Genomic DNA, 144,179 nt, shown 5'->3' with positions numbered 1-144,179 from the left:
TGGGGACCCCTGTTCTAGAATACCCGATGCGTTAGAATCGGGCCACCATCTAGTACTATAATAATACTTGTCTCAGTAATAGTGCTCCAAATCTGTAACACAAACCGCTATATTACTACTATATTAAGCCCTATAGTATACAATAATAGCACTTCTCTTAGTGCCTCACTTTGATCTCTCTATGCAGTAATGTCTCATTTTGAACATTTTGAACACTTGTACAGTAGTGAAGTCATTTTGTACACTAAAACAGGAGTAAATGTTCCATTTTGTGCACCTTTACATCTCTAAAGTCTCAATTTTCACCCCTACACAACAGAACAACAGAAGTCCACCTTTGTGCCCACACAATACTAGTCCTCCTTTGTGCCACCACACAATAGTAGCCCTCCTTTGTGCCCTCACACAATAGTAGTCCTCCTTTGTGCCCTCACACAATACTAGTCCACCTTTGTGCCCTCACACAATAGTAGTCCTCCTTTGTGCCCTCACACAATAGTAGTCCTCCTTTGTGCCCTCACACAATAGTAGTCCTCCTTTGTGCCCTCACACAATACTAGTCCACCTTTGTGCCCTCACACAATAGTAGTCCTGCTTTGTGCCCTCACACAATAGTAGTCCTCCTTTGTCCCCTCACACAATAGTAGTGCTCCTTTGTGCCCACACACAAGAGTAGTCCACCTTTGTGCTCCCACACAATCATAGTTAATCTCTATGCCCCAAAACAATAGTAGCCCTCCTTTGTGCCCCCAAACAATGGTTGTTCTCCTTTGTACCACCACACACTAAAAAATCTACTATTGAGCAGCCACACATTAAAAGTCCATCTTTGTGCTCCCACACATTAGTAGTCCATCCCTATGCTCCCACACAATAACATTACTCCTTTGTGCTCCCACACAGTAGTAGTCCATCCCTATGCTCCCACACAATAACATTACTCCTTTGTGCCCTCACACATTAGTAGTCCATCCCTATGCTCCCACACAATAGCATTACTCCTTTGTGCTCCCACACAGTAGTATCCCACCTTTGTGCCCCCAAATGATAGTAGCCCTGTGTTGTCCATATTAAAACAGTATGCAATAAGCTCTGAAGCTCCCCCTAGTGGTGGCTGCAAGTAGTAGAATGGTATAAAAAAAAACTGTCTCGGAAAAAATATTTTTTTCTTAGCCTATAATTCCTTTCCAATTGACACTTAAGAGAGCAGCAACCCTGGAATGTATCAAGAAATCTATGCAACGTGTCAGTAACTGAGCGATCACACAGTATTATATGAGTGGGAATTCCTTAAGACTCCCAGTGCCGGGACACGATCTGTGTGATGACTTTTCTGCAGTAATCGCTTTGTGTTCAGAGTTGGGTAAACTCTATTGCTTCAGATTAGACACTATTTTTTAATAGTGTTGACAAAATCAGTATAGTTGGACGACCATTGGAGAGGAAATGGCGACATTTTGTTTGTCGACCCCAGGAACTTCATCTTGGATGTGATTTTTCGGCAAGAGATAAAGAAATGTGCAAAGCGGTAAAGCGAGCAGAGATTATATTTCCAGCACCATCGTCCCCGGCAGATAAATTGTTTGTCAGGTGGTATCTGATTATACGAGCCATAAAGCGGTCATTAAAGAGATGGAGGATGGATGGAGCGGTCGCATTTACTACATTAGCTCCATCTCCGCCCTGTAAATGTTATAACTGGAGCAAACATGACACAATCATATGGCGTTTACCAGTAGGAAGGTCCATAATGTGCACTGGTCGGGTATGCTGTAATTTGTAGTGTTTTCGGTATATGCATATGGGGAATCATTTTTGATAAGGGGAATTTTTTAATTAAGTTTTGCTTGTGGCTGCGTCGCTGCCATTTTTTTACGCCAAATTTATGACCAATTTTTAAATTAAAAATGTGGTAAGCCAAAATGTACAAAAAAATTTTTGTATGCCAGAAAACCGTCGAAACAGCCTCAATTCCCTTCTTTGTGCATTCATTATATAGCGATTGTGTTGATATGCATTGTAAAAAGGTGTAGGAGCGTTTCAGTGTAGGCAGTAAGCATGGAGTGGCACTGCACATGGTTTAGCACAATTAGGAGCCAGTATAAAAGCCAAAGCAGGGAATACAGCAGCCAATATCTGGTGAATCTGGGCAGTAAGAGGACATCATAGCTCAAAGCTCAGCAACAGAGCTTGGTGGGTTTGGCCAGCCTTAGTCCAATGTGTTTGGGGGTCTTTAGAGTGTTACACGTGTCTTTTACGGATAATTGGAGGCTAAATGATACTTATGATTCGCGGCAAATCAATTTCTTGGTAACCATTTTTTTTTTTTTAAAAAGGCAAATAATGGTATGGCAAATAATTTTTACACTCCGGGCTGGAGGGGACTTACTCTGTTCATACAGTCCAAGGCTCCTGGTGCTGTTAATCCGTATTTCTGACAAGTCTGTATGGCGCCGGACCGGACACCTCGATGGTCAGTGATGGAACCCGTTTACTTCTCCACAGCACAGTGAACAGGATTTGACATCGGGTTCTCCGGCTGCTCGACTTTTATGTCAGATAATTCAGCACCTCATTTAAATCTGCATTATAATATCCTCACAATATAGCCGCAATCATAAAATATCTCCTCACTTTCCTTGTCACCCCATTGTATTTCCAAACCGTGGCACAAATCCAAATTAATTGTTGTTCTACGTGGCATGAAATGCTAATGCCATAAAATAATACCTTGTTTCTTGTGTTCCTTCAGGCAGAACTGTTTGTCTTAATCGGTCGGTGCTGAATATATTTTCTTCTAATTGCAATGGAAACTTATGAAATAATCAATATAATGGATGATGGGGGTAGTTTCCTATCAGCTGTAGGGCACAGCGGTGCAATAGATGTAGCCAATAGTTTGCATCATCATTATTCCCATTAACACCAGCTCACTATTATCACGTCTCCTGCAGATCCTCCTTCTACCACTAGGGGAGTTCATGGACGTAGTATGCTGCCCCTAGTGGTGACTACAAGTACACCAATTTTACTTCTCCATAAAATTAAATGGTCACCTTGCAGACAGCCATGTAGTACTGCGTCGCCATCTGTGGCCTTCAGAACAATAGCAATTCATTCTGGCATAAATTCCAAAAGTTGATCCAATTTTTGGCTCTATTGCCAACTCAAGTTGCCTTTCTGGTTCCCCCACCCAGTATTGGTACTGGAACTGGTCGTCTTCTCTTATAACCCATGTGTGACTAGAAATGATAAATTGTGCATTTGAGCATATTGGTTGAACACCAGCATTATGTTCAGGTGGCGATTTCTTGACTTTGCATCATCTGTTCATCAGAATCATTTTTCCTATGATTCTTTTAAGAGAAAAATTCTCTTCTGATCCCTTTAATCACAATGATTCTTCACATCCTCCTCTGTAGCCATTCATCGAAACAATTCTGTGCATCCTCTAAACAGCATTCAACAGGAAAGTTCTTCACATCTTCCTCTGATCCTATCTGTCAGAACGATTCTTCACATCTTCATCTGACCCTATTCATTAGAACAATTCCTCAGATCCCCTTGATCACCTTCCTCAAAATGATTATTCTCAACTCTTTCTGATCACTTTCATAAGAAAAAAGGTTCAAACCTTTTTTAATCTTTTTATGAGAATATATTCTTCACAACCCCCACTGACCCCATTCATTAGAACAATTCTCCATATCCTCCTCTGATCCCTTTCTTCACAGTGATTCTTCAAGCCCTTTTCAAATCTCTCTCAAAATGATTCTTCACATCTTTCTCTGATTCTTTTATCACAACAATTCTTTGCACCCCTGTCTGAGCTTTTTCATCAGAACAATTCTTCATATTCTCTTCTAATATTTTCATCAGAATTACTTTTCAGTTCTTCCTTTGATCCTTTCATCACAACAATTCTTCAAATCCTCCTCTGATCCTTTCATCAGAATAATTCTTCTCATCCTCCTTCTGACGTAACTCATCAGAACGATTCTTCATACCCCTCTAATTCCTTTCATCAATCAGAATGATTTTTACATCCCTCTCTGATACCTTTCATCAGAACAATCCATCACATCTTCCTAAGATCCCCTTACGCAGAATAAGGCCGGTCTCACACTAGCGTGTTTTACGGACGTATGAGAGGTGCAGAAAATACGGATTGCATACGTACAATGATTCTCTATGGGGCAGTTCCTATCTGCCGTATTTTACTGATCCGTATTATACGGTCTTCTACGGCCATAGAAAATCGCAGCATGCTGTGTTTGTCACCCTATTGCGCAAAAAATACGCCAATGAAAGTCTATGGGACGAGAAAAATACAGATTACACACGGACCAACAGTGTGACTTGCGAGAAATACGCAGCAGTGTTCTATAGAAAAGCCGGCAATTCAGTGCGGTGTACAGTAAAATCACACTGACAGCTTACAATAGAATAGGTAGAATAAATGTGTACACATAGAATAGGTATATATATATATATGTCAGTAGACACATATATGTATTGTAGGGGTTCCACTCACTCAGCTGCGACGGCTGACACTCAGGAGGCAGGTTCCTTTAAAGTTCACTGGGTTTATTGCTCCATAAACCATATGACAAAACAACAGAAAGCAAATAGCCTTTGGGTCAGGCAAAGAAAAACAAGGGTCCAGTTCATCCGGCTCAGTCCTGAAGCCGTAACACACTCAGGAGGGTTTCACCTCCACACATATCTCCCTGTGTTAAGCATTAGGCTTTCTTTTATATGTCTAACCACACCCAGAACCCATCACATGACCAGACATGTGGTTGTGACATCACCACAGGTCCTGAAACACATATAGGTAGCTATGGTTACATCACAGTAGCAAGCCATCTATAAGGGACATATCTCCCATCGATTAGACACCCTTTAGCCACGCTACATACCTCCCCCCTCTGCCTAAAGCCGTGGGGCTTGGCACTTTCTCCCACTAGACAAGGGATTCTTGACAGGGCATCAGCATTACCGTGCAGCTTTCCGGCCCTATGTTCCACATGGAAACAGAAGTCCTGCAGGGCTAAGAACCAACGGGTGACCCTAGCATTTCTACCCTTCGTTTCCCTCATCCACCTAAGTGGGGCATGGTCGGATATCAGTCTAAATTTACGTCCCAGCAAATAGTATCGTAATGTGTTGACTGCCCATTTTATGGCCAAGCACTCCTTTTCAACGACTGAGTAGTTCTTTTCAGACGAGGACAGCTTCCTACTCAGATAGAGAACAGGATGCTCCTCTCCATGTAGTTCTTGGGAAAGGACTGCTCCCACCCCAACATCTGAGGCATCTGTTTGAAGAATAAACTCTTTCTTGAAGTTTGGGGCCATCAGAACGGGTTGCTTACATAAAGCCTCTTTCATTTCTTGGAAGGCTGAATCTGTTTCTTCGGACCACTTAACCATTACTGATTTTGTCCCTTTTAGCAGGTCAGTCAGAGGCGCCGCCATTGTGGCGAAGTTTGGGATGAACCTCCTGTAATATCCCACGATTCCCAGGAAGGCTTTAACTTGCTTCTTGGAAACTGGTTTTGGCCATGTTTGAATTGCCTCCACTTTACTGATTTGGGGTTTTATTTCTCCATGACCCACTATGTATCCAAGGTACTTAGCTTCTTCTTTACCCAATGCACACTTCTTCGGGTTTATTGTAAATCCGGCCTCTCTTATAGCATCAAACACCGCTTGGACTTTCTCCAGATGACTCTCCCAGTCCGGGCTAAAGATGACGATATCATCTAGGTACGCAGCAGCGTATGCCTTGTGGGGTGCAAGGACTCTATCCATAGCCCTTTGGAAGGTGGCCGGAGCTCCCTGTAGGCCAAATGGCATCCGGACATACTGGAAGCACCCATCTGGTGTAGAAAACGCCGTCTTCTCCTTGGCTTCCTGTGCCATGGGGATCTGCCAATACCCCTTCGTCAAATCCAAGGTGGTTATGTACCTGGCGGGCCCAAGCCTTTCGATGAGCTCATCAACGCGGGGCATGGGATATGCGTCGAACTTAGAGACCTCATTCAACTTCCTATAGTCGTTGCAAAATCTCCACTCCCCATCAGGTTTTGGGACCAGGACAATTGGGCTCGACCAACCGCTCTTGGATTCCTCAATGACTCCAAGCTTCAACATACGCTCCACTTCCTTGGAGACTATTTCTCGACGGGCCTCAGGAATTCTATAGGGCTTCACGTTCACGCGCACATGGGGCTCTGTCAGGACCTCATGCTCTATGACCTTCGTGTACCCAGGCAACTCGGAAAACAGGTCCCTGTTTTTCTGGAGTAACTCCCGGCATTGCTGTTTCTGGGACTCCGATAGCGTCTCCGCTATAGTAACCGCTCCAACCTCATCTTCTGGGTTGCTTAACAACGATGGAGTTACTGTCGGCTCTCTATCTTGCCACGGCTTGATAAGGTTGACATGGTATACTTGGAATGGTTTCCGTCTTCCTGGTTGGTGAATTTTATAGTTTACTTCACCAAGTTTCTCGACAACCTCATATGGCCCTTGCCATTTGGCCAAGAACTTGCTTTCCACTGTCGGAACTAACACAAGAACTCGGTCTCCCGGATTGAATTGCCTCACTCTTGCAGACCGGTTGTAGACCCTGGCCTGAGCTTCTTGTGCTTGGAGAAGGTGTTCTTTCACGATAGGCATCACCTTTGCAATCCTCTGCTGCATCAGGGCCACATGCTCAATGACGCTTCTGTGGGGCGTGACTTCGGCTTCCCAGGTTTCCTTGGCTATATCCAGGAGTCCTCGTGGATGTCGGCCATACAGAAGCTCAAACGGTGAGAAACCTGTGGAGGCCTGTGGAACTTCACGAATGGAAAACATCAAATAGGGTAAGAGACAATCCCAGTCTCTACCGTCTTTCTCTATAGCTTTTCTCAGCATGCTCTTCAGTGTCTTGTTAAATCTCTCAACAAGGCCATCTGACTGGGGATGGTACACCGAGGTCCTCAACTGGGAGATTTTCAGGGCTTTGCATAGTTCCCTCATCACCTTGCTCATGAAAGGTGTCCCCTGGTCAGTCAGGATCTCCTTCGGCAGACCTGTCCGGGAAAAGACATGGACCAACTCGCGAGCTATACTCTTTGAAGAAGAATTTCTCAAGGGAATTGCCTCAGGATAGCGTGTGGCATAGTCCAGGATGACTAATATATACTGATGGCCCCGGGCTGATTTAACTAAGGGACCGACCAAGTCCATGGCAATTCTCTCGAATGGCACCTCAATAATGGGCAGTGACACAAGGGGGTTTCGGAAATGAGGAGTGGGAGCAGTTAGCTGAAATGTAGGGCAGGACCTGCAATAGTTCACTATTTCCCGGTGGCACCCAGGCCAATAGAACCTCTGCACAACCCGTTCCTGCGTTTTTTTCCACCCCTAGGTGTCCACCCAAGATGTGTGAATGGGCCATGTCCAACACCTTCCGTCTATATGGACCCGGCACTACCAACTGCTCTACCAACTCCTCCCTTATTTTCGTGACCCGGTACAACAACTCCCTGCTCATTAGAAAATGGGGAAATCTTGTGTCTGCCCCCGGCTCCTGTACCACCCCGTCAATAACTGTGACATTATTAAAGGCTTCCCTCAGAGTGGGGTCCCTATGTTGGGCAGTCCCAAAATTTTCACCGGATACCTCTAACTCCAGAATGTCAGATGCAGGGGACACTTCCTCCTCATCTCCAGCCAGGACACAAAAAGGAAACCTGTCTGACTCTGGGTGTGGCACCACCCTTCCAGGGTTCACTGGTTCCCTACTCTTGCTAGGGAGCTCAGAACCTTTCCCCCACAAATCCCAAAACAAACAGAAATCCCGGCCAATAATTATAGGGTGCAACAAGTCCTGAACGACGCCGACTATGTGGGACTCCGTGCCACATGTCGTTTCAATGTTCACACTGGCCACAGGGTAGTCCTTTGCATCACCATGTATGCACCGCACTCCGACCTTCTTTCCCGGGAGCAGGTGGAGAGGAAAAGTGGCCCTCACCAGGGTCACTAGGCTCCCCGAGTCTAACAGTGCCGTTACTGCTCGACCGTTCACCTTTACGGGACACGCTTGAGGTCCCTCGTTGGGCGGAGAGTTCACACTGCAGGCTGGATACGCATAGTATGAACAACGGCGTCCCATGCTACAGTCCATCTGCTCAGTGGTCTGGGAACATCGGGCAGCTATATGTCCTGGCTTGTGGCACCTCCAACAAACAATATCACCCGTAGAGACCTTGGGCACCACCTCCCCCGCCCTTGGTGACCTTGGACGCGCCACCCCTTTTTGGGGCTCAGCTTCCTTCTGGGACCCCCAGTATGGCATGGGCTGCCTCCTGAAGGAGCCTTCCAACCCTTGGTATCTCTCAACCAGTCCGATCAGCTCGTCGGCATTCTGGGGATCACCCTGGGCAACCCAAGTCTGTATAGGCCTCGGGAGGGAATGGACAAACCGATCCATCATCACCCGTTCTACCATTTGAGCAGGCGTAGATGACTCTGGCTGCAGCCATTTCTGGACCAGGTGCAACAGATCAAACATTTGGGAACGAGGTGGTTTGTCCCGGTGATAGCCCCAGGAGTGAACTCGCTGTGCCCTGACAGTCAGTGTCACCCCCAAACGTGCGAGAATCTCGGCTTTCAATTTGTGATACTCTTTGGCATCCTGCAAGGTCAAATCATAGTACGCCTTCTGGGGTACTCCTGTCAGGTATGGCGCAAGTACCTCTGCCCACTGCTCTGGCGGAAGTTTTTCCCTTTCAGCGACCCTCTCAAACACCGTCAGGAAGGCCTCAACATCATCCCCGGGAGTCATTTTCTGCAATGCGCGTCTTACCGTCTTTCGGACGTGGGTGTCATCAGCCAAACCTGGGGTTGGGGCGCTCGCCTTGCCCTGGATGGCGGTTGCCAGAAGCTGCATCTGCTGCTGGCTCTGTTGTACCTGCTGCATCAACAGCCTGTTGGTCTCTTGCTGCCTTTGCTCCTGCTGGACCAAGTGTTTCAGCAGGTCCTCCATTTTCTCCGGCAATGCTTGCTGGCTTGCAACAGCCTTGACCCAGGACATTCAAAAAATAAACTCACTTCTCCGCTGGGAACGCTGCTCGCATGTCTACCACCAATTGTAGGGGTTCCACTCACTCAGCTGCGACGGCTGACACTCAGGAGGCAGGTTCCTTTAAAGTTCACTGGGTTTATTGCTCCATAAACCATATGACAAAACAACAGAAAGCAAATAGCCTTTGGTTCAGGCAAAGAAAAACAAGGGTCCAGTTCATCCGGCTCAGTCCTGAAGCCGAACACACTCAAGAGGGTTTCACCTCCACACATATCTCCCTGTGTTAAGCATTAGGCTTTCTTTTATATGTCTAACCACACCCAGAACCCATCACATGACCAGACATGTGGTTGTGACATCACCACAGGTCCTGAAACACATATAGGTAGCTATGGTTACATCACAGTAGCAAGCCATCTATAAGGGACATATCTCCCATCGATTAGACACCCTTTAGCCACGCTACAGTATATATATTAATATTTCATACAGCGCTAGATAGCTTAAAAGCCGGTAATTCAATTGCCGGCTGTTAGGTGTTGAATTCCTGCCTCTGCACAGGGGGAATCTCGAACCATCTCTGCTGCGGTATCCTATTCTTCTCCAGCCGCGGTGGAGCCTGCTCAGCGCAGACATCGGTCCCAGCGTCTTGCTCAGTCTCACTCTGTGCATAGGGTTACTGCTGCTTTTCCAGCTTCTGCCATTGAAGCCAGTGCTGGGCAGCGGCGAGCAGACGCTTCTGGGGCTACTAGTCCTACTTTGCACACACTGAGCATGCCCAGGGCAAGATCTCTCAGTGGAGATCTAGGGTCACATGCTCAGGTACTGCAGCGACTTCCATTGGTCCTTCTCACGGAAGGTCCTGCAGGTATTAGAACTAAGTTCTGCTTTGCACACTGAGCATGCCCAGGGCAGGATCTCTCAGTGGAGATCTAGGGTCACATGCTCTGGTACTGCAGCAATTCCATTGGTCCTTCTTTGAAGAGTCCTGTACGTGCTGCAGCTATTTAAGGCTCGCATGGCCGCACGGCCATGCGCTAGTGTACATTTGTAAACGTGTGTGTGTTGTGAGTGAAAGTCGCTCTTTAAATAACCCTCCCTATTGGATGACTGTTCGCGGAAGGTGTATGTTTGCTATCTAGCGCCCGACTTACCCAACAGCACGTTACACACTAATACAGCATCTAGTTGCTGTATCCGCCAGTGTGGCGCCGTGCGCTTTTATCAGCGCTTTCCTGACCCAAGCCTGGGTGGTTAGTGGCGTCCGCCAGTGAGGCACCGCACGCACTCTCGTGCATTCCTTTGTTATTATTTTGGTTACGCTGACACCCCAGTTGCGGTGTCAACCACAAGAAGGCTTCACAGACTCAGATCCCAAGTCTTAGGACTGAGCTCGTAGACTCCTTGCTTCTGCTCTTGTGTGCAGTACCGCGGCCCTGTTACTTAACAGGGTTCGCTTCCTTCACACAGGGTGAAGTTAACCCATGTGTATTCACATTGTACCGCCATATAGTCCGTCATTACTTGGCAGCAGGTTCCATCTCTGCACAGTGGACCCCGGGCTGCGAACGCACCTTATTCTACCTATCTTATTATTTGGTGCGTTCCGCTAGCCCTAACACCAGCTTTTGCTATCTCCTTCCCAAACCCGACATGATATGAGACATGATTTACATACAGTAAACCATCTCATATCCCTTCTTTTATTACATATTCCTCTTTAGTAATGTAAGAAGTGTCTTGGTGTAAAATTTGGTGACTCTAGCTATGAAATTAAAGGGTTAAATCGCAGAAAAAATTGGCTTGGGCTCCCACGCAATTTTCTCCACCAGAGTGGGAAAGCCAGTGACTGAGGGCAGATATTAATAGCCTGGACAGGGTCCATGGTTATTGGCCCCCCTGGCTAAAAACATCTGCCCCCAGCCACCCCAGAAAAGGCACATCTGGAAGATGCGCCTATTCTGGCACTTGGCCACTCTCTTCCCATTCCCCTGTAGCAGTGGAATATGGGGTAATGAAGGGTTAATGTCATCTTGCTATTGTGAGGTGACATTAAGCCAGATTAATAATGGAGAGACATCAATTATGACACCTATCCATTATTAATCCAATAGTATGAAATGGTTAATAAAACACACACACATTATTACAAAGTATTTTAATGAAATAAATACACAGGTTGTTGTAATATTTTATTATACTGGTAATCCACCTGAAGACCCTTGTCACTTGGAACAAATGTAAAAAAACAAACAACAATATTCCATACCTTCCGACGATCAGTCTCGTCCCACGCTGTAAATCCATCTGAAAGGGTTAACTAATTTTACAAGCAAAAGCCTGCTAATGCAGCTGTGCTCCTGCCTGTAAAAACCCAGCAAATGAATGGAATGTAGGTGAATGACCTGTAGTTACCTCGAGTTGCGGTGATGCACCCTCTGCTGGATGTCCTCATATGAACTCGAGCCTGGGAACTTTTCAGAATATTTTCCCAGGCTCGAGTTCATATGAGGACATCCAGCAGAGGGCGCATCACCGCAACTCGAGGTAACTACAGGTCATTCACCTACATTCCATTCATTCGCTGGGTTTTTACAAGCATTGGCGGCTGCATTAGCAGGCTTCTGCTTGTAAAATTAGTTAACCCTTTCAGATGGATTTACAGCGTGGGACTTGACTGATCGTCGGAAGGTATGGAATATTGTTGTTTGTTTTTTTTACATTTGTTCCAGGTGACAAGGGTCTTCAGGTGGATTACTAGTATAATAAAATATAACAACAACCTGTGTATTTATTTCATTAAAATACTTTGTAATAATGTGTGTTTTTTTTAACCATTTCAGACTATTGGATTAATAATGGATAGGTGTCATAATTGACGCCTCTCCATTATTAATCTGGCTTAATGTCACCTTACAATAGCAAGGTGACATTAACCCTTCATTACCCCATATCCCACCGCTACACGGGAATGGGAAGAGAGTGGCCAAGTGCCAGAATAGACGCATCTTGCAGATGTGCCTTTTCTGGAGTGGCTGGGGGCAGATGTTTTTAGCCAGGGTCTCCAGGCTATTAATATCTGCCCTCAGTCACTGGCTTTACCATTCTGGCAGAGAAAATTGCGCGGGAGCCCACGCCAATTTTTTCCGCGATTTAACCCTCTGTAATTTAATAGCTAGAACGGCCAAATTTTGCACATACACACTACTAACATTAGTAGTGTGGAATATGCAAAAAAAAGTGATATGAGATGGTTTACTGTATGTAAACCAGGTCTCATATCATGTCGAGTTTGGGAAGGAGATAGCAAAAGCCGGCAATTGAATTACCGGCTTTTCTCCTATCTAGTGCTGTATGATATATTAATATATATATATATATGTATATAATATGTGTGTCTCACTGACTTATATATGTACATATATATATATAGACAGTATATATGTTTTTACGATTTTTTGAGCACATGGATCCATTGTATGTCCGTATATCGGTTTTGCAAGCCTGTGAGAAAATCTCGCAGTACGGATGCCATACGGATTACATACGGACGATGCCATGCGCAAAATACGCTGACACACCCTGCCTACGGATGACATACGGATCACTATTTTGGGGACTTTTCTGCGTATTACGGCCGTAAATAATGGACCGTATTTTTATACGCTGAGTGTGAGGCCGGCCTAACTCTTCGGGTCCTTCTCTTATCTCTTTCATCAGATTGATTCTTCACATCCCCGATGACACCATTCTTGGTATGTGCTCATCACTGTTAAGAAACAAGAAAATCTCAGAAGGATTTTATATTTAACACACCGACCCCGGCGTGTAAACCACTGATGACCATGTATGAATATGCTGAAAATAATCCATCCTTTACCTCCCGCGATGACCAGATGGTTAAACTAAAAGTGGACACTGATTAATTTTATTGTCAGGCTCCATTAGTTTATTTTTGTTCTTTCTTACCCCTGTCCTCAAACAAAAGAGATACAAAAAGACCCAGGACTGAAATAAAGTTCCTAAATTTTGAAAAAAAGACGAGTTACTCAACTTCTGGAATCTGCGGCCGTAAATTCAGGAACAAAAAAAAATCTTTTTTTTGAACTCCACTTGAGAGGTTTGATGGCTGCTCAGATCCACGACGTCGCCTGCGTGTCGATAAATAATTCATTACATCCCGCAGAATAATTTACTGGAAGACGCTTCTGTGCTGTAAATTTTCTGAGCGCACCTTTATCTAAGAATTGATTATTTTACTTTGTTCATTGCTGTCAGAAAGAGGAAAAAAGATAGAATTCCTGATGGCATTTAGGCTAATGCTCGTCTACGGTAAATCGAGAAGCCACGTCCCCTATAACGTCCTCCTGATAATACCGTCCCCCTCATTTACCTGAAGACCCCAATAAAGCTGCTGACTGAAGGCTTTGTCAAGCCTACGACCGTGTCCTGCACATTAATTTCCAATCACAGCATAAAAGATGCAAATACCACTGATAATTCCCTCTAAATACCTGGAAACAATCATTACTGCAAATGATCATTTGGGCAATTATAGTCCCGTGTGGAAGACTCCGCAGACTTTGTTCAAAAACCATGAGATTTTCTAATGGAAATTACATCAGGAAACGCGTCTTTTTAGGTGAGTTTTTGAGTTTTGACGAAGATCCTGAAAGTTTCTGCTTTGAAAATTCAGCAAAAAGTCTCATTGTGCATAAAACCTTAGCGGACCTCATTCTTTTTTTTTTTTTAAGTGCTTCAAAGAAGTGACGTACACTTGTTTAATATTCACCAGGAGTTCCTCCATCTCTTCAAGAACAAAAAAGAAAAAAAAAATACACATATAAATAGCAAAGTGCTATTCATAGCAAACATAGAAATGAATAATGATTAGCAACAGTTTTCTAAAAGTTTTTCCCTGTTTTTGAAGAGATTTTAGAGCATCTTAGCAAAAAAAAACTAAAAATCAGTTCAATGTGAACAGAGCCTTAGAGATCAGCAGCAAGGTGACATGACTGACAGATTCCACGTGACATGACGGCTGTCCACAGATCGGACTGCGTGCACAAAGGTGACACTTTCACTTTTATAGTTATGTATAGTGTAGGAATTGGCAAAAATGATCATTTATTAAAATTGTACTTGTTATTTATAGAATTCTCTTACAATTCTCTTGAACTTTACCTGCAGAAAAAATATAATTACTATATGTATATATAAATGTGTGTATGTAGTGAGCTTCCTCTAAATATGAATATAATTACTATATGTGTATATAAATGTGTGTGTATGTAGTGAGCTTCCCCTAAATATTTTTGTAATGAGCTCTCCATAATAGTGACTGAATAAATCTGTATGTAGTGAGCTCCCCCTATTGGTGACTGTATAAATCTGTATGTAGTGAGCTCCCTCTAGTGGTGACTGTATAAATCTGTATGTAGTGAGCTCCCTCTAGTGGTGACTGTATAAATCTGTATGTAGTGAGCTCTCTCTAGTGGTGGCTGTGTAAATCTGTATGTAGTGAGTTCCCCCTAGTGGTGACTGTATAAATCTGTATGTAGTGAGCTCCCCCTTGTGGTGGCTGTATAAATCTGTATGCAGTGAGCTCCCTCTAGTGGTGGCTGTGTAAATCTGTATGTAGTGAGCTCCCTCTAGTGGTGACTGTATAAATCTGTATGTAGTGAACTCCCCCTAGTGGTGGCTGTATAAATCTGTATGTAGTGAGCTCTCTCTAGTGGTGGCTGTATAAATCTGTATGTAGTGAGCTCTCTCTAGTGGTGGCTGTATAAATCTGTATGTAGTGAGCTCTCTCTAGTGGTGGCTGTGTAAATCTGTATGTAGTGAGTTCCCCCTAGTGGTGACTGTATAAATCTGTATGTAGTGAGCTCCCTCTAGTGGTGACTGTATAAATCTGTATGTAGTGAGCTCCCCCTAGTGGTGGCTGTATAAATCTGTATGTAGTGAGCTCTCTCTAGTGGTGGCTGTGTAAATCTGTATGTAGTGAGTTCCCCCTAGTGGTGACTGTATAAATCTGTATGTAGTGAGCTCCCCCTTGTGGTGGCTGTATAAATCTGTATGCAGTGAGCTCCCTCTAGTGGTGACTGTATAAATCTGTATGTAGTGAGCTCCCTCTAGTGGTGACTGTATAAATCTGTATGTAGTGAACTCTTTTATTATAAAAATACAAAACTTACAATAAACAGCAAAAATCAAAACCCCAGCAAAAGCAACTGTCCGAGTCCAACATTATCCCCCCAGTCCAAAGCAAAGTCCGAGTCCAGCATAACAGCCCCCAGTCAAAGCAACCCCGCAAAAGAAAACAAACTGCCTTCTTCTTTCTCAGAGAAGCTTCCTCCATCTTTCTTTCTTGTTGTTTTCTGTCCTTTACTTGTCTTTTCACTTTATGATTCTCCAGATCTCCTCCTCCCCAGGTTACATCACCCAAGGAGAGAAGAAACATATTATTAATACACGCGCACATACACACTTCATAGCAAACCTAACAAAGAAAACTCTGGTCCATCGCCCAAAAAGAAACACTATAGCCACCTGGCTTAAACACATCTATCTAAAACACACAATTTTTTTTTTTTTTTTTCCCCTTTTTTTCCTTTTACACAGCAAATACAACCATAAACAACCTACCACCAAACCCCTCCCTCCCACCACAAAAAAACACCCACACAATACAAAAATAAGCTCACCAAGGAACTCATATCCTCTTGCTTACAAGACAGGTGCTTTAACCCTGAAAGCCACAGGATCATCACCTTACATTACAATACTACATAACTCTCTATATACAACACTTACCCAGAGCCAGGATTGGTGCCTGTAAGCCCTATATCAGTAATTCACTTCTGCAAAACAAAAATCTGATCGTGAAAAGCCCCAGCCCGCCACCGGGAAACCGGAGATGACAGGCTTCTACCCTAGCAATCCTTACTCTACCAGCCGACCCTACCTGTCTAGACATCTGCCCCTATTTATCTACCTACCTTTCCCTGTCTCTCCCTGCCTGACCCTACTACCCTACCTAACTCACCGCGTGCCTACCTAACTGTCCCTGGGCTGTCCCTGTCCTGTCCCTAACTATCTACCTGTCCCTACTGAGGCTATCTACCTGTCCCTATCACTTACCTGCTTATCTAAGCCCTAGGTACATTAAATGAGAACCCTCTCCAGAGAAGAGAGGCCCTCGCTGCACCTAGCCTGTCATACTCCAGAGAGCGAACCTTCACCAGGCCACCCAGAATGTTCCTAACAACCTCGTCCCGGGGGAGGATTTTCTGCTGAGTTGACACTAAGCACCGTGCGTTCCACGTGTAAAACCTGACGACTAAACTGACTAGAAATAAAGTGCCCCGATCTCGGCCACCCAGGGATCCGAATGCCCCATACGCCCACTCCGCATAGGAAAGGTGTGCCAGCCGAGGCCAGCCTATGGAAGCACCTACCCTGTTGTAGACCCCTGTATTAAAAGGACACTGAAGGAGGAAGTGCTCCATGCTTTCCAGCGTGTCGCAACACCCCTCACGGGGACAACCCCGATCATCGGAGTTCCTACACTTCAGGTTGTCCCTTACGTACAGTTTCCCATGGAAGCAGCGCCAAGCCAAGTCCCAAAACTTCAAGGGGACCCGTGTAGAATTCAATAACCTCAGCCCACCCTCCAGATCCCGACTTGGGCAATCTTTGAGCACCAGAGGCTTCTGGAAATGGGTCAACAGGACCCTCCTGTCAAGGAATTTCCTCGACATGGTCCTGATCTCCCACATTCCCAGACCCCACCGGCGGATCACCTTCAGAACCGGGGTAGCGTAAGCCGGGAGATGCCCGTGCGGTGTGCGCAGGTCCTTCACTTGCCCTCCTGTCTCCCATTCCTGGAAGAAGGGCCGAAGCCATCCCCTGCAGGAGAATACCCACGGAGGAGCCCTCTCTGACCAGAGGTTGGCGATGTTAGTCTTGACAAAAGTGTTTATTAGAAACACCACTGGGTTGACCATACCCAACCCTCCTAGTCTCCTTGTGCGATATGTGACCTCCCGCTTGACTAGGTTCAGCCTATTTCCCCATAACATCTGGAAAAACAGGCTGTAGACCCGTGTCCAGAGCGGCTCTGGCAACATGCAGACGCTGCCCAGGTATATTAACAAGGGTAGCAAAAAACCCTTAACCAGGCTAACCCTTTCCCTCAGGGTCAAAGACCAACCCTTCCATTGGTCCACCTTCTGGGCGGCGATCTTAAGTCTGCCCTCCCAATTTTGCTGGGGGTAGTCCCCAGGGCCAAATTCGATGCCTAGGATTTTTGCCGATGCCTGGGGCTCTGGAAGAGTGTCCGGGAGACCAAAACTAGGGTCTCCCCCTCCCAGCCAGAGACTCTCACACTTTTCCTGATTAATTCTGGACCCAGAAGCCTCCGAGTAGCGATCAACCTCAGACATGACCCACTCCGCCTCCTCACCCGAGGACACGAAAAGGGAGACGTCATCGGCATACGCTACCACCCTCAGAGTGGCTTCCGTGGCCACCTGGTCCATCCTGACTCCCGCCAACGGCCCACGCTCAATCCTCCTTAAAAGGGGATCTATCGCGAACACGTATAACAGCGGGCTCAATGGACAGCCCTGGCGGACCCCAGACCCAACCTCAAAAGGGCGGCCAGACCAACCATTCACGAGCGGGAAAGTCTCTGCCCCCGCGTACAAGATCTTTAGCCAATTTACAAACCCCCCAGGCAGACCGTACCTCAGAAGGACGGACCAGAGGTACTCGTGGTTAACCCGATCAAAAGCCTTCGCCTGGTCTAAGGACAGCAAGTACCCCTTCCAGTGACCTGCCCTGCCCTGCTCCACTGCCTCTCGGACACCGAGCACAGCACTAAACGTACTGCGGCCTGGAACAGAGCAGTGCTGGGCCCCCGAAAGGAGCCGGGGTGCAAACTTCACCAGCCGTTTGAACAGCACCTTTGCCAGAACCTTCCGGTCCGTATTGAGAAGCGCTATGGGACGCCAATTCTCAATACGGGACGGGTCCTTACCCTTTGACAGGATAATCAGGGCAGACTGCCTCATCGACTGGGAAAGAGCGCCCGAGGAGAGACACTCGTTAAACACCTCAGTCAAGAGAGGGACCAAGGAGTCCCTAAAGGTCTTATAAAACTCGGATGTTAAGCCATCCGGACCTGGCGATTTCTTAGGCCGAAGCCCATCAATGGCCAGTCGCACTTCCTCTTCCCTGATTGGTTCTGTCAAAACGTGAAGCGAGGGGTCATCCCCTGGCTCAGGGACGGCCTCGGCCAGGAAAGCCGACATCACGTTCCGATCCAGATCCCTCTTCCCCAAGAGGTGTGAGTAGAAAGATCTGATCACCTCCAGGATCCCTGATTTGGATCTTTTCAGGGAACCCGTATCGTCGACCAAACCTGTCACCACCTTACAACTCACTGACATCTTACAGTTTCTGTAGGGGTCAGGCGAGCGGTACCTCCCAAAATCCCTCTCAAAAACCAAAGATGTGTGCCTATCGTACTGACACCTCTTGAGTAAAGACTTCACTCTGGAGATCTCCTCACGGTCACCTCCAGCCGAGACGAGATGTTCGAGTTTCCTCCTCAGTTCCTGACACAGGCGGTACCTGCACAGGCTCCTGAGGCTCGAGAGCTGGCGGAAGAAACTCGCAACCCGATCTTTGAACATCTCCCACCACTCTGACTTATCGCTACAGAGATCCAAAAGCGGTACCTGGCTCTGAAGAAAGTCCTCAAAGGATTGTCTTATCTCTGCTTCTTCCAAGAGGGACGAATTCAGCTTCCATAGTCCCCTTCCCATCCGAGGGGTTTCTGAAACATTCAGAGAAAAAGAAATCAGACAGTGATCGGAGAACTCCACCTCAACAACGGACACTGCTGAAGAGATGGCTTCCTCCTTTAAAAAAAACCTGTCTATCCTAGACCTACAATTACCTCTATGAAAGGTGAAACCACAGTGACCTGGGGTGTGCCGGATGTGGACATCCACCAGGCGAGCGTCACTAGCCTGCCGGTCAATGGAGCCTCCCCTATCACGAAGCCTTGTGACAGTGTTAAAGTCACCTCCAAAGACCACCTGCCGACTGGTAAAAAGATAGGGCTTAATCTTCAGGAAGAGACATTTACGGTCCCACTTTGACTGCGGACCATAGATGTTAATGAGCCGAAGCTCCTGTCCCCTCATGAAGACGTCTAAGACCAGGCACCTCCCCATTTCTACCTCGATAACGCTCCGGCATTCAACCGATGCAGTCTTAAAAAGGACTGCCACCCCGCTACACGGCTCGGCCGCAAGAGACCAGTACGAAGACCCGCACCTCCACTCACTCTTCGCCTTGCGTATGGCCCCCATATCCGTAAGCCTGGTCTCCTGCAAAAACAAAATTTCAGCCTCAAATCGGGTGAGAAAATCAAAGGCCGCAAATCTAGCCGCATCAGACTTTATACTAGCGACATTAATGGTCGCTAGAGTCAACGGGGTGGGTGCCGCCATCATGAGTGATCGAGTTAGATGGCCTTTTTCTTCACCCCACCCTTTTTCTTAGCCCGCTCGTCTCCGGACGATGAAGCCCCCCCTCTTCTTTTCAGAGAGACAGAGGTATCCATCCCTCCCACCTCTTTCTCATCTCCGGACCCAGGGTCGTCCCCACCTCGCGAGGAAGACACCCCCCCCGGAGAAGGGACTCCCCCGCCTCCCAAAGGCCCTCCCGATGTTACCTCCGGAACCTCACCCCCGACTCCCGTCTCAGCAGGATCGTCAAGGGCTTGGAACCGGTTGGAGAGAGGGATCAGAGGGGAGTTGGTGGGACCTTCCTTAGGCACCTTGGTCAGGGAAGAAGATTTTCCACCTTTTTTCTTCTTTTTTTTACTTTTGGCACTCTTGGCACACTTGGTACCCTTGTCACCCATTTCTTTTGGCTGTTCCCCTCCATCCTCATCAAAACTTTCATATTGAGAGGCATCTGAGAGATCAGCCACTTCCTCATTGTCCATCCGTCTGATCTCCTCATTCACCGCTTCCTCCCCCGGGGCCTCAGTGACATGGGCCGTCGCCTCGGAGGAGGGGGCAGCCATTACCCCAGTTTCCCGAGGCTCCTCCTGCCCCCTGCCCTCCTGACGCCTTGCCTGCCTCCGCTGGTAAGAGAGGCCCCTAGCCCTGCCATTCCTCATCGGCCCCTCAGCTCCTCCCCCGCTACCACCTCCAACCTCTGCAGAAGTTGCACCGCCAGGAACTTCCTCACGGCTCCCCTCCGCCCGGCTGGCCATGGCATTAGAGAAGGAACGAGGGCAGCGGCTGAACGGGTGACCTAGATCACCACACAGGTGACATCGAATGACACCACAGGATGCGGCGAGGTGACCTACCTCGCCACACAAGGCACATTTCTGCACCTTGCAGCCCGCGCTGAAGTGGCGAGGATCACCGCACCTGTGGCATACCTTCGGCTGCCCCTGGTAGAAGACCAGAATCCGATCCCTTCCCAGAAAAGCCGAGGAAGGGATGTGGGTGACAGTGCCCCCTGAACGCTTCAACTTTACCATGAAGGTCCAGCCCCCTGACCAGATACCAAAATCGTCCCGGTTCTTCTTCGGGACCTCCACAACCTCGCCGTACCGACTCAACCAGGTCATTATGTCAACGCCAGAAAGAGACTCATTACATGTTAAAACGGTCACTTTCTTCGGCCCACTTTGGCGAGAAATTGCTTCCACAGCGAAACCTCGCCAGCCGGGCTCCTCTTTTACCAGCTCATAATTCGACCAAAAGAGCTCCAAGCCCTCCGGCCGAACAAAGCTGATATCAAAGGTGGAGGTCCCAAAAGGATGTATCAGAGCAAAGATGTCAATAGCCCTGAAGTCCATCTTCATGAGGAGCTTCACCACATTTGTCCTGGATGGACACGCTTCATCGCCCCTCCAGCGAAGACGAACCACATTTCTCCTGGAGACCCCCTGCCCGGCTGTCGGGAGGGACCACACGGTCTCCCCCCCCCTTTTCTCTTGGAAGGCAGCTAGACCAAACTTATCTAGCCAGTAGGACAACGCCACCTCTCTTCCCTCTACATTGATTGTCTGCTCCCCTTTTTTGAGGGCCTCCAGGAAACGGCGGCGAAAAGCTTCATTCCCTGGGTCCGGAGATGAGGAAGACCCCTGTGGAACCCCAGCGGCAGCAGCCGCATAACTAATGGCGGCTGCAGGTGATGGGGACGATGGACCAGCCCCTATATTCCCTGAACCCTGAACCTCACAGTCAACCATCTCCACCTCACTTACCTCAGCCTCACCATTTCCACTAGTAGAAATCACCGCACTGGCACCATTCACACCAACCATACCTCCAGCAGAAACTGCCCCTGACCCTTCACCATTATCACCATCACACACACTATTCACACCACTTGCACCACTTCCATTATTATTTACATTTTTTTTCCTGCTCTCTGCTGGGGTTGTTGCTGTTTGCAGTACAGCTGCCCCTTTAAGATCGATACTGCAGGGTTTGATTACCACACCCTGCTTTTCAGCAGAGCATGTGCTGGCAGCTGCAGACTGTTGCTCCAGCCTCTCCTGCAGACCATCTCCACGCTCCTGTGTGCACTTCACCGCCGGGTCCCCCACAGATACAGGTGACACACATGCAGAGGACCCCGGCGGTGCGACTTTCTTCGGCGAGGATGCCGTCCGGACCTGCATTACCGCAGCCATTACAGCTGCACCCGAGATGATAACCGGTGCCGGGGTCCCGGATTTTGACCCAGCATCGGATCTGCATGTGGGGGACCCCGACACCACAGCACACACCGCCGATGATGCGGCCCCGGCTGACAGCGCACCGCCAACACTGCGGGGAGCGGTGACCACCGGCAAGGTACCCACAGCCCCTACCCCCCGAGCGTCAGCGGGTGCAGCAGGCGCCAGGCCGTCCCCCGTTTCCACAGAGGATCGGGCCTGGACACCTCCACAGGTTTTATTACTGCCCGCCACAGGGCCACTCTCCAGACCATGCACACTGTCCAGCTTTGCAGCCGCATGCCCACTCTCGCCCCCTCTGCTACCGCCAGCAGAGACGGCGACCTGCGCCATATGACTTGTACTCTCCCCGCTCCCTCGCACCGGACCCACTGCAGGTCCCGGGCCGGGGTGGGTAGTGGGCTCCACACAGCGGGATCGGGGGGTCCCAGGAAGGGGGACAAACACCAACCTCTCCTCCGATGTTTTCTTCCTTTTTTTTCTTTTCTTTTTCCCCCTCCTGGTTGCTTCGTCCCCGCAGACCTCATCCCCAAACTTCAGGTGGGCATAATTTACTGGGGACTCTAGCTGACGGATCTGCTGCAAGACGAGGCAACCCCCACTGCTGCTGTTATCGCTGCTGCTATCATCCGCATCACCCCCATCATCCTCTGAAATACTATGGTCTGATGGGAGTGGGACCTGCACTGGATCTATCCCGCTGTGTGTGGCCTGGAGATCACTTACCAAGCCCCCAGGTGGGTATGGTGCCTCCTCCATCTCCTCATGGTCCACCTCCTCCACCTGGGTCGGACGCCGAGACCCCTCTGGCTCCTTTGCAGCAGCCATGTTGTGGAATCGGTCGTCATTCTCCAGCTTTTCCCGGAAGGGCCCGCTGTTATTTAATATAGCCGCTCTCCGGGCTTCCATTCCCTCAATGCAGATCCCCAAGCTGGATATCCTGGCTGTTAGGGCAGACTTCTCTGTGCGGGAGGCTCTGCTTGCAGCTTGCCTCACCTCCTTCATCTCCTCCCGGAGTCTCCTGAGGGTCTTCCCAGTCTCCTCATGCTCGCTGAGGTACGCATGGACGCGGGAGGCATAGCTGTCAACCGGCTCCCGTGCGGCCCTAGCGCCCCAATCCTTCGGCACCGGCGCCGCTGCACCTCTGCGAGTACTCCGCTCACCTCCGGGAGGAGACACCGCAGTGGCCCTCGCCTCAGCCTTAGGGGCTTTGCAGCCCTCCTGGGTCTTCCTGGGCTCCACCATGTTCTGGGCCTTGCCGGATCTGGTGACCCTCTTTGCCGGTAGCGATGAGCTCCCACCCCTCGCCGGCTTAGACCGAGGGGTGGGAGACGGGGACTCAGCCCCACAGTCCATCCAATACACTCCTCTCTTTCCTGGGTCAGAGAGGGGGGGGGATTCCTGGGTGAAAAACTGGTGACTCTCCTGGAGCAAACAGAACAGCACCTTCCTCCACAGACTACAAGCTCCTAGTGGTGGCTGTATAAATCTGTATGTAGTGAGCTCCCTCTAGTGGTGACTGTATAAATCTGTATGTAGTGAGCTCCCTCTAGTGGTGACTGTATAAATCTGTATGTAGTGAGCTCCCTCTAGTGGTGACTGTATAAATCTGTATGTAGTGAGCTCTCTCTAGTGGTGGCTGTGTAAATCTGTATGTAGTGAGCTCCCCCTAGTGGTGACTGTATAAATCTGTATGTAGTGAGCTCCCCCTTGTGGTGGCTGTATAAATCTGTATGCAGTGAGCTCCCTCTAGTGGTGACTGTATAAATCTGTATGTAGTGAGCTCCCTCTAGTGGTGACTGTATAAATCTGTATGTAGTGAGCTCCCTCTAGTGGTGACTGTATAAATCTGTATGTAGTGAGCTCCCTCTAGTGGTGGCTGTGTAAATCTGTATGTGGTGAGCTCCCCTAGTGGTGGCTGTGTAAATCTGTATGTAGTGAGCTCCCCCTTGTGGTGGCTGTATAAATCTGTATGTAGTGAGCTCCCCCTTGTGGTGGCTGTATAAATCTGTATGCAGTGAGCTCTGCTGGTGGCTGTATGAATCTGTATGTAGTGAGCTCCCTCTAGTGGTGACTGTATAAATCTGTATGTAGTGAGCTCCCTCTAGTGGTGACTGTATAAATCTGTATGTAGTGAGCTCCCTCTAGTGGTGACTGTATAAATCTGTATGTAGTGAGCTCCCTCTAGTGGTGGCTGTGTAAATCTGTATGTGGTGAGCTCCCCTAGTGGTGACTGTATAAATCTGTATGCAGTGAGCTCCCTCTAGTGGTGACTGTATAAATCTGTATGTAATGAGCTCCCCTAGTGGTGGCTGTGTAAATCTGTATGTAGTGAGCTCCCCCTTGTGGTGGCTGTATAAATCTGTATGTAGTGAGCTCCCCCTTGTGGTGGCTGTATAAATCTGTATGCAGTGAGCTCTGCTGGTGGCTGTATGAATCTGTATGTAGTGAGCTCCCTCTAGAGGTGACTGTATAAATCTGTATGTAGCGTGCTCCCCTGTGGTGGCTGTATAAATCTGTATGTAGTGAGCTCTGCTGGTGGCTGTATAAATCTCTGTATGTAGTGAGCTCTGCTAATGGTGGCTGTGTAAGGCTGGTTTCACATTTGCGTTTTTTTGGGTGCGTTTTTGCGGTAAAAAAACGCAAAAAACGCACGGTGAAAAAACGAATGTAAATGCGTGCAAACGCTGCGTTTTTTTGACGCATGCGTTTTTGCATGTGGTGAAAAAAACGCGGCGTTTTGACGCATTTACATGCGTTTTTTCATGCGTTTGCGTTTTTTAAATGCATGCTGAGAAATGTGTGACAGCTGCCAATCATCAAAATAAAGTAAAAAACCCACTATAAACAGAAATGGTTAGGGGTAGGGGTAGGGTTAGGGGTAGGGATCATAACCCTAACCCTAAAGGGATCCTAACCCTACCGCTAACCCTAACCCTAAAAGGATTCTAACCCTAACCCTACCCCTACCTCTAACCCTAAGGGATCCTAACCCTAACCCTACCCCTAACCCTACTCCTAACCCTAAAGGGATTAGGGGTAGGGTAAGGGTTAGGGGTAGGGTTAGGATCCCTTAGGGGTAGGGTTAGGGGTAGGGTTAGGGTTAGGGGTAGGGTTATGGTTCGGATCCCTTAGGGTTAGGGGTAGGGTTAGGGGTAGGGTTAGGGTTAGGATTCCTTAGGGTTAGGGGTAGGGTTAGGATCACTTTATCACCTTTATGTTGGGGGGTGGCATATCAGTGTGTTTTCTGGTTTTTTAATATAAAAACGCATGCGTTTTTAATGCAAAAAAACGCATGCACAAAAAAACGCATGCGTCCCCATTGACTCCAATGTATTTTTTGACCCAAAAAAACCGCATGAAAACGCATGCGTTTTTTTGGTCCAAAAAACGCCTCTCAAAAATACTACAAGTTGCATTTCTGAAAATGAACGCATGCAGTAAAAAAACGCATGCGTTGCAAAATGCGACCAAACGCGTACAAACAAAAACGCATGCGTTTTTAATGTTAAATATAGGAAAAAAAACGCATGCGTTTTTTTGAAAAAAAAAAATGCTGCAGACAAAAACGCAAGTGTGAAACCACCCTAAATCTGTATTTAGTGAGCCTCCCCTAGTGATGGCTGTATAAATCTGTATGCAGTGAGCTCCCTCTGGTGGTGGCTGTATAAACATGTATTTGCATAGAGTGAGCTCCCCCTAGTGGTGGCTGTGTAAATTTGCATAGAGTGAACGCCCCTTAGCGGTGACTATATATATATATATATTTTTTATAGAATGAGCTCCCCCTAGTGGCGGCTAGATGCATAGACAGACAGATAGACAGACTTGAGATCATATGAAGAATATTCTGATTTTTGGGATACTTTAGGCGCTATCAGCCACCTCTGAACCATGGGGCGCTGTGCACCTCCTTCCTTATTGATGATATCATCTCCTAAATGATGGGGATAAAGGTTTGTGCAGATTATTTAACTCCGTGTGTGGGAAACAGAAAGTGATGAAAAATAATAAAAGCACATTGTTTTCCTCTCTCTAGCAGCGACGCGCGCCTCTTCGCTCATTATCTGCTTTCAGCAGAATCATTTTAATCCTTAAATTAGAAACTGTCATGTTTCTTGAGAAGGAAGGAGTCCACGCGCCTTCTGCACCCGCACCCCTTCCTGCCCATGGATTATTTAATTTGCTGCAGTATCTGTTTAGATTACTGGTTGTTGGGAATATCAGATGTACGGTTGTAGTGAATTAATATTTCATAGCTTGTAGGCCCTGTGTGGGCTGCCTGTTCTAGCACAAGGCTCCAGCTCCATGGAAACACAGAGATATTTTCTGTTAATTGCATGAACGGATGACAGATAACGGCACAGAAGCATCGAATTAAACTCCGGGATCTAATGAATTCTAATAAATCTGCACTATTTCTATATCCTGCGTTACCGCTCAATATATGGAGCCCTGGGACTGAAAGCGGGGGTGATTCCTGGAAGTGGGGTACTATGTAACACATGGAAAACAAATGTGCAAATGTAACAAAAATAGCAATTCAACATAAAGTCTGGTCTCCAAATCACATAACTAATTCTTTAATAAAAAAAAAAGTCTTCTGTGTGTTCATACATTGGTTTTCCTTGTTATTGGAATGTGCACATTGTAAGATTCAGACTAAAAGTAGCAAATCCACAAAGGAATGAAGGAACATATGGAAACACGGAGTAAAGAAACACGTGACAAAAACCAGAATACGTGTTACACCTTAGATTCCTCACAGTTCACCCCTCGTTTCCTCTGATTACAGTTTAACTCCCCCTTGGCATTTTCTCGCCAGCTTCATCAGGTCCAATGATTATCAAGAGGTCACTTGTGGAATAATCAGCCTTCAGATAGTATTTGTGGCCAGCAGGTGTGTTTTGCAGTGACAGTGTTGGTGCACAGCTCCTTGCAGTGCTGAGCTTATTCTACAACTGTCCTTAGCCAGACCAGACTCTGGCAAGAAATACCCATCTAAGCAAAGGGAAAACAAGGTCCATCATTACTGTAAGACTTGAAGATCAGTCAGTGTGGAAAATTGATAGAACCTTGAAGAACAGTCATGAGAAACATCGATCAGTATCATGAGGACTGCCACAAGACAGGAAGACCAAAAATAATGTCTGCTGCAGAGGATAAGTTCATCACAGTTATCAGCCTCAGAAAACAAAAATTGTCACCACCGCAGATAACTGCACTCAAAAATTATGCAAAGGCATTAAGCACCAGACAGATCTGTGCTTCAGCAGTCCAGGAAAGAATGCGACAAGCGGCGTTTATGTGGAATTTCTTCAAAGAAGCCGCTACTGAGGACTACAGACAAGAAGGGACTTGTCTGGAGCGAGCAACACAAGGACTGGATATTAGATCAGTGAAATCGGTACCTAGGTTCAGAATTTGAGATTTTTAGTACCAACCACCATGTCTGTGTGAGGCGTAGAAAAGGTGAGCAGATGGTTTCTCCATTTGTGGTGTCTATCGTGAAGCATGGAGAGAAGGTGTGATGAAGGGGGGCTCAACTGGTGATACTGTGAGTGATATATGCCGCAATCAAGGCACATCACCCATCATGGCGATCACAGCGTTCTGCAGAGACCTACCTTTCATCTGGGTTACACTTAGCGGGGCCATCATTTGTGAAGTAACAGAACAATGACCCAGAAGCTCCAGGAGATGTAAGGGTGATATGACCAAGAAGAAGGATGGAGACTGCGTCAGAGGACATGGCCTCCACAATCACCAGCCTCAACCCAACTGAGACAGTTTGTGATGAGTTAGACGCAGAGTGAAGCTAAAGCAGATGACAAGAGATCAGCTCCTCTGGGAACTCCTTCACAAATGCTGGAGCCCATTCCAGGTGGCAACCTGAAAAAACTGTCAGAGAGAAGCCAAGGGGCTGTAAAGTTGATATCAAAGTAAAAGAGGAGTACAGTGACGAATGTAAGGTGTAACATATCCGGGATTGCGTTACGTGTTTCTTTTCTACTTATTTCCATATACGCCCTTTCATGGTTTTTGTGTCTTTAGGAATGTGAATATTGTAGATACAGACTATAGGAACAAGGGAAGGGACATACCTTAGCGGCTACCAGGTGTTCACTGGAGCTCCTGATGGTGAAGTCAGGCTTGGCTGCATGTAGCTGACAGGTACTACGTCTAGGCAGTCACTGGTACTGCAGCTGCTGACCCCAGGGGTCAGGTGCGCAGACACGGATATGGACTTGAACTCTATTCAAACTAATAGGTACTGGAGCCTCTGGTAGAAATGTTACTGACACGGAGGGACAAGACTAATTCAGGTACCGCCAGTGTGGCTTAAGGATACAGGTGAGTTCGGAGACTGGTTGTAGCAGTCAGGAGACATGGAATACACATACAGGCACTGGCGACACTAGGAATTTGGGTTCAGAACTGGCCGCACTGGGACCAAGTATTCAGTTTCAGGACACTGACCACAAGTATAAGAATATAACTACTATAATACTGCTCCTATTTACAAGAATATAACTACTATAATACTGATCCTATGTACAAGAATATAACTACTATAATACCGCCCCTATGTACAAGAATATAACTACTATAATACTACTCCTATGTACAAGAATATAACTACTATAATACTGCTCCTATGTACAAGAATATAACTACTATAATACTGCCCCTATGTACAAGAATATAACTACTATAATACTGCTCCTATGTACAAGAATATAACTACTATAATACAGCTCCTATGTACAAGAATATAACTACTATAATACAGCTCCTATGTACAAGAATATAACTACTATAATACTGCCTCTATAAACAAGAATATAACTACTATAATACTGCCCCTATGTACAAGAATATAACTACTATAATATTGGTCCTATGTACAAGAATATAACTACTATAATACAGCTCCTATGTACAAGAATATAACTACTATAATACTGCCTCTATAAACAAGAATATAACTACTATAATACTGCCCCTATGTACAAGAATATAACTACTATAATACTGTTCCTATGTACAAGAATATAACTACTATAATACTGCCCCTATGTACAAGAATATAACTACTATAATACTGCCTCTATAAACAAGAATATAACTACTATAATACTGCCCCCCATATACAAGAATATAACTACTATAATACTGCCACTATGTAACAGAATATAACTACTATAATACTGCCCCCCATATATAAGAATATAACTACTATAATACTGGTCCTATGTACAAGAATATAACTACTATAATACAGCCCCTATGTACAAGAATATAACTACTATAATACTGCTCCTATGTACAAGAATATAACTACTATAATACTGCTCCTATGTACAAGAATATAACTACTATAATACTGCCCCTATGTACAAGAATATAACTACTATAATACTGCTCCTATGTACAAGAATATAACTACTATAATACTGCCCCCCATATATAAGAATATAACTACTATAATACTGCCCCTATGTACAAGAATATAACTACTATAATACAGCTCCTATGTACAAGAATATAACTACTATAATACAGCTCCTATGTACAAGAATATAACTACTATAATACTGCCTCTATAAACAAGAATATAACTACTATAATACTGCCCCTATGTACAAGAATATAACTACTATAATATTGGTCCTATGTACAAGAATATAACTACTATAATACAGCTCCTATGTACAAGAATATAACTACTATAATACTGCCTCTATAAACAAGAATATAACTACTATAATACTGCCCCTATGTACAAGAATATAACTACTATAATACTGTTCCTATGTACAAGAATATAACTACTATAATACTGCCCCTATGTACAAGAATATAACTACTATAATACTGCCTCTATAAACAAGAATATAACTACTATAATACTGCCCCCCATATACAAGAATATAACTACTATAATACTGCCACTATGTAACAGAATATAACTACTATAATACTGCCCCCCATATATAAGAATATAACTACTATAATACTGGTCCTATGTACAAGAATATAACTACTATAATACAGCCCCTATGTACAAGAATATAACTACTATAATACTGCTCCTATGTACAAGTATATAACTGCTATAATACTGCTCCTATGTACAAGAATATAACTACTATAATACTGCTCCTATGTACAAGAATATAACTACTATAATACTGCCCCTATGTACAAGTATATAACTACTATAATACTGCCCCTATGTACAAGAATATAACTACTATAATACTGCCCCTATGTAGAAGAATATAACTGCTATAATACTGCTCCTATGTACAAGAATATAACTACTATAATACTGCCCCTATGTACAAGAATATAACTACTATAATACTGCCCCTATGTACAAGAATATAACTACTACAATACTGCCCCTATGTACAAGAATATAACTACTATAATACTGCTCCTATGTACAAGAATATAACTACTATAATACTGCCCCTATGTACAAGTATATAACTACTATAATACTGCCCCTATGTACAAGAATATAACTACTATAATACTGCCCCTATGTAGAAGAATATAACTGCTATAATACTGCTCCTATGTACAAGAATATAACTACTATAATACTGCCCCTATGTACAAGAATATAACTACTATAATACTGCCCCTATGTACAAGAATATAAGTACTATAATACTGCCCCTATGTACAAGAATATAACTACTATAATACTGCCCCTATGTACAAGAATATAACTGCTATAATACTGCTCCTATGTACAAGAATATAACTACTATAATACTGCCCCTATGTACAAGAATATAACTACTATAATACTGCTCCTATGTACAAGAATATAACTACTATAATACTGCCCCTATGTACAGGAATATAACTACTATAATACTGCTCCTATGTACAAGAATATAACTACTATAATACTGCCCCTATGTACAAGAATATAACTACTATAATACTGCCCCTATGTACAAGAATATAACTACTATAATACTGCATGGAAGCTCTTATCACTTATCTGCCAGTGAATACTTATGACGAGAACACAAACCCTTGTAGCAACAGATGAAATTGCTAATATTATTATTCACCTAAACGCATTTTGCATAATACCAAAAACAGTGAAGTCTAATTCATCGTGTAATAAAACCAGCCATCTGTGCGCACAATAGATTGCTATTTTATTTTTCTATTCAGCCAGAAGCAAATACTAATCAAGCCAAAGTCATTTGAAGAATATTTTGCAAGACAAATCAATTTCTGCTCCGATGTTTGGCGGTGTTTATTTTAATCAGATAAAGCCTTATTAAACTTTACAATCTGGAGGTTCTGCCCATAAAATAAAAATTAATATACGGCGCATCATTAAATGATCGGAAACAAATTGTGAGGTTTTTGTGATTTATCCTCTCAAGAAAATGCACTTGTAAACTTTTAGAACTTTCTACGGAGATAACTGAGGTCCGGAGCTTCTTAACCGCTTCCCTTCCAGGAGAATTTTCTTTTCTGCTCTTTCTTTCCTTCCTCCTTTTATTCCATGAGCCGTAACTTTTGTATTTCTCTGCCCTTTTTTCTGGGCGTGTTTATTTGTGGCATGTCTTGTCGTATTACGTGACACCATTTATTTTAACCTTTAATGTTCTGAGTATTTGTAGCAGATTTTTCTACAGCGAAAGACCATTGGTAGGAAAATCGCTGCGTACATGACGTACGTTTTTGACACGTTTTATGTGCATTTTTATGCGCTTTTTAAGTGTGCTTTTTTTCTGAATTTTGCTCTTTTTTATATACTTTTTGCGCCAAAATTTGCATGACCCTGCAAAATGTTGCACTTTAATTTTCAACTGTGCAAAATATCAAAATTAGACAGATTGTGTTTTCCCCTCGGCTACCGGAGTACAACTGCGAAAAAATGTCGTGATATTTCAAAAAGTCGCACATGATTAGTGTTAAATATCTGAATCAGGTCCAATCAGCTTCAATTGTAAATGTTATAATAATGAACGGTGGCATCTGATTGGCTGGTACTAGGTAAGTTTTCCTGATTGTTATCTGCCTTGCCCAGTGCATCGAGGCTACAGATATCTCCTCCTCTGTAGAAGGTTAATCAGGGCTGCGCAACTCTGGACCACCGGGATCTATTATGTATGGCCAAATATATCTGTTTGTCATCTGTAAATTTCTGGCAGCAGAAGCCAAATTAGCTAATGAAATCACCAAGTGGAAGCGTTTTACAGGACGAGATCCAAAAATACCGCAGTGAGGGCACGGAGCGTTCCACCGGGGACGGAGAGGACTTGGCAGAGTGCACCCACTAGAGACGTCTACCTCCACAGCACTCCGAGGACACGGCTCAGCGCTTAAAGGGGCAAGCCAGTCTTATAGAGGGAAGACATTCAGTACAGACCAAAAGTTTGGACACACCTTTCTCATATAAAGATTTTTCTGTATTTTCATGTCTAAGAAAATTGTAAATTCACACTGAAGGCATCAAAACTATGAACTAACACATGTGGAATTATATACTTAATTTCAGTTGTTTCACACTTTTTTGTTATGTCTTATATTCTAGGTTCTTCAAAGTAGTCACCTTTTGCTTTGATGACGGCTTTGCACACTCTTGGCATTCTCTTGATGAACTTCAAGAGGTAGTCACCGGGAATGGTCTTCCAACAATCTTGCAGCAGTTCCCAGAGATGCTTAGCACTTGTTGGCCCTTTTGCCTTCACTCTGCGGTCCAGCTCACCCCAAACCATCTCGATTGGGTTCAGGTCTGGTGACTGTGGAGGCCAGGTCATCAGGCGCAGCACCCATCACTCTCCTTCTTGGTCAAATAGCCCTTACACAGCCTGGAGGTGTGTTTGGGGTCATTGTCCTGTTGAAAAATAAATGATGGTCCAACTAAACGCAAACCGCATGGAATAGCATGCCGCTGCAAGATGCTGTGGTAGCCATGCTGGTTCAGTATGCCTTAAATTTTTAATAAATCCCCAACAGTGTCACCAGCAAAGCACCCCCACACCATCACACCTCCTCCTCCATGCTTCACGGTGGGAACCAGGCATGTAGAGTCCATCCGTTCACCTTTTCTGCGTCACACAAAGACACGGTGGTTGGAACCAAAGATCTCAAATTTGGACTCATCAGACATAAGCACAGATTTCCACTGGTCTAATGTCCATTCCTTGTGTTCTTTAGCCCAAACAAGTCTCTTCTGCTTGTTGCCTGTCCTTAGCAGTGGTTTCCTGGCAGCTATTTTACCATGAAGGCCTGCTGCACAAAGTCTCCTCTTAACAGTTGTTGCAGAGATGTGTCTGCTGCTAGAACTCTGTGTGGCATTGACCTGGTCTCTAATCTGAGCTGCTGTTAACCTGCGATTTCTGAGGCTGGTGACTCGGATAAACTTATCCTCAGAAGCAGAGGTGACTCTTGGTCTTCCTTTCCTGGGGCGGTCCTCATGTGAGCCAGTTTCTTTGTAACGCTTGATGGTTTTTGCCACTGCACTTGGGGACAATTTCAAAGTTTTCCCAATTTTTCGGACTGACTGACCTTCATTTCTTAAAGTAATGATGGCCACTCCTTTTTCTTTACTTAGCTGCTTTTTTCTTGCCATAATACAAATTCTAACAGTCTATTCAGTAGGACTATCAGCTGTGTATCCACCAGACTTCTGTACAACACAACTGATGGTCCCAACCCCATTTATAAGGCAAGAAATCCCACTTTTAAAACCTCACAGGGCACACCTGTGAAGTGAAGACCATTCCCGGAGACTACCTCTTGAAGCTCATCAAGAGAATGCCAAGAATGTGCAAAGCAGTCATCAAAGCAAAACGTGGCTACTTTGAAGAACCTAGAATATAAGACATAATTTCAGTTGTTTCACACTTTTTTGTTAAGTATATAATTCCACATGTGTTAATTCGTAGTTTTGATGCCTTCAGTGTGAATGTACAATTTCATAGTCATGAAAATACAGAAAAATCTTTAAATGAGAAGATGTGTCCAAACCTTTGGTCTGTACTGTATAGGTCGTCACTTTATGATTTCTGGGTAGAGATGAGCAAATCTTTATAAAATAATTTCAGGCAGATTCCATATAAAAATCAATTCAAATAAAAAATGTTTACTATGATTTAATGTTGAATAATAAACGGAGGGGAGGGAAGGAGTTAAAAAATAAGACTATGCTCACCTGTCATTTACTTGCCCATCACTTGCCGTTTGCTTGCCCCTCACTTGTTATTTGCTTGCTTTCCCCTCACCTGTCGTTGCTTGCCCCTCATCTGTCATTGCTTGCCCCTCACCTGTCATTTGCTTACCCATTGCCTGTCGTTTGCTTGCTCTTCTCCTGTCGTTTGCTTGCCCCTCGCCTGTCATTTGCTTGCACCTTGCTGGGAATTTGCTTGCCATTTGCCTGTCTTTTGCTTTCTCTTCACCTGTCATTTGCTTACCCCCTCACTTTTCATTTGCTTTCCATCACCTGTCGTTTACTTGCCCCTCATCTGTCGTTTGCTTGCCCCCACCGGTCGCTTGCTTGCCCCTTGCCTGTTGTTTGCTTTCCCCTCACATGTCATTTGCATGCTCCACCTGTCATTTGCTGGCCCTTCACCTGTTGTTTGCTTGCCCCTCGCCTGTCATTTGCTTGCCCCTCGCCTGTCATTTGCTTACCCCTCGCCTGTCATTTGCTTGCCCCCTCACCTGTTCTTTGCTTGGCCGTTGCTTGTAATTTTCTTGACCCTCGCCTTTCGTTTTCTTGCACCTCACTTGTCGTTTGCTTGTCCCTCACCTGTCATTTGCTTGCCCCTCGCCTGCCCTGTAAGAGTATCACACATTTTTGGGATTCAATTCAGTTTTGGTTTAACTGATTTTTTTGCTTCTTACTGAGTCTCATATGGTTTCATACTGGAATCAAGCAAATGCAGGTTCAAGTCCCTTGATGGGGCCACAAAATAAAATGGGAAAATAAATAAATAAATAAATAAATCTAATTTTCATCCACTTTCCAAAATAAATAAATAAAATCAGAAACGGTGTTTTCCGGTCACCGCACTTTCCCTAAAGATGCAATACAGAGCCCTGAAAGCATTGGATGTACCCAAAACGGCACCAATGAAAACTACAGTTGGCCTCGCAAAAGTGCACCAGCATACAAGTGCAGCAACAAAAAACGAAAAAGTTGTAGGTTTACGAATATTTTGGACTCCAACCAAATTATTTTTTTTAAAGGAAAAGGAGCTCGCTAGGCTTACTCATTGAATATACAGCTGAGTGCCAAACCGATGGGTGCCGGATCCTGCAGGAGTGGCACAGACAAACACCAATAGGAAGAGGAGAAATTCGGCAAATACATCTGGTAGAATAAAAGTGCTGTATTAGAATCCCATTAAAATGAGTGGATCCATACAAAATGGATAAAAACTGACGCGTTTCTGGCCCTTGGAAATGGCGTTTTCTGCTCCAGAAACGCGTCCGTTTTTAACACTTTTGTATGGATCCACTCGTTTTAATGGAATTCGAATACAGGACTTTTATTCTCTTTTTCCTACTAAAATTGGCGTGACGGGAAGTGCTGCAGCTCAGGGACCTTATAAAGTCCTCAGTATTTCTAAGCTTTGCTATTTCTCCTTCCAGATGATACAAATCTTCTTTTTATCTATTTCATGGTTTTATTCCTCCGTATCGTGATGAAACAAATCTGTGTTTTATGTGAAGACTATATTGTTTTACAGTTTACGGCATAATATCGCGGATAAAAATTGCATTGCTCTTAATAGGGAAATTTCCATCTTCTGCCGGAGGCAAAAAAAAAAATCCCCAAATGTTTGATTAATATAGGAACTTTTGAAGGAAAAAGAAACCTGATATCGCCACCTGGTGGACAAAGAGCAGAATACATCTGCACCATCATCATGATTTATAGTAATGTTCCCATAGCACAAAGGATCCATTAACCCAAATATTTAAATCAGTTTTAGTTTGATAGATAAGTTTCCTATATTAGATCCTTTCTATTATGGAAACATTACTATCGACCACTATTAATCAGCACATTAACCTTTAGTTTTTGCTGCAGGATTTTAACAAGACTGATGTTTTTCAGGATCGTGCAGCGTGTGAATATTTATTGCTTTCTCTTAATATTAATTTCTAGGTTTATCGTTCATTTAAGTGTACACAAAAGTGTAATAAAAAGCAGCTGTCATCAATAAATATTTGATACTATGGGGTAGATTTATTAAGACTGGTCTTTCATATAGGAGTCTAAATATATTGTCAGATTTATAATAATAATATTATCATAAATTTGCTTTATTTTGCCCCCAAAAAAAGGGGGAAATGAAAAATTTCCTTTACGCTATGTCAAAAAGTAAACAAAAAATTTTTTTTTGTCCTCTTTTCATTCTCCATCAGATGCGATGTGGGGGCTGAGATTATCCCTTATAGTTGTCAATGGAAACAAACAAACAAAAAAAAAAAAGATTAATGGATCCAGATGAAATCCTCGCTCTGGAATCACCGTGTCATTCTAAACTAATGGCGAAAAGGAAGAATGACATGTATCCAACTGTGGGACCTTTAGAAATCACCGTCATCCCGGTAACATGGAGACATTTCTCATGCACCGAGGGTTTCCGGACCGTCATTAGCACATAAAATAAAGACTTCCGTCGCCGCGTGGGAAGCGGAGCCCTCGACTGCTGGCAGATGTAGGAGTTTAATAGCAGCCAGAGTGTTTTTTAGAAAAATGTAGCTGGGTTGCTGTGGGCAACAATCAGCGGTGACATTTAGAATACGGATTGCAGCTTTACGCCGTTCCCCCCACCGTGTATGAGTGCTCGCACCGCCGGGGAGTTCGTATAGGAAGCGAAATGTCATATTTTATTCACAGGCTTCTACGGAACACGTCAGGGCAAATCTGGGGGATGAGCGAAGACGGACGGCGATTGTGGCGATTGCCAGCGACGTGCGGCCATGATCTACATCACATACAGCCGGATGGCTCATAGCAGCGCCATAAGCGCGACATCGATCACTGGACCAGTGATCTACTGAGATCACATTGGTGACTTTTATCCTTCCATCAGTCGGAAAAATGATTCCCGGACAACTGCGGATGATTTTACCCATAAGAAGAGAGCGGACATGTTTGTGTATGATGGCCCCGGCGTCTGTATATAACGACCCCGGCAACTGTGTATAACGGCCCCGGCAACTGTGTATAACGGCCCCGGCAACTGTGTATAACGACCCTGGCAACTGTGTATAACGGCCCGAGCATCTGTGTATAACGACCCAGGCAACTGTGTATAACGGCCCCAGCATCTGTGTATAACGACCCCGGCAACTGTGTATAACGGCCCCGGCAACTGTGTATAACGACCCCGGCAACTGTGTATAACGGCCCCGGCAACTGTGTATAACGGCCCCGGCAACTGTGTATAACGGCCCCGGCAACTGTGTATAACGACCCTGGCAACTGTGTATAACGGCCCCGGCAACTGTGTATAACGGCCCCGGCAACTGTGTATAACGGCCCCGGCAACTGTGTATAACGGCCCCGGCAACTGTGTATAACGACCCTGATAACTGTGTATAACGGCCCCAGCATCTGTGTATAACGACCCCGGCAACTGTGTATAACGGCCCCGGCAACTGTGTATAACGACCCCAGCATCTGTGTATAACGGCCCCGGCAACTGTGTATAACGGCCCCAGCAACTGTGTATAACGACCCTGGCAACTGTGTATAACGGCCCCAGCATCTGTGTATAACGGCCCCGGCAACTGTGTATAACGGCCCCGGCAACTGTGTATAACGGCCCCAGCATCTGTGTATAACGGCCCCGGCAACTGTGTATAACGGCCCCAGCATCTGTGTATAACGACCCCGGCAACTGTGTATAACGGCCCCGGCAACTGTGTATAACGGCCCCGGCAACTGTGTATAACGACCCCAGCATCTGTGTATAACGGCCCCGGCAACTGTGTATAACGGCCCCGGCAACTGTGTATAACGGCCCCGGCAACTGTGTATAACGGCCCCGGCATCTGTGTATAACGGCCCCGGCATCTGTGTATAACGGCCCCGGCATCTGTGTATAACGGCCCCGGCAACTGTGTATAACGGCCCCGGCAACTGTGTATAACGGCCCCGGCAACTGTGTATAACGGCCCCGGCAACTGTGTATAACAACCCTGGCAACTGTATATAACGGCCCCATCATCTGTGTATAACGGCCCCGGCAACTGTGTATAACGGCCCCGGCAACTGTGTATAACGGCCCCGGCAACTGTGTATAACGGCCCCAGCATCTGTGTATAACGGCCCCGGCATCTGTGTATAACGGCCCCGGCATCTGTGTATAACGGCCCCGGCAACTGTGTATAACGGCCCCGGCAACTGTGTATAACGGCCCCGGCAACTGTGTATAACGACCCTGGCAACTGTGTATAACGGCCCCGGCATCTGTGTATAATGACCCCGGCAACTGTGTATAACGGCCCCGGCAACTGTGTATAACGGCCCCAGCATCTGTGTATAACGACCCCGGCAACTGTGTATAACAGCCCCGGCAACTGTGTATAACGGCCCCAGCATCTGTATATAATGACCCCGGCAACTGTGTATAATGACCCTGGCAACTGTGTATAATGATTCCGGCAACTGTGTATAATGACCCTGGCAACTGTGTATAACGGCCCCAGCAACTGTGTATAACGGCCCCGGCAACTGTGTATAACGGCCCCGGCAACTGTGTATAACGGCCCCGGCAACTGTGTATAACAACCCTGGCAACTGTATATAACGGCCCCATCATCTGTGTATAACGGCCCCGGCAACTGTGTATAACGGCCCCAGCAACTGTGTATAACGACCCCGGCAACTGTGTATAACGGCCCCGGCAACTGTGTATAACGACCCCGGCAACTGTGTATAACGACCCCGGCAACTGTGTATAACGGCCCCGTCATCTGTGTATAACGACCCCGGCAACTGTGTATAACGACCCCGGCAACTGTGTATAACGACCCCGGCAACTGTGTATAACGACCCCAGCGTCTGTATATAATGACCCCGGCAACTGTGTATAACGGCCCCGGCAACTGTGTATAACGGCCCCGGGAACAGTGTATAACGGCCCCGGCATCTGTGTATAACGACCCCGGCATCTGTCTATAACGACCCCGGCAACTGTGTATAACGGCCCCGGCAACTATGTATAACGACCCCAGCGTCTGTATATAACAGCCCCGGCGTCTCTGTATGATTTCCCCAGCATCTGTGTATGACTGCCCCGGCGTCTGTGTATAACGACCCTGGCATATATATATAACAGCCCCGGCGTCTGTGTATGACGGCCCGACATGTGTATAAGGGTCATGGCATCTGTGTATGACGGCCCCGGTATTAGTATATAACAGCCCCGGCCTCAGTGTATGACGGCCCCAGTATCAGTATATAACGGCCCCGGCCTCAGTGTATGATGGCCCCAGTATCAGTATATAACGGCCCCGGCCTCAGTGTATGATGGCCCCAGTATCAGTATATAATGGCCCCGGCCTCAGTATATAATGGCCCCGGTATCAGTATATAACGGCCCCAGCCTCAGTGTATGATGGCCCCGGTATCAGTATATAATGGCCCCGGCCTCAGTGTATGATGGCCCCGGTATCAGTATATAATGGCCCCGGCCTCAGTGTATGATGGCCCCAGTATCAGTATATAACGGCCCCGGCCTCAGTGTATGATGGCCCCGGTATCAGTATATAACGGCCCCAGCCTCAGTGTATGATGGCCCCGGTATCAGTATATAATGGCCCCGGCCTCAGTGTATGATGGCCCCGGTATCAGTATATAATGGCCCCGGCCTCAGTGTATGATGGCCCCAGTATCAGTATATAATGGCCCCGGTATCAGTATATAACGGCCCCGGCCTCAGTGTATGATGGCCCCGGTATCAGTATATAATGGCCCCGGTATCAGTATATAACGGCCCCAGCCTCAGTGTATGATGGCCCCAGTATCAGTATATAACGGCCCCGGCCTCAGTGTATGACGGCCCCAGTATCAGTATATAACGGCCCCGGCCTCAGTGTATGATGGCCCCAGTATCAGTATATAATGGCCCCGGCCTCAGTGTATGATGGCCCTGGTATCAGTATATAATGGCCCCGGCCTCAGTATATAATGGCCCCGGTATCAGTATATAATGGCCCCGGTATCAGTATATAATGGCCCCGGCCTCAGTGTATGATGGCCCCAGTATCAGTATATAATGGCCCCGGCCTCAGTATATAACGGCCCCGGCCTCAGTGTATGATGGCCCCGGTATCAGTATATAATGGCCCCGGTATCAGTATATAATGGCCCCGGCCTCAGTGTATGACGGCCCCGGTATCAGTATATAACAGCCCCGGCCTCAGTGTATGACGGCCCCGGTATCAGTATATAACAGCCCCGGTATCAGTATATAACAGCCCCGGCCTCAGTGTATGACGGCCCCGGTATCAGTATATAACAGCCCCGGTATCAGTATATAACAGCCCCGGCCTCAGTGTATGACGGCCCCGGTATCAGTATATAATGGCCCCGGCCTCAGTGTATGACGGCCCCGGCCTCAGTATATAACAGCCCCGGTATCAGTATATAATGGCCCCGGCCTCAGTATATAACAGCCCCGGCCTCAGTATATAACAGCCCCAGCCTGAATGTATGACGGCCCCGGCCTCAGTATATAACAGCCCCGGCCTCAGTATATAACAGCCCCAGTATCAGTATATAATGGCCCCGGCCTCAGTATATAATGGCCCCGGTATCAGTATATAATGGCCCCGGCCTCAGTGTATGACAGCCCCGGTATCAGTATATAATGGCCCCAGTGTCAGTATATAACGGCCCCGGTATCAGTATATAATGGCCCCGGCCTCAGTATATAACAGCCCCGGTATCAGTATATAATGGCCCCGGCCTCAGTATATAACAGCCCCGGTATCAGTATATAATGGCCCCGGCCTCAGTATATAATGGCCCCGGTATCAGTATATAATGGCCCCGGCCTCAGTGTATGACGGCCCCGGTATCAGTATATAATGGCCCCAGTGTCAGTATATAACGGCCCCGGTATCAGTATATAATGGCCCCGGCCTCAGTATATAACAGCCCCGGTATCAGTATATAACGGCCCCGGTATCAGTATATAACAGCCCCGGCCTCAGTATATAACAGCCCCGGTATCAGTATATAACGGCCCCGGTATCAGTATATAACAGCCCTGGTATCAGTGTATGACGGCCCCGGTATCAGTATATAACAGCCCTGGTATCAGTATATAACAGCCCCGGCCTCAGTATATAATGGCCCCGGCCTCAGTATATAATGGCCCCGGCCTCAGTATATAACAGCCAGGGCCTCAGTATATAATGGCCCCGGCCTCAGTATATGACGGCCCCGGTGTCGGTTCCCACAGATCACACGTTAATCATCTCTAATTGTTTCATTGTCGTTTGCTCGGAGGCTCGTTATGCGGTAACGAGGAGATAACGTATCACTCGCTGCACATTGTGAGGCTGATGAAGGACCCTGCTGGCAAATAAGTAACTAAAAACAATCACAGAAGTAAATTACATTTCAGGAGGTGATTTACATTCTGAGAATGGAGAAAATAAATGTTTACAAAGTAACAATTCCAAGATGAAAAACTTCACTGACGTCCCCCGGAGGCCACGACCAAATGCACTTATGGGGGATCTGTGGGTGACGCAGTGTTATTGGGGGATCTGTGGATGACGTACATTATGGGGGATCAGTGGATGATGTACATTATGGGGGATCTGTGGATGACGCACTGTTATGGGGGATCTGTGGATGACGTACATTATGGGGGATCTGTGGATGATGCGCTGTTATGGGGGATCTGTGGATGACGCACTGTTATGGGGGATCTGTGGATGACGTACATTACGGGGGATCTGTGGATGATGCGCTGTTATGGGGGATCTGTGGATGACGCACTGTTATGGGGGATCTGTGGATGACGTACATTATGGGGGATCAGAGGATGATGCACTGTTATGGGGGATCTGTGGATGCCGCAGTTATGGGGGATCTGTGGATGACGCACTGTTATGGGGGATCTGTGGATGACGTACATTATGGGGGATCTGTGGATGATGCGCTGTTATGGGGGATCTGTGGATGACGCACTGTTATGGGGGATCTGTGGATGACGTACATTACGGGGGATCTGTGGATGATGCGCTGTTATGGGGGATCTGTGGATGACGCACTGTTATGGGGGATCTGTGGATGACGTACATTATGGGGGATCAGAGGATGATGCACTGTTATGGGGATCTGTGGATGACGCAGTGTTATGGGGATCTGTGGATGACGCAGTGTTATGGGGATCTGTGGATGACGTACATTATGGGGGATCTGTGGATGATGCGCTGTTATGGGGGATCTGTGGATGACGCACTGTTATGGGGGATCTGTGGATGACGTACATTACGGGGGATCTGTGGATGATGCGCTGTTATGGGGGATCTGTGGATGACGCACTGTTATGGGGGATCTGTGGATGACGTACATTATGGGGGATCTGTGGATGATGCGCTGTTATGGGGGATCTGTGGATGACGCACTGTTATGGGGGATCTGTGGATGACGTACATTACGGGGGATCTGTGGATGATGCGCTGTTATGGGGGATCTGTGGATGACGCACTGTTATGGGGGATCTGTGGATGACGTACATTATGGGGGATCAGAGGATGACGCACTGTTATGGGGATCTGTGGATGACGCAGTGTTATGGGGATCTGTGGATGACGCAGTGTTATGGGGATCTGTGGATGACGCGCTGTTATGGGGATCTGTGGATGACGTACATTAGGGGGGATCAGAGGATGATGCACTGTTATGGGGGATCTGTGGATGTCGCAGTTATGGGGGATCTGTGGATGACGCACTGTTATGGGGAACAGTGGATGACGCACTGTTATGGGGGATCTGTGGATGACGTACATTATGGGGGATCAGAGGATGATGCACTGTTATGGGGGATCTGTGGATGCCGCAGTTATGGGGGATCTGTGGATGACGCACTGTTATGGGGATCAGTGGATGACGCAGTGTTATGGGGATCTGTGGATGACGCACTGTTATGGGGATCTGTGGATGACGCGCTGTTATGGGGATCTGTGGATGACGTATATTATGGGGGATCAGTGGATGACGCACTGTTATGGGGGATCTGTGGGTGACACACTGATATGGGGATCTGTGGATGATGCTCTGTTATGGGGGATCTGTGGATGACGCACTGTTATGGGGGATCTGTGGATGACGTACATTATGGGGATCTGTGGATGATGCACTGTTATGGGGGATCTGTGGATGACGTACATTATGGGGGATCAGTGGATGACGCACTGTTATGGGGGATCTGTGGATGACGCACTGTTATGGGGGATCTGTGGATGACGTACATTATGGGGGATCTGTGGATGACGCGCTGTTATGGGGATCTGTGGATGATGTACATTATGGGGGATCAGTGGATGACGCACTGTTATGGGGATCTGTGGATGATGTATATTATGGGGGATCTGTGGATGACGCGCTGTTATGGGGATCTGTGGATGACGTACATTATGGGGGATCAGTGGATGACGCACTGTTATGGGGGATCTGTGGATGACGTACATTATGGGGGATCTGTGGATGACGCGCTGTTATGGGGATCTGTGGATGATGTACATTATGGGGGATCAGTGGATGACGCACTGTTATGGGGGATCAGTGGATGACGCACTGTTATGGGGGATCTGTGGATGATGCTCTGTTATGGGGGATCTGTGGGTGACTATGGGGAGGGTATTATACTATGTGGCTGGCTATGTGGGGCTATTATAAAGCATGGAGGCCTCTTTGGGTTCCATTATATTTGGAGGGCTATGTGGGAGCCATATGCAAGGAATTATAGTGTGGAGGCCATTCTACAGTGTGGGGTCAGTAAACTGCATGGAGGGCTGAAGGGGATCATACTGTTGGGGTCTCCATACGTTTCCAGTGATGAGGAGGGTACAGTAGGGTCATCACACTGTGTGTGTGGAGGATTTCACTGTGGGGTATCATACAGGGTTTGGGGGCACTTTTGTTGGGGTCTCTAGAGCTTCAGTCCCAGGACAATCACTTTGTAAAGGCTGCAATGTTCTTCTGTGACCACAAGGACCTTTTGTTTGTTTGAAGAGGGGGAGGAGGCTGGATCAGAACTTCTGCTATGGGGAGGGACCCATGATGTCCCGGTATAGTCTGTACGCCCGCGGTTGTGTGTGATTCTATGTACAGGAAGAGCAAAACTTCTGCAACTTCCGGCCCCATCCGTGGAACTACAACGCCCAGCAAACCGAGACAGCCACAGATTATCAATACATTCCAAGAGCAGTTTAATGGTCCGCACGTGAAGTGCCCGCCAGGACACGCTGGGAGCTGTAGTCCCCCGTAACCGTAATGTGTCGTGTCCGCTTCCCGTTCTTCGGCCCGTGAGCACAGCGCCCTCTGCCGCCGCTCTGCGAGAAGTGTGACGAGCACCGCGTCTACATCCAGTCCTAAACGCTGATTGGTTAAAATTGTATCACATGTCGCTACCGTTGAGCCAATCACAGATCGATTTGTTTTGTGCTCGTTTTTCAAACCTCCGTGCTGGACAGTTGCGGGTCCGGAGGTCACGTGTCTCGGGCGGATTAAAGGGCCGCGGGCGGCTCCGGTGACCTGAACCGGGCAATGGAGAGTCGCATCATCACCCCGGGGCCGTACCGGGCCACCAAACTGGTAACGACGTCTGCTGAGCTCGGTGTCACCCCGGGATGACTGATATATACGTGATGTGTCATATACACTGCTGTGTGCGACATTTCTATACATACAGTGTGTGATACACAGCACAAAGACGTGTGATCTGTGTATACTGTGCTGTCTGCATATTGTATACCTATGTGTGTCACGTGTGGTGTGTATATAATATTGTATATGACATGTATACTGTGTGTGTAGCATAGAACGGTGTGTGTAGCATAGTACGGTGTGTGTGTAGCATAGTACGGTGTGTGTAGCATAGTACGGTGTGTGTGTAGCATAGTACGGTGTGTGTGTGTAGCATAGTACGGTGTGTGTGTAGCATAGTACGGTGTGTGTGTGTAGCATAGTACGGTGTGTGTGTAGCATAGTACGGTGTGTGTGTGTAGCATAGTACGGTGTGTGTGTGTAGCATAGTACGGTGTGTGTGTGTAGCATAGTACGGTGTGTGTGTGTAGCATAGTACGGTGTGTGTGTGTAGCATAGTACGGTGTGTGTGTGTAGCATAGTACGGTGTGTGTGTGTAGCATAGTACGGTGTGTGTGTGTAGCATAGTACGGTGTGTGTGTGTAGCATAGTACGGTGTGTGTGTGTAGCATAGTACGGTGTGTGTGTGTAGCATAGTACGGTGTGTGTGTAGCATAGTACGGTGTGTGTGTGTAGCATAGTACGGTGTGTGTGTGTATAGCGTAGTACGGTGTGTGTGTAGCGTAGTACGGTGTGTGTGTGTAGCGTAGTACGGTGTGTGTGTAGCATAGTACGGTGTGTGTGTGTAGCATAGTACGGTGTGTGTGTGTAGCATAGTACGGTGTGTGTGTGTAGCATAGTACGGTGTGTGTGTAGCATAGTACGGTGTGTGTGTGTAGCATAGTACGGTGTGTGTGTGTATAGCGTAGTACGGTGTGTGTGTAGCGTAGTACGGTGTGTGTGTGTAGCGTAGTACGGTGTGTGTGTGTATGTAGCAGGGTGTGTGTGTGTAGCATAGTACGGTGTGTGTTTTCTTCCTTCTTTCTGTTTCGCCCCCGCGCTCCCTCTGGTGATCTCTTCTCTCCTTTTATCCTCCTCCCAATACTCCCAGCATCCGGCTGCAGATATTGATGGGAGTGATGATCGGGCGTGAGCGCGGGGTTTCTTGGCGTCAGTTTCCCGCCATCGTTGCTGTTGTCCCCTCCACCTCCTGCTGTGCCCCTTCCCCGTACACATGGCGCCCGTGGTATAAACACGCGGGTTATATTCCATACGATGCCGTCTGTCCGGATCATTCCGTGACTGAGATAATGACCGGACGTGTTTTCCTGCACACTGGAGTCTGTACAAGTCGAGGTCATTTTGTTACTAACCTTCGGAAAGTGTTTTTGTTTTCATACTTGTGAGGCGCCGTCATATCTTGCAGATTATTGGGGGTCCAGGTCCTGAGCCCCCCACACTGAACAGTGCCCGGCTCCTGGCTGAGCGAGTACGGATCCGGTAGAAATAATAATAATAAACCACCGCTCTGCAGAATGATGGTGTCACAAATATGAGGAAAAACGTTAATAAAGTTTCATTACTTCAGACGGGACGGAAAAGCTGCAGATTCTACAACAATGAGCACAGGACGGATTTCATCCACGCGCTGCAGGACTTTTTTTGTAGGACTTGTGTGATTGATAAATAAGTAAAGACCGACCGTCACTTCCAAATGGAAAACTGGTGTGAACAGGGGCGAACTAAGAGCGTCCATCTCTGTAGATTAACAAAGCTGCAGTCTGTAGAGTTATAACAAGTAATCGCGGAAACATGTATGATGTGACTATCATTACTGCTCTAGATGATAGGAACAAATAAAGATACTTGGCACACAATTTGGCCAGTTCATGCAAGCCCAACAGCCAACGACAAGGCGATCTTCTTTTGGTGAGGACCTATCCTAATGTGAATCCTCTCGGAGGCTGAATATATAGGCTCCCTGACCGAGCGCTCCACCCATCAGCCTGTTGTGTTATTAATAACAGCAGGATCCTACTTTCCTACTACTGCCCATATAAATGTAGGCGTCAGCCTAGGAGATGATTCATATTAGGTCCCCAGCAATGAAGGTCGCCTTGTCGTTGGCTGCCGGGCATCCAAAGTAGGTAAGTCGTAGCTTCCAGGGACACGGCTTCATTTGTTCCATCCTTGGTATTGGTGACATCCTTCTCCAGCTCCACATTTAGGTGTCGATTCTTCTTCTGTCTTGTTTCTTTATTGTCCAGGTTTATAATATAACAATACTTAGTTTTCCTTTTGGAATCCACTGTAGCAAATCCCCATTAAAATCTTCCAGATTTGCTGAGGCCTTTGCTACAGAAACTTGGAGTTTACGTGTTCGGTCACAACTGACTTTGGTGTGGAGCTAATTCTGAGATGGGAATGGTGTAAATGAGAAGATGCTGAATGGCGCAATTTGTGCAGCAAAGAAAATATATAGAATGGACATTATTATAACTTTTTTTTTTTTTTCCCCAGTGGAATGAAGTCACCAAGTATTTTCGCGCTGGGATGCCCCTGAAGAAACATCGGCAGAACTTTAAGACGTATGGAAATTGCTTCACGGCCTCAGAGGCCATAGACTGGCTGCATCACCACCTGAGAAGTAACAGTAACTTCGGGAGCGACGTGACGCGGCAGCAGACGATCCAACTCCTCAGGAAGTTCCTGAAGAACCACGTCATCGAGGACCTGAAGGGGAGATGGGGCAGCGAGGACCTGGAGGACACCCACCAGCTATTCCGGTATTGTGATCCGCTACCTGTGACTGTACATGTACGGCTCCCAGTCTGCGGCGGTCAGGGCATGCTGGGAGTTGTGGTTTTACAGCTGCAGGAGGGCCACCGGTTGACGTTCACTGTCTTCCAAGGTGTTGGCAAGGATTGGGGGGGCTTCATAACTCTACATTATAATTAATACCTTCTTTGGAGCAGGTTTCCCTCCACCTCCCCAATAAAGACCCTCCCCGGCCGTCCGCCTCTGTGGAAGAGAAGCAGCTTGGAGAACGTCTTCAAGGAGAGGGAGAATCCCTTCAAAATGCCGCAATTCTCCAAGAGGACCCCAAGGAGGCACAGATCTCTGGATGGCAAGGTAGCAAATCTGCTCGGCTCTATGCATCAGTGGCATCCCCTAAGCTTTACACTGCAGCTTCACTTGCTCAGATTAGTTGCTTTATTAAGGAGCAGATCCGCCAGGTTCATTGTTTAATGGTAGCTTTTGGGTATTTGGACCCCAGACATGGCAAGTTGGGTGACACTGGATGTTGTGAATTAAAGGGGTTTTCCACTTTATACAGTGATGACCTGTTACTAGTGTATGCCGTACCTGTCTGCCCCAGTGACCCAGAATGTGGGTGTAGGGCCCCTATAGCTGTAAGGGGCTGCAGATCCTGCACAGCTGAGTGATCAGGGGCCGCTATGCAGAAGGAAAACTGTAAGGGGCTGCTGTTCTACACCAGCTACGAGCACCCTTTATCCTAATGAAAGATGGGAGTCGCGGAGGTCAGACCCACTGATCAGTACATAATGACATAGCCTCGTCATCTGCCATCCCCTTTTTTTTTTTTTTTTTTATGACCAGCATTTTATGTTTGCAGCTGCTTAGGGATTGAGGAGTAATTCTGGGACTTGTATAAATAAGGTTTCTGCCTCATTTCTCTGCCTGTCGGGTGGCTGCAGCATTTCTCTGCTTCTCAGGTGGCCACAGCGCTGCATTGTTTCTCTGCCTATCAGGAGGCTGCAGCGCTGCATTGTTTCTCTGCCTGTCAGGTGGTGGCTGCAGTACTGCGTCGTTTCTCTGCCTGTCTGGTGGCTGCAGCGCAGCGTCATTTCTCTGCCTGTCGGGTGGCTGCAGCGCTGCGTCGTTTCTCTGCCTGTCGGGTGGTGGCTGCAGTACTGTGTCGTTTCTTTGCCTGTCGGGTGGCTGCAGCGCTGCGTCGTTCTCTGCCTGTCGGGGGGTGGCTGCATTACTGCGTCGTTTCTCTGCCTGTCGGGTGGTGGCTGCAGCGCTGCGTCGTTTCTCTGCCTGTCGGGTGGCTCCAGCGTTTCTCTGCCTGTCTGGTGGCTGTAGTGCTGCGTCCTTTCTCTACCTGTCGGGTGGCTGCAGCGCTGCGTCGTTTTCTGCCTGTCGGGTGGTGGCTGCAGCGCTGCGTCGTTTCTCTACCTGTCAGGTGGCTGCAGCGCTGCATCGTTCTCTGCCTGTCGGGTGGTGGCTGAAGTACTGCATCGTTTCTCTACCTGTCGGGTGGCTGCAGTGCTGCGTCGTTCTGTGCCTGTCTGGTGGCTGTAGTGCTGCGTCATTTCTCTACCTGTCAGGTGGCTGCAGCGCTGCATCGTTCTCTGTCTGTCGGGTGGCTGCAGCGCTGCGTCGTTCTCTGCCTGTCGGGTGGTGGCTGAAGTACTGCATCGTTTCTCTACCTGTCGGGTGGCTTAGTACTGCGTCGTTCTCTGCCTGTCGGGTGGCTGCAGTACTGCGTCGTTTCTCTGCCTGTCGGGTGGCTGCCGCGCTGAGTCGTTTCTTTACCTGTCGGGTGGTGGCTGCATTACTGCGTCGTTTCTCTGCCTGTCGGGTGGCTGCAGCGCTGCGTCGTTTTCTGCCTGTCGGGTGGTGGCTGCAGCGCTGCGTCGTTTCTCTACCTGTCAGGTGGCTGCAGCGCTGCGTCGTTTCTCTGCCTGTCGGGTGGCTGCAGCGCTGCGTCGTTTCTCTGCCTGTCGGGTGGCTGCAGCGCTGCGTCGTTTCTCTGCCTGTCGGGTGGTGGCTGCATTACTGCGTCGTTTCTCTGCCTGTCGGGTGGCTGCAGCGCTGCGTCGTTTCTCTGCCTGTCGGGTGGCTCCAGCGTTTCTCTGCCTGTCTGGTGGCTGTAGTGCTGCGTCCTTTCTCTACCTGTCGGGTGGCTGCAGCGCTGCGTCGTTTTCTGCCTGTCGGGTGGTGGCTGCAGCGCTGCGTCGTTTCTCTACCTGTCAGGTGGCTGCAGCGCTGCATCGTTCTCTGTCTGTCGGGTGGCTGCAGCGCTGCGTCGTTCTCTGCCTGTCGGGTGGTGGCTGAAGTACTGCATCGTTTCTCTACCTGTCGGGTGGCTGCAGTACTGCGTCGTTCTCTGCCTGTCGGGTGGCTGCAGTACTGCGTCGTTTCTCTGCCTGTCGGGTGGCTGCAGCGCTGCGTCGTTTCTCTGCCTGTCGGGTGGTGGCTGCAGCGCTGCGTCGTTTCTCTGCCTGTCAGGTGGCTGCAGCGCTGCGTCGTTTCTCTGCCTGTCGGGTGGTGGCTGCAGCGCTGCGTCGTTTCTCTGCCTGTCGGGTGGTGGCTGCAGCGCTGCGTCGTTTCTCTGCCTGTCGGGTGGCTGCAGCGCTGCGTCGTTTCTCTGCCTGTCGGGTGGTGGCTGCAGCGCTGCGTCGTTTCTCTGCCTGTCAGGTGGCTGCAGCGCTGCGTCGTTTTCTGCCTGTCGGGTGGTGGCTGCAGCGCTGCGTCGTTTCTCTACCTGTCGGGTGGCTGCAGCGCTGCGTCGTTTCTCTGCCTGTCGGGTGGCTGCAGCGCTGCGTCGTTTCTCTGCCTGTCGGGTGGCTGCAGCGCTGCGTCGTTTCTCTGCCTGTCGGGTGGTGGCTGCAGCGCTGCGTCGTTTTCTGCCTGTCGGGTGGTGGCTGCAGCGCTGCGTCGTTTCTCTACCTGTCAGGTGGCTGCAGCGCTGCGTCGTTTCTCTGCCTGTCGGGTGGCTGCAGCGCTGCGTCGTTTCTCTGCCTGTCGGGTGGTGGCTGCATTACTGCGTCGTTTCTCTGCCTGTCGGGTGGCTGCAGCGCTGCGTCGTTTCTCTGCCTGTCAGGTGGCTGCAGCGCTGCGTCGTTTCTCTGCCTGTCGGGTGGTGGCTGCAGCGCTGCGTCGTTTCTCTGCCTGTCGGGTGGTGGCTGCAGCGCTGCGTCGTTTCTCTGCCTGTCGGGTGGCTGCAGCGCTGCGTCGTTTCTCTGCCTGTCGGGTGGTGGCTGCAGCGCTGCGTCGTTTCTCTGCCTGTCAGGTGGCTGCAGCGCTGCGTCGTTTTCTGCCTGTCGGGTGGTGGCTGCAGCGCTGCGTCGTTTCTCTACCTGTCGGGTGGCTGCAGCGCTGCGTCGTTTCTCTGCCTGTCGGGTGGCTGCAGCGCTGCGTCGTTTCTCTGCCTGTCGGGTGGCTGCAGCGCTGCGTCGTTTCTCTGCCTGTCGGGTGGTGGCTGCAGCGCTGCGTCGTTTTCTGCCTGTCGGGTGGTGGCTGCAGCGCTGCGTCGTTTCTCTACCTGTCAGGTGGCTGCAGCGCTGCGTCGTTTCTCTGCCTGTCGGGTGGCTGCAGCGCTGCGTCGTTTCTCTGCCTGTCGGGTGGTGGCTGCATTACTGCGTCGTTTCTCTGCCTGTCGGGTGGCTGCAGCGCTGCGTCGTTTTCTGCCTGTCGGGTGGCTGTAGTGCTGCGTCGTTTCTCTGCCTGTTGGGTGGCTGCAGCGCTGCGTCGTTTCTCTGCCTGTCGGGTGGTGGCTGCAGTACTGCGTAGTTTCTCTACCTGTCGGGTGGCTGCAGCGCTGCGTCGTTTCTCTGCCTGTCGGGTGGTTGCAGCGCTGCGTCGTTCTCTGTATGTGTCACCTCTTATTGTTCTGTGTAGGGGGAACAAGAAAATGATGCGGCTGAAGCAATGGAGGTGGATATGGAGCGTGGTAACCCTGGTGCAAAGGAGATCACCAAAAAGGATCTAGAAGAAGTCTGGGGAAACATCGCCCTGATCCAGTAAGTATACGGCCACTTGCTGCCATACGGGTTCGTATATTTCCATCGTCTGCTCCTGTTTTCCTGTTGGCTTGTATTGGTGCAGGGGATTGTCATCTTCCTAGGTTTGTAAAATTGCAAAATGTTTAGAAATCAATAAATCTCCATATCGTCTCCGTAGTCTCCATACGCGTCGGGGGCAGAGGTTTCAGGAAATCAAATCCACTTTGCTGAATCTTTTAAATGCAGCAGATTTTCTGCAGATAAAATCCTCCATCTACACTGGGGACAATGGTCTTCACCCCTTATGACGTTGGACATCCGATGTCGGCTCTCTGTCCTCGCCGTGCCCTCATCTCATCTTTGGCAGCAGTGTCCATGTGACTCCGCCATCATCTTACAGCTGTGATGACTGGTAGGGGGTCCATCTTTGCAGACCCCCATTGATCCTGACCACTAGTTGCCACTTGCAGCCTGGCTCCTTACAAGTGAATGAACATGGCTGCATCTTTTGCAGCGCTGGAAGTCCATAAACTGAACGGGATGTGGTTCTGCCTCAGCTTTGCAGCCCCTTCCTTTTTTCTGACTACACGGCCCACTGTGTTCAGACTGCTAGGAGTTGTAGTCCCTCAGCAGCTGAGTAGCCGCAGGTTCTAGATCTGCTTTTCTCATTTGCTCTTGTGTCACTCAGTCTTCAGAAAATCCTCGCTTTGCCGTCCTTGGACGAAGTGCTGAATCCTGCGCAGATGAACCCCGGACATATCATGTACAACATGACGCACACCAGCAAACACGGCGTCGTCTTCCTGCAAGACAAGACAGGTGGGCCACCTGGGACTAATGCGGATGACCCGTCAGGCTTTCTAGGTCTTGCTAACGTGTCTTGTGTTCTTCTAGATGATCTTCCTCACTGGGTCCTGTCTGCCATGAAATGCCTCGCAAACTGTGAGTATAGGAGAGCCGTGCCGCTTGGTCCACGGTTCAGTCGCTTGCGATCCCTTCCGCTAATGTTGACGCGCTCGTCCGATCCTACACCGATGCAACATCTTCTTTCTTGCAATCGTTGCCTGTAGTGACCTCTACCCCGATGTCGTTCTTGTACAGGGCCGAGAAATAACGACATGGGCCAGCCCAGCTATCCCGGCTTTGAGCGCGACGTCTTCAGGACGGTCGCTGACCACTTCCTGAATCTCCCGGAGCCTCTGCTCACATTCGAGTATTATGAGCTTTTTGTGAATATCTTGGGTAAGTCTTGGCTGGTAACCACTTGCGCTCCCGGCGTTCGCTGTGTGGTGGCCTGAGACCCCGCGGCTGTAGCTTTTACTCTCCAGATGCCCCTTATGCTTCCAGCGCAAACTATAGCATGTAAGGGGTCCTCCCCTGTGTCCAGCATGGCAGCGGGCGCTGTACTGGTGGTAAGCGGACCTCAGGGTCCTTGCTATGTAGTCGTGACAGTTTAGGCACAATAAAGGGGCTTTATAGTGACACGTAGGATCCCTGGTGATCAAAGGAAAGTGGCCACTAAGGTTCATTACTCCCCTTGAAATGCAAGTGAAAGCAGAGCGGAGTACACCCTAATAGAGAGGAGACCCCATTCCTATAGGAGACCCCGGTGTCATGCTGTTGGCCGGAGGGTTTCTCTGTCAGTCACCTGCAGTGGGGCTGGGAAGAGTCGGCGCAGGACTAGGGAGGAGAATGCAGAATGGGTAGGAAAAGTCACACAATGGGGCACAGAGTATTTGAGAAGGGGCTGTATGTCATGGGGGCAGAGTGGATAGTAGCGGGGGGTCCTCAGCGGCACAGTGTTACCTGATAGGTGTCTGTAATGATGCGCAAACAGGATTCTAGCAGGCCGCTGCTTTCTATAGTGATTGTTGCATCCGCCTGGCGTGACGCGTCTTGCTGCCTGTTTACGTCCCCATGCTCGGCCTCCATCATGCACTAACCTGCTCACTAACGTTGTGCACATTTCTCTCCCGCTCGCTGCACATTCTAACTTCTATTTCGTTCCCGGTTAGTTGTATGTGGCTACATTACGGTAACCCACAGGCGTAACCGGAAGCACAAAGCGAAGAAGGACGCGGCCGCTTCACGCTCCTCCCAGCACCCAAAACTGAGCAACACAAACTTTAAGTCGACAGAATGCCTGCTCCTCAGCTTGGTGCGGAAGGTGCCCAACGAAGACGAGGAAGACGACGACCAAAGCTTCGGGGAGCTGGGCCGGGAGCACAAGGACTCTGCTCTGCACAATAACAGGGAGAAGCTTTACAACTCCCTCGCCAGGCGGCCAAGCCGGATCGTAAGTGGCAGCTGCCAGAACCTCTCTGCCGGCAGGACGGACTCGGCGGCGCCTTTTAAAGTCCGGCTGCGCAGTTGCTCGTTGGAGGGAATCGCAGATGTGTCCTATTCTGAACCGAGTCATGAGAGCGATTCTCTAGGACCTTGTTCTCAGGTTTCTCTAACCCAGTCCCCAAATCTTCCTCCATCTGACGAGCATGGTGGGAGCTGTACGTCTGTGCCCGCTGTGGTATGCAGCGCCCGAACACTGCTCCGGCACAACCCTATGGCAGGGGGCGCTCACAGACCCGACTGCAGGACGCTGTCCAGATCACACAGCACGGGCGACTGTCTCGGGTCGTGCTCTAGTATAAACACGCCAGTGGCTGAGATCACCATGAAGCCCGGGCAGACGGGTCAGGGTAGACTGCAGAAACGCCTGAGCTCTATCGAGGGAAGTGACGTGACCGAGCCGGGTACCGCCGTCACCAAATGGTTGTGCCAGAGCAATATGGAGCTCTCCAGTCCTGTCCCCACAATCTCTCCTGCACTGCACGCTGCACAGCCCTGCACTGGTACCCAAAGTAAGGTTAATGCTATTTACTGCATGTTTCCTGCATGTCTGTGTGTCCTAGTAATCTGGCATGTGGTCCTAGTAATCTGGCATGTGGTCCTAGTAATCTGGCATGTGGTCCTAGTAATCTGGCATGTGGTCCTAGTAATCCGGCATGTGGTCCTAATGCTGCCTACCCTCCGCACTACCTCTACATGCCCCCTTCCTATAATCTGATGTCGTTTTCTCGCGCTGCCTCCTGCGCCTGCATTTCTTGCCTCCATTAATCTCCCATGTACGTTTCTGGTTTTCGCATTCCTCCAGTGAATCTAGGGTAGAAATGAAGCCGTATAATGAATCGTCAGGATTAAAAGGATTTTCCACAAACTTTATAAAACTTTCCAAAGCGAAGTGATTGTTCTAGAATAGCGATGAGACCCAAGACTCCCGATGCCGCTCCTGTGGTCGCCATTGTGACCCTTTTTCTGCTTAGTCATCTGACCACTGAGGCTGTTGATTGGCTAATTGCGGGGTCCGGTGACTAGTGAACGGGGCGTAATCCCACCAGTAATTATCGCGTCCTGCAGCCATTCAGTGGTCGGGAGACTGAATAGATCGGATATCGGCAGTTTTTGAAGTAAATGACGCATATTTATTTTTAACAACCCCTTTGCTCTGGAAAGCCGTACAAAAACAGTCCTTCCGTTTTTTGTATACTGCTCCTATGCAGACCAATGTGTCTTCGTGGTTACAGGCTACAAATAAACCCTGAAGTCTGATCCTGCAATCGCGGGTTACTCCGCTCTCTCTACCTATTGTTACGGCACCGTAGTCGGAGTACCGCTCCTTTTTCTAGTCCTCCAATACAATCTCCTCACATTCCTCCACGGTGACTGAAGTCCTGTCCGGCTGGCGCACCTTCTGCTCCACCATATAAAAGTGACTTTGTAGATAACTTGCTCTTCTGGTCCCTGAGTTGTTCCCAGCCAGCAGTGCAGACGGCCGGTCCCCCTGTAAGGCGGGGGTTAATCTGCACGCTGTTTCCATGCTGGCATATAACTGTCTGGTGTGAACGGCGCCAAGCTGCTGCTGCATGAGGATGCCCGTGTGCTTTGCTTTATTGGACCCCCTGTGGTGGCTGCACGGGTCTCGCACCTCCTGTCCGTCCTCGTGTAATCCTATGGCTAATTCTTGTGTGCAAAATGGAAATCCTTATTCTCACAGATTTTCATCTTCCTCATTAGCTGAGTAACTGCTTTTTTCTTACATTGGCTTTTTTTTTCAGTTTTTATTGTTTTGTGGTTCTCTACTCACACCCAAAGCTGCATTGACAGTTTATGGGACCTCCGGGAGCTTAGAGGGGCTGCTCATCAATAGGTCGTGCCTGGTATTGCAGCGCGGCTCCGTTACAAGTCAATGGGGCTCGGCTGCCCCCTGTGATCATCAGTGGGATGGAGCCAGCGGCAATTTGAATGCAGCTTTGGGAGGGACTAGAGTAGATCATTTGCATTCAATCAGTAAATTGATTCAACCTTTTTAGTCATTTTGTGTGATGTTTAGAGTTCATGGCGCTTTTCTTCTCCCTCTGTCGTCCCTCCGCTCCTCACTTCCGCTCTCAGGTCTTCTGCAGCCTCATTTGGAGCGGGTGGCCATAGACGCCCTCCAGCTCTGCTGTCTGCTTCTCCCACCCCCGAACCGCCGGAAGCTGCAGCTGCTGATGAGGATGATCTCGCGCATGAGCCAGAACGTGGATATGCCGCGCCTGCACGACGCCATGGGCACCAGATCTCTGGTAAGTAGTCTGTGTGTGAACAGGCGGCGGCGCCATGATGTTTTCGGACGTGTTTGCCTTCTAATGTTCTTCCCATCAGATGATCCAGACTTTCTCCCGCTGCGTCTTGTGCTGCGCTGAAGAGGTGGATCTGGATGAGCTGTTGGCGACGAGGTTGGTGTCTTTCCTCATGGACCATCACCAGGAGATCCTCCAAGTGCCCTGTTACCTGCAGACGGCGGTCCAGGATCACATCCAGTATCTGCAGAGAGCCCAGGTATCGAATCCATTACTGCTTGTGTAGCCCTTCTCCTGACAAAGGACACGACCAGTGCGTCTTATAACGGGGCAGCTGGGGTTTTAGATCATCTTGCATCCCCCTCCATCCAAGAAAAATAGAATAAAAAGTCATCAAAACATTGTATGTACCCCAAAACGTTCCGAACACAAAAAGACAAGAAGGTGGGCAAATTACATACATTCCGGCGTCGGGAAATGCCGACCCAAATGTACAATGGAATGGGTGTACGTATTATATATTTATCTATATAAAGCAGTGGTTGCTGTGCCGGCCGCCTCCCGATCCACCACCTCCCGATCCACCTCCCGAAGGATTTGTACTATGAGGTTTCCATATAAATGAGCTTTGTGTAGACTTGTCCATCATCCCACCCCCCCTTCCCCACCCAGGTAAGATTGGCCGCCATTACTGACCTGATGGACTCATCCAGTCTGAGAGATCATTTCTATGTCATGGTTTCTTTGAACAGAGATAACTAAAGTCTCTTTCTCTTTTTTTTTTTCTAAGGTGAAGGACCCGTCCGCCCCGGGCTTCTACTTCTGTAAGCAGATCAGTGCACAGGAGTTTGAAGAGCAGAAGGTGGTGACCTTGCAGGCCGCCATCATGGAGCTTCTGGAGAGCATCGTGAAGGACAAGAATCTATCAATGAAGGACAAGAAGAAGAAACTCAAACAGGTCGGTCGAAAAACACATCGCTCTGCATGGGGGCTGTATACACAATGGAAGGATCCAGTGGCCACCATGGCCATAGTCTGTGAGCTCCGAGAGCCTCCTCCTACGTCTTCTGGTCTGTAGGCCTGGTGTGACATCCTCATTCAGACATGACCGCATCGGTCCTACTAATCGGCAGGGAGAAGGTTTGACGCGTTTCTGTCCTGCGGCCGTGGGCTACGGACGTGGCCTCTTGATCAGGGTCCTGACGCGTTTCTGTCCTGCGGCCGTGGGCTACGGACGTGGCCTCTTGATCAGGGTCCTGACGCGTTTCTGTCCTGCGGCCGTGGGCTACGGACGTGGCCTCTTGATCAGGGTCCTGACGCGTTTCTGTCCTGCGGCCGTGGGCTACGGACGTGGCCTCTTGATCAGGGTCCTACATAAAGATTCGACTAGAGAAGAGCAAATCGATTGTCATTTCCTTCTTCAGTTTCAGAAAGAATATCCTGAGATCTACCGCAGCCGATTCCCGAGCACCGAGAGCGAAGCCCGACTCTTCGGAGACAAGCCTACCATTAAGCAGCCGATGCTGGTCCTGAAAAGACCAAAGTTTCGCAACTTAAGATACTGACTAGAGCGGTCACCCCTGTAGAAGTGTCTCCCTCCCCCGCCTTCTCCACCAATGAGACGTTCTCATTCTTTTTACTAAACTTCAGGGACACTGCTAATTGCATCTTAAAATTTAGATTAAAAAAAAAACCCGCAAAATCCACGTTTACAGAAGGAGCGATTAGAAGTTCCCTGATCAAAATAAATGATGCCGAAAATCTTCACCCATTATTGACACTGGGTTACCAGTGCACAGCGTCAGCATGTTTACATGATAAATGTTACTTTTACAATTGGTGGCGCTGTTGCATTGCCATCTGTTAAAAATTGCACCAGATGTGGTGAAAAATGGTACTGCAAGTGAAAGCCGTGAACTACAGAATGGCTTAAATAGCAATGCCCTATTTAACATGTAATCCATTTGTAGCATTTCTAGCTTGGCCCATTTGTACACTACCAGATATGCACTCAAATCTATGTCTTTAATAAGTTGGGGCACTATGACCTTAGTGCCCATAATGACCCTTTTTATGGTCCCTATTCACCTCTGAGACTTCTCACCCTTCTGCTCATTTCCCCCTGGCGTTGGTTAAAGTGACGGACACCAAAGCTATGTGCTGAGACTCCGGAACTGACGTCTGTGAAATTATGTGCTCCTGAAAACCTTACCAAAGATGATTTACTGCCGGAGAAGCCAAACTTCACCCAGCGCATCATTACGGGGTGATTGGTGGCAGCGCTGACTTATCAGGACCTGGTTCCTATTTGTGTGTTTTTTATTGTTTGGAGAATTTTTTTTTTTTTTTATACGGACATTTCTAACATTGCCTATTTGCACATTAAATGGCACATGTCTCCTGCACTGGCCATCCAGCATTCAGGACAATCCATCTAGAAAGCAATCATCTGCAATGCTGGGAGTTGTAGTGTCCAAATGGCTGCACAGCATCAGTTTGCAGGTGGTTAAAGGGGTTGTTCCATGGTCCACATTTCTCATCTACCCTGTGGAGTCCAACTGCTGGGACCCTCGGCGGTTCAGTGTGAGCATGTGCGACCGCTGCTCCATTAATGTCTATAGGAGTGGTGGTCGCACATGCTCAGTAACACTTTATGTACACAGGGGCCTTTGAGCCAATCAGATTCTAACGTCATTCCTTATCCTCATGCAGAGAATGACGCTGGAGTTTCCCTTTAAGGACAAGCAATGGCCGCCCATGCAAGCTTCAGGAGATCTGAGCTGTTTATAAAAAAGCCCCCGAACCCCCCGGTGCCTCCTCACAGAACTGACATATTTCGATGCTTGTCTCCAGGCTCGCTGCATGTTGCACTCCTCCTTTGTGTATATATTTGTGTTGTGTTTTCTGCTTTCAATTTGCTGCAAATTTATTATTACACTTTCTGTATGAAGAAATAAGCTTTATACTTTTTGTATCTAAAATGCAAACACTTTATATTCATAGAAATATAATAAATGATGTTTTTTTTGTATAATTCCTCACATTCTTTTTATGGTAAATACATTTTCGGGACGTGAAGTTCCTCCTGATTCCTAAGGCTGCGTTCACACCTTCTGAGCCGCCGCGGTCTTTGTGCACGGAGACGGTAAATCACTTAACCTTGCAGGGAAAAAGTCTTCTCTTCCGAGACCTCGCGGCCTCCAGTAATGGACTTGTGGCTTTTAATGTGACACCGCGGCTTGCCTGCAATATTGAACTGCTCTAGCGGAGTTGCCAAATCTCTGGGGTCCGGACCCTGAGCCTCCACCGATATTATAGCGCTGCACCTGGAGATCATCTGCCGTCCCATAGCCCTGTTATACCTAGAAAACCCCTTTAAGTCTTCTTTTTTTTCTTCTTCTTCTTGGGGGGGGGGAACACTTAAACAACAGAATATAACTCCAAGTAAATCCAACTTCATTGAAATCAAACTGTCCACTTAGGAAGAAACACTTGACAATCAATTTCACATGCTGTTGTGCAAATGGAATAAACAACAGATGGAAATTATTGGCAATTATCAAGACACTGCTCCTCACTGATTATGTGTGGTGAGGAGCAGTACCCGCAGCTACCTCTATCCATCTCACAAGCGCCGCTAGTGTATACATTACTGTATCTATAGAATTATCAAGACACCCTCAATAAAGGAGCGGTTCTGCAGGTGGGGACCACAGATCACATCTCAGTACCAATGCTTTTTGGCTGATGTTTTGGTCACTTTTGAATGCTGGTTGTGCTTTCACACTCGTGGTAGCATGAGACGGACTCTACAACCCACACAAGTGGCTCAGGTAGTGCAGCTCATCCAGGATGGCACATCGATGCGAGCTGTGGCAAGAAGGTTTGCTGTGTTTGTCAGCGTAGTGTCCAGAGGCTGGAGGCGCTACCAGGAGACAGGCCAGTACACCAGGAAACATGGAGGGGGCCATAGGAGGGTAACAACCCAGCAGCAGGACCGCTACCTCAGCCTTTGTGCAAGGAGGAACAGGAGGAGCACTGCCAGAGCCCTGCAAAATGACCTCCAGCAGGCCACAAATGTGCATGTGTCTGCACAAACGGTTAGAAACCGACTCCATGAGGATGGTCTGAGTGCCCGACGTCCACATATGGGGGTTATGCTCACAGCCCAACACCGTGCAGGACGCTTGGCATTTGCCACAGAACACCAGGATTGGCAAATTCACCACTGGCGCCCTGTGCTCTTCACAGATGACAGAAGGCTCACACTGAGCACATGTGACAGACGTGACAGAGTCTGGAGACGCTGTGGAGAGCGATCTGATGCCTGAAACATCCTTCAGCATGACCGGTTTGGCAGTGGGTCAGTAATGGTGTGGGGTGACATTTCTTTGGAGGGCCGCACAGCCCTCCATGTGCTCGCCAGAGGTAGCCTGACTGCCATTAGGTGCCGATACGAGATCCTCAGACCCCTTGTGAGACCATATGCTGGTGCGGTTGGCCCTGGGTTCCTCATAATGCAGGACAATGCCAGACCTCATGTGGCTGGAGTGTCAGCAATTCCTGCAAGATGAAGGCATTGAAGCTATGGACTGGCCCGCCCGTTCCCCAGAACTGAATCCGATTGAGCACATCTGGGACATCATGTGTCGCACCATCCACCAACGTCACGTTACACCACAGGCTGTCCAGGAGTTGGCGGATGCTTTAGTCCAGGTCTGGGAGGAGATCTCTCAGGAGACCATCCGCCGCCTCATCAGGAGCATGCCCAAGCGGTGTAGGGAGATCATACAAGCACGTGGACGCCACACACAATACTGAGCATCTTTTCCTTGTCATGAGGCATTTCCACTGAAGTTGGATCAACCTGTAATTTGATTTTCCACTTTGATTTTGAGTATCATTCCAAATCTAGACCTCCACGGGATATTCATTTTGATTTACATTGATAATTGTTATGTTTTATTGTTCTGAACACATTCCACTATGCAATGAATACAAATTTACAACTGGAATATTTCATTCAGAGATATCTAGCATGTGGTATTTTAGTGTTCCCTTTATTTTTTTTGAGCAGTGTATATTTTCGGAAAACCTGTTATTACAAATATACATAAATGGTATCATAATCATAACGGGCCCTGCAATAAAATTATTATATTGCCATTTTGGCTTTTTTTTTTCATCTCATGGAAAAAATAAATGCAATATATCGTGACTAAAAAAAATTATGTAATTCGAACTGCAGCGACGTACAGAAGTCCTAATCCTAAACCCCACGCATTCAGAGGAAAGTCTGAAATGTTATGGACCTCTGTATGAATCGATGTAAATTATTTTCAAAAGTGTTTTTATTAATGAAACACAAAAAGTTACAACATAAATGTGGAATTGTCGTAATCCCAATGACCTGCAGAATAAACTTGTTTCACTCCGACCATAAAAACAATGCAATAAAAGTTATACAATATGTGGCCCAAAGTTGTCATTGAGAATGTGACGCAACCTGCAGAAAACTAACCGGTTAGAAGTCAACGAGAAAATAAAAAAACTAAGCAAAAAATTAATAATTGTTGCATCTACAATAGGAAAACAAAAATGTCAATTTCATGAGATGGCGCAGCTCATAGGTGAGGACATCTGTGGCCTCCCATACGTTTCTGCTGGTGGAGCAGAATGTGCTGCCGATTCTGCAGCATTTCTATGGCGCTCCCCGTGTTCGGGGCAGTGGAGAATATTACACATAAGTCACTTGTATAATAGTCTGGAAAGTTCTCGGATAAATTCCCCTAAAAATGCAGCTGATGTGACGGCTGTAACCTCATTATGAAATGTTCCAGGACAAAGGTCCTCAGTTCCCAGCAGCCGAGGATAGAACCAAAATAATAAGAGGCTGTAATCCCATTATACAAGTCCGCGACAAAGAATGTGCGAGAAAGCCACCGATGATTCTCGGTCCATCGATCCCTGGACTATTGTCAGCAGCACACGGGGGGTTAAACCAGTAATAAGCGCAGCTACATAAAAGGAAATTGCATAACTAACAATTGCCTAATATACAGAGTTCACGTGTCCGAAAATTGCACCTGCTCATGGGAAACACAGGGGTCTTTAAGGGTATGAATACTTACGCAACAATGTTTTGTACAGTCTTAAAAGGCTTTTACCAAATTTTTAAACTCATCCCCTAATTGCTAGGGGTGCAACTACGAGGAACCAGACAGTCCTGAGAAGGGGTCTCTGAATGGAGCGACTTTCGGGCATGCGAAGTCTTGGGCAGTGCCAATGGAAAGTAAAAACAGCAGTCAGACCAGCAGCCATCAGTAAATTGTGCATTATTCTATCCATGGCGGATAACTGAAAAACGTGGTACAATCCCTTTCAGTAAAATGTTTCTTTCGATTTGGGTATACAGCTCCTATGCAGAGTTATGTGTCTCAAAGGCTAAAAACTCCAAGCCAACCTGTTGTGATTCAGCACACCGCTTCTTCACAGGGGGTCTTTTTTTGTCTAGGTCTGCCTATGTGCAGGTGCCGTTACTCATACATAAGTGACCTCAATGCTTTTACTGTAAAGAATCCTTAGCTCTGTTTTTGCTTCATCTTCCTCTAACACTCACATTCCTAGATGGAATAGTTTCATATCTTGGCAGATTTGGGGTCCGTCCACGTGGGACAGAATTTCTGTATGGATTTGGATATGGAAAATCTGAAACAATACAGTGATCGAATCTCCTCCACATTCTGCACAGATATTAACCCTTAGCATAGATCTTAACATTTCTAGCACAAATATACCCCCTTATTGTGGAGGGGTGAAACCCATGGAGAAATCCACGTTGCCTGTTTTTTCCATCCCATGTGGATATTCCCCTCTACTAATCTTAGGATTGGAAATGCCGGGTGTTTTACAGTTTGATGGAAGGCAATGAGTGATTTCAGGTAAGTGTTCCTTATAGAGGATCTCGGTCCTACAGGAAGCGTCCGGACCCCTCCAGAGGGATCACGGTCTCGTCACCAGACGTCCATGCACCGGCTCCAATGTGAGACGTATCGGAGCGCTTTTCCGCATAGTTCTTGGACTGAGATAATCTCTCGTCTTGCTGCGTGTGACTGAATTCTTTCCTTTAATCCATCGCTGGTTTGAAAGGATTTAGAACTAAACATTTTTCAAAGAGCCTCCTTGTGCGGAGAGCAAAGACGCCGAAGACTGAAGGGAGAGAGAATCCCGGTCCTGAAAGAATCTTCTGTTCCTCGCCCGCTCGCTCATTGGCTCCGCTCGCTCGTTAAGAAGATTATTCTCATGAAACAAATCAAAGTCCCTATAAATAAAGACTTCAGACCCCCAAACCCAGTCTGGCAGCGGCTCGTCCCCTAGCACGAGGCACCATGGTCAGTCGGTAAGTAGCGGGATGGACGCCATTAGCAATCAGGTTCACAGCGTAAAAACCCAACGAGTCGCCTTATAGGAGGCGTGAAACTTTTACCACGAGTCAAAGGAAGTTTTTTTTTGTTACAAAGTTTCTACTCAGTTTTTAGGAAAGTTTTATAGATTAGGTGGAAATGGCGGGTAGCAATGCCCTAATACTTTCTTTTAAAAAAAAAAAAATTCTGGCTTTGCTACTGAATGGAGCCTCATTTTTATCTTTCCTTCATCTTGCATGTTAGGCCTACTAACTGTGCGACTCTTCTGAACTCCCGCTATGCAGAATTTGCATCTTTACAGAATCGATTTTGTAAGAGATTATTAAAAATTGATGCAGCAAAGACTTCTGCTTTAATCAGAGATTTGATGCTGCTTTATTAAAATTATTTTTCAGGGGGCTCAGTGATGCCGCACAGGTCCCATTCCAGGTCTCACGATTCCCGCTGGTCTCTACAAGAAACGTTAGGTAATGCTACTTAGCCAATCACTGGCCACCGCAGGGACACGCCTCAGCCTGTGATTGGCTGAACAGACATTTCCTGCCATGTTTGGAGATAGGACCTGGAAGCACAAACCAGTGAAGATCATGCGTCTCTGAAAAGGGACCAGCGGGGACCGTGGGATCACTGGAACAGGACCTGCAGAGGATCAGGAAGGGTGGCATTCATTTTAATTATTCAGGCACTTTTGGGCATTTCAGCAATAACTCCCGGTACAATCCCTTTAAGTCCCCTGCCATCTTGGATTCCTTCAGTCTCATTGTGGTGAATGGGGCTCATTGCTTTCAGGAGTTGGTCACTTCTTGCCCTTTTGCAGCGTGGAGCACCCTGCTGGCGGCTACAAGAAACTGTTTGAGACGGTGGAGGAACTGGCCACCCCAATGAGCGTCCACATCACAGGTAAGTGCGCCGTTTTGCAGCTGCCAATCTCCAGGCGTACGGAGCAAACAAACCTTAAAGCTTCTATTCATATTCCAAAAGTGTCCGTTTGGCCTCTGCCGGGCCGGCAAATCATGGGATACACTTTGGTCCTGCTTAAAATGACATATTCCATACAGGAGCATTCTGCAAAACCCGTATACCGCACAGCAGTAACATAAGCTGGCGAATAACACATAGACGCATCTGCTATAAACATATAAATGAAAACATCCTAACACATAAGTACATTAATGTCGGTATATCTGGGAATGTTACCCTTCAGGGGCATAGTGACAATTCGTTTTCACCTCTCCGTCACTTCTCGGACAGGTCGGTTACCCTTATGGCTGTCCGGCAGTCTGCTGCGGTGTGGACCCGGACTGTTTGAGGTGGGTGCGGAACAATTCTATCACCTGTTTGATGGACAAGCTCTGCTACATAAGTTTGAGTTCAAGGAGGGACATGTGACGTATCATCGCAGGTATGTACCATCATCAGCCGCACGGACCAGGTCCTATCCCATTACTTCCTGCTGGATCCACGGCATTGAACATTAGTAGTCTGCTATCTCCCCCATTTATAGGACTACTACAAATTAATCCTCCATTTACATGACTTTCTGATGCAATTGTCAAACATAGAAAAATCTACCAAAAATAAACTACACCAAAAATTGACTATTAATGCAAAAGTCAGAAGTAATTTTTCCAATTGGCTAAGTGGTCCTGTTTTGCAGAGAATTACGTGCCAATTGGAATATGTGCAATAATATAACTGCTATAATACTGCCCCCCTGTGTACAGGAATATAACTACTATAATACTGCCCCTATGTACAAGAATATAACTGCTATAATACTGCCCCCTGTGTACAGGAATATAACTACTATAATACTGCCCCTATATACAAGAATATAACTACTATAATACTGCCCCTATGTGCAAGAATATAACTACTATAATACTGCCTCTATGTACAAGAATATAACTACTATAATACTGCTCCTATTGTACAAGAATATAACTACTATAATACTGCTCCTATGTACAAGAATATAACTACTATAATACTGCCCCTACGTACAATAATATAACTACTATAATACTGCTCCTATTGTACAAGAATATAACTACTATAATACTGCTTCTATGTACAAGAATATAACTACTATAATACTGCCCCTACGTACAAGAATATAACTACTATAATAATGCTCCTATGTACAAGAATATGACTACCATAATACTTCCCCTATGTACAAGAATATAACTGCTATAATACTGCTCCTATGTACAAGAATACAACTATTATAATACTGCCCCTATGTACAAGAATATAACTATTATAATACTGCCCCTATGTACAAGAATATAACTACTATAATACTGCTCCTATGCTATGTACAAGAATATAACTACTATAATAATGCCCCAATGTACAAGAGTATGACTACTATAATAATGCCCCTATGTACAAGAATATAACTACCATAATACTTCCCCTAGGTACAAGAATATAACTACTATAATACTGCCTCTATGTACAAGAATATAACTGCTATAATACTGCTCCTATTGTACAAGAATATAACTACTATAATACTGCCCCTATATACAATTATATAACTACTATAATACTGCCCCTATGTGCAAGAATATAACTACTATAATACTGCCTCTATGTACAAGAATATAACTACTATAATACTGCTCCTATTGTACAAGAATATAACTACTATAATACTGCTCCTATGTACAAGAATATAACTACTATAATACTGCCCCTACGTACAAGAATATAACTACTATAATAATGCTCCTACGTACACGAATATAACTACTTTAATACTTCCTCTATGTACAAGAATATAACTGCTATAATACTGCTCCTATGTACAAGAATACAACTATTATAATACTGCCCCTATGTACAAGAATATAGCTATTATAATACTGCCCCTATGTACAAGAATATAACTATTATAATACTGCCCCTATTTACAGGAATATAACTATTATAATACTGCCCCTATATACAAGAATATAACTACTATAATACTGCTCCTATTTACAGGAATATAACTATTATAATACTGCCCCAATATACAAGAACATAACTACTATAATACTGCCCCTATGTACAAGAATATAACTACTATAATACTGCTTCTATGTACAAGAATATAACTACTATAATACTGCCCCTATATACAAGAACATAACTACTATAATACTGCCCCTATGTACAAGAATATAACTACTATAATACTGCTCCTATGTACAAGAATATAACTACTATAATACTGCCCTCTATGTACAAGAATATAACTACTATAATACTGCCCCTATGTACAAGAATATAACTACTATAATACTGCTTCTATGTACAAGAATATAACTACTATAATACTGCTTCTATGTAAAAGAATATAACTACTATAATACTGCCCCTATGTACAAGAATATAACTACTATAATACTACCCCTATGTACAAGAATATAACTACTATAATACTGCCCCCTATGTACAAGAATATAACTACTATAATACTGCTCCTATGTACAAGAATATAACTACTATAATACTGCTCCTATGTACAAGAATATAACGACTATAATACAGCCTCTATGTACAAGAATATAACTACTATAATACTGCCCCCTATGTACAAGAATATAACTACTATATTACTGCCTTCTATGTACAAGAATATAACTACTATAATACTGCCCCTATGTACAAGAATATAACTACTATAATACTGTCTCCTATATACAAGAATATAACTACTATAATACTGCCCTCTATATACAAGAATATAACTACTATAATACTGCCCCTATGTACAAGAATATAACTACTATAATACTGCTTCTATGTACAAGAATATAACTACTATAATACTGCTTCTATGTACAAGAATATAACTACTATAATACTGCCCCTATGTACAAGAATATAACTACTATAATACTACCCCTATGTACAAGAATATAACTACTATATTACTGCCTTCTATGTACAAGAATATAACTACTATAATACTGCCCCTATGTACAAGAATATAACTACTATAATACTGTCTCCTATATACAAGAATATAACTACTATAATACTGCCTTCTATGTACAAGAATACAACTGCTATAATACTGCCTCCTATGTACAAGAATATAACTACTATAATACTGCCCCTATGTACAAGAATATAACTACTATAATACTGCCCCTATGTACAAGAATATAACTACTATAATACTGCCCCTATGTACAAGAATATAACTACTATATTACTGCCTTTTATGTACAAGAATATAACTACTATAATACTGTCTCCTATATACAAGAATATAACTACTATAATACTGTCTCCTATATACAAGAATATAAGTACTATAATACTGCTCCTATGTACAAGAATATAACTAGTATAATACTGCCCCCTATGTACAGGATATGTAACAGTGCGGTACTTTTGACCACAGATTTGTAAAGACTGATGCTTATGTCCGAGCAATGACAGAGAAGAGGATTGTAATAACAGAGTTCGGTACCTTTGCTTATCCAGATCCATGTAAAAATATATTCTCCAGGTTAGTCAGGAACATTGAAAATTCAGAGTTTTGTGGTGTTAAATAATTTTAAACATAAATATTATTATTATTTCTTTGAATCTCCATAGGTTTTTTTCATACTTTAAAGGTTTAGAAATCACAGACAACGCCCTTGTGAATATATACCCCGTGGGGGAGGATTTTTACGCCTGCACAGAAACCAATTACATAACAAAGGTCGATCCGGAGACGCTGGAAACAGTGAAGAAGGTACTTAGGCTACGTTCACATTTGCGTTGTGCGCCGCTGCGTCGGTGACGCAACGCACAACGCAAATAAAAACGCACCAAAACGCACGCAAAAACGCTGCGTTTTGCGACGCATGCATCCTTTTTTGCTGAAATTTGGACACAAGAAAAATGCAACTTGTTGCTTTTTCTGCGCCCGACGCTTGCGGCAAAAAAAACGCATGCGGCGCACAACGCAGCACAACGCATGTCCATGCGTCCCCCATGTTAAATATAGGGGCGCATGACGCATGCATCGCCCGATGCAAACACGCAAAAAGCTAATGTGAACGTACACTTAGTGGTGAAGTGGGAAAGTGTCGCTATACAGTGGCCAATTACTGGATATTTAGCCGCTTATCTTTATGGGAAAATTGTTGTGAATTCTGTGGCTGAGTTCACTTCTGTGGTCACAAGTGGTATTGCAGTCTCTGGGCTTCCTCCATCAGGTGTTTTGGTGAGCTCGTTGGCTGCCTTGCTATTTAGCTCCACCTGAGTCTGTCTTCCTTGCTCCTTGTCAATGTTCCAGTGTTGGATCTGAGCTACTGCATCTTTCCTTGGGCCTGCTGCTCTGCTAGATAAGTGCTTCTAGTTTGTTTTCTGTTTTTTCTGTCCAGCTTGCTATTGTCTTTTGCTGGAAGCTCTGAGAAGCAGAGGGGTGCACCGCCGTGCTGTTAGTTCGGCACGGTGGGTCTTTTTGCCCCTTTGCGTGGTTTTCGTTTTAGGGTTTTTTGTAGACTGCATAGTTCTCTTTGCTATCCTCGCTCTGTCTAGAATATCGGGCCTCACTTTGCTGAATCTATTTCATTCCTACGTTTGTCTTTTCATCTTGCTAACAGTCATTATATGTGGGGGGCTGCCTATTCCTTTGGGGTATTTCTCTGAGGTAAGTCAGGCTTGTATTTCTATCTTCAGGCTAGTCAGCTCCTCAGGCAGTGCCGAGTTGCATAGGTAGTTGTTAGGCGCAATCCACTGCTGCTTATAGTTGTGTGAGGATAGATCAGGTACTGCAGTCTACAGAGATTCCACGTCTCAGAGCTCGTCCTATTGTTTTTGGTTATTGCCAGATCTCTGTATGTGCGCTGATTACTGCACGCTGTGTTGCCTGATTGCCAGCCATAACAGTACAAGGAGCCACACCAATGATTCCCAATAGAGGGAAAAAAGAAATCCTGACATCATTTTTTTTTCTTAGCTCTGTCTTCAGTCTTTTTTTTCCCCTAGACATTAGAGTGCTTCAGGACACAGCTGTGGACATGGATATTCAGGCTCTGTGCTCCTCAATGGATAATCTCGTTGTAAATGTACAAAAGATTCAAGATACTATTGATCAGAAATCGATGCTAGAACCAAGAATTCCGATTCCTGATTTGTTTTTTGGTGACAGAACTAAGTTCCTGAGCTTCAGAAATAATTGTAAGCTATTTTTGGCCTTGAAACCTCATTCTTCTGGTAATCCTATTCAACAGGTTTTGATTATTATTTCTTTTTTGCGCGGCGACCCACAGGACTGGGCGTTTTCTCTTGCACCAGGAGATTCTGCATTGAGTAATGTTGATGCATTTTTCCTGGCGCTCGGATTGCTTTACGATGAGCCTAATTCAGTGGATCAGGCTGAGAAAAATCTGCTGGCTTTATGCCAGGGTCAGGATGATGTAGAAGTATATTGTCAGAAATTTAGGAAATGGTCAGTACTCACTCTGTGGAATGAATCTGCACTAGCGGCTTTGTTCAGAAAGGGTCTCTCTGAAGCTCTTAAGGATGTAATGGTGGGATTTCCTATGCCTGCTGGTTTGAATGAGTCTATGTCCTTGGCCATTCAGATCGGTCGTCGCTTGCGCGAGCGTAAATCTGTGCACCATCTGGCGGTACTGCCTGAGAGTAAACCTGAGCCTATGCAGTGCGACAGGACTATGACTAAAGTAGAACGGCAAGAACACAGACGTCTGAACAGACTGTGTTTCTATTGTGGTGATTCTACTCATGCTATTTCTAATTGTCCTAAACGCACTAGGCGGTTCGATAGCTCTGCCGTTATTGGTACTGTACAGTCCAAATTCCTTTTGTCCATTACCTTAATGTGCTCTTTGTCATCGTATTCTGTCATGGCGTTTGTGGATTCAGGCGCTGCCCTGAATCTGATGGATTTGGATTATGCTAAACGTTGTGGATTTTTCTTGGAGCCTTTGCGGTGTCCTATTCCGTTGAGAGGAATTGATGCTACACCTTTGGCCAAGAATAAGCCTCAGTACTGGGCCCAGCTGACCATGTGCATGGCTCCTGCACATCAGGAAGTTATTCGCTTTCTGGTACTGCATAATTTGCATGATGTGGTCGTGTTGGGGTTGCCATGGCTACAAACCCATAATCCAGTATTGGATTGGAACTCTATGTCGGTAACCAGCTGGGGTTGTCAGGGAGTACATGGTGATGTTCCATTTTTGTCTATTTCGTCATCCATTCCTTCTGACATCCCAGAGTTCTTGTCGGACTTTCAGGATGTATTTGAAGAGTCCAAGTCTGATGCCCTACCTCCGCATAGGAATTGTGATTGTGCTATCGATTTGATTCCTGGTAGTAAATTCCCTAAGGGTCGTTTATTTAATTTGTCCGTACCTGAACACACCGCTATGCGCAGTTATGTGAAGGAGTCCCTGGAGAAGGGACATATTCGCCCATCGTCGTCACCATTGGGAGCAGGGTTTTTTTTTGTAGCCAAGAAGGATGGTTCGCTAAGACCGTGTATTGATTACCGCCTTCTTAATAAGATCACTGTTAAGTTTCAGTATCCCTTGCCATTGATTTCTGACTTGTTTGCTCGGATTAAGGGGGCTAGTTGGTTTACTAAGATTGATCTTCGTGGTGCGTATAATCTGGTGAGAATCAGGCAGGGAGATGAATGGAAAACGGCATTTAATACGCCCGAGGGTCATTTTGAGTATCTGGTGATGCCGTTCGGACTTGCCAATGCTCCATCTGTTTTTCAGTCTTTTATGCATGACATTTTCCGTGAGTATCTGGATAAATTCTTGATTGTTTACTTGGATGACATTTTGATCTTCTCAGATGATTGGGAGTCTCATGTGAAGCAAGTCAGAATGGTTTTCCAGGTACTGCGTGCTAATTCCTTGTTCGTGAAGGGATCAAAGTGTCTCTTCGGTGTGCAGAAAGTTTCATTTTTGGGGTTCATCTTTTCCCCTTCTACTATCGAGATGGATCCGGTTAAGGTTCAGGCCATCCAGGATTGGACTCAGCCGACATCTCTAAAAAGTCTGCAGAAATTCCTGGGCTTTGCTAATTTTTATCGTCGCTTCATCTGTAATTTTTCTAGCATTGCCAGACCATTGACCGATTTGACCAAGAAGGGTGCTGATTTGGTTAATTGGTCTTCTGCTGCCGTGGAAGCTTTTCAGGAGTTGAAGCGTTGTTTTTGCTGTGCCCCTGTGTTGTGTCAACCTGATGTTTCTCTTCCGTTCCAGGTCGAGGTTGATGCTTCTGAGATTGGTGCAGGGGCGGTTTTGTCACAGAGAGGTTCTGGTTGCTCAGTGTTCAAACCATGTGCTTTCTTTTCCAGGAAATTTTCTGCTGCTGAGCGTAATTATGATGTGGGCAACCGAGAGTTGCTGGCCATGAAGTGGGCATTCGAGGAGTGGCGTCATTGGCTTGAGGGTGCTAAGCATCGCGTGGTGGTATTGACTGATCATAAGAACTTGACTTATCTCGAGTCTGCCAAGCGCTTGAATCCTAGACAGGCCCGTTGGTCGTTATTTTTTGCTCGTTTTGATTTTGTGATTTCATACCTTCCGGGCTCTAAAAATGTGAAGGCGGATGCTCTGTCTAGGAGTTTTGTGCCCGACTCTCCGGGGTTATCTGAGCCGGCGAGTATCCTCAAGGAAGGAGTCATTGTGTCTGCCATCTCCCCTGATTTGCGGAGAGTGTTGCAGAAATTTCAGGCTAATAAACCTGATCGTTGTCCGGCCGTGAAACTGTTCGTCCCTGATAGGTGGACTAGTAAAGTTATCTCTGAACTTCATTGTTCGGTGCTGGCCGGTCATCCAGGAATCTTTGGTACCAGGGAGTTGGTTGCTAGATCCTTCTGGTGGCCATCTCTGTCACGGGATGTGCGTGCTTTTGTGCAGTCCTGTGGAATTTGTGCTAGGGCTAAGCCCTGCTGTTCACGTGCCAGTGGGTTGCTTTTGCCCTTGCCGGTCCCGAAGAGGCCTTGGACACATATTTCGATGGATTTCATTTCTGACCTTCCCGTTTCTCAAAAAATGTCGGTCATTTGGGTGGTCTGTGATCGCTTTTCTAAAATGGTCCATCTGGTGCCCTTGGTTAAATTGCCTTCCTCCTCTGATTTGGTGCCTTTGTTCTTCCAGCATGTGGTTCGTTTACATGGCATTCCTGAGAATATTGTTTCTGACAGAGGTTCCCAGTTTGTCTCGAGGTTCTGGCGAGCCTTTTGTGGTAGGATGGGCATTGACCTATCTTTCTCCTCGGCCTTCCATCCTCAGACTAATGGCCAGACCGAACGAACCAATCAGACCTTGGAAACATATCTGAGATGTTTTGTTTCCGCTGACCAGGATGATTGGGTGTCATTTTTGCCGTTGGCTGAGTTCGCCCTTAATAATCGGGCCAGCTCGGCTACCTTGGTCTCTCCATTTTTCTGCAATTCTGGGTTCCATCCTCGTTTCTCTTCAGGACAGGTTGAGTCTTCGGACTGTCCTGGTGTGGATTCTGTGGTGGACAGGTTGCAGCAGATCTGGACTCAGGTAGTGGACAATTTGACCTTGTCCCAGGAGAAGGCTCAGCTTTTCGCTAATCGCAGACGCCGTGTGGGACCCCGACTTCGTGTTGGGGATTTGGTTTGGTTATCTTCTCGTCATATTCCTATGAAGGTTTCCTCTCCTAAATTTAAACCTCGTTTTATTGGTCCGTATAGGATTTCTGAGATTCTCAATCCGGTGTCTTTTCGTCTGACCCTCCCAGACTCCTTTTCCATACATAATGTATTCCATAGGTCGTTGTTGAGGAGATACGTGGCACCTATGGTTCCATCTGTGGAGCCTCCTGCCCCTGTTTTGGTGGAGGGGGAATTGGAGTATATTGTGGAGAAGATTTTGGATTCTCGTGTCTCTAGATGGAAACTCCAGTATCTGGTCAAATGGAAGGGTTATGCTCAGGAAGATAATTCCTGGGTTTTTGCCTCTGATGTCCATGCCCCAGATCTTGTTCGTGCCTTTCATGTGGCTCATCCTGGTCGGCCTGGGGGTTCTGGTGAGGGTTCGGTGACCCCTCCTCAAGGGGGGGGTACTGTTGTGAATTCTGTGGCTGAGTTCACTTCTGTGGTCACAAGTGGTATTGCAGTCTCTGGGCTTCCTCCATCAGGTGTTTTGGTGAGCTCGTTGGCTGCCTTGCTATTTAGCTCCACCTGAGTCTGTCTTCCTTGCTCCTTGTCAATGTTCCAGTGTTGGATCTGAGCTACTGCATCTTTCCTTGGGCCTGCTGCTCTGCTAGATAAGTGCTTCTAGTTTGTTTTCTGTTTTTTCTGTCCAGCTTGCTATTGTCTTTTGCTGGAAGCTCTGAGAAGCAGAGGGGTGCACCGCCGTGCTGTTAGTTCGGCACGGTGGGTCTTTTTGCCCCTTTGCGTGGTTTTCGTTTTAGGGTTTTTTGTAGACTGCATAGTTCTCTTTGCTATCCTCGCTCTGTCTAGAATATCGGGCCTCACTTTGCTGAATCTATTTCATTCCTACGTTTGTCTTTTCATCTTGCTAACAGTCATTATATGTGGGGGGCTGCCTATTCCTTTGGGGTATTTCTCTGAGGTAAGTCAGGCTTGTATTTCTATCTTCAGGCTAGTCAGCTCCTCAGGCAGTGCCGAGTTGCATAGGTAGTTGTTAGGCGCAATCCACTGCTGCTTATAGTTGTGTGAGGATAGATCAGGTACTGCAGTCTACAGAGATTCCACGTCTCAGAGCTCGTCCTATTGTTTTTGGTTATTGCCAGATCTCTGTATGTGCGCTGATTACTGCACGCTGTGTTGCCTGATTGCCAGCCATAACAGTACAAGGAGCCACACCAATGATTCCCAATAGAGGGAAAAAAGAAATCCTGACATCATTTTTTTTTCTTAGCTCTGTCTTCAGTCTTTTTTTTCCCCTAGACATTAGAGTGCTTCAGGACACAGCTGTGGACATGGATATTCAGGCTCTGTGCTCCTCAATGGATAATCTCGTTGTACATGTACAAAAGATTCAAGATACTATTGATCAGAAATCGATGCTAGAACCAAGAATTCCGATTCCTGATTTGTTTTTTGGTGACAGAACTAAGTTCCTGAGCTTCAGAAATAATTGTAAGCTATTTTTGGCCTTGAAACCTCATTCTTCTGGTAATCCTATTCAACAGGTTTTGATTATTATTTCTTTTTTGCGCGGCGACCCACAGGACTGGGCGTTTTCTCTTGCACCAGGAGATTCTGCATTGAGTAATGTTGATGCATTTTTCCTGGCGCTCGGATTGCTTTACGATGAGCCTAATTCAGTGGATCAGGCTGAGAAAAATCTGCTGGCTTTATGCCAGGGTCAGGATGATGTAGAAGTATATTGTCAGAAATTTAGGAAATGGTCAGTACTCACTCTGTGGAATGAATCTGCACTAGCGGCTTTGTTCAGAAAGGGTCTCTCTGAAGCTCTTAAGGATGTAATGGTGGGATTTCCTATGCCTGCTGGTTTGAATGAGTCTATGTCCTTGGCCATTCAGATTGGTCGTCGCTTGCGCGAGCGTAAATCTGTGCACCATCTGGCGGTACTGCCTGAGAGTAAACCTGAGCCTATGCAGTGCGACAGGACTATGACTAAAGTAGAACGGCAAGAACACAGACGTCTGAACAGACTGTGTTTCTATTGTGGTGATTCTACTCATGCTATTTCTAATTGTCCTAAACGCACTAGGCGGTTCGATAGCTCTGCCGTTATTGGTACTGTACAGTCCAAATTCCTTTTGTCCATTACCTTAATGTGCTCTTTGTCATCGTATTCTGTCATGGCGTTTGTGGATTCAGGCGCTGCCCTGAATCTGATGGATTTGGATTATGCTAAACGTTGTGGATTTTTCTTGGAGCCTTTGCGGTGTCCTATTCCGTTGAGAGGAATTGATGCTACACCTTTGGCCAAGAATAAGCCTCAGTACTGGGCCCAGCTGACCATGTGCATGGCTCCTGCACATCAGGAAGTTATTCGCTTTCTGGTACTGCATAATTTGCATGATGTGGTCGTGTTGGGGTTGCCATGGCTACAAACCCATAATCCAGTATTGGATTGGAACTCTATGTCGGTAACCAGCTGGGGTTGTCAGGGAGTACATGGTGATGTTCCATTTTTGTCTATTTCGTCATCCATTCCTTCTGACATCCCAGAGTTCTTGTCGGACTTTCAGGATGTATTTGAAGAGTCCAAGTCTGATGCCCTACCTCCGCATAGGAATTGTGATTGTGCTATCGATTTGATTCCTGGTAGTAAATTCCCTAAGGGTCGTTTATTTAATTTGTCCGTACCTGAACACACCGCTATGCGCAGTTATGTGAAGGAGTCCCTGGAGAAGGGACATATTCGCCCATCGTCGTCACCATTGGGAGCAGGGGTTTTTTTTGTAGCCAAGAAGGATGGTTCGCTAAGACCGTGTATTGATTACCGCCTTCTTAATAAGATCACTGTTAAGTTTCAGTATCCCTTGCCATTGATTTCTGACTTGTTTGCTCGGATTAAGGGGGCTAGTTGGTTTACTAAGATTGATCTTCGTGGTGCGTATAATCTGGTGAGAATCAGGCAGGGAGATGAATGGAAAACGGCATTTAATACGCCCGAGGGTCATTTTGAGTATCTGGTGATGCCGTTCGGACTTGCCAATGCTCCATCTGTTTTTCAGTCTTTTATGCATGACATTTTCCGTGAGTATCTGGATAAATTCTTGATTGTTTACTTGGATGACATTTTGATCTTCTCAGATGATTGGGAGTCTCATGTGAAGCAAGTCAGAATGGTTTTCCAGGTACTGCGTGCTAATTCCTTGTTCGTGAAGGGATCAAAGTGTCTCTTCGGTGTGCAGAAAGTTTCATTTTTGGGGTTCATCTTTTCCCCTTCTACTATCGAGATGGATCCGGTTAAGGTTCAGGCCATCCAGGATTGGACTCAGCCGACATCTCTAAAAAGTCTGCAGAAATTCCTGGGCTTTGCTAATTTTTATCGTCGCTTCATCTGTAATTTTTCTAGCATTGCCAGACCATTGACCGATTTGACCAAGAAGGGTGCTGATTTGGTTAATTGGTCTTCTGCTGCCGTGGAAGCTTTTCAGGAGTTGAAGCGTCGTTTTTGCTGTGCCCCTGTGTTGTGTCAACCTGATGTTTCTCTTCCGTTCCAGGTCGAGGTTGATGCTTCTGAGATTGGTGCAGGGGCGGTTTTGTCACAGAGAGGTTCTGGTTGCTCAGTGTTCAAACCATGTGCTTTCTTTTCCAGGAAATTTTCTGCTGCTGAGCGTAATTATGATGTGGGCAACCGAGAGTTGCTGGCCATGAAGTGGGCATTCGAGGAGTGGCGTCATTGGCTTGAGGGTGCTAAGCATCGCGTGGTGGTATTGACTGATCATAAGAACTTGACTTATCTCGAGTCTGCCAAGCGCTTGAATCCTAGACAGGCCCGTTGGTCGTTATTTTTTGCTCGTTTTGATTTTGTGATTTCATACCTTCCGGGCTCTAAAAATGTGAAGGCGGATGCTCTGTCTAGGAGTTTTGTGCCCGACTCTCCGGGGTTATCTGAGCCGGCGAGTATCCTCAAGGAAGGAGTCATTGTGTCTGCCATCTCCCCTGATTTGCGGAGAGTGTTGCAGAAATTTCAGGCTAATAAACCTGATCGTTGTCCGGCCGAGAAACTGTTCGTCCCTGATAGGTGGACTAGTAAAGTTATCTCTGAACTTCATTGTTCGGTGCTGGCCGGTCATCCAGGAATCTTTGGTACCAGGGAGTTGGTTGCTAGATCCTTCTGGTGGCCATCTCTGTCACGGGATGTGCGTGCTTTTGTGCAGTCCTGTGGAATTTGTGCTAGGGCTAAGCCCTGCTGTTCACGTGCCAGTGGGTTGCTTTTGCCCTTGCCGGTCCCGAAGAGGCCTTGGACACATATTTCGATGGATTTCATTTCTGACCTTCCCGTTTCTCAAAAAATGTCGGTCATTTGGGTGGTCTGTGATCGCTTTTCTAAAATGGTCCATCTGGTGCCCTTGGTTAAATTGCCTTCCTCCTCTGATTTGGTGCCTTTGTTCTTCCAGCATGTGGTTCGTTTACATGGCATTCCTGAGAATATTGTTTCTGACAGAGGTTCCCAGTTTGTCTCGAGGTTCTGGCGAGCCTTTTGTGGTAGGATGGGCATTGACCTATCTTTCTCCTCGGCCTTCCATCCTCAGACTAATGGCCAGACCGAACGAACCAATCAGACCTTGGAAACATATCTGAGATGTTTTGTTTCCGCTGACCAGGATGATTGGGTGTCATTTTTGCCGTTGGCTGAGTTCGCCCTTAATAATCGGGCCAGCTCGGCTACCTTGGTCTCTCCATTTTTCTGCAATTCTGGGTTCCATCCTCGTTTCTCTTCAGGACAGGTTGAGTCTTCGGACTGTCCTGGTGTGGATTCTGTGGTGGACAGGTTGCAGCAGATCTGGACTCAGGTAGTGGACAATTTGACCTTGTCCCAGGAGAAGGCTCAGCTTTTCGCTAATCGCAGACGCCGTGTGGGACCCCGACTTCGTGTTGGGGATTTGGTTTGGTTATCTTCTCGTCATATTCCTATGAAGGTTTCCTCTCCTAAATTTAAACCTCGTTTTATTGGTCCGTATAGGATTTCTGAGATTCTCAATCCGGTGTCTTTTCGTCTGACCCTCCCAGACTCCTTTTCCATACATAATGTATTCCATAGGTCGTTGTTGAGGAGATACGTGGCACCTATGGTTCCATCTGTGGAGCCTCCTGCCCCTGTTTTGGTGGAGGGGGAATTGGAGTATATTGTGGAGAAGATTTTGGATTCTCGTGTCTCTAGACGGAAACTCCAGTATCTGGTCAAATGGAAGGGTTATGCTCAGGAAGATAATTCCTGGGTTTTTGCCTCTGATGTCCATGCCCCAGATCTTGTTTGTGCCTTTCATGTGGCTCATCCTGGTCGGCCTGGGGGTTCTGGTGAGGGTTCGGTGACCCCTCCTCAAGGGGGGGGTACTGTTGTGAATTCTGTGGCTGAGTTCACTTCTGTGGTCACAAGTGGTATTGCAGTCTCTGGGCTTCCTCCATCAGGTGTTTTGGTGAGCTCGTTGGCTGCCTTGCTATTTAGCTCCACCTGAGTCTGTCTTCCTTGCTCCTTGTCAATGTTCCAGTGTTGGATCTGAGCTACTGCATCTTTCCTTGGGCCTGCTGCTCTGCTAGATAAGTGCTTCTAGTTTGTTTTCTGTTTTTTCTGTCCAGCTTGCTATTGTCTTTTGCTGGAAGCTCTGAGAAGCAGAGGGGTGCACCGCCGTGCTGTTAGTTCGGCACGGTGGGTCTTTTTGCCCCTTTGCGTGGTTTTCGTTTTAGGGTTTTTTGTAGACTGCATAGTTCTCTTTGCTATCCTCGCTCTGTCTAGAATATCGGGCCTCACTTTGCTGAATCTATTTCATTCCTACGTTTGTCTTTTCATCTTGCTAACAGTCATTATATGTGGGGGGCTGCCTATTCCTTTGGGGTATTTCTCTGAGGTAAGTCAGGCTTGTATTTCTATCTTCAGGCTAGTCAGCTCCTCAGGCAGTGCCGAGTTGCATAGGTAGTTGTTAGGCGCAATCCACTGCTGCTTATAGTTGTGTGAGGATAGATCAGGTACTGCAGTCTACAGAGATTCCACGTCTCAGAGCTCGTCCTATTGTTTTTGGTTATTGCCAGATCTCTGTATGTGCGCTGATTACTGCACGCTGTGTTGCCTGATTGCCAGCCATAACAGAAAATATGACAATATAGATTGAGTTCTCAGTCAGGTTTTCTGTATAAGCAGAAGATTATTGGAGGAATTGGTGATAAAGGAATGAATGTATATGGACCACTTTTCGGTGGAGGTTCTCCATGTGTCCGGTTAGGACATGTAGACATTGTAAAGAGGCTCCTGCTCGAAAAGAATACATTTAAGCATCTTTACAAGAAGTTATGGTTAAAAATCTACTACCGTTTTGAGTATACAGCTCCTATACAGACCAATGTGTCTGCATGGTTACAGACTATATTCCCTATGTGGTCGGTTCCCGCATTCATATAATACTCAGTGCTTTGTGTCCAAACTCAAACCAAAAGAATACGCACCGGATAAAGGTAAAGTACACCTGACTGCGGGATCCGACTACACAGGGTTTGTTTGTAGTCTGTAACTAAGGAAACACATAGATCTATCATTTTTTTTGTCTACAGCTCCTATGTAGAACGCTTTTTATTTTTTTTTATCAATGTCATATACAAAGTAGCTTCATTTTTTATCAGACATGGTGCAGAAAATGACCGGAGACAAAAATATATCAGGAGCGGGATCACAAAATGCAGGACTTCTTTCTCTAGGACTCATGGCTCCTGTTTTCCTGAGTTTCAGGTGGATCTCTGTAAATACATCTCCATCAATGGTGTCACCGCGCACCCGCACATCGAGAACGACGGCACCGTCTACAACATAGGAAACTGCTTCGGGAAGAACTTTTCACTTGCATACAATGTGGTCATGATTCCTCCTCTGCAGGCAGGTGAGTGACTGAGAATGGGCGTAACATGGGCTTTATAAAAGGGCGTAGATCACAGAAACGCCCGAAAATCGGATGCTGAAATAAGGAACTTTCTGGTAATTCTGATAATTTACTGTTACAGACAAAGAAGATCCCATAACAAAGAGCAAAGTGGTTGTCCAGTTCCCTTGTAGTGACAGATTTACCCCGTCCTATGTCCACAGGTAACAAGAACATTTCACATCTGTAATTATGGATAAACAAAAGAACTCACAGCAATATAACAATTATATCACCGCCTGTTTACAAGAATATAACTACTATAATACTGCCCTTTATGTACAAGAATATAACTACTATAATACTGCCTTCTATGTACAAGAATATAACTACTATAATACTGCCCCTATGTACAAGAATATAACTACTATAATACTGCTCCTATGTACAAGAATATAACTACTATAATACTGTCTCCTATGTACAAGAATATAAATACTATAATACTGTCTCCTATATACAAGAATATAACTACTATAATACTGCCTCCTATATACAAGAATATAACTACTATAATACTGCCTTCTATGTACAAGAATATAACTACTATAATACTGCCCCTATGTACAAGAATATAACTACTATAATACTGCACCTATGTACAAGAATATTACTAATATAATACTGCCTGTATGTACAAGAATATAGCTACTATAATACTGCTCCTATCTACAAGAATATAACTACTATAATACTGCTCCTATGTACAAGAATATAACTACTATAATACTGCTCCTATGTACAAGAATATAACTACTATAATACTGCCTCTATATACAAGAATATAACTACTATAATACTGCTCCTATGTACAAGAATATAACTACTATAATACTGCTCCTATGTACAAGAATATAACTACTATAATACTGCCTCTATATACAATAATATAACTGCTATAATACTGCCCCTATGTAAAAGAATATAACTACTATAATACTGCCTCTATATACAAGAATATAACTACTATAATACTGCCCCTATGTACAAGAATATAACTACTATAATACTGCAGCTATGTACAAGAATATAACTACTATAATACTGCAGCTATGTACAAGAATATTACTAATATAATACTGCCTGTATGAACAAGAATATAACTACTATAATACTGCTCCTATGTACAAGAATATAACTGCTATAATACTGCCAGTTATGAACAGGTGATTCAGAACCACAATGGACCTAGTGGTTAAGAGCACACAAAGTGACCTGATAGTTACTAACATAGGACGACCTCTGAGACGTGGGAACTCTGCTGACCGCAATCCCTAATCCTATCACACCACACTAAAGGTAGCCGTGGAGCGCTCCTGACCAATCCTAGGCGCCTCGGGCACAGCCTGAGAAACTAGCTAGCCCTGAAGATAGAAGAATAAGCCTACCTTGCCTCAGAGAAATTCCCCAAAGGAAAAGGCAGTCCCCCACATATAATGACTGTGAGTAAAGATGAAAATACAAACACAGAGATGAAATAGATTTTAGCAAAGTGAGGCCCGACTTACTGAATAGACCGAGGATAGGAAAGATAGCTTTGCGGTCAGCACAAAAACCTACAAACAACCACGCAGAGGGGGCAAAAAGACCCTCCCCACCGACTAACGGTACGGAGGTGCTCCCTCTGCGTCTCAGAGCTTCCAGCAAGCAAGAAAAACCAATATAGCAAGCTGGACAGAAAATATAGCAAACAAAAGTAACACAAGCAAAACTTAGCTTATGCAGGGCAGACAGGCCACAAGAACGATCCAGGAGAAAGCAAGACCAATACTGGAACATTGACTGGAGGCCAGGAACAAAGAACTAGGTGGAGTTAAATAGAGCAGCACCTAACGACTTAACCTCGTCACCTGAGGAAGGAAACTCAGAAGCCGCAGCCCCACTCACATCCACCAGAGGAAGCTCATAGACAGAACCAGCCGAAGTACCACTCATGACCACAGGAGGGAGCTTGACCACAGAATTCACAACAGTACCCCCCCTTGAGGAGGGGTCACCGAACCCTCACCAGAGCCCCCAGGCCGACCAGGATGAGCCACATGAAAGGCACGAACAAGATCGGCAGCATGAACATCAGAGGCAAAGACCCAGGAATTATCTTCCTGACCATAACCCTTCCACTTAACCAGGTACTGGAGTTTCCGTCTCGAAATACGAGAATCCAAAATCTTCTTCACTATATACTCCAACTCCCCCTCAACCAAAACCAGGGCAGGAGGATCAACGGATGGAACCACAGGTGCCACGTATCTCCGCAACAATGACCTATGGAATACGTTATGGATGGAAAAAGAAGCTGGAAGGGTCAAACGAAAAGACACAGGATTAAGAACCTCAGAAATCCTATACGGACCAATGAAACGAGGCTTAAACTTAGGAGAGGAAACTTTCATAGGAATATAACGAGATGACAACCAAACCAAATCCCCAACACGAAGTCGGGGACCCACACAGCGCCTGCGGTTAGCGAAACGTTGAGCCTTCTCCTGAGACAATGTCAAATTGTCCACCACATGAGTCCAACTCTGCTGCAACCTATCCACCACAGTATCCACACCAGGACAGTCAGAAGACTCAACCTGCCCTGACGAGAAACGAGGATGGAAACCAGAATTGCAGAAAAACGGCGAAACCAAAGTAGCCGAGCTGGCCCGATTATTAAGGGCGAACTCAGCCAAAGGCAAAAAGGACACCCAATCATCCTGATCAGCAGAAACAAAGCATCTCAGATATGTTTCCAAGGTCTGATTGGTTCGTTCAGTCTGGCCATTTGTCTGAGGATGGAAAGCCGAGGAAAAAGACAAATCAATGCCCATCCTAGCACAAAAGGCTCGCCAAAACCTCGAAACAAACTGGGAACCTCTGTCAGAAACGATGTTCTCCGGAATGCCATGTAAACGAACCACATGGTGGAAGAAGAATGGCACCAAATCAGAGGAGGAAGGCAATTTAGACAAGGGTACCAAATGGACCATCTTAGAGAAGCGATCACAAACAACCCAAATGACCGACATTTTTTGAGAGACGGGGAGATCCGAAATAAAATCCATAGAGATATGCGTCCAGCGCCTCTTCGGGACTGGCAAGGGCAAAAGCAACCCACTGGCACGAGAACAGCAGGGCTTAGCCCGAGCACAAATCCCACAGGACTGCACAAACGAACGCACATCCCGCGACAGAGACGGCCACCAAAAGGATCTAGCCACCAAATCTCTCGTACCAAAGATTCCAGGATGACCAGCCAACACCGAACAATGAACCTCAGAGATAACTCTACTAGTCCATTTATCAGGGACAAACAGTTTCTCCGCTGGGCAACGGTCAGGTCTATTAGCCTGAAATTTTTGCAGCACCCGCCGCAAATCAGGGGAGATGGCAGACAAAATTACCCCCTCTTTGAGAATACCCGCCGGCTCAGACAAACCCGGAGAGTCGGGCACAAAACTCCTAGACAGGGCATCCGCCTTCACATTTTTAGAGCCCGGAAGGTACGAAACCACAAAGTCAAAACGGGAGAAAAACAGCGACCAACGAGCCTGTCTAGGATTCAACTGTTTGGCAGACTCGAGATAAGTCAAGTTCTTGTGATCAGTCAAGACCACCACGCGATGCTTAGCTCCTTCAAGCCAATGACGCCACTCCTCGAATGCCCACTTCATGGCCAGCAACTCTCGATTGCCAACATCATAATTACGCTCAGCAGGTGAAAACCTCCTGGAAAAGAAGGCGCATGGTTTCATCACCGAGCCATCAGAACTTCTTTGCGACAAAACAGCCCCTGCTCCAATCTCAGAAGCATCAACCTCGACCTGGAACGGGAGCGAAACATCTGGTTGGCACAACACAGGGGCAGAAGAAAAACGACACTTCAACTCTTGAAAAGCTTCCACAGCAGCAGAAGACCAATTGACCACATCAGCACCCTTCTTGGTTAAATCAGTCAACGGTTTAGCAATACTAGAAAAATTATTGATGAAGCGACGATAAAAATTAGCAAAGCCCAGGAACTTTTGCAGACTCTTCAGAGATGTCGGCTGAGTCCAATCATAAATGGCCTGAACTTTAACAGGGTCCATCTCGATAGTAGAAGGTGAAAAAATGAAACCCAAAAATGAAACCTTCTGAACACCAAAGAGACACTTTGACCCCTTCACAAACAAAGAATTCGCACGCAGGACCTGGAACACCATTCTGACCTGCTTCACGTGAGACTCCCAATCATCCGAGAAGACCAAAATATCATCCAAGTATACAATCAGGAATTTATCCAGGTACTCTCGGAAGATGTCATGCATAAAGGACTGAAACACAGATGGAGCATTGGAAAGCCCGAATGGCATAACCAGGTACTCAAAATGGCCCTCGGGCGTATTAAATGCTGTTTTCCATTCATCGCCCTGTTTAATACGCACAAGATTATACGCACCACGAAGATCTATCTTGGTGAACCAACTAGCCCCCTTAATCCGAGCAAACAAATCAGACAGCAGCGGCAAGGGGTACTGAAATTTGACCGTGATTTTATTTAGAAGGCGGTAATCAATACAAGGTCTCAGCGAACCATCCTTCTTGGCCACAAAAAAGAACCCTGCTCCCAATGGCGACGACGACGGGCGAATATGACCCTTCTCCAAGGATTCCTTTACGTAACTCCGCATAGCGGCGTGCTCAGGCACAGACAAATTAAACAGTCGACCTTTAGGAAACTTACTACCAGGAATCAAATCGATAGCACAATCACAATCCCTATGCGGAGGTAGGGCACTGGACTTGGGCTCATCAAATACATCCCGGTAATCCGACAAGAACTCTGGGACCTCAGAAGGGGTGGATGATGAAATAGACAGAAATGGAACATCACCATGTACCCCCTGACAACCCCAGCTGGACACAGACATTGATTTCCAATCCAATACTGGGTTATGGACTTGTAGCCATGGCAACCCCAACACGACCACATCATGCAGATTATGCAACACCAAAAAGCAAATATCCTCCTGATGCGCAGGAGCCATGCACATGGTCAGCTGGGTCCAGTACTGAGGCTTATTCTTGGCCAAAGGCGTAGCATCAATTCCTCTCAATGGAATAGGATACTGCAAGGGCTCCAAGAAAAACCCACAACGCCTAGCATACTCCAAGTCCATCAAATTCAGGGCAGCGCCTGAATCCACAAATGCCATGACAGAATAGGATGACAAAGAGCAGATCAAAGTAACAGACAAAAGAAATTTAGACTGTACCGTACCAATGGTGTCAGACCTAGCGAACCGCTTAGTGCGCTTAGGACAATCGGAGATAGCATGAGTGGAATCACCACAGTAAAAACACAGCCCATTCTGACGTCTGTGTTCTTGCCGTTCAGCTCTGGTCAAAGTCCTATCGCACTGCATAGGCTCAGGTCCATGCTCAGATAATACCGCCAAATGGTGCACAGTTTTACGCTCACGCAAGCGTCGACCGATCTGAATGGCCAAAGACATAGACTCATTCAGACCAGCAGGCATAGGAAATCCCACCATGACATCCTTAAGGGCTTCAGAGAGACCTTTTCTGAAAATTGCTGCCAGCGCACATTCATTCCATTGAGTGAGCACAGACCACTTCCTAAACTTCTGACAATATATCTCTACCTCATCCTGACCCTGACACAGAGCCAGCAAATTTTTCTCTGCCTGATCCACTGAATTAGGTTCATCATACAGCAATCCGAGCGCCAGAAAAAACGCATCAATATTACATAATGCAGGATCTCCTGGCGCAAGGGAAAATGCCCAGTTTTGAGGGTCGCCACGTAATAAAGAAATAATGATCTTAACTTGTTGAACTGGGTCACCAGAGGAGCGGGGTTTCAAAGCCAGAAACAGTTTACAATTATTCTTAAAACTCAGAAACTTAGCTCTATCTCCAGAAAACAAATCAGGAATAGGAATTCTTGGTTCTAACATAGAATTCTGAACCACAAAGTCTTGAATATTTTGCACTCTTGCAGTGAGATGATCCATACAAGAAGACAGACCTTTAATGTCCATCACTACACCTGTGTCCTGAACCACCCAAATGTCTAGGGGAAAAGAAAGACAAAACACAGTACAGAGAAAAAAAAATGGTCTCAGAACTTCTCTTTTCCCTCTATTGAGAAGCATTAGTACTTTGGGCCTCCAGTACAGTTATGAACAGGTGATTCAGAACCACAATGGACCTAGTGGTTAAGAGCACACAAAGTGACCTGATAGTTACTAACATAGGACGAGCTCTGAGATGTGGGAACTCTGCTGACCGCAATCCCTAATCCTATCACACCACACTAAAGGTAGCCGTGGAGCGCTCCTGACCAATCCTAGGCGCCTCGGGCACAGCCTGAGAAACTAGCTAGCCCTGAAGATAGAAGAATAAGCCTACCTTGCCTCAGAGAAATTCCCCAAAGGAAAAGGCAGCCCCCCACATATAATGACTGTGAGTAAAGATGAAAATACAAACACAGAGATGAAATAGATTTTAGCAAAGTGAGGCCCGACTTACTGAATAGACCGAGGATAGGAAAGATAGCTTTGCGGTCAGCACAAAAACCTACAAACAACCACACAGAGGGGGCAAAAAGACCCTCCGCACCGACTAACGGTACGGAGGTGCTCCCTTTGCGTCTCAGAGCTTCCAGCAAGCAAGAAAAACCAATATAGCAAGCTGGACAGGAAATATAGCAAACAAAAGTAACACAAGCAAAACTTAGCTTATGCAGGGCAGACAGGCCACAAGAACGATCCAGGAGAAAGCAAGACCAATACTGGAACATTGACTGGAGGCCAGGAACAAAGAACTAGGTGGAGTTAAACAGAGCAGCACCTAACGACTTAACCTCGTCACCTGAGGAAGGAAACTCAGAAGGCGCAGCCCCACTCACATCCACCAGAGGAAGCTCATAGACAGAACCAGCCGAAGTACCACTCATGACCACAGGAGGGAGCTTGACCACAGAATTCACAACAACTGCCCCTATGTACAAGAATATAACTACTATAATACTGCCTCTATAAACAAGAATATAACTACTATAATACTGCCCCTATGTACAAGAATATAACTACTATAATACTGCCCCTATGTACAAGAATATAACTACTATAATACTGCCCTATGTACAAGAATATAACTACTATAATACTGCCCCTATGTACAAGAATACAACTACTATAATACTGCCCCTATGTACAAGAATATAACTACTATAATACTGCCCCTATGTACAAGAATATAACTACTATAATACTGCCCCTATGTACAAGAATAGAACTACTATAATACTGCCCCTATGTACAAGAATATAACTACTATAATACTGCCCCCTATGTACAAGAATATAACTACTATAATACTGCCCCTATGTACAAGAATAGAACTACTATAATACTGCCCCTATGTACAAGAATATAACTACTATAATACTGCCCCTATGTACAAGAATAGAACTACTATAATACTGCCCCTATGTACAAGAATATAACTACTATAATACTGCCCCTATGTACAAGAATATAACTACTATAATACTGCCCCTAAGTACAAGAATATAACTACTATAATACTGCCCCCTATGTACAAGAATATAACTACTATAATACTGCCCCTATGTACAAGAATATAACTACTATAATACTGCCCCTAAGTACAAGAATATAACTACTATAATACTGCCCCTATGTACAAGAATATAACTACTATAATACTGCCCCTAAGTACAAGAATATAACTACTATAATACTGCCCCCTATGTACAAGAATATAACTACTATAATACTGCCCCCTATGTACAAGAATATAACTACTATAATACTGCCCCTATGTACAAGAATATAACTACTATAATACTGCCCCTAAGTACAAGAATATAACTACTATAGTACTGCCCCCTATGTACAAGAATATAACTACTATAATACTGCTCCTATGTACAAGAATATAACTTTTATAATACTGCCCCTATTTACAAGAATATAACTGCTATAATACTGCTCCTATGTACAAGAATATAACTGCTATAATACTGCTCCTATGTACAAGAATATAACTACTGTAATACTTCTCCTATGTACAAGAATATAACTACTGTAATATTGTACCATATGAACAACTTTTCACTGCTAGGAAGTCTGATTTCTTGACAGGAATTGTTATTTGCGATAATAAACGTAATTGATTTTCCAGGCAGCTGTGGCTTTCATGATCTGATCTTTGTGCATCTTATCCCACATTTAGTCAGCAATTTGTATATACCAGATGATTTATCTGTTCTGTAGGACTCTGGTCGGTAACTTGTCTTTTTTCTTTCAGTTTTGGAATGTCTCCAAATTATCTCGTTTTTGTAGAACAACCAGTGAAGATAAATCTGTTCAAGTTCCTCTCTGCCTGGAGCATCTGGGGAGCCAATTACATGGATTGTTTTGAGTCTCATGAAACTATGGGTGTGAGTAAGAACACTGCTGCTTGTCATCTTACATTCTCCATTATAATGTCTTTGTAACATCTGCTTTCTTAGAAGTTCCATTCTTTGCTTTCGCATGCTTATATGTTCCATGTGGTGGAGCCATGGTTCACAAAGGATTAAAGAAACTGCCCAATATTCAAAGTTTACCAATTATAATAATTATTTTATTTATATAGCGCCAACATATTCTGGGGATTTGTACAGACAACATTACAGCATAACAAAAATCAGTTCAAAATAGATACCAAGAGGAGTGAGGGCCCTGCTGCTCGCAAGCTTACAATCTATAGGAAAAAAAGGGAGACACGAGAGGTGGATGGTAACAATTGATTTGTTGTTCGGACCAGCCATAGTGTAAGGCTCGGGTGTTCATGTAAAGCTGAACCAGTTAACTGCCTAAGTATGTAGCAGTACAGACACAGAGGCTATTAACTGCATGAAATATATGAGAACATGATGTGAGGAACCCGATTATGGCTTAATTTTTTTTTAATGGGCCACACAGGGATACTTAGGTTAAGGCTTTGTGCACACGATGCGGATTTTGCCGCAGATCCGCAGCGGATTTGACCGCTGCGGATCCGCAGCAGTTTTCCATGCGGTGTACAGTACAATGTAACCCTATGGAAAACAAAATCCGCAGTGCACACGATGCAGAAAAATCCGTGCGGATTCTCTGCGGAAAAAAAGAAGGAGCATGTCACTTCTTTCTGCGGATTCCGCAGCGGATTTCAACTTGCATCAATAGGAAAGTGCAGTTGAAAACCCGCAGAGGAATCCGCAGAAGAAACTGCACACAAATCCGCAGTGAAAACCGCAGCAGTTTTGCACTGCGGATTTTCCAAATCTGCGGCGGAAAAATCCGCGGAAAAATCCGCATCGTGTGCACATACCCTAATGCTTTGAGGCGGTAGGCCAATCTGAACAAATGCGTTTTTAGGGCACGCTTAAAACTGTGGGGTTTAATCGTATTAACCTGGGTAGTGCATTCCTCAGAATCGGCGCAGCACTTGTAAAGTCTTGGAGACGGGAGTGGGAGGTTCTGATTATTGAGGATGCTAACCTGAGGTCATTAGCGGAGCGGAGGGCACGGGTAGGGTGGTAGACTGAGACCAGAGAGGAGATGTAGGGAGGTGCTGAGCCATGGAGTGCTTTGTGGATGAGGGTAGTAGTTTTGTACTGGATTCTGGAGTGGATGGGTAACCAGTGTAATGACTGGCACAAGGTAGAGGCATCGGTGTAACGGTTGGTGAGGAATATGATCCTGGCTGCAGCATTCAGGACAGATTGGAGCGGGGAGAGATTGGTAAGAGGGAGGCCGATTAGTAGAGAGTTACAATAGTCCAGACGAGAATGAATGAGTTAAACAGTAAGAGTTTTTGCAGTCGAAAGTAAGAAAAGTGCGAATTCTAGAAATGCTTTTGAGACGCAGATAAGAAGAGCGAGCCAGTGATCGGATGTGGGGGGTGAATGAAAGCTCGGAATTAAGGATGACCCCAAGGCAGCGGGCATGTTGCTTTGGAGTAATGGTGGAACCGCACACAGAGATGGCAATGTCAGGCAAAGATAGGTTAGTAGAGGGAGAAAACACGAGGAGTTCAGTTTTTGACAGGTTCAGTTTTAGACAGAGGGAGGACATGATGTTAGAGACAGCGGTGTTTTCTAAAAAGGTCGGCGTGATAACAGGAGAAGTGTATAATTGGGTGTCGTCAGCATAGAGATGGTACTGGAAACCAAATCTACTGATTGTTTGTTCAATAGGGGCAGTATACAACGAGAAGAGGAGGGGGCCTAGGACTGATCCTTGAGGAACCCCAACAGTAAGGGGAAGGTGAGAGGAGGAGGAACCAGCAAAAGATACAGTGAAGGAGCGGTCAGAGAGATAGGAGGAGAACCAGGAGAGAACGGTGTCCTTGAGGCTGATGGAGCGGAGCATAGTGAGGAGGAGCTGATGATCCACAGTATCGAATGCTGCGGAGAGATCCAAGAGAATTAGCATGGAGTAGTGATCATTAGATTTAGCCGTTAGTAGGTCATTAGAGACTTTAGTGAGGGCAGTTTCAGTAGAGTGTAAAGACCGGAAGCCAGATTGAAGAGGGTCGAGAAGAGAGTTATCTGAGAAATAGTGGGTAAGACGGGAGTGGACCAGGCGTTCGAGGAGTTTAGAGATGAAGGGAAGATTAGAGACAGGTCTATAATTAGCGGCACAGTTTTGATCAAGGGATGGTTTTTTAAGTAATGGAGTATGATGGCATGCTTAAATGAGGAGGGAAAAATACCGGAAGTGAGAGAAAGGTTGAATATTTTTGTTAGGTGAGAGGTGACAGCAGGGGAAAGGGACTGGAGGAGATGTGACGGAATGGGGTCACTGGTGCAAGTGGTCGGGCGAGAAGATGCAAGGAGCCTGCTTACTTCTTCTTCTGTAACTGCTTCAAAGTCAGAGAGTGAACTGGATGCAGTGGGGGAGGGAGGACAGTGCATGGTATGAGGGGATTGGGAGATAATTTCCTGTCGAATGTGGTCAATTGTTTCTTTGAAGTAAGTGGCCAGATCGTCAGCGCGGAGATCCGTGGTTGGGGCCTGCTCTCTTGGGTTGAGTAGGGACTGGAAAGTGTCAAAGATACGTTTAGGGTTATTGGACAGTGAGGTGATGAGGGTGTTGAAATAGGTTTGTTTGGAGAGGTGAAGGGCAGAGTTGTATGGTTTTAGCATGAACTTATAATGGATGAAATCTTCGGGTAGATTAGATTTTCTCCACAGACGTTCGGCGCACCTGGAGCACCGCTGCAGGAAACGTGTTTGCAGCATGTGCCACGGTTGTCGCCGTCTGTGCCGAGATGTTCTATGTAAAGTAGATGCAGCTTCATCCAGAGCACTTTGCAGGGTTTCATTGTACTGCTTCAGAGCAGAATCAGGACATGTGATGGAGGAGATAGGGGCCAATGAGGACCAATTGATAGAATTTTTTACTCTAATACTGCCCCTATGTAAAAGAATAAAACTACTATAATACTGCCCCTATGTGCAAGAATATAACTACTATAATACTGCCCCTATGTACAAGAATATAACAACTATAATACTGCTCCTATGTACAAGAATATAACTACTATAATACTGCCCCTATGTACAAGAATACAACTACTACAGTCATGGGCAAAAGTTTTGAGAATGACACCAAAATTATATTTTCACATGATCTGCTGCCCTCTGGTTTTTATTAGTGTTTGTCTGATGTTTATATCACATACAGAAATATAATTGCAATCATATTATGAGTACCAATAGGTTATATTGACAGTTAGAATGAGTTAATGCAGCAAGTCAATATTTGCAGTGTTGACCCTTCTTCTTCAAGACCTCTGCAATTCTCCCTGGCATGCTCTCAATCAACTTCTGGACCAAATCCTGACTGATAGCAGTCCATTCTTGCATAATCAATGCTTGCATTTTTCCAGAATTTGTTGGTTTTTGTTTGTCCACCCGTCTCTTGATGACTGACCACAAGTTCTCAATGGGATTAAGATCTGGGGAGTTTCAAGGCCATGGACCCAAAATCTCTATGTTTTGTTCCATGAGCCATTTAGTTATCACCTTTGCTTTATGGCAAGGTGCTCCATCATGCTGGAAAAGGCATTGTTGGGCGCCAAACTGCTCTTGGACGGTTGGGAGAAGTTGCTCTTGGAGGACATTCTGGTACCATTCTTTATTCATGGCTGTGTTTTTAGGCAAGACTGTGAGTGAGCCGATTCCCTTGGCTGAGAAGCAACCCCACACATGAATGGTTTCAGGATGCTTTACAGTTGGCATGAGACAAGACTGGTGGTAGCGCTCACCTCTTCTTCTCCGAATAAGCTGTTTTCCAGATGTCCCAAACTATCAAAAAGGGGATTCATCAGAGAAAATGACTTTGCCCCAGTCCTCAGCAGTGCACTCCCTGTACCTTTTGCACAATATCAGTCGGTCCCTGATGTTTTTTTCTGGAGAGAAGTGGCTTCTTTGCTGCCCTCCTTGAAACCAGGCCTTGCTCAAAGAGTCTCCGCAGTCTCACAGTGCGTGCAGAAGCCCTCACACCAGCCTGCTGCCATTCCTGAGCAAGCTCGGCACTGCTGGTAGTCCGATCCCGCAGCTGAAACAGTTTTAAGATACGGTCCTGGCGCTTGCTGGTCTTTCTTGGGCGCCCTGGAGCCTTTTTGACAACAATGGAAGCTCTCTCCTTGAAGTTCTTGAAGATGCGATAGATTGTTGACTGAGGTGCAATCTTTGTAGCTGCGATACTCTTCCCTGTTAGGCCATTTTTGTGCAGTGCAATGATGGCTGCACGTGTTCCTTTAGAGATAACCATGGTTAACTGAAGAGAAACAATGATACCAAGCACCAGCCTCCTTTTAAAGTGTCCAGTGATGTCATTCTTACTTAATCATGACTGATTGATCACCAGCCCTGTCCTCATCAACACCCACACCTGTGTTAATGGATCAATCACTAAAACGAAGTTAGCTGCTCCTTTTAAGGCAGGACTGCAATGATGTTGAAATGTGTTTTGGGGGTTAAAGTTCATTTTCTGGGCAAATATTGACTTTGCAAGTACAGTAATTGCTGTTAAGCTGATCACTGACATTCAGGAGTATATGCAAATTGCCATTAGAAAAAATGAAGCAGTAGACTTTGGAAAAATTAATATTTGTCTCATTCTCAAAATTTTTGTCCATGACTGTATAATACTGCCCCTATGTGCAAGAATATAACTACTATAGTACTGCCCCTATGTACAAGAATATAACTACTATAATACTGCTCCTATGTACAAGAATATAACTACTATAATACTGCCCCCTATGTACAAGAATACAACTACTATAATACTGCTCCTATGTACAAGAAAATAACTACTATAATACTGACCTATGTACAATAATATAACCACTATAATACTGTATTTTTCGGGGCTCGGTTGGGTTGGGGGGGGCTTGTTTTCACTTTTACTCTTGAGCCCCACTAGTATTAACCCTTTCTCTGACCCGCTGTGCTATAGGTGTGGATGCACGTTGGTGAGAAGCACACAGGGGAATATCTCAATATAAAGTACAGGACGTCGGCCTTCAACATTTTCCATCACATTAATACATATGAAGACAATGGATTTATCATTGTGGATCTTTGCTGCTGGAAGGGGTAATGTCATCAATGGAATTGAACCACAGGAACTCAGACGGTGGAGGATTGGGATTATTTAAAGGGAAACTGTCACCAATAAAAACACTATTAGTCTGCAGATATGGGGTTAATCTACAGGTTAATAGGGTTATTATGCTGGTTGGCGACTGCACATGGCCTAACGCTGCTGGGAGAAAATTAACTGTATTGTCCCCAGCAGGTCCAGGCCTCTATACCCGCGCCCCTGGCACTGACGGACACTCGCTCTGCATTGGGGCCGCTGTCAGTCAGGACCGGGGGTGCTCTTTATTCTCAGAGTGGTGACTGAACCAGCGCCGGTGCCGCCATTATGACTGAAACGGGAACTTCTGGGGAGAATAAATTTATTTTTCTCCCAGCACTAAGGAACTGAGGACTTGTTTTATAGTTTGGCTTTTGAGAATATCAAGAAGAAACCTAGTGAAAAATGAAGTGTGTTTCAGCATTTTAAGAAAGCTGGCAGCAAAGACATAGCTCCCTTCATTCTCACTTTATGCCCCAGAACAAAGGGGTCGGGAAACTAGCTAGATAGCAATGGCTTCTATGTCCCAGCACATTAAGTGCATGATGGAAACATATTGTATAGAGATAGTTTGGAGGGGGATTCAACGCATGAAAGAGAATGGGTGCTTTGATCAGCTCCCTGGGGTCCTGAGTGTGCATAGATCCCATTGCATGACGTGCAGGCGCCAGGCAGCATAATAACGCTATTAACCTTTGAACAAAGTTGTACCAAGCCAATCAAAGAATAAAAGAAAAAGTAAATATCTATAAAACAATGAATATATGTAATATTAATATCAATAAATTCATATATATATATTAATATACTAAGATATGGCCCATACACTAGAGCAAAGAGTGGCAGACCACTCGGGATAGTAAGTAAAAACACTACCAAAAGAAACCCAGACAATGCAGAACCAAATGGAAAAATATAGAAGACACATATATGAAAAATAAGCCTTTATTATAATAATTATGGCAATGGCACTAACAATGTGCCTGTATATGGAGTAAAGAAATATATATACGGTAATTGTACATAAATAAACGGACGGAACTAACAGTAAAAAATACTAAGAGATGGTATATGTAAAGGATATATATATATATATATATATACTGAAAAAGTCTAAGAACCCAATGTAACTAGAAACAGACACACCCTAAATCTAGTCCATATATCCCTATGTACACAGCCATAAAAGATCGGTGCGTATAAAAAGAAAATAAGCGAGTAAAAATAAAACACAAAAGTGTGAAGCAAATATATGTGTAAAGAAAATATGTGTAAAAAATATATATACAGAGTAAAAAATGTATAACAACAATATGTGCAAAGAAAGTATAGTGACCTATAAATATGTGTTCACTAATAAAACATCATGATGTTTATATAGAAGGAAAATATAAATATGTGTACAAGTGAATGAAATATATAATACACAAGCTAATTTAGCTAATTACGCACAGGAGCCCTATATGGCTATGTGTACATAGTACTACTAGGGAATATATGTCAATATAAATCAGTATATGGCTGATTTATATACAGGTGTGCTGCAGGGCAAAATATAGGGTAAAATATAGCTGATTTATATATAGGTGTACTGCAGGGCAAAATATACCCACCGGCCAGGGCATATATACTAAAATGTCTGATATATTGCAGGGCCCGGACTTATATATAGGTATGTTGCAGGGCAAAATATACCCACCGGCCAGGGCGTATATACTAAAGTGCCTGATGGATTGTAGGGGCAGGACGCAGTATCAGCGTCTCCGTAAAACCAGCGCACAAAGGGTCAGACTTTAAAGTTAAAGAGATATACCTGATTCAGTCCGTTCCTCCAATACAGGACACCCCGACGCGCATTTCGGACGAAGGACTAGCGTCCGAAACGCGCGTCGGGGTGTCCTGTATTGGAGGAACGGACTGAATCAGGTATATCTCTTTAACTTTAAAGTCTGACCCTTTGTGCGCTGGTTTTACGGAGACGCTGATACTGCGTCCTGCCCCTACAATCCATCAGGCACTTTAGTATATACGCCCTGGCCGGTGGGTATATTTTGCCCTGCAACATACCTATATATAAGTCCGGGCCCTGCAATATATCAGACATTTTAGTATATATGCCCTGGCCGGTGGGTATATTTTGCCCTGCAGTACACCTATATATAAATCAGCTATATTTTACCCTATATTTTGCCCTGCAGCACACCTGTATATAAATCAGCCATATACTGATTTATATTGACATATATTCCCTAGTAGTACTATGTACACATAGCCATATAGGGCTCCTGTGCGTAATTAGCTAAATTAGCTTGTGTATTATATATTTCATTCACTTGTACACATATTTATATTTTCCTTCTATATAAACATCATGATGTTTTATTAGTGAACACATATTTATAGGTCACTATACTTTCTTTGCACATATTGTTGTTATACATTTTTTACTCTGTATATATATTTTTTACACATATTTTCTTTACACATATATTTGCTTCACACTTTTGTGTTTTATTTTTACTCGCTTATTTTCTTTTTATACGCACCGATCTTTTATGGCTGTGTACATAGGGATATATGGACTAGATTTAGGGTGTGTCTGTTTCTAGTTACATTGGGTTCTTAGACTTTTTCAGTATATATATATATATATATATATCCTTTACATATACCATCTCTTAGTATTTTTTACTGTTAGTTCCGTCCGTTTATTTATGTACAATTATATATATTTCTTTACTCCATATACAGGCACATTGTTAGTGCCATTGCCATAATTATTATAATAAAGGCTTATTTTTCAACGCTATTAACCTGTAGATTAACCCTATATCTGCAGGTTAAGAGATTTTTTTTCCTTATGACAGGTTCCCTTTAAGAGGTTTTTCAATGAAGACAATCCTTTTTCTTAGAAGGGTCCCCTAAAACTGTGAAGACATTTAGAATCAATTGACTCACAGCACCCCCGCAGGGAAAAAGGAGCATTACATAGGTCACAGTGAAGTCCATAGACACCTTGGTCCTCCGGAGAGATATGCTCTCCTCTCTTTAGCCATTGTTTTGGTGACTTCTATCTACTTCTGGACGTCACAGGAATCTTTTATTGTTGCAGCTTTGAATTTATCTACAATTATTTGTATCTGGCCAACTTACGCGAGAACTGGGAGGAAGTGAAGAGACTGGCACAGAAAGCTCCTCAACCTGAAGTCCGGAGATACGTCCTACCCCTCGATATCCAGAAGGTAAGGTGCATCCCCACCATGGGCACTTCTGATTAGCTCTGCTACATTATGGCGTCCTCTATGCTTTACACTGCAGCTCTACTTGCACACACTGTAGTTCGTAAACGTATTGGAGAAAATATGGATCACAGTGGAAGTGAAGGATGAAATTATTCCATCTCCACCTCTCTTGACCACCTCACCACCTGGCTACTTCATTTCCTCTCTGCTGACATCCCCACTATCATCATGGGCGACTTCAACATCCCCATTGACACTTCCACCTCAGCTGCCTCTAAACTTTTATCGCTTACTGCCTCCTACGGTCTCACTCAATGGTCCTCTGAGGCCACTTACAAAGATGGCCACACGCTGGACCTCATCTTCACCTATGTTCCCTTACTAATCTCACTAACTCACCCCTCCCCCGTTTGACCACAACCTACTGACATTCTCTTCCCTCTACTCTCCTAGTGCGCAACCCCCTCTCCACAAACTCACTCACCCTCGCAGAAATCTCAAACACCTCAATTTACAATCTCTCTACGAGTCCCTTCTCCCTCTTACAGACATAGCTTCCTTACATGACACAGATGCTGCCTCTTTTTATAACACCACAATAACAGCTACACTTAATTCAGCCGCCCCGCTCACGCACAGCAAAACTCGTACAATCAACAGGCAGCCCTGGCTGACCAAAGAACTGAGACAGGCTTCCAGGGTGGCTGAGTGGAGATGGAAGCGATCCCGCTCTACCGACCACTTCATCGCATACAAGCAGTCTCTCGCCAGCTTCAAGTCCGCGCTCACTGCCGCAAAACAAACTTACTTCTCATCTCTCATATCCTCCCTGACTCACAACCCTAAACAGCTTTTCAACACTTTCAATTCTCTACTCCGTCCCCCAGCATCTCCTCCCTCTCCTCTCTCTCCTCTCTCTCCTCTCATTTCTGCCAAAGACTTTGCCTCCTTCATTAAGCAGAAGATCGATACGATCAGAGAAAGCTTTGGCCCGCAGCCCCCAATGCCCTTGTTAGCTGCTCAGCCCTGTTCCTCCAAAACCAGCTTCTCCACCATGACAGAAGATCAGCTCTCCACCCTCCTGTCAAGATCACATCTCACCACTTGCACGCTTGACCTGCTCCCATCCCACCTCATCCCAAACCTCGTCACAGTCTTCATCCCAACCCTGAAATTCAAGGGAAAAGCAGTCACAAGGGAGCGCTGTGAGGGTCACAGTTAAAATTGAAAGCAAAAGGTCTACCGCAGCTCCAGCCATTAACCTTCTAGGAGGATACAAAATGCAGTAAAGAATAGTAATAATGGTCCTAGGAGCGCTGGAAATGAGACCAAAACAAGGATTTTAGTGTTGAACCACAACGCGTTTCAACGGTTAAACAGTCTTCATCAGATGGAAGTTTAACCGTTGAAACGCGTTGTGGTTCAACACTAAAATCCTTGTTTTGGTCTCATTTCCAGCGCTCCTAGGACCGTTATTACTATTCTTCATCCCAACCCTAACGCACCTCTTCAACCTCTCACTCACAACAGGTGTCTTCCCCTCAGCCTTCAAACATGCCAAGATCACACCCATCCTCAAAAAGCCATCCCTCGACCCATCCTCTGTGTCAAGCTATCGCCTGATATCTCTTTTCCCTCATGCCTCAAAACTACTGGAACAGCATGTCCATCTTGAACTGTCCTCCCATCTCTCCTCCTGCTCCCTCTTTGACCGGTTACAATCTGGCTTCCGACCGCATCACTCCACTGAAACTGCCCTAACTAAAGTCACCAATGACCTATTAACCGTCAAGAGCAAGCGACACTACTCTGTCCTCCTTCTCCTGGACCTGTCTTCTACCTTTGACACTGTGGACCATTCCCTCCTGCTACAGATCCTCTCATCTCTTTGCATCACAGACTTGGCCCTATCCTGGATCTCGTCATAGCTAACAGACCGGACATTCAGTGTCTCCCTCCCCCACACCACCTCCTCACTACGCTCCTTGTCTGTCGGTGTTCCCCAAGGCTCAGTCCTAGGGCCCCTGCTCTTCTCCATCTTCCATCTACACCTTCGGCCTGGGACAGCTCATAGAAACCCATGGTTTGCAGTATCATCTCTACGCTGATGACACGCAGGTCTACCTATCCGGACCTGACCTCACCTCCTTACTTACCAAAATCCCACACTGTGTCTGCTATTTCATCTTTCTTTTCTGCTCGCTTTCTAAAACTGAACATGGACAAAACAGAATTCATCACCTTTCCCCCATCTTACTCTACCCCTCCACCAAACCTATCCATCAATGTCAATGGCTGCTCACTTTCCCCAGTCCTGCATGCTCGGTGCCTTGGGGTGATCCTCGACTCTGCCCTCATATCCAAGCCCTTGCCTCCTCCTGCCGACTCATACCCCAAAAATATTTCCCAGATCCGCGCATTCTTTGACCATGAAACCACAAAAACACTAGTGCATGCCCTCATCATTTCCCGCCTCGACTACTGCAACCTCCTACTCTCTGGTCTCCCCTTTGGCACCAATCCAATCTACACTCTGCTGCCTGACTAATCCACCTGTCTCCATTCCCCCGCCTCTCCCCTATGCCAAGCCCTTCACTGGCTTCCTATTGTCCAGAGACTCCAGTTCAAAACCCTATGCATACAAAGCCACAACCTGTCTCCTCCATACATCGGTGACATGGTCTCCCGGTACTTACCTACACACAACCTCCGATCCTCTCAAGATCTCATTCTCTACTCCCCTCTTATCTCTTCTTCCCATAACCGCATACAAGACTTCTCCCGTGCTTCCCCCATACTCTGGAACGCTCTACCCCAACACATCAGGCTCTCACCTAGCACAGAAACTTTAAAAAGAACCTGAAGACCCACCTCTTCCGACAAGCCTACAGCCTGCAGTGATCCTCAACCTACTGAACCACCGCAGAACCAGCTCTACCCTCTCCTAGTTTATCCTCACCCATCTCCTGCCGACTGTGAGCCCTTGCAGGCAGAGTCCTCTCTCCTCGTGTACTTGTGTGTGCCTTGTTTTGCTCATGTTTATTGTACTTGTGAAGACAAATATTTGCCCCTTTCACATGTAAAGCGCCATGGAATAAATAATGCTATAAAAATGTATTATAATAATAATAAAGACCAGTTTAATTCTAATTTTATGCTTTTATACCAGCACGACTCGGGAAAGAACTTGGTGAATCTGCCGTACACCACAGCTACCGCCACGCTGCGCAGCGATGGCACGATCTGGCTGGAACCGGAGGTTCTCTTCTCCGGACCTCGGCAAGGTTTGTGTCATGGAAAATAAAACTGGTGCCCAGATATTAGCGCATGTCTGGGGTGGGATACATTAGTGAACAACCAGTTCTTGAAGTTGAGGAGTTGGAAACAGCATAAATGGACGAGCGGAAAGATCAGCGAGACTGATAATTGACAAATTGTGATGTCAGATCGACGGACAAAGGAATAAATTGTGAGTTCTTGTGAGGTGTTACCGGTATACACCGACTCTTGTGGAGTGTTCCCAGTACTCGCCGGGTCTCGTGGTGTCCTCGGTCCAAGCCGGGTCTCAGAGGGGTGTTCCCGGTACAGGCTAGGCCTCGTGGGGTGTTCTCGGTACACGCCGAGTCTCTTGGGCTGTTCCCAATACACGCCAGGTCTCGCAGGCTGTTCCCGGTACACAAAGGGTCTTGTGAAGTGATCCTGGTAAATTGTTATCTACTAAAAGTGGTACAAGGAAGTAGAACTTGTGATCTAGCGACAGAGTCATGGCATGCATCTATGGATCATTAATGTACGTGGGTAGTAAAGGTGCACATCTGGTCCGATCCCACAATTTGCTGATAAATGTACATTCATGGCCAAAAGTATGGACACCCCTGCAATTCTGTCAGAGATACTCAGTTTCTTCCTGAAAATGATTGCAAACACAAATTATTTGTTATTATTATCTTCATTTAATTTGTCTTAAATGAAAAAACACAAAAAGAATTGTCCTAAAGCCAAATTGGATATAATTCCACACCAAACATAAAAAAAGTGGGTGGACAAAAGTATTGGCACTGTTCGAAAAATCATGTGATGCTTCTCTAATTTGTGTGATTAACAGCACCTGTAACTTACCTGTGGCACCTAACAGGTGTTGGCAATAACTAAATCACCCTTGCAGCCAGTTGACATGGATTAAAGTTGACTCAACCTATGTCCTGTGTCCTTGTGTGAACCACATTGAGTATGGAGAAAAGAAAGAAGACCAAAGAACTGTCTGAGAACTTGAGAAACCAAATTGTGAGGAAGCATGAGCAATCTCAAGGCTACAAGTCCATCTCCAAAGACCTGAATGTTCCTGTGTCTACCGTGCACAGTGTCATCAAGAAGTGTAAAGCCCATGGCACTGTGTCTATCCTCCCTAGATGTGGACGGAAAAGAAAAATTGACAAGAGATTTCAATGCAAGATTGTGCGGATGTTGGATAAAGAACCCCGACTAACATCCAAACAAGTTCAAGCTGCCCTGCAGTCCGAGGGTACAACAGTGTCAATCCGTACTATCCGTCGGCATCTGAATGAAAAGGGACTGTATGGTAGGAGACCCAGGAAGACCCCACTTCTTACCCCGAGACATAAAAAAGCCAGGCTGGAGTTTGCTAAAACTTACCTGAAAAAGCCTAAAATGTTTTGGAAGAATGTTCTCTGGTCAGATGAGACAAAAGTAGAGCTTTTTGGGCAAAGGCATCAACATAGAGTTTACAGGAGAAAAAAGAGGCATTCAAAGAAAAGAACACGGTCCCTAAAGTCAAACATGGCGGAGGTTCCCTGATGTTTTGGGGTTGCTTTGCTGCCTCTGGCACTGGACTGCTTGACCGTGTGCATGGCATTATGAAGTCTGAAGACTACCAACAAATTTTGCAGCATAATGTAGGGCCCAGTGTGAGAAAGCTTGGTCTCCCTCAGAGGTCATGGGTCTTCCAGCAGGACAATGACCCAAAACACACTTCAAAAAGCACTAGAAAATGGTTTGAGAGAAAGCACTGGAGACTTCTAAAGGTACCTTCACACATAACGATATCGTTGCTTTTTGTGACATAGCAACGATATCGTTAAGGAAATCGTTATGTGTGACAGCGACCAACGATCAGGCCCCTGCTGGGAGATCGTTGGTCGCTGAACAAAGTCCAGAACTTTGTTTCGTCGCTGGATCTCCCGTCGACATCGGTGGATCGGCGTGTGTGACACCGATCCAGCGATGTCTTCACTGGTAACCAGGGTAAACATCGGGTAACTAAGCGCAGGGCCGCGCTTAGTAACCCGATGTTTACCCTGGTTACCAGCGTAAAAGTTAAAAAAAACAAAAACACTACATACTTACCTACCGCTGTCTGTCCCCGGCGCTGTGCTCTGCACTCCTCCTGTACTGGCTGTGAGCATCGGTCAGCCGGAAAGCAGAGCGGTGACGTCACCGCTCTGCTTTCCGGCCGCTGTGCTCACAGCCAGTACAGGAGGAGTGCAGAGAAGCAGAGTGCCGGGGACAGACAGCGGTAGGTAAGTATGTAGTGTGTTTTTTTTTTACATTTACACTGGTAACCAGGGTAAACATCGGGTTACTAAGCGCGGCCCTGCGCTTAGTAACCCGATGTTTACCCTGGTTACCCGGGGACTTCGGGATCGTTGGTCGCTGGAGAGCGGTCTGTGTGACAGCTCTCCAGCGACCAAACAGCGACGCTGCAGCGATCCGGATCGTTGTCGGTTTCGCTGCAGCGTCGCTTAATGTGAAGGGGCCTTAAGGTGGCCAGCAATGAGTCCAGACCTGAATCCCATACAACACCTGTGGAGAGATCTAAAAATGGCAGTTTGGAGAAGGCGCCTTCAAATATCAGGGAGCTGGAGCAGTTTGCCAAAGAAGAATGGTCTAAAATTCCAGCAGAGCATTGTAAGAAACTCATTGATGGTTACCGGAAGCGGTTGGTCGCAGTTATTTTGGCTAAAGGTTGTGCAACCAAGTATTAGGCTGAGGGTGCCAATACTTTTGTCTGGCCCATTTTTGGAGATTTGTGTGAAATGATCAATGTTTTGCTTTTTGCTTCATTCTCTTTTGTGTTTTTTCATTTAAGACAAATTAAATGAAGATAATAATATCAAATAATTTGTGTTTGCAATCATTTTCAGGAAGAAACTGAGTATTATCTGACAGAATTGCAGGGGTGTCAATACTTTTGGCCATGACTGTACCACTGGCTATGATAGAAAAGTGTCAAGGCACACAGAACATCGCAGCTTGTTGTATATGTGGCTGCACACTACATATTGGGTATTTAATGCCTTGACAGATCGGTGAATATTCAGTGGAGATTTTATTTGTAGAATTATATTGAACATTTTTATGTTACACGTTGTGGCTTCACAGAAGGCTAAGCTATCTTTCTTAGGGTGGGGGCAATTCTTTAACTTTTTTTTTTTTTTTTTAAGACTCAAGGAAACTCCTAATTGAATCATCTGCTGCAGCATGAGTCATCTTTCTTTCTAATTTAATTGTTTGCCTAAAGGGACGGTTATCCTTTTGTCAACTCCTAATTAGAAGTGGATTTTACTACATATTGCTTTACTTTGGCACACATAAGTTTGCACAACTCATTAAAAGTTTGAAAAGGCTGCTAATATCCATCTGACCACAGGGTGGCAGTGATTGCTGGGATCTTATCAAGCAGACATACAGTGGCATGTAAAAGTTTGGGCACCCCCAGTCAAATTTTCTGTTATTGTGAACAGTTAAGCAAGTTGAAGATGAAATGATCTCTAAAAGGCCTTTATCTTTGTACCGTGTTAGGCAGTAGATAGAAAAATATTTAGAATTGAGAGTCCTCAGTGGTTGATACCTTTTAATGGCTAACTGAAAAGATGGTAACAATTGGGACTCAATTACAGCAAAAGAAATTCTTTCATCCTGACTAATATTCCCGCAGCTTTCGAATTCCCGCAAATCAACTATAAAGCGTATTGCGGTAAAGATTACAAGTATGCGTACGGGCTGGGGCTGAATCACTTCATTCCTGACAGGGTGAGTATATATATATTTTTACTATTTTGCACTCGTCTGGAGATGGAGGATATATAACGTGGTTGTATATACTATATTCCAGCTTGTGAAACTGAATGTAAAGAGCAAAGAGACCTGGGTATGGCAGGAGCCCAACACCTACCCGTCTGAGCCCATATTTGTCCCGACCCCCGACGCCCTGGAGGAAGATGATGGTAACAATATTTTAAGGGATTGTTCAGCTAAGGGGTTAATTGGTTCTGCGTTTTGCAGTAATATTTCATCATGTGTGATTTATGGTAACATCATACTGCAGTGTTTTCCTAGGAAGTCTTTTTTTCGTAGAGTGAGCTCAGCTGTAGTTTTTATAGGTACCATCTTGATTTCTCCTTTAAAGAATCATTGTACGGATCGTTATCATTACGATGGTGCTCAGGTACACGGATGTATTTTGTTTTTTTATGGTGAACCACATTTTTAAATTACGGTAAGTTTGGAGGCATACTTTTTTCATAGATCCTTATTAAAACTTATTTTACCCCTTTTTTGTCACATGAAATAAAGGATCTAAAGCAGGGATCGTCTGATCACTTTTATAATGTGCAGGTCCCTGGTCCAGCAGCCATATTGGTAGTCCGTGGCTGCCGGACCAGAGCCCTGGGAACCGCCTCCTATCTGCCGGCAATCCTGGCACCTCTTCTGATTAATAGGCCCAGTGCGATGTCATACGTGATTACCGTCATAGTGATGACATCCTGCAAGGCCGAAAAATCAGAAGAGGCGCCCGAAGTGCTGGGCTCTAGTACAACGGTCATGGACTACGGACCAGCGTCCTGAGAATCTTTTTCTAGTTCTTTAGCTTTAGCATCTTAGAGATTAACAGTCGGGATCGGTGTTACCTCCGATCTTTGTAGTTGCGGAAGGAGACTGGTGATCGCTCAGTACACCCAAGTCCCAGGTTATGCAGGACTATAAATAATCTTTATTTTTATATAGCGCTAACATATTCCGCAGCGCTTTACAGACATTATCATCGCTGTCCCCAATGGGGCTCACAATCTAAATTCCCTATCAGTATGTCTTTGGAATGTGGGAGGAAACCGGAGAACCCGGAGGAAACCCACACAAACACGGAGAGAACATACAAACTCTTTGCAGATGTTGTCATTGGTGGGGTTTGAACCCAGGACCCCAGCGCTGCAAGGCTGCTGTGCTAACCACTGAGCCACCGTGCTCATCTGTGACGGATTTTACTCTCACAGGGGGATACAACAACCCATATGAACCTCAGAGAGGGCTCCCTGCTCAGGATGCGCCACTAAAAGTCCGACTATAACGTCACTTTTCCGTGTATTATTACCACAGGGGTCATACTGAGTGTGGCCATCGCTCCAGCCGTGGGGCACAAGCCCTCCTTCCTACTGATCCTGGATGCGAAGGACATGAGTGAAATCGCCAGAGCTGAGGTCGACACCATCATCCCCGTCACATTTCACGGCATGTTCAAAGACGCCTAAATGAAACCTATCACGTGACAGCGACACAACTGGATCCAGTCATCAAAATGTGTCCAGTCCGAAGACGAGAGACGACAGTGTCCAGGCGGACCGTGTCCGGAGGCTGCACATATTCATCCCTTTGTATATTTCTGGACCTATTGCTTTACCTTGATCCTAGGAGGAATTTAGCAGCATCCTATAGTAACATAGTAACATAGTTAGTAAGGCCGAAAAAAGACATTTGTCCATCCAGTTCAGCCTATATTCCATCATAATAAATACCCAGATCTACGTCCTTCTACAGAACCTAATAATTGTATGATACAATATTGTTCTGCTCCAGGAAGACATCCAGGCCTCTCTTGAACCCCTCGACTGAGTTCGCCATCACCACCTCCTCAGGCAAGCAATTCCAGATTCTCACTGCCCTAACAGTAAAGAATCCTCTTCTATGTTGGTGGAAAAACCTTCTCTCCTCCAGACGCAAAGAATGCCCCCTTGTGCCCGTCACCTTCCTTGGTATAAACAGATCCTCAGCGAGATATTTGTATTGTCCCCTTATATACTTATACATGGTTATTAGATCGCCCCTCAGTCGTGTTTTTTCTAGACTAAATAATCCTAATTTCGCTAATCTATCTGGGTATTGTAGTTCTCCCATCCCCTTTATTAATTTTGTTGCCCTCCTTTGTACTCTCTCTAGTTCCATTATATCCTTCCTGAGCACCGGTGCCCAAAACTGGACACAGTACTCCATGTGCGGTCTAACTAGGGATTTGTACAGAGGCAGTATAATGCTCTCATCATGTGTATCCAGACCTCTTTTAATGCACCCCATGATCCTGTTTGCCTTGGCAGCTGCTGCCTGGCACTGGCTGCTCCAGGTAAGTTTATCATTAACTAGGATCCCCAAGTCCTTCTCCCTGTCAGATTTACCCAGTGGTTTCCCGTTCAGTGTGTAATGGTGATATTGATTCCCTCTTCCCATGTATATAACCTTACATTTATCATTGTTAAACCTCATCTGCCACCTTTCAGCCCAAGTTTCCAACTTATCCAGATCCATCTGTAGCAGAATACTATCTTCTCTTGTATTAACTGCTTTACATAGTTTTGTATCATCTGCAAATATCGATATTTTACTGTGTAAACCTTCTACCAGATCATTAATGAATATGTTGAAGAGAACAGGTCCCAATACTGACCCCTGCGGTACCCCACTGGTCACAGCGACCCAGTTAGAGACTATACCATTTATAGCCTTAATAAATATCTTTTGCATTGTTTTACTGATGAACGGTCATGTCCCCTTTATATCAAAAAAATGTAACAAGATATAAAACTCTATCATATTATTAGTGTAAAGTTGTAAAGTGTCATCTTCCAAACCTGCCAGAAGCTGTAAATGGTCTAAAACCTCCTCAGTCACCAGAAAATCCATCTACAGTAAAACAATAACTAGAAAAGAGGGAGGAGGGGGATGAAGCTGCAGATTTCTTAGCGCAGCGTTCCAGTAAAGCATCACATGGCGAGATCTCATTGGCTCCCTACACTGTGTGCATATACAGTGTAATAGATGTATAAATAGTACAAAATAGTTTTTCTTGCAGGTTTTGCAAGCTGCCATGTTCTCCACTGACTTCAATGGCCAAATTGCAAGTTTAATAAATCATATCAGGGTAAAGTCAAGAATCAGTGCAGGACTGACTGATACTCAGCACTTTTTCCAATGTGAAAATTGGATGCAGAAAATCTGCTACTTATTACAAAACCAATAAAGAGGACGAGATTTTATCAAATTCAGGACAAGTCATGTTATGTTGTGAATGATCACTGAAAAGCAGAGGGTGAAATTCACCGCAGCAGCGGCATGAGTGGTGCGGACTCCTGCTGTGGAGACTTCACATAATCTGTCCATTGTGAACGTTCTCGAAAAATTACAACAGTTTCTCCAAGAAACGGTTTCATTTCTAAAATAGCAGTAACTAAGTTTTGTAAACTGCAGCAAGAAGTGAAGGTTTTAGTAGCAATGATGGAGAAGAGACCACAGCTTCAATCACCAACTCCTTCACTGAAACAAACTGGAGGGGTGATAAAAGACGGGTGATAAAAGACGGGTGAATGCCACGAGGGTCGCGCCCGGAGGATAATTCGTTACAGGGAAAGAGGCGGCAGGGACAGAATGACTGACGGTGGTGATAGAAGATGTGGTCACTTTTCACTGCCTCCATCACCACAATTGGTTTGGGATGTTATCAGGGGATGGCAGTAACAAAGCCATGGTAATGACTGCAACACAGCTCCATGAGGACGTCCTGTACATGAGGGGTAATAGCAATTGTGAGGAAGGGACGGCAGCCCCGGGGGGGAGGGGTGGGGGGGAAGGGTCGGCAGCCCCGGGGGGAGGAAGGGACGGTAGCCGGGGGGGGGGGGGGGGGATCGTGAGGAAGGGACGGCAGCCCCGGAGGGAGGGAAGGGACGGCAGCCCCGGAGGGAGAAGGGACGGCAGCCCCGGAGGGAGAAGGGACGGCAGCCCCGGGGGGGGGGGGGGGGGGGGGGGAAGGGGGAAAGGGGGAGGAGGAAGGGACGGCAGCCCCGGAGGGGGGCGAAGGGACGGCAGCCCCGGAGGGGGGAGAAGATACGGCAGCCCCAGAGGGGGGAGAAGGGACAGCAGCCACGGAGGGAGAAGGGACGGCAGCCCCGGGGGGGGATTGGGGAAGGGACGGCAGCCCCAGCCTCCTGTGATATACCATCACGGACTAAAGAAAATAAAAAGGTAATCTAGGTGACAGCTGTATAGGAAGAAGAAAGGTTGAGCATTTTTTAGTAAATTACAAAAGTTGTTTGAGCTTTAGACTAGATATTACTAGAGGGAATGATATATAACGTACAAAGCCTTTAAGACGTGCGGCCCAATACTTTTCTCTGTATAATGTACTGTAGTTATTAGATAACACAGACACCCGCTATATCTGAGTGAGTTGCGCTTTAATATATTACACTATAAGGCACTGTACGATTACTGTATAGACTATTTACATGATAAAACATCTTTTCTGTGCGTCGTCACATCCGTTTGTTACATCCTCAGCAGCGGAGAACTTTGAGAAGTGGCCTTTTCATATTTTTTTTGTCTAATGATTTTCAAGCATTTGCCAAGAACCTGCAAAAAAAAAAGAAAGAAATTGGTCCTTTAGTGAACATTAAACATGTGTCCTTTGTCCTGGATGATACAGACAAGCCCTCAAGATCATATTGGGATTTTTCTTTCCGCTCACCGGTCTGGTGTCCTGAGGTAAGATGACGCCATCATCCCAGAGCCTGGCAGATGAATAAAACGCTGAACTTTCCTCCTTTAGTCTAAGAGACAAATAATAAAGCGTCGGTCCGGAGCCTGCACCACTCACATATCAAAACCCAAGGACACTGCTAGGGCAGTATCCCTGTAAATAAGGACCCGTCCCCGGCATGTTACAGAGATCGCTTTGATCAATCTCTAACCTGGGCATTTAAGAGGTACGATCTTGTTGTGGTGTCAATACTGACATCCAATAATTGATCACAGGGTGCCAGTGGATGCCATGACACGCGGGGGATCTCATGGCGGCCCCCATCACTGCCATCTTGGTAATCTCCTAACCACGGGCTAGGTTTCATAGGAGATCGTTATTTACACTACTTACTGCAATCATAAGGAACAAACAAAAGAACATGCAGTCACTGAATCCAATAAAACAGTATATCTTTATTACAAACTAATTAAAAATTACAAGCAAGAGGCCAGACAAATGGCAACAAGTAGGGCCAGTAGGTGACATAAAGAACTCTGCCTCAGGCAACAAAAGGAGCAGTCACCCAAGGTCTAGTGACCCCAGCAACACCCCAGAACCGCAAAATCGGCATAACCAAGCACATATTGCGTCACATGTCAATCAACCATTACAGCTGAGGTATCAATAGTACTGCCACTCAGGGCTGCCACTAAGGGCTATATAATAACCTCGATGTTATACAATGGCACCCTAAAATACATGTAAACACTACGAATAACTATGCTTAATACCTACAATAGCGGGTCCGGGCTGGTGCAGGGGACACCCCAACGCGCGTTTCGGCAGTTGTACCTTCCTCAGGGGGCGCTTAGAGGCATGTGGACAGTGACCGGATATATATAGGGCACCGCAGAGTGTAACGCGCCATGCGGCGCATTCTCCGTCCGCCCCGGCGTCCGCCCAGCAAAACCGGAAGTGCGCAGGGCCCCACGCAAACCGGAAGTGCATGGCGATTGGCCGGGGCGGCAGGAGAGGGCGGCGCATGCGCGCGCACCGCTAAAACAAGAGGTGGCCATGTGTAAAGTGGGCAAAAGAGAGGGCAAACATGCAATAGACGCACAAAGGCGACAATACCACCCCAATGACCTAAATAACCATGTTAATAAACAATATATGTGCCAAACAAAGAGAAATGTGGACCAATCACTTAGGATAGCAACCAGATTGGTCAGCGCTCATATTAAACATGGGCTTACACCTTGGTGAATATAGCATCGCAGGTTACATATCACCGTCTATACCAAGCCATCAAAATTTACAATACCTAGTGGATACAGCTTAGTAATCGAAATACGGATACCCCAGGCAAAAAATATATACGGACAAAACCCAAACATAATACGGCGCGTAAGGAAAGAGTCCATGGAAGTTCAGGTAACAGGGTACATGTTGATGGCGAATCCCGTAGAATCATGCTCCCTTCTTCATACAATCGACACAACAAAAGCCGCCACTGTCAAAGTACAGATACGACACTGCGGATCCTAAATAAAAAATAGAACAATTAAAATCAAATAAAACCATATGATGCGGAAAGGCAGAAATAGGCGCAACAGTGTGACGACTACAGATAGGGGGCATAGCTAATATTCTCGTTCAAGCCGGATGGGCATACTGTATTTAGCCGCCAAATCCAGCGTGTCTCCAGGGAGGCTTTTAGGCAACTTAACAATTCTACCTGTTACAAAAAATTAACATATAATCCACTGAGTGCCTATTCGGGCCAGTTGGTTTCCATCATTAAGGATGCCTTGGAGAACGACATCATTACTAAGGAACTTGCTTCCTCCCTTCTCGTGAATGACCCCACCATAGCCACATTTTACCTCCTCCCGAAAATTCATAAGGACCTGAAATCACCACCCGGCCGTCCTATTGCTTCTGGTAGGGGTAACTATCTTGAGAATGTCAACTCATGGATTGACTTCCACCTCCAGCCCCTCATGACGGTTCTTCCGTCTTATCTCAGAGATACTGGTGAGCTGCTTCGTCGGGTCGATGGCCTTCATTTTGAGGGTGAATCTCTACTGGTCTCAGCAGATGTGGAGTCCCTCTATACCAATATTAGACATCAGGACGGCATTGCCGCGGTTAGGTACTTTCTTGAAAGCTCCACGTTATCTATGGGTTCCTGCTGAGACTATTGGAGTTCACCCTCTCACACAATTTCTTTGTGTTTAAGGGGTCCTTCTACCTGCAGCTCCAGGGGACAGCCATGGGCGCGGCCTTTGCGCCGGCCTATGCTGGTCTGTTCCTGGGGCTGTGGGAGAGGGACCTCTTCCTGTCGGACAGGCTGTCATCGATGGACCGCATCCCTTTTTGGGTGCGGTACATCGATGACATCCTATTTGTCTGGCAGGGTGAGGCCATCGACCTGCGCCAGTTCATCGAGCTCCTCAGCAGCAATGACCTAAATATCAGACTTACATGTGTCTGTGATGAGTTTAGGGTTAACTTCCTTGATGTATCGGTCAGTAAGGATGAGTCTGGGGCTTTACACACTGATATTTACCGTAAGGAAACTTCCACCAATATGGTGTTACATGCGTCCTCTTGTCACCCCCATCATATGGTGTCTTCTATACCGGTTGGCCAGTTCCTTCGCCTATCAGACTCCGACTTTGAAAAGCGTGCTATGGAACTAACCACCCGATTTATCGAACGGGGCTATAGTAGGCGTATAATAAAAAAAGCTTATCATAGAGCTAAACACTCTAGACAGAATCACCTACTGTATAAACCCCAGGGTGCGGATAGAAGTCAGGATGCTAATCAGCTCCGGTTTGTCACAACTTTTAATCCCCAAGCTGACAAAATAAGATCGGCACTCACTAGGGCCTGGCCCATCCTGCAGACAGATACTACCATCAGTAAATTCCTTCCACAGAGACCTCTCCTTACTTTTAGGCGAGCAAAGAATCTTAGAGACTTTCTAACTAGGAGTCACTATGATTGGCACGGCCCTAAAACCTTCTTGGACGACATACCGGCCCCAGGTGGTTCTGCACCGTGCGGCCGCTGTGTCGCATGCTCTAATATGGAGAGGTCTGATAAATTTTGGAACTCAGATAGGTCTAGAGAATACACCATCAGGAGACGCATTACATGCACCTCCCGATATGTAATTTATTTTGCCACCTGCCCGTGCGGTTTGATTTACGTCGGGATGACCTCTAGACAACTGAAGGTCAGGATTCGGGAGCACGTTCTAGGGATTGAGGCAGCAACTACTCAGACCGATTCATCTCAATTGAAGACCATCCCTAGACACTTTGCAGCATGTCATCAGAGTAACGGCTCGCTTTTTAGAGTCCGCGGTATTGACACTTTAAATGTCAATATTCGCGGGGGGAACTTATTTAAACGTCTTGGCCAGTTGGAGACACGCTGGATTTGGCGGCTAAATACAGTATGCCCATCTGGCTTGAACGAGAATATTAGCTATGCCCCCTATCTGTAGTCGTCACACTGTTGCGCCTATTTCTGCCTTTCCGCATCATATGGTTTTATTTGATTTTAATTGTTCTATTTTTTATTTAGGATCCGCAGTGTCGTATCTGTACTTTGACAGTGGCGGCTTTTGTTGTGTCGATTGTATGAAGAAGGGAGCATGATTCTACGGGATTCGCCATCAACATGTACCCTGTTACCTGAACTTCCATGGACTCTTTCCTTACGCGCCGTATTATGTTTGGGTTTTGTCCGTATATATTTTTTGCCTGGGGTATCCGTATTTCTATTACTAAGCTGTATCCACTAGGTATTGTAAATTTTGATGGCTTGGTATAGACGGTGATATGTAACCTGCGATGCTATATTCACCAAGGTGTAAGCCCATGTTTAATATGAGCGCTGACCAATCTGGTTGCTATCCTAAGTGATTGGTCCACATTTCTCTTTGTTCGGCACATATATTGTTTATTAACATGGTTATTTAGGTCATTGGGGTGGTATTGTCGCCTTTGTGCGTCTATTGCATGTTTGCCCTCTCTTTTGCCCACTTTACACATGGCCACCACTTGTTTTAGCGGTGCGCGCGCATGTGCCGCCCTCTCCTGCCGCCCCGGCCAATCGCCATGCACTTCCGGTTTGCGTGGGGCCCCGCGCACTTCCGGTTTTGCTGGGAGGACGCCGGGGCGGACGGAGAAAGCGCCGCATGGCGCGTTACACTCTGCGGTGCCCTATATATATCCGGTCACTGTCCACATGCCTCTAAGCGCCCCCTGAGGAAGGTACAACTGCCGAAACGCGCGTCGGGGTGTCCCGTGTCCCCTGCACCAGCCCGGACCCGCTATTGTAGGTATTAAGCATAGTTATTCGTAGTGTTTACATGTATTTTAGGGTGCCATTGTATAACATCGAGGTTATTATATAGCCCTTAGTGGCAGCCCTGAGTGGCAGTACTATTGATACCTCAGCTGTAATGGTTGATTGACATGTGACGCAATATGTGCTTGGTTATGCAGATTTTGCGGTTCTGGGGTGTTGCTGGGGTCACTAGACCTTGGGTGACTGCTCCTTTTGTTGCCTGAGGCAGAGTTCTTTATGTCACCTACTGGCCCTACTTGTTGCCATTTGTCTGGCCTCTTGCTTGTAATTTTTAATTAGTTTGTAATAAAGATATACTGTTTTATTGGATTCAGTGACTGCATGTTCTTTTGTTTGTTCCTTATGCGTTTTTCTGGCAGTTATCCATATTGTCCATGCTTGGATGGTGTATGCTGACACACTATATATATATATACCAGCATCATAGTTTGTAGCACACTTCTGCACCACCAACTATGCTTATTGGAATTGTCTTGTTTACTGCAATCATGAAGTATATTAGTACAACTGATCAAACGATTGCAGGTTCAAGTGCCCTAAGAGGACTGAAAAAAATAAAAATCTGAAAAGTAATATTAAAAAAAATAAACATAAAAGTTTATATAAAAAAGCAGCAAATCTGGTTTTGCCGACTCTCTAAAAGTCCAATCTATCAAAATATAAAATTATTTAACCTGTAGAGTCAATTCCTCAAAACAAGACTTGAAGAATAAACAGAATTGCCAATTAACATATTACTGATGTGATCCAATTTTTACTTTTCTTGTAATAATTTTTGGAATAAGATGTGCCGTGATTGGTTGCCACCTGCGATATTACATGAGGACCCCGACCTTCATACCTGTCCAGCTGAGACTTGAATTCGGTCTCGTCCGTCCAGCCTTTATCCTTCTGTTCGCTCCACGACAACCTCCCGGCGTCCACAATACCAATTCTTGCATTTGGCCACAGGAACAAGAAATTTGGCTCATAAGATCTCCCGCACTAAACCAAAATTGAAAACGTAACAATAATCACAGGCGGCAATTTTTTTCATTTTCTTTAATCATCTCTGTTACGAAGCCATCAGTTTACACCTTTTCTATTGATGTAGCCGTTTTTCTACTATTAGTTGTATTTTCATTGGCACACAATTTATTAAAAAAAAGTTTCTTAACTTTTTTAACAAGTAAAATGGGAAAAAACAAACAAAAGAAAAACAGTTAATCTGTCATTGTTCTTTTGGTAAAAGTGCCATGTTAAATTTATTCTGAGGACGGGTATGATAACGCCGACACCAAATTTACATGTATTTTTCTGCTTTTTGCACAATGAAAGAAAACGTTTTTTTTGCTGCATTTGGAAAGCTAAAAGCTATAATTTTTCCATCAACGGCGCTATGTGGCAGTTTGTTATTTGCAAGATGAACTGGAGTTTTTAATGGTAATATTTAGGGCTACATGGGACTTTCAGTTATTAATTTGGGAGGCGGAAAAAAAAAATTTTGTTACAGTAAAATCGCTCTCTTGTTGCCTTTATTGGCAGGACATTGGAAACCATGGGATGTCTGCTGCAACCTTAAGGCTTACACTAAAAATAATCATTTTAACAAAAAAGTCTGACCTGACGACACCCAGCTAAGACTACCCAGACAAGGGAGGGAGCTGTGTCCGCCAAGGAAGGCTATGAGAAAGATTTTACAGCGTGTACCAAAAATCCTCTTTTCTTAAACTATTAGGGGACAAAGGAAATCTTGGGACATATTGCAAAAGTAGTAATAGCAATCGAGCGCCTGCAGCTTGCAGTACTCTTCTGTCAAGGTAGGAGCTCTGCCAGAAAAAAAACTTAGGCAAAATGTGTCTGCCTCCTATGTGACAATAAGCTACAGTGAATAGTTGGTTGTCAGCAGGCCAGGTGTAGACTGTTGGGGAGAAATCAATTTTCCTCTTAAGATGCATTCTTGTTGTCATCCTCCAGATGGCAGCAGACTTCCCACACTTTACTGTAATCCCCAGAGAAGCATCCAAGAAAATAATATACGGCCATATTTTTATTCTTAAAGGGAGCGCTGGGAAGTTTATGGCTTTCAGAGTGCAGGATAGATGTGATTCTTTTATATTACGTGTCATTATAGTTGTGACAGAACTAATAATTTGCACATATATATATATATATATATATATATATATATATATATATATATATAGGGATTTTTGTGTGTACTCACCGTAAAATCCTTTTCTCCGAGCCACTCATTGGGGGACACAGGACCATGGGTTATGCTGCTGTCACTAGGAGGCTGACACTAAGCTGAGACAAAAAAAGGTTAGCTCCTCCCCTGCAGTATACACCCTCGTACTGGCTTCCAGACACCCAGTTTAGTGCAAAAGCAGTAGGATATTAACAATATAACAAGTAACATTAGAATATAACATGTCAAACAAACAGTCAAGATCAAAAAAACAAGGTCACGAGCCGAAAGGCTACCAGGGTGGGTGCTGTGTCCCCCAATGAGTGGCTCGGAGAAAAGGATTTTACGGTGAGTACACACAAAAATCCCTATTTCTCCTTCGCCTCATTGGGGGACACAGGACCATGGGACGTCCCAAAGCAGTCCCTGGGAGGGAAACAATACAACCAAATAACTCCGTGTACCATCTGACTACAAATGCGCAACGGCCGCCTGCAGGATACGCCTGCCAAGGGCCGCGTCCGCAGAGGAGTGAATGTGAACATTGTAATGCTTTGTGAAAGTATGCAGGCTGGACCACGTTGCGGCCTTGCAAACCTGCTCCGCTGTAGCCTGGTGCCGGATGGCCCAGGAAGCACCCATCGACCGAGTGGAGTGAGCTCTAATCCCCGCCGGGATAGGACTGCCCCTGACCCGATAGGATTCCTGGATAGCAGATCGGATCCATCTGGCTATCGTGGATTTAGACGCAGCCAAACCCTTTCTGTGACCCTCCGGGAGCACGAAAAGGGCGTCCGATTTTCTGAAGTGAGCCGTTCTGGAAATGTACCTCCTGAGGGCCCTTACCACGTCAAGAGTATGGAGAGCCTTCTCGACCCTATGTTTGGGCTGCGGGCAAAAGGAGGGAAGAATGATGTCCTCATTAAGGTGGAAAGATGAGACCACCTTCGGAAGAAACGCCGGAGAAGGACGTAGGACTACCTTGTCCTGATGAAAAGCAAGGAAAGGAGCCCGGCAGGATAAAGCGGCGAGCTCTGAAACCCTTCTGATGGACGTCACCGCTACCAGGAAGGCAACCTTCCAAGAGAGGACAGAGAGCGGAACGTCTTGAAGGGGTTCGAACGGTGGTTCCTGGAGAACCCCCAGGACCAAATTGAGATCCCAGGTCTCTAAAGGCATCCTGTAGGGAGGAACAACATGGGAGACTCCCTGAATGAAAGTCTTGACCTGAAGGTTGGTGGCGATCCTACGCTGGAAAAGCACGGATAACGCTGAGATCTGACCTTTGAGGGAACTCAGAGCCAAACCGGAGTCCAGACCCGACTGAAGGAAATTCAAGATGCAAGGGATAGAGAAAACGAGAGGAGGGTGACCCCGGAGCCTGCACCATGAGAAGAAGGTTTTCCAGACGCGGTGGTAGATGGAGGCGGAAGACGCCTTACGAGCACTTAACATGGTGGGGATGACCTGCTGAGAGAAACCGGCGCGAGTTAGAATCCAGGTTTCAACAGCCACGCCGTTAAACGTAGGGCCCCTGAGCTCTGATGGTAGATCGGTCCTTGGCGAAGCAGGTCTGGGCGGTCTGGCAACCGCAAGGGAACGTCGGCTACGAGCTGAACGAGCTCCGCGTACCAAGCGCGACGAGGCCAGTCTGGGGCGACCAGGATGACTGGAACTCCCTCCGTCTTGATCTTTCGGATCACCCTCGGCAGCAAGGGAAGGGGAGGAAACACGTATGGGAGCTGAAATTGATGCCACGGAGAGATCAGCGCGTCCACTCCTATGGCCTGGGGATCCCGAGATCGAGCAATGAAGTTGTGGACTTTGGCGTTCAATCTGGACGCCATCAGATCCACGTCCGGGGTCCCCCAGCGAAGACAGATCTGGAGAAAAACCTCTGGGTGGAGTTCCCACTCCCCCGAGGCAAGGCCCTGGCGGCTCAGGAAGTCCGCCGCCCAGTTCTCGACTCCCGGAATGTGCACCGCAGAGATGATGGAGTGGTTGGTTTCGGCCCAACGAAGGATGAGGGAGACTTCCTGCATCGCTGCCCTGCTGCGGGTACCCCCCTGGTGGTTGATGTAGGCCACCGCCGTGACGTTGTCCGATTGGACTCGTACTGGGTGACCCGCGAGCAGGGCGTGAAAGCGACTCAGAGCAAGCGCGGATCTCCAGGATGTTGATGGGAAGTTTGGATTCCCGAACTGTCCATCGGCCCTGGGCAGAGTGGTGGAGGAACACCGCCCCCCAGCCAAGAAGACTGGCGTCGGTAGTTACCACTAACCAGCGGATCGGGAGGAAGGACTTCCCCTGGAGAAGAGATGGGCCCAGGGTCCACCATACGAGAGATTGTCTGACCCGCGGGGACAGGGGGCAAGGGTGGTCGAGAGATGAGATACTCCTGTCCCAGTTGTCCAGCAAAGCCTGTTGCAAGGGACGGAGATGGAGTTGAGCAAAAGCAACTGCTTCGATTGTGGCAACCATCTTTCCCAGGATCTTCATGGCGAACCGAATGGTTCGCGGGCGGGGATGACAGAGCGTTCGGGCTCCCTTCTGAAGCGCTTGGGCCTTGGACCGAGGAAGCAAGACCAGTCCCCTCGAAGTGTCCAGGATCATTCCCAGAAAGGAGATCCGACGGGCCGGAACGGGAGCGGATTTGTCCCAGTTGATCAACCAACCTAGGCGCGAAAGAGAATCCAGGGTAATTTGGACGCTTGACTCGCAGGCTTGAAAAGACGGGCCCTTTATGAGGAGATCGTCTAAGTAAGGAAACACGACGACTCCTCGAGAATGAAGGATGGCCATGACAGCCGCCATGACCTTGGTAAATACCCTGGGCGCCGTGGCGAGACCGAAGGGTAAAGCCGTGAACTGGAAGTGGTCCTCCCGAATGGCAAAGCGGAGGAACCTCTGATGAGACGGGAAAATCGGAATGTGAAGATAGGCATCCTTGATGTCTATCGAGGCTAGAAATTCCCCTCTCTCCATCGAAGAGATGACCGATCTGAGCGATTCCATCCTGAAGTGCCGGACTCTTACGCACTTGTTCAGGAGCTTCAGATCCAAAATGGGCCGCACTTTTCCGTCCTTCTTTGGCACGACGAAGAGGTTTGAGTAGAAACCTTTGAACCTCTCGTGTTCCGGGACCGGGACAATGACCCCGCTCTGGCGGAGGCTGTGAATGGCGCAAAGAAGGGCGCGAGACTGAGCTGCCGAGCTGGGAAGACGAGAGGGGAAGAACCGAGTTGGAGGAGGAGAGGAGAACTCTATCTTGTAACCTGACGATACCAGATCCCTGACCCATTCGTCGTGCACGACGGAGAGCCAGGCTTGCTGAAAAAGGAGCAGACGGCCGCCTACTCTGATGGTATCGACTGGCGCCGTTCCCGAGTCATTGAGACGAGAATCTGGGAGGTCTGGACCCTCGGGATCTGGGTTGTCTAGGTTTCCCGCGCCAGGAAGGAATAGGCCTGAAGGAGGGACGAGCATCTCTGTCGGTGCGAGCGGATCGGTCCGATCTGGGAAGACCGGTAGGATTGGACCAGGCTGAGCTGGTACGAAAGGGCCGAAAGCGAAAGTAAGGCTGGCGCTGGAAGGCTGCCTTGGGCCTCTGTTGGGGAAGGAACTTGCTCTTTCCCCCTGTGGCGTCGGAAATAAGCTGGTCAAGCTTTTCGCCGAAAAGCCGCCCGCTTTGAAAAGGGAGGGAGATCAGAGATTTCTTAGAGGAGGAATCTGCACGCCAATCTCTGAGCCAAAGAGCCCTTCTAATAGCGATGGCGTTGGAAGCCGCGGATGCTGCGCAGTTCGCCGCGTCGAGGGATGCGAACATCACATAATCACTAGCCATGGCTAACTGCTTAGCCAGGTCCGCCATCTCGGACGGGAGGTCCTGTTCGTTAATGGATTTCGCTAGAGCATCCGCCCAGGAAACCATAGCCTTGGACACCCAAGCCGCTGCGAAGGAGGGGGACAGGGAAGAGCCAGAGGCTTCATACACCGAACGAGCTAGAGAGTCTATCTGGCGTTCGGTGGGGCTCTTAATTGACGCGCCTTCCGGGACTGAAAGAAGCGTTTTGGAAGCTAGGCGTGAGACCGGCGGATCTACTAAAGGAGGATCCGTCCAGTCTTTCACGAGATCCGCTGAGAAGGGATACTTTGATAGCAGATCCTTTTTACCCGTGAACCGCTTATCTGGATGCTCCCTGTGACGCCTGACTATATCCAGAAAGGCTGGATGTGAGGCAAAGGATTTGTGGGAACGTTTGGATCTGGTAAACGAGACCGCGTGTTCCGGAGCGGAATTAGCGTCATCCTCCACCTTAAGAGCGTGATTGACTGCTACAATGAGGGAGTCGACCGTAGCTCTGAACTCCGGAGCCTCCGGGTCCAATGATACCTCAGACTCATGTTCAGAGTCGGGAGCGCTGTGAGCCCCCAAAGAGGGTGAGCGAGAGGGGGAGCTGTCAGATTCTGAGCGGCGGGGAGAGCGTTCAGGAGAGGTAGTGCGGATCCGTTTTCTGGAAGACCGAGCCTCTTTATGGAGAGAGCGGCCCCTGCTGACCGACGATTCCCCTGCTATGGAGGGATCTCTTAACGCCTGTAACGGGTTACCTCGTTCCCCAGGAGGATTTTGAATGGATTTGATGGCGTTGGCTAAAAAATCCACGGATTGAGAGAGAGAAGCGACCCACGGGGGGGGACTAGGTACGCCAGAGTCGGTGGCGGTGGAGGGCTCCTGGGCACATGGGGCATCGCAGGCAGAACAGAGGGGGGAACTTTGAGGCCTAGGAAGAGGGGCCTGACAGGTGGTACACGCAGAAAAAAAGGTTGTATGCACCTTAGAGGATTTTTTAGATCTAGTCTGCGACATGACTCTAATGCACAAAAAGCCACAGGGGCTATAAATTGGCCTGGGAAGCAGAGGGCGGCGCTGCAGAGGAGAAGCTGACGATGTCTCCTTACCCCGGTCCTGTGTCCCGCTGTCCTGGGAAGCCGGCTGGGAAATCAGAGACAGGGAACTAGCTGCACGTGGGCGCTGTGCTTCCGAGATGCGGCAGAGCTGAGCTGCGGCGTGTCTGTGAGGACCAAGATGGCCGCCGAGATCAGGGGGGAGATCTCGGCGGCTGCGAGAAGCGCCAGGGACCGGGGGCGGCGCCGCCGATGACGCGCAGCAGTGGGCGGAGCCTATCGGCAGCGACCAGCGGCCAGGCCGAAGCCGGGGACTAAATTTGCGGCCCCGGCCCGGCGCGCGGCCGCAAAGGGCCGACGACTCGGCCCACCATACTGCGCTGCAGCCCGCCAATGTGCCAGGTTGAGGAGGAGCCCTCCGGACCGCTGAGACCCCCCCATCCCCCACGGAACACTTACCCCTGTGGAGGTGAGAGGAATCTAGCGCTTGGGAGAATAGCTGGGACGGTGCAGGGGTTGGGAAGCCTCAATCCACCAGCCCCTGAGAGAGAGGGGTGGAGAGGAACCGTCCACCACCTGAGTCACACAGAAACATTGGTGATGCAGTATGGTCTGCACGGACGCCACGGGGAATAGGGCCACTGTACAGCCGAGGGTAGAACCTGGTGGACAGGGCATATGTCCGGCAATAAAAAAGGGCCTGGCTGCAGAGGAGGGTACTGGAGGAAAACACCAGTGCTCGTCTGTATAAAAAAAGGGGAGATCGGGGCCCATTTAGGGGAGAAACCGTCGCCCAAAAAATGTCAGCTCAGGCAGTGGCTCCCACGTCGCAGGAGAGGATACGGAGAGGAGAACTCCCGTGCTCGCCTGTTGTTGGTTCGGGGGAGATCGGACCCTGAAAGGACCCGTCGCCCCCTTCGTCCGGAAAAGATAAAAAAGAAAAAATTCGTGAAATTAAAAATCAGTGTGCCTCCTACGGACACTAAGCTTAAACTGGGTGTCTGGAAGCCAGTACGAGGGTGTATACTGCAGGGGAGGAGCTAACCTTTTTTTGTCTCAGCTTAGTGTCAGCCTCCTAGTGACAGCAGCATAACCCATGGTCCTGTGTCCCCCAATGAGGCGAAGGAGAAATATATATATATATATATATATATATATATATATATATATATTAACATTCCTCTAATCTAGCATCTGATAATCCACCAAGACTAATTCTCTTAATCGCTTGTTTCCAAAACAAAAAGACAAAGTAATGTGGAACTTTATAAGGCTAACAAAAGTATGAAATTCTTCTAAATGTTATATACTTTCCATTGATTGTCTGATAATCCAGAATATCAGTCACTAATCCATCCTCGGTGATGGAAGAATAAAGTGAAATAGATTCGACTGTGAGGACAGAAGCATTAACATTAATGGTTTTCCACATCATTGTTATACCTACCATGGCAAAGCTCTCTCCCCCGTGGCAGCCGCCGATCACCACTGTTATTTTGGGCACCGTAGCACAAGATACAGCAGCGATCATTGAGGCCTGAGCTCTTAATCTGTTTGTCAGCTGTTCTGCCTGGAAAAAAAAAAAAAAAGGGATAGCAATGTAATATGGAGATTCTGCCAGAAATGCTCAGAGCAGTATAAGGAGCTGTTTTCCTCTGCATGTTACCTCAAGAACTTACCTTATACACACTAGGAGGTAAGAGATCCTGAGAAGTTGTGTTCTGAAGAAACAGCAAAGGAATAAACCGCTGGTTACAGATCTGTACAAAGTGGCTTCCTTTTAGAGAGGCGTCATGGGTCAGTTCTCCGTTACTAGCCACTATTCCAACCAAATTACTGAAATAAAAAGAGAAAGATTCAAAACCTGTATATTATAAACCTGCCCCTATGTACCAGAATATAACTACTATAATACTGCTCCTATGTACAAGAATATAACTATAATACTGCTCCTATGTCCAAGAATATAACTACTATAATACTGCTCCTATGTACAAGAATATAACTACTATAATACTGCTCCTATGTACAAGAATATAACTACTATAATACTGCTCCTATGTACAAGAATATAACTACTATAATACTGCTCCTATGTACAAGAATATAACTACTATAATACTGCCCCTATGTACAAGAATATAACTACTATAATACTGCCCCCTATGTACAAAAATATAACTACTATAATACTGCTCCTATGTACCAGAATATAACTACTATAATACTGCTCCTATGTACAAGAATATAACTACTATATTACTGCTCCTATGTACAAGAATATAACTACTATAATACTGCTCCTATGTACAAGAATATAACTACTATATTACTGCCCCTATGTACAAGAATATAACTACTATAATACTGCCCCCATATACAGGAATATAACTACTATAATACTGCTCCTATGTACCAGAATATAACTACTATAATACTGCTCTTATGTACAAGAATATAGCTACTATAATACTGCCTCTATGTACAAGAATATAACTACTATAATACTGACCCCTATGTACAAGAATATAACTACTATAATACTGCTCCTATGTACAAGAATATGACTACTATAATACTGCCTCTATGTACAAGAATATAACTACTATAATACTGACCCCTATGTACAAGACTATAACTACTATAATACTGCTCCTATGTACAAGAATATAACTACTATAATACTGCCCCCTATGTACAAGAATATAACTACTATATTACTGCCCCTATGTACAAGAATATAACTAATAATAATAATAATAATCTTTATTTTTTTATAGCGCTAACATATTCCGCAGCGCTTTACAGTTTGCACACATTATCATCGCTGTCCCCGATGGGGCTCACAATCTAAATTCCCTATCAGTATGTCTTTGGAATGTGGGAGGAAACCGGAGTGCCCGGAGGAAACCCACGCAAACACGGAGAGAACATACAAACTCTTTGCAGATGTTGTCCTGGGTGGGATTAGAACCCAGGACTCCAGTGCTGCAAGGCTGCAGTGCTAACCACTGCGCCACCGTGCTGCCCCTACTATAATACTGCCCCTATGTACAAGAATATAACTACTATAATACTGCCCCTATGTACAAGAATATAACTACTATAATACTGCTCCTATGTACAAGAATATAACTACTATAATACTGCTCCTATGTACAAGAATATAACTACTATAATACTGCTCCTATATACAAGAATATAACCACTATAATACTGCTCCTATATACAAGAATATAACTACTATAATACTGCTCCTATGTACAAGAATATAACTACTATAATACTGCTCCTATGTACAAGAATATAACCACTATAATACTGCTCCTATATACAAGAATATAACTACTATAATACTGCCCCTATGTACAAGAATATAACTACCATAATACTGCTCCTATGTACAAGAATATAACTACTATAATACTGCCCCTATGTACAAGAATATAACTACTATAATACTGCCCCTATATACAAGAATATAACTACTATAATACTGCCCCTATGTACAAGAATATAACCACTATAATACTGCTCCTATATACAAGAATATAACTACTATAATACTGCCCCTATGTGTAAGAATATAACTACTATAATACTGCCCCTATGTACAAGAATATAACTATTGGGAACTTGATTGTGAATGAATACGAGTTCCTAGTTGTAATTATTCTCTGATACATTAGTTTAATAACATTAGTAGATATTTGGGATTACACGTACCCTTCAACTGAAGCGAATCCAGTTACTAGTGTGGTCCCATACTCGGCTTTGAACTCCAGGAACTTGCTGCCATCGACCAGTCGGCTGAGTATCTGGAAAGAGCCGAGTATTAATGGATGTCACACACTATATAGAGACGGCAACCTGCATCAGAGAGAAAGACCAAAGTGATGAACTAGAGATATCACTCAGCAGCTCTGCAGTATTTAGTTGCTCTGATCTATATTCCACATTCAGAGCTGCATTCATTCCGCTGGCTCGTACAGAGCTGAAATCAGTTAACAGGCTCATTATTCTAGGGTTTTTCAGCCACTTTAAAAAAAAAAGAAAAAAAAAAAAGATCAACTATCAATAACATAAAGGTTAACTTGCTGATCTCTGGGGATCTAACTGCTGGGACCCCTGGCGATCTTAAAAGGGTCCCAGTGACCAGCAAGTTATGGGTAGAACTTCATTCTTTCGAAACAATCCTTTAAGTTTTCATTTTTAGTAATTTGTAACATTTTACTGAAGTTATATTTTTAGGTCTCACTATGGGGCTTGACCTGATGATACAGCTTTGTTTAGGACCCCAACTGCATTGACGCCCAGTGATGAAGCCCCTTCTTCTGTCTAACCACAGCATCTTAAACGTCCGTGATCGGTGTCATCTCTGATCCCGGCTGTTGCAGCAGATTGTCAGCTGTATACACAGCCGACACCCTATGCGGACGGTGCGGGCACAGATGGAGCGGGTGCCGAGGGGTCTCCTGTTACTCCCAGTACACATGGACAGGTTTGGCCTCCTTGGCATAAACCTGCTGCTTCTGTATTGTATAACTCACCAGTTTAACGTCCAGAGTGTGACTGTAATCGCGAGGCGCCAGTCCCGGCAGCTCCTCAGTATTGTACACGGGATCCTCAAATTGCACTCGACCCTCGGGCTCAGGGTCTAAATTTAAGGTGGAGATAATCATTCGGGCGTAGCTGTACGCGTCAGACTCGGTGGCTGCAAAATAATCGACACATCCGCTGACTCTGCGCAGAGGGGTGAGAAACAAGTGGCCGTCAGTATATAAATACTTTATGATTTATGATAAATATTCCAACAGCGCCCCCTCCAGTTTGTAACGCCACGGAGGAGCCTTCATGACCGGGCCACATTTTTTTAAATCTGACCACTGTCACTTTATGGGGTAATAACTCTGTGACACTTCAACATATCCCACGGATTCTGAGAATGTTTTATGAAAATTTGACAAAAAAAATTTGAACAATTTTCAAACTTCACAATTTTATGTCCCTTAAATACTTCAAAATGGTTGGAAATTATAACCATTCAGTTACTACACAGGAATTAATGCAAAGTAGAATGAAAAAAAAAATTAAAATTTTACCTCTAAAATCTTGCTTTAGCCCTAAAATTCTCAGACTTATTAAATATAATCTAACTCTACTACTAAACCTAATCTAACACTACCACTAGACCTAACCCTAATCTAATACTACTACCGGACATAAACCTAATCTAACACTACTACTATACCTAACCCTAATCTAACTACTACCAGACCTAAACCTAATCTAACTACTACCAGACATAAACCTAATCTAACACTACCACTAGACCTAACCCTAATCTAATACTACCAGACCTAATCCTAATCTAACACTACTACCAGACCTAAACCTAATCTAACTACTACCAGACATAAACCTAATCTAACACTGCTACCAGACCTAATCCTAATCTAAAGGTACCGTCACACTTAACGACGCTGCAGCGATACCGACAACGATCCGGATCGCTGCAGCGTCGCTGTTTGGTCGCTGGAGAGCTGTCACACAGACCGCTCTCCAGCGACCAACGATGCCGGTAACCAGGGTAAACATCGGGTTACTAAGCGCAGGGCCGCGCTTAGTAACTCGATGTTTACCCTGGTTACCATGCTAAAAGTAAAAAAAAAAAAAAACAGTACATACTTACCTACAGCCGTCTGTCCTCCAGCGCTGTGCTCTGCACTCCTCCTGTACTGGCTGTGTGAGCACAGCGGCCGGAAAGCAGAGCGGTGACGTCACCGCTCTGCTTTCCGGCTGACTGACGCTCACAGCCAGTACAGGAGGAGTGCAGAGCACAGCGCTGGAGGACAGACGGCTGTAGGTAAGTATGTAGTGTTTGTTTTTTTTACTTTTAGGATGGTAACCAGGGTAAACATCGGGTTACTAAGCGCGGCCCTGCGCTTAGTTACCCGATGTTTACCCTGGTTACCAGTGAAGACATCGCTAAATCGGTGTCACACACGCCGATTCAGCGATGTCTGCGGGGAGTCCAGCGACCAAATAAAGTTCTGGACTTTCTTCCCCGACCAGCGACAGCACAGCAGGGGCCTGATCGCTGCTGCCTGTCACACTGGACGATATCGCTAGCCAGGACGCTGCAACGTCACGGATCGCTAGCGATATCGTCTAGTGTGACGGTACCTTAACACTACTACTAGACCTAAACCTAATCTAACACTGCTACCAGACCTAATCCTAATCTAACACTACTACTAGACCTAATCCTAATCTAACACTACTACTAGACCTAACCCTAATCTAACATTACTACCAGACCTAATCCTAATCTAACACTACTACTAGACCTAATCCTAATCTAACACTACTACTAGACCTAATCCTAATCTAACAGTACTACTAGACCTAATCCTAATCTAACACTACTACTAGACCTAATCCTAAGCTAACACTACTACTAGACCTAATCCTAATCTAACACTACTACTAGACCTAACCCTAATCTAACACTACTACTAGACCTAACCCTAATCTAACACTACTACTATACCTAAACCTATTCTAACACTGCTACCAGACCTAAACCTAATGAAGACATCCCACAATGGACAGCAATATTATGGATTTCACACACATACTAATAGTATAATGTTAGGGAAAGTACCCGTGCTAGAAATCCTTCAAATATATGTAGGACACTCCCATACAACTTATAGAAAACCCAAGAGAAAAAACACATGGAGTACACGTCCCATTTTTAGAAATATAAAAATATACGTTTTTATTTCACAATATTTAAAACCACAAAGTCATAATACATACAGAGCATACAATAAGAGAGACTCGGGATAGCACTGAAAAAGTCACAGCAACGGTAAACCCCAGAGAACCGCTAATACCATTTTACAATAAGAATGCCATTAAGTGCACATTATTAAGGTAAAGATGCCACCGCATCCGGAAATCTACAGGTAAATACCTCCACCTCCCCAAGTGGGGTGCCGCTAATAAAAAAACGGCCTATATCATACTTAAACCGGTTTAGTGGCTCTTACCCATATAGTTAGTCTGCGATCTCCAGGGGTCACCGCCGCAGCCCCAACGCGCGTTTCGCGACGGCTTCGTCAGGGGGCAGCCATGCTCTGTATGTATTATGACTTTGTGGTTTTAAATATTGTGAAATAAAAACGTATATTTTTATATTTCTAAAAAAGGGACGTGTAGTCCATGTGTTTTTTCTCTTGGGTTTTCTAGACCTAAACCTAATCTAACACTACTACTATACCTAACCCTAATCTAACACTACTACCAGACCTAACCCTAATCTAACACTACTACCAGACCTAAACCTAATCTAAAGGTACCGTCACACTAGACGATATCGCTAGCGATCCGTGACGTTGCAGCGTCCTGGCTAGCGATATCGTCCAGTGTGACAGGCAGCAGCGATCAGGCCCCTGCTGTGCTGTCGCTGGTCGGGGAAGAAAGTCCAGAACTTTATTTGGTCGCTGGACTCCCCGCAGACATCGCTGAATCGGCGTGTGTGACACAGATTCAGCGATGTCTTCACTGGTAACCAGGGTAAACATCGGGTAACTAAGCACAGGGCCGCGCTTAGTAACCCGATGTTTGTCCTGGTTACCATCCTAAAAGTAAAAAAACAAACACTACATTACTTACCTACAGCCGTCTGTCCTCCAGCGCTGTGCTCTGCACTCCTGCTCTGGCTGTGAGCGTCGGTCAGCCGGAAAGCAGAGCGGTGACGTCACCGCTCTGCTTTCCGGCCGCTGTGCTCACACAGACAGTACAGGAGGAGTGCAGAGCACAGCGCTGGAGGACAGACGGCTGTAGGTAAGTATGTAGTGTTTGTTTTTTTACTTTTAGGATGGTAACCAGGGTAAACATCGGGTTACTAAGCGCGGCCCTGCGCTTAGTTACCCGATGTTTACCCTGGTTACCAGCATCGTTGGTCGCTGGAGAGCGGTCTGTGTGACAGCTCTCCAGCGACCAAACAGCGACGCTGCAGCGATCCGGATCGTTGTCGGTATCGCTGTAGCGTCGCTAAGTGTGACGGTACCTTAACACTACTACCAGACCTAAACCTAATCTAACACTACTAGACCTAAACCTAATCTAACACTAATACCAGACCTAAACCTAATCTAACACTACTACCAGACCTAACCCTAATCTAACACTACTACTATACCTAACCCTAATCTAACACTACTACTATACCTAACCCTAATCTAACACTACTACCAGACCTAACCCTAATCTAACACTACTACCAGACCTAACCCTAATCTAACACTACTACTATACCTAACCCTAATCTAACACTACTACTATACCTAACCCTAATCTAACACTACTACCAGACCTAACCCTAATCTAACACTACTACCAGACCTAAACCTAATCCAACACTACTACTAGACCTAAACCTAATCTAACACTACTACTAGACCTAAATCTAATCTAACACTGCTACTAGACCTAACCCTAATCTAACACTACCAGACCTAACCCTAATCTAACACTACTACCAGACCTAAACCTAATCTAACACTACTAGACCTAAACCTAATCCAACACTACTACTAGACCTAAACCTAATCTAACACTACTACCAGACCTAACCCTAATCCAACACTAATACCAGACCTAAACCTAATCCAACACTACTACTAGACCTAAACCTAATCTAACACTACTACCAGACCTAAACCTAATCTAACACTACTACTAGACCTAAATCTAATCTAACACTGCTACTAGACCTAACCCTAATCTAACACTACCAGACCTAACCCTAATCTAACACTACTACCAGACCTAAACCTAATCTAACACTACTACACCTATGCCATTTTCTTTCAGCAGAAGAATGAGGTGGGTCGGGGGGGATCGCGTATTCGATATAAAGGCTAAGGACATCAATTCTCTATCCTCGGAGGACGTGCTTTATCATGTCAGAGGAGAGAGAAATTATTTTTTACTGGATCACAGGTGTTTTTTCATGGAAAAAAACAGCTCCGATCGTGTTCTCCAGGGTCTCTACTACACCCGGTAGCGGAAACCCCAGAGAGTTTACAATTCTGGGGGGGGCGCTACTCCCTTATTACCGATCGCCATTTTAAAATGATGGCAATCAGGGAGTAAGGCCCCCTAGCGATCGCCGTTTAATGTGTATCGGTGGTCTACAAGGAGTTATAAACATCAGTGATCGGAGCAAGCTCTGATCACTGCTGTTAGTGGCGGATGCAGGCTGCTTAATACAGACCCTGAGCCCACTCCATACAATCCACACTATTACATCCTGGGGGAGGAAAGGTGCAATTTGATTCTCTTTGATTCCAAGCTATCTAATAAAAAAAACCCGCCTTCCCCCCCAAAAAAAAAAACAGTAAGTGTCTAAAAGTGTCTGTGTTTTTACCTCGCATGCAGCTTCGCTCCTCCCAGGTCCTCTGCAGTGACGTCCTCACCTGTAGCTGCTTTAACAAGTGGGGGTCCACCTAAAAATATAGTTCCGATCTGGTCTACGATGATCGACTCCTCTGCCATTGCTGGGATATAAGCGCCTCCGGCTGTACATGAGCCGCACACTACAGCCACCTGCAGCACATCACATCATGGCGGTATTATATAACATATGCACATACATCAACATCATATGTTTCTTTGCATTGCAGCTCGGATAAACTCCCATGTGGTTAAAAAAGATGGGGTTCGTCCAGCCCCGTGTTGCATCCAGCGCTATAAGACGTCTATCTGTACGTCGGCTGCTCGTACCTGAGGTATGTTCATGGCTGACATTATGGCTTCATTATAAAACACCTTCCCGCCGTGCTCTTTGTCACAAAATAGCTCGGCCTGTGGACACAAAGCGACATGAACAATTAAGATTACTATAAGCAATTACCAGGCAGCACCGCGACGTCCTCCATAGCAAGACCTGTGCCCCCCTAGGAATAGATCTACCCGGGCATCTGCAATAAACACCTGGGCAATGGGGCATAACGGAAGCTTACACTAAAGAAATACTGCCACGATAATATGTATCCTGTAAGTTCCTGACCATCTGAATGTACTCTATTATCCTCGTTTATCAGCCATTTTCGCTAAGGAAGATTTACACACATATTTTGTGGACCACCATATCTTTTGGTGGACCACCTAAGACTAGATTAACGCTACTTTACCAGGTGAATTCCGAATTATTGTGCTTTCCAGACAACAATGGAGAATCACTAAAACAAATGCAAGAAAAAAAAGTGAAAAAAAAGTGAAAAAAAATCTCCTGTCAGCGGTTGGACACTTTCTTGTTTGTGATCCCCGCACATTTCATTTGAGTCTAGAGGGATTTTCTAACACCGATCTCCATTTTTCAAACATGTTCTTTCCGTTCTTGTAAGTGCATTTTCATATTTCTTTCTATGTTCTCCTCCTCATAACTCAAATCTTGATGCCCCTGTCGTGTGTTAATTTGTTTACAAGCATCACTTCTTACCACTGCCAGCTTCTGTCCCCTTCGTACTACAACTCCCAGCTTTCCCAGGCCAGCGCACAGTCCGGCCTCTCCTCCTAGCTCCATATTCTGACTCCACGTGGCGAGGAAGCCCCAGATGCATGTAGGAAGCCATGTATCTGTCTCTGATTGTTTGCTACAACGTATCAGGATTAGTGATGAGCGAATATGCTGAGACAAGGTGTTATCTGAGCATGCTCGGGTGCTAATCGAGTGTCTTTGGTGTGCTCGAAAAATATGTTTGAGTCCCCGAGGCTGCATGTCTCAGAAAGCCGCAACACATGCAACATTCAGCTGCGGGGACTCAAATATATTATTCGAGCACGACGAAGACACTCGGATAGCAGCCGAGCATTCTCAGATAACACCTTATCCGAGCACGTTCGCTCATCACTAATCAGGATCCTTGCAGGGGATTGTCTAGACTGAACACAACTGTAGCAAACTCTTCAGATCGAAACGTAAAGTAAATTAGAATCTTGCAAAACGTTTCCATTATACTGTGATTATGACGGATTTACATCTCGAATGTTCTAGGAGAATGACGACACCTGAAGGGGCAGGAAGGCGCCTCCGCTGTCCACCAGGTACAGCATGGGCAGCCGGTTCTGTATGGCTATCTCCTGAGCTCGCAGCTGCTTCTTCACCGATATTGGATAAGCCGTGCCGCCCTTCACGGTGGCGTCATTAGCCGTAAATACGCACCAAATCCCACAGATCTTCCCAATACCTGCAAGACAAAGAAAATCCATAAGAAAAGATATAAGATCATATCTGGACATTACATTGCAGTGACAATTTAAAGGGTCTGTCCAGTTTGGACAACATGTTGCTGCCCTTATTTCAGGGTGGTCCACACCGCCCAGACCCTCGGCATCAAACATTATTTACTGCTGCATGTTTCTAGTATAACTAGGGTATCAAGAAAATTCATTTTCTGTATACAATGATGCATGATTAATATCAAGTTGTGGATACATTGGTTTACAGTGTTAAAAAAGGTTATTCATACGATATAGCTCCAATATCTATACAAACCACACACTCGCACATTTAATGTTTTCTCAATATTTGTATTGCTATTGTGTCAGATATATTCTAACACATGTTCTATATGTTATACCTTATGCACAGACATCATTGACAAAGGCGTGGAAGCCCAAAACTTTGGAAACTTATCCTTGACTATTGGTTGCCTCCTTCTCTTTATTGAAACACATTCATGTGACGTGACCGCTGCAGCTAATCAGTGGTCCTGGAACAGCGAGGTGCACAATCATCACTTTTGGATCCGGTACCAACCAACTGGCACAACCTGTGCTGGATCCATTTTTCTACCCTTTAAGATATACGGGAACCGAAAAAGCGACCATATTGGTTATCGCTCAACCTTCCTATCCTACCTACCCAAAAATAATCCAAAACAAACGGGAGGATTCATACTCAATGAGACAAGTCACTACACACAGGGTCTCACCAGAAAGGCACCCGGCAGAGGGGACGTCACCGTACGGCAGACCAAACCCTGCGAATGGAGACAGTTCTAAGAAGTTCTCGTCGTCCAGGAGCCTCTTCAGCCTCTCCCGCACCGGCAGCTTTTTGTTCCTCTTTGTGTGCCGTAGAATCGCATTCTCGCCTCCTCCTAATTTCACATTTGCAAGTAATTCCAAGTATCTGCAGAAAAAAAAAAGGGAGAGTCCAGTCTTATGTGGGAAAAACGTTCTAATAGAATTTGATCTTTGTTTGATGTCGGTGAATGGAAACTTTCTAACTTGCATTCTATCGCTGAAACCCCAACTACAAAAGACCGACTACTTCTCAGAGCTGAGAGTTTGTTACAATGATTTCCAATCCCTGTAAATCTTTGAGTCGAGTTTTTCCCACTTTTTTTTTTTTTAGCATTGAGGATCCCTAAGAGAAATTAATCTTTTCCAGACAACCCCTGACCAATCAATTCAATTCTGTCAATTTAATAAGAAACATCCAAGTTTATTCTAATCCCACATTAACCCCTTCACGACATGCCCGGTACATGTCGTGTTCCACCCTTTGATGTGGGCTCCGGCGCTGAGCCCACATCTTTCCCGCCATATGTCAGCTGTTTTGAACAGCTAACATGTGCCCCTAACAGCCGCAGGTGGAATCGTGATCCACTCGGGGCTGTTAATCCATTAAATGTCGCTGTCAATCTCTGACAGTAGCATTTAATGTGATCGCGCATCACTAAGCCCAGCCATCGGTGACCCCGCCACATGATTGCTGACCCGGTGGTCGGCATTCATAGCAAGTGAGCATCTCTGCTACATACAGGCGATCTGATCATTGCTTGTGTGTAGCAGAGGCGATCGGGTTATGGCAGCTTCTAGTCTCCCATGGAGACTATTGAAGCAAGTGAAAAGTAAAAAAAAACAAAAAACAAACCTAATTTACCGTGTATATATATATATATATATATATATATATATATATATATATATATATATATATATATATATATATATATTCAAATGCCCCCCACCCATTCAAAATAGAAAAAAAAGAAAGCAACAACACATTTGGTTCCGCCGTGTTCAGAATCACCTGATCTGTCAAGCTATAAAAATAAATAATCTAACCAGAATTACGTTGATTGTATCCACATCAAAATGGTATCATTAGAAATGTCAACTCGGCATGCAAAAAGTAAGCGTCTACCCAACCTGAGATCACGAAAAATGGAGACACTACGGGTCTCGGAAATTACGTGGTTTTTTTTTGTTTTTTTAAAACAAACTTTGGAATTTTTTTTTTCCACCATTTTTTGGGCTATATCACATGACCGCACATCAACATCACTGCAGCCAATCAATTACTGAGCTCATCGGCACTGCCTGTGTAGATGGCACGGGATACTGACATCAGTGATTGTCAGCAGCAATAAGAATGCGCTGTTACCACTGCTGCTAAACAATGGAGACCGTCAGTTTATTTTTCCTACAATGAAATGTGCATGTGGGGAAAAGGTTTCGGAAGAGTACAGGAAATAGTGAGGTCTGCCGTTCAGAAGTCTGGGAAAGCTGAGAGCCTGTGTGTCTCATGCAGTGTTTAATTCCTTAAAGGAATAAAACAGAAAACACTTGGGAAATGATACAGGAAAGCAGAAATCTGCAGACAAACTTTGGATTCTGCGTGATAAATCCAATGGTTAAACAAACAGGGAATCTCTGAGGAAAGGGAACCGTGTATTCCCCGAAATGCGTCATAAGCTTTTTGGTCTTCCTGTGATGTCACACACAGTCTCCAGTACGGTCAGCCATCTTCTTCCTGCTACTACCGGCTCTACACGTGCATCCTCCGATCTGTAATCTTCTGCCAGTACAAAGATTTATAATCTAATCATCTGCTAAATTCAAGCTTGGAAAGGTCTACTGTATACCTACCGTAGTTACCAATAAGTATATATTGAGTTTCTGTGTTAATAATCTTTATTTAATCTTTATTTTTATATAGCGCTAACATATTCCGCAGCGCTTTACAGTTTGCACACATTATCATCACTGTCCCCAATGGGGCTCACAATCTAGAATCCCTATCAGTATGTCTTTGGAATGTGGGAGGAAACCGGAGAACCCGGAGGAAACCCACGCAAACACGGAGAGAACATACAAACTCTTTGCAGATGGTGTCCTGGGTGGGATTAGAACCCAGGACTCCAGCGCTGCTGTGCTAACCACTGAGTCACCGTGCCGCCCACTTGAATTATAGCCATCTTTGTATCAGTGGTGAATGCAGATTGTGTAAAGCATATCCCTATATAGTCTGCCAGTTAGTAGCTTTACAAGCATACTAGAGCGACAAACAACATTTTTATTAGAGTTTAATTCCTGACACCGCAGTAAATTGCTTTTTTCCCTAAGGTTTCCTATCTGTCTCTTAGATTTGCACATTATTGTCCATTATGACAATCACTCGCCGGTTCAGCAGGTTTGGGAAGATTATCTCCGAGATGGATCGGTGACAGATCCATCACCTCCTCCACATTAAACTGACTCCATTGGGACATGGTCTCCTATAAAACAATCATCGGTTCTGATTTCATCACACGGAGGAAACTGGAACGAAGGACTATGAAAAACATGGAGTGACACAACTGTCCAAGGCTCCTGAATGGTAAATCCCTTGTTCCTAGGAATTTGGGTGCTACTAATGCTAATGGAAAAGGAAAGGAGGCAATGTTAGTGGTCACTGAACTCTCCCAGGATCAGATATTATTGATTTCAAGACGGAAGGTGCTCCATGCATATAAAAGTAAAGGCATTGTACCACAAAAGTTATTACCTATCCACAGGGCAGGGAAACTTGCATTTATGGTACAATCCATTATAGCTTTATCAGGTGCAAGTGTATGGAGCAGGCAGCGCCCCCTTTAGGCTGTGTGCCCACGTTACTTTTTTATGAGTTTCTGCCGCAGCGGAAACGCTTAAAAATAACTTAAAAAATGCATTCCCATGCAATCCTATTCCGCATTTGCTATGCCCATGCTGCGGATTTTCCCACTGCAGAAACGCATAGCGGTAAAAGCCGCAAAATGTTCATTATTTCTGTGGAATCGCGGCGATTCAGCCGCCATAAGATCGCATTGAAACTCTCACTTTACACATGTGGCTATGCCCACCATGCGTTAAGTGAGAGCTTCATGTGCGGATGGTACCCAGGGTCTGGAGGAGGGAGACTCTCCTTCAGGCCCTGGGTACAATATTCCTGCAAAAAAAATAAAATAAAAAATCTTAATATACTTACCTCCTGATGGCCCCCGCAGTCCTCCCGCCTTTCAGCGGTGCACGCGGCGGCTTCCGTTCCCAGGGATGCATTGGGCGAATCACCTGAGATGATGTCGTGGTCACGTGACCGTGATGTCACAAAGGTCCTTCGCGCAAAGCATCACTGGGAATGGAACGTACCGGGAGCACCGCTGAGGAGATCGGGGGCCGTCGGAAGGCGAGAATAACCATATTTTTTTTTTATTATTTTTAACATTTTATCTTTTACTATTGATGCTGCATGGGCAGCATCAATAGTAAAAAGTTGGTCACACTTGTCAAGCACTGTGCACTATGAACAACCTGTCAATCACTTTTCCAAGTGATGCTTGGAAAAGTGCAAATATTCTGCAAACTAAAAACGCTTGTAAAACGCTTGTGTTTTCCGTGAAAACGCATGCGAATTCCGCATGCGTTTTACCCGTGGCAGGGAGTTGCAGAAATGCTGCGGACATTTCCGCAGCATTTCTGCAACGTGGGCACATAGCCTAAAGGTTATGTTCACACTGAGTTTTTGGTGAGATTTTCACGTTGCGTATTTAATGAAAAAACACAAGTAACCTGTGTTAATTAATGGGACGTCAAAAGCTCATCGAGGGATCGTAATCTAACAGCAGCGAGCAATAGCTCCAGTCAGAGCTGTTTAACCACTTACATACCAATGTCTCTGGCAGTGACATTCAAAGGATGTGATCCTGTGCAGATGTCCGTTATAGAGCGCAATGCCTTCCACCCCCAAAACAATTACAAGGTACCAACAAGCTGCAATGGGCGCCGGGGACCTGCTTAAAACCTTCATCACCACGAGCTTGGTATCATTCTGACTATACAAAAAGCAATCAAACTATCACAAGTCAAGTTAACTAGAGGTACTAAAAACTGAAGGGAGAAAAAAAATAGCTAAAAAAAAAAAAAAAAAAGAAAAAAAAAAATACATTTATGTATATTAAAAAAAAAATCTAATTTAGAAAAAACAAAAAGCATAGAAAAATAAATACTGAGCATTGCCGAATCTGTGATATGCCTGATCTATCAGAATATAAAACCCATAAAGTGAACAAAAGCAAAAAAGATGGAAACCACAGAGCTGCCATTTTTATAGTTGATGCTCTCTCCCCCCCCCCAAAAAAAAAAAATCAATATATCTTACGTACCCCAACAAAAATGTATTTTCGCCACAAATAAAAACGAAATTTCATGCAGCTCAGTGGATGGAAAAATAAAAAAATTACGGCTCACAGAAAAAGACACAAACTACTTTTTTTTTGTTTCATGTATTTCCCCCCAAAAAAATTCAACACAAAACAATGTAAAAACCCTGCATCACAGTAATCATCCTGACATGGAGACTCATATCGCCAAATTATTTCAATAGCACAATAAGAACCCACAAAAGACAACGATGGAATTGCATTTTTCCACCATTTCACCGCACTTGTTTTTTTTTGTTTTCTTTAGTACATTATATGGAAACATTATTGGCGCATTTCAAAATTACAACCAACCCCCCCCCCCCCCCCCCACAAAAAAAAAAAAAAAGCAAGACCCGCCCCTACAGCGACATGGATGGGAAAATAAAAAAGTTCTGGTTCTTGGAATAATTAAAACGGAAAAATTAATATTGGCCGGGACGGAGCTGAGGGGAAGGCTGAAATAATAAATCTATCTGTATATTATAATTGAAATTCTTCAAAAAGATTTGTTTTTTTTTCTTTGCCAAAAAAAATGCACAAAAAATATTTCATATAAATAAATGCACAAAATGTAAATAAAAAGTTTCAGAAGTTGATTGTTGTGATTGACAGGAGGTGTTATTGGGGGACCTGCGAGGTCTCACCTGTGGCTGCACCTGGCACTGTTCCTGCTGTTGGCCTCATACACATGCCTGTGGATGGGCAGGATAGCCCCTGGTATGACAGGGAAGGACTGTGCCGCCCTCCTGTGCCCTGCTGCAGCCTGGGCACTGAGCTGGGAGCACTGGGAGCTGCAGAGGGCAGGTGGGCACCGTCCCCGCACATGTAGCCAGGACCTACGGAAGCCCAGAGCTGCCATGGACAAAGTGCCAGGCGGAACTGTGCAAAGTCTGGGAGTGAAGGGCAAACACACGCACATTCGACACCAGCTGCACTTTCACACCGGCATATTCGACACAATACAACACGTTGTTGTAGTTCTCATTACCACCACCAGAGGGTGCGCTGAGCAAACTGTGAAACTACAGAGGGGATAGTGACGCGCTCGTTCTCAGCAACCAATCAGATCAAAAGTTACATTTTTCTACGGCTGGTTGGAAAATGAAAACGGCGTCCTGATTGGTTGCAATGCGCAACTGCTGAAATTGTACAATGATCCATAGCAACCACTATGGCGGCTTTCCTGAAAAGCTGTTAGGCTGCCCAAGTAGCATTGTGCACAACACCAGTTCACCATGTATTTTTTGACACATGATGAGGAAAGCTGCACACATTTTTTGCTAACAAGTGTCAATGACATTCTCTGTGTCGCAATTTTAGTATACAACAACAAAAAAATCTATGCACCACTTTTTATTACAGATCTTGGGAGGGCGGAATAAGTGGAGACTAATGAACAGGGGAACGGGAAGGGGTTAAAAATAATAAAAAGTTATACACCCATTTTAGATTCAGCCCTCACCTGTAGCGCCAGGGCAGCTACCCACCCTTGTACTGCTCTACGCACCAGTCATCAGTCCAGATCTTCCGATGGTGACCAGGTCTCCCATGGTGACGTCAATCGCATGTCGACCTCTTCCCCAAGGTCATGTTGGGCACCGTGTGCGATATTGGCATCAATGTTGTGACCACGTGAGGCCTGGTCAGCACCGGAAGATCCGGACACAAAATCGACCCAGAGACTGGAGGACCGGAGGGGGATACAACGGCAGGACAAGTGCGAAACAGACCAAGGACAAGGGAGTGTAAACTTTTTTATTATTTTTTGACCCCTTCCTAGTCCTTTAAAGAATTCAGTCCCATAATCTTCTTGAACTCTCATTCTGGCAAATGAAAATGTGAGAAATTCCCAAAGAATTCATTTGTTAGGTGTTTATTCACTCATCTCTACTATTATAAAAAAAAATGTAACTCAGTTGGCAGAATTAAAAATAACGAGGTATTAGGCCATGTGCACACGTTGAGTATTTTGTGAGTTTTTTTTACCTCAGTATTTATAAGCCAAAATCAGGAATGGGTGATAAATGCAGAAGTGGTGCATATGTTTCTATTATACGTTCCCTCTGATTGTTCCTCTCCTGGTTTTTGCTTCCAAATACTGATGCAAAATACTGAACAAATACTGAACGTGTGTATGGTACGTTCACCTCCAATTCCAGCCCATGGACTATATATTGTGACAAAGTCACTGGCAAAGTACTGGAAGGGAGATATGTTTCACTGAGGCCATTAGCTTCAGTGATTTAAAACCTGGAAGTTTACACTAAGTACTGAGAGGGGTTAATAGGCCATGTTAAGGGCTAGGCTTTTAAGTGAATAGCTGAAGAACTGTGGGAGGCTGTTCATCATATCTCCTCCCCAGGGTGGTGTTTAGAAGGTGAATTGTCAGTCTTCTGAGTTATTAGGTGTTCAGTGTGTCTGGAGCCGGCAGCTCCAGAGAAGTGGTTTGTGGTAGACCTTACTGGACCTAGTTGTTGTATCCAGAGCGGGAGGATCCCCACAGACATACAGACTGTGCTATACTTTATCTTTGGTTTTCCTGTTATGCCAGAAAGGCCGTGTTTTGTGGAACCTGCAGTGGTTTATGCCGTATCTTAAATCAGCAGAAGAAACGTGCCTATATATATACTAGCTATTGAACCCGTTCTACACCCGGGTGGCGAGCATTTATATTGGTATATGATCTCCATCCTGGTATGTGCTGCTCCATCCTGCGTCCCCATCCTGTCATGAGCTGCTCCATCCTGCGCCCCCATCCTGTCATGTGCTGCTCCATCCTGCACCTCCATACTGTCATGTGCTGCTCCATCCTGCGCCCCCATCCTGTCATGTGCTGCTCCATCCTGCGTCCCCATCCCGTCATGTGCTGCACCCATCCTGCGCCCCCATTCTGACATGTGCTGCTCCCATCCTGCGCCCCCATTCTGACATGTGCTGCACCCATCCTGCGCCTCCATTCTGTCTTTTGCTGCTCCCATCCTGCACCCCCATCCTGTCATGTGCTGCTCCCATCCTGCGCCCCCGTTCTGTCATGTGCTGCTTCCATCCTGCACCCCCGTTCTGCCATGTGCTGCTCCCATCCTGCGCCCCCATTCTGACATGTGCTGCTCTGTTATGAAAGGCAATTCAGAATCACAATGGACATGGAGGTCAGAGCACATACAGTGATCTGACAATAACCCAAAATAATAGAACAAGCTCTGAGACGTGGGAACTCTGCAGACCGCAATCCCTACTCCTATCAAACCACACTAAAGGTAGCCGTGGAGCGCTCCTGACCAGAACCTAGGCGCCTCGTCACAGCCTGAGAAACTAGCTAGTCCTGAAGATAGAAAAATAAGCCTACCTTGCCTCAGAGAAATTCCCCAAAGGAAAAGGCAGCCCCCCACATATAATGACTGTGAGTAAGATGAAAACACAAACATAGAGATGAAACAGATTTAGCAAAGTGAGGCCCAACTAGCTGAACAGAACGAGGATAGGGAAGATAACTTTGCGGTCAGCACAAAAACCTATAAATAACCACGCAGAGGGGACAAAAAGACCCTCCGCACCGACTAACGGTACGGAGGTGGTCCCTCTGCGTCTCAGAGCTTCCAGCAGGCGAGAAAAACCAATAAAGCAAGCTGGACTGAAAAATAGCAACAAAATAACATAAGCAAAACTTAGCTTTGCAGAGCAGCAGGCCACAGGAATGATCCAGGGAAAAAGCAAGTCCTACACTGGAACATTGACAGGAAGCATGGATCAAAGCATCAGGTGGAGTTAAGTAGAGAAGAAGCTAACGAGCTCACCAGATCACCTGAGGGAGGAAACTCAGAAGCTGCAGTACCACTTTCCTCCACAAACGGAAGATCCCAGAGAGAATCAGCCGAAGTACCACTTGTGACCACAGGAGTGAACTCTGCCACGGAATTCACAACAGTACCCCCCCCCCCCTTGAGGAGCATGGACATCAGAGGAAAAAACCCAGGAATTATCTTCCTGAGCATAACCCTTCCATTTAACCAGATACTGGAGTTTCCGTCTTGAAACACGAGAATCCAAAATCTTCTCCACAATATACTCCAATTCCCCCTCCACCAAAACCGGGGCAGGAGGCTCAACAGATGGAACCATAGGTGCCACGTATCTCCGCAACAATGACCTATGGAATACGTTAAGTATGGAAAAAGAATCTGGAAGGGTCAGACGAAAAGACACAGGATTAAGAACCTCAGAAATCCTATACGGACCAATAAAACGAGGTTTAAACTTAGGAGAGGAAACCTTCATAGGAATATGACGAGAAGATAACCAAACCAGATCCCCAACACGAAGTCGGGGACCCACACGGCGTCTGCGATTAGCGAAAAGTTGAGCCTTCTCCTGGGACAAGGTCAAATTGTCCACTACCTGAGTCCAAATCTGCTGCAACCTGTCCACCACAGTATCCACACCAGGACAGTCCGAAGACTCAACCTGTCCAGAAGAGAAACGAGGATGGAACCCAGAATTGCAGAAAAACGGTAGCCGAGCTGGCCCGATTATTAAAGGCGAACTCAGCCAAAGGCAAAAAGGACACCCAGTCATCCTGATCAGCAGAAACAAAGCACCTCAGATATGTTTCCAAGGTCTGATTGGTTCGCTCGGTCTGGCCATTAGTATGAGGATGGAAAGCCGAGGAAAAAGACAAGTCAATGCCCATCCTACCACAAAAGGCTCGCCAAAACCTCGAAACAAACTGGGAACCTCTGTCAGAAACAATATTCTCTGGAATGCCATGCAAACGAACCACATGCTGGAAGAACAAAGGCACCAAATCAGAGGAGGAAGGCAATTTAGACAAGGGTACCAGATGGACCATCTTAGAAAAGCGATCACAGACCACCCAAATGACTGACATCTTTTGAGAAACGGGAAGGTCAGAAATAAAATCCATAGAGATATGTGTCCAAGGCCTCTTCGGGACCGGCAAGGGCAAAAGCAACCCACTGGCACGAGAACAGCAGGGCTTAGCCCGAGCACAGATCCCACAGGACTGCACAAAAGTACGCACATCCCGCGACAGAGAGGGCCACCAAAAGGATCTAGACACTAACTCTCTGGTACCAAAGATTCCAGGATGACCAGCCAACACCGAACAATGAAGTTCAGAGATAACTCTATTCGTCCACCTATCAGGGACAAACAGTTTCTCCGCTGGGCAACGATCAGGTTTATTAGCCTGAAATTTTTGCAGCACCCGCTGCAAATCAGGGGAGATGGCAGACACAATTACTCCCTCCTTGAGGATACCCGCCGGCTCAGACAAACCCGGCGAGTCGGGTACAAAACTCCTAGACAGAGCATCCGCCTTCACATTTTTAGAGCCCGGAAGGTACGAAATCACAAAGTCAAAACGGGCAAAAAACAACGACCAACGAGCTTGTCTAGGATTCAAGCGCTTGGCAGACTCGAGATAAGTCAAGTTCTTATGATCAGTCAATACCACCACGCGATGCTTAGCTCCTTCAAGCCAATGACGCCACTCCTCGAATGCCCACTTCATGGCCAGCAACTCTCGGTTGCCCACATCATAATTTCGCTCAGCAGGCGAAAACTTCCTGGAAAAGAAAGCGCATGGTTTCATCACAGAGCAACCAGAACCTCTCTGTGACAAAACAGCCCCTGCTCCAATCTCAGAAGCATCAACCTCGACCTGGAACGGAAGAGAAACATCTGGTTGACACAACACAGGGGCAGAAGAAAAATGACGCTTCAACTCTTGAAAAGCTTCCACAGCAGCAGAAGACCTATTGACCACATCAGCACCCTTCTTGGTCAAATCGGTCAATGGTTTAGCAATACTAGAAAAATTGCAGATGAAGCGACGATAAAAATTAGCAAAGCCCAGGAACTTTTGCAGACTTTTCCGAGATGTCGGCTGAGTCCAATCATGGGTGGCTTGGTCCTTAACAGGATCCATCTCGATAGTAGAAGGGGAAAAGATGAACCCCAAAAATGAAACCTTCTGCACACCAAAGAGACACTTTGATCCCTTCACAAACAAAGAATTAGCACGCAGGACCTGAAAAACCGTTCTGACCTGCTTCACATGAGACTCCCAATCATCCGAGAAGATCAAAATGTCATCCAAGTACACAATCAGGAATTTATCCAGGTACTCTCGGAAGATGTCATGCATAAAGGACTGAAACACTGATGGAGCATTGGCAAGTCCGAACGGCATCACGAGATACTCAAAATGACCCTCGGGCGTATTAAATGCAGTTTTCCATTCATCGCCTTGCTTAATTCGCACCAGATTATACGCACCACGAAGATCTATCTTTGTGAACCAACTAGCCCCCTTAATCCGAGCAAACAGATCAGATAACAATGGCAAGGGGTACTGAAATTTAACCGTGATCTTATTAAGAAGGCGGTAATCTATACAAGGTCTCAGCGAACCATCCTTCTTGGCTACAAAAAAGAACCCTGCTCCTAATGGCGACGATGACGGGCGAATATGCCCCTTCCCCAGGGATTCCTTCACATAACTGCGCATAGCGGTGTGCTCAGGCACGGACAAATTAAACAATCGACCTTTTGGGAATTTACTACCAGGAATCAAATTGATAGCACAATCACAATCCCTATGCGGAGGTAGGGTATCGGACTTGGGCTCATCAAATACATCCCGGTAATCAGACAAGAACTCTGGGACCTCAGAAGGGGTGGATGACGAAATTGACAGGAATGGAACATCACCATGCACCCCCTGACAACCCCAGCTGGACACCGACATGGATTTCCAATCTAATACTGGATTATGGGCTTGTAGCCATGGCAACCCCAACACGACTACATCATGCAGATTATGCAACACCAGAAAGCGAATAACCTCCTGATGTGCAGGAGCCATGCACATGGCCAGCTGCTTCCAGTACTGAGGCTTATTCTTGGCCAAAGGCGTGGCATCAATTCCTCTCAATGGAATAGGACACTGCAAGGGCTCCAAGAAAAACCCACAACGCTTAGCATACTCCAAGTCCATCAAATTCAGGGCAGCGCCTGAATCCACAAACGCCATGACAGAATACGATGACAAAGAGCAGATCAAGGTAACGGACAGAAGAAATTTTGACTGTACAGTACCAATGGTGGCAGACCTAGCGAACCGCTTAGTGCGCTTAGGACAATCAGAGATAGCATGAGTGGAATCACCACAGTAGAAACACAGACCATTCAGACGTCTATGTTCTTGCCGTTCAACTCTGGTCAAGGTCCTATCACACTGCATAGGCTCAGGTTTAAGCTCAGGTAATACCGCCAAATGGTGCACAGATTTACGCTCACGCAAGCGTCGACCGATCTGAATGGCCAAAGACATAGACTC

At 45.9% G+C, this 144,179-nt stretch overlaps 3 protein-coding genes across 7 annotated transcripts; 2 read left to right on the top strand and 1 right to left on the bottom strand.

Annotated features, from left to right (window-relative positions):
• Positions 1 to 44,555: 44,555 nt before the first annotated feature.
• DEPDC1 (DEP domain containing 1) lies at positions 44,556 to 59,107 on the top strand. Of its 2 annotated transcripts, XM_069738247.1 has the most exons (12): positions 44,556 to 44,711; positions 47,223 to 47,488; positions 47,678 to 47,834; positions 51,354 to 51,475; positions 52,146 to 52,276; positions 52,352 to 52,399; positions 52,559 to 52,699; positions 53,473 to 54,315; positions 55,904 to 56,076; positions 56,156 to 56,332; positions 56,864 to 57,031; positions 57,498 to 57,768. In XM_069738247.1, the coding sequence occupies exons 1-12, from the start codon at positions 44,664 to 44,666 to the stop codon at positions 57,636 to 57,638; spliced, it is 2,415 nt and encodes an 804-aa protein (XP_069594348.1). In that variant the 5' UTR covers positions 44,556 to 44,663; the 3' UTR covers positions 57,639 to 57,768. The 2 variants fall into 2 exon arrangements, with proteins under 2 accessions (XP_069594348.1, XP_069594349.1); XM_069738248.1 differs by lacking the exon at positions 53,473 to 54,315 and having other exon boundaries at positions 57,498 to 59,107.
• A 4,301-nt stretch (positions 59,108 to 63,408) lies between these two features.
• On the top strand, positions 63,409 to 107,353 carry RPE65 (retinoid isomerohydrolase RPE65). The gene is made up of 14 exons (XM_069738246.1): positions 63,409 to 63,472; positions 64,315 to 64,397; positions 64,749 to 64,899; positions 67,903 to 68,010; positions 68,100 to 68,241; positions 79,901 to 80,048; positions 80,170 to 80,251; positions 88,416 to 88,548; positions 93,605 to 93,744; positions 96,900 to 97,029; positions 100,199 to 100,313; positions 103,985 to 104,079; positions 104,162 to 104,273; positions 105,424 to 107,353. The coding sequence occupies exons 1-14, from the start codon at positions 63,462 to 63,464 to the stop codon at positions 105,573 to 105,575; spliced, it is 1,602 nt and encodes a 533-aa protein (XP_069594347.1). The 5' UTR covers positions 63,409 to 63,461; the 3' UTR covers positions 105,576 to 107,353.
• On the bottom strand, positions 100,808 to 137,702 carry LOC138648457 (biotin-dependent 3-methylcrotonyl-coenzyme A carboxylase beta1 subunit-like). Of its 4 annotated transcripts, none has more exons than XM_069738241.1 (13): positions 137,464 to 137,702; positions 132,305 to 132,501; positions 131,379 to 131,557; positions 130,092 to 130,172; positions 129,736 to 129,914; positions 124,844 to 125,036; positions 124,020 to 124,111; positions 121,973 to 122,129; positions 121,741 to 121,863; positions 114,060 to 114,202; positions 108,836 to 108,917; positions 108,597 to 108,720; positions 100,808 to 100,936 (listed from the first exon to the last, which is right to left on the bottom strand). In XM_069738241.1, the coding sequence occupies exons 1-12, from the start codon at positions 137,676 to 137,678 to the stop codon at positions 108,637 to 108,639; spliced, it is 1,725 nt and encodes a 574-aa protein (XP_069594342.1). In that variant the 5' UTR covers positions 137,679 to 137,702; the 3' UTR covers positions 100,808 to 100,936; positions 108,597 to 108,636. The 4 variants fall into 4 exon arrangements, with proteins under 4 accessions (XP_069594342.1, XP_069594343.1, XP_069594341.1 ...); XM_069738242.1 differs by lacking the exon at positions 100,808 to 100,936 and adding an exon at positions 108,334 to 108,349; XM_069738240.1 differs by lacking the exon at positions 100,808 to 100,936 and having other exon boundaries at positions 108,519 to 108,720.
• Between the last annotated feature and the right edge of the window lie 6,477 nt (positions 137,703 to 144,179).

Source organism: Ranitomeya imitator, chromosome 8 (genome assembly GCF_032444005.1).
Source record: "Ranitomeya imitator isolate aRanImi1 chromosome 8, aRanImi1.pri, whole genome shotgun sequence".
NCBI lineage: Eukaryota > Metazoa > Chordata > Amphibia > Anura > Dendrobatidae > Ranitomeya > Ranitomeya imitator.
Note: the sequence above shows the minus strand (reverse complement) of the source record. Positions and strands in the feature narration are given on the sequence as shown.

What these genes read in the sequence shown, in the direction of transcription:
- DEPDC1 (XM_069738247.1), top strand. Translation starts at nt 44,664, where the DNA reads ATGGAGAGTCGCATCATCACCCCGGGGCCGTACCGGGCCACCAAACTG. An exon ending in CGTACCGGGCCACCAAACTG is followed by an intron (nt 44,712 to 47,222) that starts GTAACGACGTCT and finishes TTTTTTCCCCAG; the next exon opens with TGGAATGAAGTCACCAAGTA. An exon ending in AGAAGAAGAAACTCAAACAG is followed by an intron (nt 57,032 to 57,497) that starts GTCGGTCGAAAA and finishes TTCCTTCTTCAG; the next exon opens with TTTCAGAAAGAATATCCTGA.
- RPE65 (XM_069738246.1), top strand. An exon ending in AGTCTCATGAAACTATGGGT is followed by an intron (nt 88,549 to 93,604) that starts GTGAGTAAGAAC and finishes GCTGTGCTATAG; the next exon opens with GTGTGGATGCACGTTGGTGA. An exon ending in CTTCTCCGGACCTCGGCAAG is followed by an intron (nt 100,314 to 103,984) that starts GTTTGTGTCATG and finishes ATATTCCCGCAG; the next exon opens with CTTTCGAATTCCCGCAAATC.
- LOC138648457 (XM_069738241.1), bottom strand. Translation starts at nt 137,678, where the DNA reads ATGGCAGCTCTGGGCTTCCGTAGGTCCTGGCTACATGTGCGGGGACGG. An exon ending in AGTGCCAGGTGCAGCCACAG is followed by an intron (nt 132,502 to 137,463) that starts GTGAGACCTCGC and finishes TTTTTTCTGCAG; the next exon opens with ATACTTGGAATTACTTGCAA. An exon ending in TACCTCCTAGTGTGTATAAG is followed by an intron (nt 121,864 to 121,972) that starts GTAAGTTCTTGA and finishes TTTTTTTTCCAG; the next exon opens with GCAGAACAGCTGACAAACAG.